We start from the raw sequence: 144,179 nt of genomic DNA, 5'->3' as shown, positions 1-144,179 counted from the left end.
TTTTTCAATTGTTTCCCCAAGCCCCTCACATCCCTTCTAGGAACTTACTACCTTAGTGTGTGTGTGTTTCCTGTTTCTTCCTCCACTGTTTTGTTTCTCAGTCATTGATGACACCAGCATGTATTAACACATCAAACCTTTAATATAAATGGTTTGCTCTACTTAAACAAAATCACTGATGTTTTTAACGGATACAGAACTAGAAAAAGTAGCAATTTTCATTGCAATCTTTTTTCCCCCCAAATACTTACCTTGGACTATTTAACCTTTTCTGGGGTGGCTCGCCTTCTGTCAGTGGACTTAGAAGTTTAGGAATGGTAGTATTAAAAGTCTGTTTTCCATTATACAGAGAGAATTTGATTGATGGTTAGGATCAGGGTTACAGGTTCCCATATAACGTTTCCACTCTCAAGGAAACGGGAGAAAACCTACAGCGATGATTTTTATTTACACATACCCTTTTCCTGTATTTGATTTCCAGCCCACCTCTGGCTTTGAGTTTTTGGTTCACTGTCCTGCCCTCCTTGCTCTTTTGGCAGACATGAAGGTTGGGAGGCCATTGCCTCACATATTTCCTATGGGGCAGAATGGACACCAGAAATGGAGGCATATGTTTGAAACTTCACATTCTTTCAGTAGAAAAAGCGAAGTAGTATCTGTAATATATAAAAAGTGAGACTGTTAGTAGTGCTATAATTCCTACTGAGAGTGCAGTTGGGAAAATAGTTGGGGCAGTTTTGTCCATATGAGCGGAAGAGAACAGGCAAGAAAAACGTCCAACGAATTCTCAACAGGCTTTGCCACAGGCATCAACAAGATAAGTGATTTCTGTGTCACAGTTGTCTACCATAAGATGCACACCATGGAGAAGGCCATTTGTCTGGCTCAAGATTTCAAGGAGCCTTGCATCAGCTAATGTGAGTTCAGGAGTCAGGCACTGACTTTCTCCTACTATAAACTCAGGTACCCATTAAGATACATGGTTCATGAGGAAAGTTCCTGGACATTACGGTTAACGTAAGTTTTGTTTAATAAGGTAAGGCATAATTTTGTGTCTGGCTGGACTGCGTACCAGAAACTTTTCACCAGAACCTTGTAGAGGCCTTTAAGTAGTGCCTTGCCAGCGAGAGATGCCTTCCCTGTGTACCAGCTGTTATGTCCAGTGGAAACGGGCAGAAAGGGCCAAACCTGAGTGAACCAAAAATGAAAATCTATATTTTGAAGTCTCTTCTAGACATCAGCATCTGTGAAAAAAAATGACAGCAAGGTATCTGGCTACCTCCTTTACTCAGGGAACATGATTGGTTAAGACACAGGATGTCCTATTAGAGCTGTGAGAAGTAGTCTTCTAGAAACAGTGTTGTCAGGAGGTACAAGGAAGGCTTGCATAGTGTGGCCTTTAGGGGGTTCTTTGGTACTTTATACAGTCTGGCCTGTTGTTTTATTGTGTGTGTAACTCTCTGTCTCTTTCTATCTGTTTGTGTGTGTGTGTGTGTGTGTGTGTGTGTGTGTGTGTGTGTGTGTGTGTGTGTACACATGTGTGTGCTTGGGAAGGCCAGAAGTCAATGTTGGATGTCTTCTCCAATTTCTTTCCACCTTATTTTCTGAGAGAGGATCTCACTGAACCCCCAGCTCACTAATATATCTAGATTGGCCAGCCAATGAGCCCTATGGAGCTACATTTCCATGCTTCCTTGGCCCTGGGGTTACAGCTGCACACGTCACCCCACCTTTACAGCAGGGCTGGGGTGCAAACCCAGTCCTTATGCTAACAGAGCAGGCACTCCACCCACTGGGCCACCTGCCCAGGCCCCACTGTCTACAAGGAAGATCCTTTTAGAAGATGGCAAAGGTGGTGTTATAAAGATAAGGGGGGCAGGGACTGAAAACCAAACATGCTTCGATAGTGTCTGTCCTGGGGAAATCCAACAGGGAAAGAGCTGGTACAAATTTAAAGTGCATATTTTAATTAGGGAAGTAACACATGTTGATTGCCAAAAATGATGACATCACACACACACACACACACACACACACACACACACACACACACACACAGAAAGAGAGAGAGAGAGAGAGAGAGAGAGAGAGAGAGAGAGAGAGAGAGATGCATTTGCATCTGCATTACTCTAAAGAAAATAGAAATACCACTTTCATTTTATATTTTCCTATGTTTCTATTCTAAATATTATTTTCCCAAGGACACATTTTTTTTTGCCTAGTTCAAATAGTATTTCTAGATGGTATGTGCAACTTATTAATCTGTTTAAAAACACATATTATTAAATATTCCTTACATCTTTTTATAGCCATATAAAATTATTCAATCAGATAACCATTTATTCATTTATTCCAGGATGGCAGTCTCTTGAACATGTAATTTATTTCCTGTGTTGGAAGATAAACTCTTTAATACGTAAACCTTTATCCAAAATTCAAATGATTCTCCTTAGGCTGGATTCCTGAAAGTATACACACCGAGCCAAAGGATTGAGACACATTTCAGCTCTTGATGCATTTTGACAAATTGCTTTTGCAAAGGGCGGTACCAATTTGCACTCCCACCCGCAGAGGATTGACTAAGACAATTTTCAAAGTCTTTGCTAATTGGATAAGTTAGAAATAGCATTCAATTTTGGCTTTACTTTGTATTATTTTCTTTCCACTAAACTTGAAAGACTTCTCATCTTATCAGCTAGTTGGAAAACAAGATCTTTTAAGAAGAAAATCATGTGCAAATTGAGAATCTTGTTAGGGCATCCTACTATTTTGCAAAGGTTGATACCAGCGACAACATATGATGGAAGTTGTCTGAACAAAAATGCAAACTATTAAGTAAGCCCTACCAAGAGAACATATTAGCATATGTGTTCATAGTAGCAAATGCCATCTGGAATAGAGCTGAGAGAATGTGCCCATGGATCCTACCAGCATCAGGCCTGGGGGAGGCATGAGAAAGCGATGTTTTGAGGAAGCCTTTCCATGGGAAGATAAGAGGAGCTAGGGAAAGCAAGTCTGGAGATGCAGACAGGTGATGTAAGTGTGTGGCACCACATTTACTTTGGTCCTGCAGAATTGCTCTGGGGTCAGGCAGTGTGGTTCCCATCTCAGCAGTGAGGGTATTCACATGCTCAGCCAGTGTTCAGGCCATGAGGAAGACAAAGTGAACATTTCCTCACTGTCTGGGCAAGCACATGGAAGGCTGGGTAGGAAGGGTGTGGGAAGGGAAAGAAATCTTTCACCCTGAGTCTGCTCAAAACCTCTTACCAGCTGAGAAGCCAGGATTCCAGACAATTAACAGAATTTACTGTGAAGGTTGCCTACACACTAATTAGAGACATTAATCCTTTTAAAGTTTTTTAAATTATTATTTTTAAATTTTGTATGTATGGGTATTTTGCGTGTGTGTGTGTGTGTGTGTGTGTGTGTGTGTGTGTGTGTGTGTGTGTGTGTGTACCACTTTGTGTGCCTGGTGCTTGTAGAGGTCAGAAGAGAGTGTCAGATCCCCTGGAACTGGAGTTACGGACAGGTGTGAGGTTGCCATGTGGGTGCTGGGAATCAAACCTGGGTCCTCTGGAAGAGAAGCCAGTGCTCAATAGCCCTTTGTTTCAAATGAGAATGTTAAAATAGCAATGAGCTGTGCTTAAGGCACAAGTCGCAGGCACTTGCTCCTTCCCAAGCTGTAAACCTGCACTTCTAGCAACCCCACCTTTCTCTCTCTAAAACCAAAACCGAAACACATCAACCCCCCTCAACTACACATTTCTTTGCTCCTTGTATAACCCTTGTGACCCACGTGACCTTATCAGACTGTAATCCTGTCTATGGTATCTTCAGAGCCACTCTATGATCTACTTACCAACAAGAGGGGAAGGGGTGTGTGGGGACTCGTTCCCAAACACCATCTGAAGGATGTAAATCGAAGTTCTATGTATGGATACAGTGGACACACGTGAGAAGCCCAAATCCACACCTTCTGAGCATCTGTCCTTCCCCAGAGCCTCTCTCTTAACTCTGTACTTAGATTTATGTTGAAATGTCATCCTCCCCCCAACTCTCCTTCATACTGGCTTTCCCTGAGGTTCTCTTCTGTGGAAAAGTCAAGAATCCCAGCTTCACTTGAATAGAGGTCTCAGAAGAGAATTCCTTTGACTGCTGCAGGCCACAGCAGGACACTGGGTATCCACCTTCACACACTGCCACAAACATAAGCAATCTACCTACAGGTAGCTCTCTGTCAAAGCAGGCTATGCCTCCTGCAAGTGCACGCACCTTCTTGAGAGCAGCTGTATGGATAAATAGCCAAGGTATCCTGGGTAGCAGGTGGAGCATCCGTCTTTCCCTAGGAATCCTGTGATCACTCTCACATCTGTGTGCACTAAACACAGCAGCTCGGTCTCTGGCTTTGACTTCCTGATGTACGAGTCACAGCGCAGGGTCTCTTTTCCTGGTTACAGGTATATCCAGAGGCTGCCACAGCTCTGCCACAAAGCTTGACCAAAGCAGCAGCCTCAGCTTGCAACGTGCCAAGGCTTGGGGCATTCCCTTCTGTGGTTATACCAACCTCCCTGACTAACATGCTTACAGTGTTGGCGAGGCTTGGAATGTGCACGAAAATGTTATTATTTTGCATAATCAAAAGAGCAGAGGCACTTCCTTCTTCTTTTATGTCCCACCCTTCCCTTTCCTCTCCTTCCTTCCTGGGATATCCCTATCCCTTCCTTTCCTGAACAATTCAGAAAGCCGTGGGGGAGGGCAGCCTGCCCGAGAGGAGGAGGGAGGGTGTGAGTCAGCAACAGGATGTGTGGTGCCTCCTGGGATCATGAGTAGACAAGGAAACACTTTAAGATAATGGGAGTCAGGTTTCTCATTGTCAGGGAAGGGAAGTACGAATGTGAAAAGGGAGAAAATTAGGTGGGTAGATACATAGCTGGAGAGATAGCTGATAGATCTCATTAGACAGCTCCCCCAGGGTGACAGGTGTGAGTCATGCATCCAGATCTTTTGGAAGAGACTCAGGTGGGCAGACACTCCCAGGATATTAGGGGATTTTGGAAAGACTCCTCCACTGGGAGGCAGAAGCACCAGGCGTGAGACCTTGATTGAGTCTATTCCTGTTTCCCTCTGCCCCACACAGACTCTGGCTTGCATGGGGCCTCTCCACTCTGGGGCGTGGTTCCTTCTGTGTGAGAAGGACTGAGCTATAGGTCACACAGCCTCAAGAAAAAGAAGAGAATGAGCCCAAAAGGATGAGACACTTCTGCCCCAAGAGCTATCCCCACACCAGGCCATGATGGGGCTCTGCCTCTCTGGCTTCAGTGTCCCCATACACTCCTGAGATGGATCTGTCTGTCTGTCATCTATCTACATACACACATGTATCTGCTAGCTCTATACATAGACAGTTTGGGAACAGTAACACCCCAATAGCAAGGCAGATATTCATGTCTTGGTAACTATATGCTGCTATCATTCAAAATAAACCACTAAGAAATCCCAGAGATGAGACAGAGAAAATATAGATAATTCTGAAGCAACTCCTCGTGTCAGAAAGTAAAGATACATCCAGTAAACAAGTGGAGAGCATCCCAAATGGGCAAAGAAATTAGCCTGAGGGGCTCCCACTGACTGATTCCTAGACAACAGAGCAAAACAAACAGTTATGGTAACACATTAGAAGCCACTAACTAAAACAGGTGACCGTAAGCCCATGGTGCTATCAACACACAAATGAATACATTAAAGGCTTGGAAGGAATGGAAAATTTATCAAGTTTCAAAATACTTCCCTAAAAATACTTAAAAATTTCAAAAGAAATAAAGACAACCAGGACAGAGAAGCTGGCAAGTCACCAGGCTAATGAGCTGACCGATGTGAGCATCGGCACCAGTGGGACAGAGTCGTGTGCTGCCTCACAGAGGCCAAGGGGGAGCCTCAGCAGAACTTGAGTGGTCCTCCTGCCCAAGATGCACAGTCAGGATATTATTGCGGTAAATTATCGGAGAACAACAGAGAGAGGACTCACTGTTCTTAACACACCAAGTTAGGAACGACTGGCGACAGTCCATAGCTGGATGGCATTTGTTTGTTCAGATTGCGTTATTTGGCATCACTATAGCAAAAGGTGAGTCCTAAATAAAAGTGAGACGATGGTCATGTTTCAGTGTTATTTTCCCCTTTGGAGGGCTGGGCTGGGCTGCCTGGGAGAAGGCTCTGCTATTCAGAAGTGACGGACAGAGTTTTTCCCTCACTCTTCGGTGGTTCAGAAAAACATCCCATCGCTCTTTTTAAAGTTTTTGTCAATATTTGTGACAGTTTCACATAAAGCGCACACACTCCAAACAAATCCCAGTTGTGTGTTGTGCTACAATCTAAGCTCGCGAAACAAAGGTACCTAGAAAGGCATGGGGCAGGGGACCCATGAGGAGTTTCTTTGTCCCATGGGTAGCAGCAGGGGCATGGCTAGAAGTCAATGGGTCTCTGGTCCTGTGGGGCTCCTGTGCAGGCACTAGGAAGGATATGCTGCATACAGGTGGACAATGGGGACAGGGCTGAGCTTGTGAGGGGTGGTGAGTCAGCCAGGATTCTGACTGTGTGCTGTCATCACCCAACATGTTACCAGATGCAACTGAGAACACCTCTACCCTGACACCCTGGGCTGCCCTAGGAGCACCCAGGGTGATCCTAGAGTCTGGTGCATGCCAGATAATGCTGGGCCCTTATACTTGGTGAGCACAGACCAGACCCCTTTCACTCTGCTTGTGACCTACCCTGTGGAGTGTCCACCTTGTTACAGCCTTTTCCTTAGCCCCATTTTTCTCCACCCGTGGCCGTGGGCCTCTAGAATGAGAGAAGGGGACTATAGTAGCCCCGATTTGAGTTTTATACTACTTTTGTTTTTTGCTTCCAGAAATAGGCTGTGAGTTTCCATTTCTTTATGGATTTTTGTTCCAAGCAGTAAGTTTGCATCCCCCCTGTAATGTAAGGCGCCTTCACCTCACTTAGAGTGTGTCGCTCTGCACTTACTATATTACAAAGAACAGAGGAGGTTGAGGTGGCCCCGGTACCTCAGACTCTCAGCAATGCAGTCAGTTCCATGCAAGCAGACTGAGACAGAGGCCCAATCCCTGCCTGCTATAAAAAAAAAAACAATGCTCAGACTCCATCAGACCAATAGAAAGAGAAGAAGGAAGAATCCCCCTAGTGCAGCATCCTAAGCCCAAATAAGCCCCTTAGAGTCTCGTCTGCCAAGGGAGGGCGGCTTCTCTACCTGAGAAGTCTGGAAACTTGCCAATACACCTCGTTTTCATCTGGAGATGAACTGTTTTTCCGTCTTTAGTTCTTACCCACTAGTCGGGTACCAAGTCTTGGGAGTAGACTCTCGTCTCCGCCCGAATGCATGGCAGTCACAGCTCAGATTCCCCACCAGTACTGAGCAAAGATCGGCCTTTCAAGGATTGCCTTTCTGGCCACCGGGATGGCCTCTTCCTGCTGAGGGACAGGCAAGATGATCCATCATACAGCCTGTTCCCGTCTTTTCCATGTGGGGAGATGAGAGAGAGGACTGCAGAGGCGGCCCTACAGGCTGGTGATGACAGGGTCAACTCAAACAGCCAAGACCCCAGCCTGCACTTTCTTCCTCTTCTCTTCCTGCAATGTGCCTGCTATGGGCAGTGTGAAAGTGGAGATGCTAGTGGTAGAATTCCCCCCCCCAAAAAAGTGGAAAATTTAGGAAGACATAAGACGAGGAATCGGAGCCCCCAACTTACCCATTTTATTTGGAATAGAAAAAAAGCAGTTACTAAAGAGAGGCCATGTATTTTAAGCAAATTATTTGGATATTGACCAAAATCAGTTTTTCTCAACAGCTGAGTTGAGTCAAATACTTTTTTGTGATGGGGCCTGCCTGCCCTGTGCCTTGCAGTGTGCTCACCAGCTTCACTGGCTTCTAGCTACTGCAGGCGGGCGCTGCACCTCCAAAACTGCCAAGTGCCTCCTGGTGTGGAGCAGTTTCCTCCTGAGAGAAGGAAGCATTCCACCCTGCAGGGAAGCTTCAGAGCAGGAAGGTGAACAAGTCAAAATAGCTTCAGGAAGTTCCTGAAACTAACCAGATTCATGAGGCCCCTTGCTGCAAAGAGTAAGCAATGACAGCTGAGAGTCCCTCTCAAATGGAAGGAAGCTGGACTGCAGAGAAGACTCCGTGACCAGACCAGATGCCTAGAAGGGACAGAAATCATCCAAGCTGCCTGGAAGGGATTTAGACCAAGTGAGGCACCGGAAAGGACATTCTCCAGCCTGTTGAGTTGCTTGCAGGCTGTGCACTGTGCTCCAGGTTCCTATCTTTGTGAGCTGTCACCCATGCTGGGGTGGGCCTTGGTGGTGCAGCTGTCTTTGAGTCATTTCTGCTCCTGGAAGTAACCCTTCACCCATATTCCTGTAAGCAACTCCCAGAGAACTCACTGGTTCACCAAGTTGGACCATGGTAAACCGTGGTTTTGGTCTGTTGTGTCTTTCCTATCTGGGGTGAGTAGATGTGTGTGTTGTCACACTACACCTCCTAAGCCCAAAGTCACTCTTGGCTGAGACTATCTGTTCAATGACTCGACCGGAGTCAAGTTGCATGCTTGGACACCTGGCAACAGGTTATGAGTACTTGGATTGTGGCAGGCAGTGTAGCTTCAGTCTTTGTCTCGGGCTCTGGAGAGAGACTATGTGTCTTGAGTGGTGACCCAGCCTCTGACTAGCTCCATGGCATTCTTTGGGCTGTTTAGTGCCATACAATATTATCTGCAAAATGCTGCTAGGAGGGTTTGTCAAACACAGTTGTTTAATAACAGAAGAGAGGGCAGGGGTGTAGCTCAGTGTCCCAGTGCTTGTCTAGCATGCACGGGGTCTCGGGTTCGATGGCCAGGGAGAATGAGGAGGCTTTGAGGAGTATGTGCCAGAGTAGGTCACAGCATTCTAGATGGCTCATTACCTCTTGTGTTTGCTCAATTACAGCTTGGTAACTGATTGAGGAATTAGATTTGTCGTCACTTACAGAGTTTATTCTGAAAAACAGAGCCAGATCAGTTTTGACTAAATGTCACCCTAAATGCAAGAGCCAAGGAAAGCAACTAAGTCAGGTGTCTCAGCTTTGCTTCAAATGCAAAAATAGACGAGGATGTGTACGTGTTTATTTAAAGCGAGGAAAGAAATTACATCAAACGCTCAGAGCTCAGGAGCCTTTGTTCTATGCTGTCTTAAGGCAGTTTACCAGAAACGCTTACGTGGGAACGGTTTCTGAGTGCAACCTGCCTTCACTTTAGCATCTAGAACAGTCTGTGCTGCCAGTATTATATAGGGCCCATGAAGCCAGAAAGCAGAAACGCTTCAGCATCATTAAGCCACGCTAAATCCACTATCAGTCGCAGGATGCAAATCCTGGGGGACACTGCAATAATGTTAGCGGAGCTCTCTGTGCCATTGTTCCTGGGCTTTCTGGAAACAGTTTGTGGGAATGAGAAATCCCCCTGTGTCGGCCACAGCATGGCTGGGCTCCCAGTGCCTGTAACCTCCACATGGTGTGCATGAAGACGCTCCAGCCCTGGAGTTCGACTTGGCGGCCGTCTTCTGCTTTCCACGCTTGTGTTGGGTCCTCTGCCAGAGGTATACATTTATTTTATTTTTCCCAGCCTGGAAACGTGTGATCGCACTGACTTCTCTCCCTCTTGTGACCATCTTTCAAATAATGGTGGTGATAGCGTGCTGCGTCTGGAACCCTGCATTTTGCGGTGCAGCGTCCCATGTGCTGATTTGCGCGAACGATTGCTCCTGCCTCAGAAACGGCTATCGGCCCAGTGGAGAATCTCCATCTCCCCCTCAAACCCATGTGATCATTTTGTAGTCTGCTTCTTCCTCTTTTTTTTTTTTTTTTTTAACAAACAACAAAATAACCTTATACGCTTTTCAGCTCACAATGTTCAATCTTAATTAAGCCAAGTTCAAGATGCAAACGGAAATGACTAGCCGAGAGGGGCCGATTACTAACACTCATTGGCACATTCGTTCTAAATTTAGACGGTGCCCTTAGAGGCCTCCAGATTGAATCACAACCTTATAATTAATATTTCCTGTTCTTCCTCTCTGTGTGAAGTCGTCAGGCCCAGTGGCACTCGGCTATATTTGCAGTTTTTATTCTTTACAGATTGTATGCCACGGTCTATGACCTGAAACCAGGAAACAAGATGACTGAAAAATACAATCTAAATGATAACCACAGAATTTCAGCGGAATTGCTTGATCCAAAAAAAATGTCTCAGGCTTAAGAAAAAAATTTTATTTTGAGGTAGGGAATATACAACTCAATGGTTAGATCATTTGCCCAGCATGGCTAAGGTTCAATCCCCAGTATAGCAGAAGGAATCTTATTTTCAAACTAAAATCTACCAATGTACACATATCAAATCAAATCCTATTATAGTGATGAGTGAGTACGCGAGCACTCATCGGTGCATAAATGAATAAAGATGGGTAAAGGTTTTTTATAAGGTATCTATTGATTTATTTATTGCCCTTTTCATTGAAAAAAAACTTTTTTAAGCAGTATATTCTGATCTTGGTTTCCCCCTCTCCCAACTCCCCCAGCCTCTACCCACCTCCCTACCAACTCAACCCCACACATTTTCTTTAAAAAACAAACAAAAATCCAATATACACACACCACATACACACACACACACACACACACACCCCACATACATACACATATACACACACCACACATATTCATACACATATACACACACTACACACCACACACACATACCACACACATACACACACACACACACACCATACACACACACACACCACATACCACACACACACACCACATACCACACACACACACACACACACACACACACACACACACACACACACACTACAAGAATTCAATTTTGGAATCCTTTCACTTCATTGTGACATGTGGGATTTCCAAATTGTGTTGGGTGACAAGCATCCGAGGAACATCGTGTCAGAGGGAGGCAAAGGGGTGGAGGAGAGGATCCAGAAGCCACTTGTCTAACAACAGGCAATGCCCTGTGACCATAGGAAAGGGATTTTAGAACTGACTTCAGTGGGCTGCTGGAGGCTCAGACACTCCATCTGAAATTGCAAGTTGAAATGTGTTGATTGGCTTTAATAATGATGTTGCATGATGGTAACCGAGAGATTTGGAGTGCTGTGGGTTTTCTTTTCTTTCTTTCTTTTTCCTGTAAAAAAAAAATCACATCTTGTGTGAAACAATAACAGCTGAACTAGGTCAAAAGCTGACTCAGTCCATTCACAGTTAAAGAAGTCTGTTTCAAAAGCCGCATGAGAAACCATAGCTAAATATCTCTTATACCTGTGCTTCACACCTGGAGAAGTTTGTGGTCACTGGAGGGGAGAGATACAACTCTTTGCCTGGTATGTCTCCAACTAGCTGCACACTGGACTCCAGACTACCCAGTGCTTGTACTCCCAGGGAATAGGGCTATATCTTAGAGAAACCTTTGAGTATTTCTGTCCCTTTTCCTAAGGGGTAAGCCCCTGCTGGTTAAGGTTCTTGATTGCCAGGGCTGGTGATGCTTGGCTCCGGATGACAAGGGAATGAAGTAAGGACAGACATACAGACACATGGACAGAAGATCTTGGGGTACACTCACTCCAACAAAGTGACATCTACTACTGTAGACCTCAGCGTGTTCATTTGGTCCAGCACAGGGAGAGGGCTTCGGTAGTATCTGTAGTGGGTGTTTGTAGGTCAGCCTCAGGCTGTAAACATCCAGGATGAGGAGGAGGAGGAAGCTGCAGTTGCTTGTTTTGGTCACATTCATCAATCAACCATAAACACTTGTACTTAGACCCCTGAGGAAAGCTTGGTCATTCCTCTGACCAGGCCTGTGTGGATAATGGTCAATTTTCCAATTTCCCAACTTCCCATGCGTCTGAAGCCTTGGAGTGTTCACAACACACAGTCAGGCCTTCACTACTGGGGCCTCCTCCATTCTCTGCACTTGATGTCGCTCGGAACCACTCAGAATGGGCATTTTAATGATATTCCAGGTTATTCAAAGGCTCCGTGATATTTGAATATCAAGTGCCTTGAGGCACTGCCTTGTGTGGTCTGTCACTTCTGAGTTCTATATTTTTTCTAAATGTGTCACGGCAAAGGCTCTGAAGTCCTTTCCCACCGCTCACCCACATCATTAACTTCCTCATGTAGCCGCCAAGTGCATCTCCGCGGCATAATTTGGACGATATAAGGCACATACTTGCAGGCTCCCAAAGGCTTCCTGTGACCTTCAGGGTTAAGTTTGGACTTAGCCCTCTCTGGCCTGAGCTCCAGCTGCATCCACAGTGCCACGTACGCTTATCGTTTCCCTGCTGCGAGGAAGTGACTCAGTGATCATGGAAACTCTGAATTTGATGGTCTGGGAAGTTTCCGGACTGCAGATGGCTGGAGTCCAGGGGGCCCAGGACTTGCCTTATTTTCTTTGCACATTTTGTTTCCTGCCCTGGGAAGAAAGTAGCCACCTTGCTCAGTTCTCTGCCTCAATGTTGTCACCATTCTCCCAGGCTCAAGGACAATAGTGTCCCTTCTTGGACCATTTTCTCTTAGCAGTTTTGGTTGGGTCCAGGTTAGTTTCCCTGCACTGGACATGGGCTCCTGTGTGTCAGACTGAAATGCTGTGGGTAGGGTTCCATCTTTGAAAGCAGGTAGACTGAGATGAAGGGGTGAAATAGTCATTTGGGATCAACACCTTTGACCAGAAGATAAAGGAAGCAAGAGTGAGTAGAAGAACAGCTCAAGCTTGTGATGCAGACCTGACAAAGCTCCTGTGTTAGTCGGCTTCCTGTTGCTGTGACGAAACGCCTGAAAAGAAATGAACTTGAAAAAGAGAAGGGCCATTTGGGATCATAGCTTCAGTCTGTGGTTGCTTTGTTCTGAAGCAAGATGGAATAACATGGTTGAGAGCAAGTAGTAGTTTACCTTAAGTTTCCAGAAGGGAGAGAGAAGGAAACAGGGAGGAGAGAGCGGGAGGTGGGAAGAGGAGGAGAAGGAGAGCATGAGGGAGCCTTGGGAGCCTTGGGAGCCTTGGGAGCTCAGTATCCCCAGTGAGCTAAGTTCCTTCCACTAGGCAGCACCTCACCAATGTTCCATCACCTTCCCACAGCATCAGCAGCTGGACCAGGCCTTCAATCATGGAGCTTTGCAGGACACCTAAGATCAAAACCATAATGAGCTATGTCAATACAGCAGGGTGTTCTGGAGAGAGTTCTGGCCACTTGGTATCTGGGACAAAGTGGCTGGAACTTTCTAGTTTTGCCTGACTTGTCAAGTGCTGTACCCCAAGGAGGATGTGACCACTGTCCAGGCAGCTTTCTACAGGCGAGGCTAGCCACGGAAGGCCTGGTAGCAACAAACCTTTCCCTGATTCCCACATATTGGCCCCACTTCATTGTTTTGTTTTACTCTGAGATTATGAACTTTGAACTCAAGGGGAGAAAACATTTTCAAACATGAAATACAAACTGTAGCATAGGTCATAGTTTATAACAGGAATTCACTCTAGTGTTCCTAAATTGATAGCTTGCTTCCTGAGCTCTGTCTTTGTCCTGTCTCATTTGCTATCTCACCCTTTAGCATGATGGCAGCGTGGGGACTGTGCATGTCTTTCCTAGACTTCGGCACTATCCTCATCATCTCCCATTTCCTCCCTCTTTGTCTTTGCTCCCTGGCAAAACTATTTGTTGATGATTGCCCACTACTCAAACCAAGGGCAACCTGGCTACAGGAAGCAAGGTATGACAGTTTGAATAAAAATGGCCCCCATGGGCCCACAGGGTGTGGCCTTGTTAGAGAAGGTGTGGTTTTGTTGAACGAAGAGTGTCGTTAGGAAGAGGCTTTGAGGTTTCAGATGCTCAAGCCAGGCCAGTGTCTCACTCTCTTCCTGCTGCCTGCTGATTGATCCAGATCTTATCTCTTAACTACCTCCCCAGCACCATGTCTGCCTGTGTGCCACCATGCTTCCCACCATGATGGTAATGGACTAAACCTCTGAACTGTAAGCCAGCTCCAATGAAATGTTTCCCTTTATAGGAGTTGTCGTGGTCACGGTATCTCTTCACTGCAATAGAAACCCTCACTAAGAAACATGGCTTGGCATTGGTGAACAGGCTGTTGATAACTTTATCTCACCATGTCAAATTAAGAAGAGTGAGTGTGGGAACTTCATAATGCAGATGAAGATGGCCCATGACATTGACCTCTAAGCCCAGACTAAGCTCTTAAATATAAGCCCTGAGCCTTCCCCGCTTCATCGTAACTATTTGATGTCATGCTGAACTCAGGTTCTAAATGAGTTAAACAGGTTCATGCCTGGGCATCTTGAATTAGGTCTTGGAGAAACTGAAGTAGAATAGTACTTTTTGCAGCATTTACAGAGGTGGTCACACCAGTTTTCTTCAACTTTTAAAGATCCTAATTTTCAAGACATAATAAAAACAAACCACAAATTCAAACAGAAAAAGTATGTACTAGCAACACCTAAGTTTATATTATTAACTACAATTAACATAACATCAGTTTGAGTAAAAATAAGAACATAATTTAAAGAAAAAGGGAAACAGTTCAATAAACATATGGACAGCATGCACTGAATACTCCAGTTAGGTAAATATAGACTCAGTTGACACTGAATTTAGTTGTTCCACAGTCAAAGCTGAATCAAAAGTTAGCTTTAACAGACTCGCCACAGCCTACGCCTGTGTTGATGATACAATATACTTATTGATATTTAGAATTTGTAGGGTAACAAATGAGCTTCCATCTTGTTGACTGATAGATCAAAACTAGGTTGGCTTGATGAGAGCAGAATGCACATTTATGACACCGGCATGAACTTCTGTGCTTTGTCTGCAAACACAGTTACTGGAGAAAACAACTGTATAGACAAAGATGGATGGGAATGGAGGAGGCTCCTTCAGAGACATGCCCCTGAGCTTCAGAATATTAACTTTTATCCAAAATAAAGGGATAATGTATTTTCCAAGCTCATCTTCAGCATGATTCGGCAGCCAGTTTCAGAAGCATAACCCCAAAGTTATAATTAAATTTAAGCTTTCTTTTGGTGATCAAAATGAATCCTGAGTCTCATATGATTGGAGGTTACAGTAACAAATTAACCTTAAGCTGTCACCTGTCATAACACAGTCCTGTGACAAAGGATGCTCATCATACTCAGCTCACCAACTGAGTTTAAGAGCCTCCACGTTTGTCTCTGTGCTACCGAACAAGGCAACACACACATTTGTGTTTGGGGGTGAGGTTAAATTCTACAAATGTCTCAATTATTGGCTATGTAGTAGAAAAAAACTACAATGAACTTAGAAGGGATCTAGATTGAGAACCAAGCAAAATGCCAGCTGAAGATGTAGGGAAGCAGAGAAGATTCTCACTCTGCACAACTAAATGCAGAGACAAAAATAATCCATCGGAATCTGTTGAGACACAGAATAGCCCCATGCCTTACACCTTGTTAGTGTGTCTGCAGTTGAGGTTTGTCAGTGGAATTGCCTCCCTGCACCGACATCTTTGACTATATTTTAGTTCTGTGCAACAAAACGTTCTCTAGCCAAGATATTTGATGACGTTAATGCACCGTGCTTAAGAAAACAAATTGGAGCAAATTCCTAATCCCCTTCTATCCCAAACTGGTTATTCAGCTTCTGCTGCAAGTAATCCAGACAGCTACTGCCTCCAGAACACGAGTCTAAATACTGTTTGCTTGGAAATTCGCTCACGATGTTATTTTATCTTTTCCATCAACGCTCTGCTGTTAAGATTGAGACATTCTGACCTCCATGTTTATTTGTGTATGGGACCATACTGACTCAGGCTACTTACAGAGAGAAGCCATAAACTGTAAGGCAGAAGAGGAAGAAGAGAGGGGCGGGCCAGTTGTCATCTTCAAATGATGTCGCAAGGCTCATTGTGCATGTTGTCTGTGGACTGTATGGGAAAGGGCTATCCCCGCCACCAGCTCAGGCCGAGCTTGATGCCACCGGTGACCAAGCACTACGAGTTGTTCCAGCAAAGACGGCGACAGTGGAGTTCCATGATGGAAGGACATTTGTCAGGGAAGATTGGGATAATCCCACCCGCCTTTACTTTGAGCACAGAAGTTGGGCATTCCTCAGCATTCTGGCCTACTTCTAAATCAATTCTGTAGATTTTTTGTTTTTGTCTTTCGTTCACTAGCAGAACCCTGTCTACTTTGCCTTGCTTGTGTGGGTGTTTGGTATACGCAATGAGGCCGGAGACGACGCTCATGTAGTCTGGATTTGCATAGATGCGCTTGGGGATTTAAAACATAGAGATTTCATTTTTCCCTCCTAATGACTAGATACTTATTAACTATATTAAGTATTACATCTATATATTCTTAGTCACAAGTCTCTCCGTTGTCAATGACTTAATCATTTTGTGGGAGACACTAGAGTCCTTCGTTAGGATAACTCATTACTCTGCTGAAGAAGGACAACTCTAAACTACTCTCTTGGAAGCAGGCTAAATTAAAGCAAATACATAACAACAGTGTGGGGGACTTGTGAATCACAGGTTACACTTTGATATCCCTAATAAATCTCAGCACAGGGAAAGAAGATGTTCTGGATAATTCAAAGCACTCCCTTTTTTCAGTAATGGAACATGTCAATAAATCTATATTTTTGGGGGGGGGTGGTAGTGAAAAGAAAACAGAAACCATTAGCACCATAATTGTGGCCCCCAGCAAATGATAATCCAGCTGCATTTAAATAACATATTTCACCTCATATTCTTGGTTTATTCCCATGGGAATTCATTATACAACAGACAAAGTGACTACAAAACAAAATAAAACAAACAAACAATCAAACAAACAAACTCAAATCTTCGCCAGGAGAGCAGAAGCCAGTATTGTTTCTGATCTTATGTCCACGTAGGCTGACAATGGTCTATTAAAACCATTGTGGGCTTCTTCCTGGTGTCACTTTTTTTGAACCCCAAATGTTTACTCCTGGTTCTGCAGGTGGAGGGCAAACTGATCATACTGCAGAGTTTATCTAGTTTTCCTGAAAGTTATTCTCCACGCCCCCGGGTCCAGTCGTTGGAGGTGAGACTCAGGCACAGGCAGTTTGAGCACACACTACTTTTGAGACGCAGCTTGCTGAAATGGGGGCTGCAAAGCACCTCACACTCGGCTGTTACAGGGAGGTAGATTTTGATGTGTCCGTTCACGAAGCTCTCCAGAGGCTGCTGTCAATTTTCATTTCTTGTCACTGTGAAGCTGTTGGCTGTGCTTGGCATTGTCTTCCTTTTGTGGTGAGGGTGTCATCATCACACAAGCCGTCAGGATACATGTAGGCAAACTGTGTAAGCAATTTGGGGAGTTAAACTTAAACATTTATGTTGTGTCTCGGATGCGCCTCACGCAGGGCTCCGTTCCTCCTCCTCCCCACTCAGGCTTAGGCTGCAGCATTCCGATGATGATACAGTTATTCAAGGAAAAGGCGATTTCTGCTCAAAGATGCTCAAAAATCCTCAAAGGCATTTTCCAGACTGCATTATGTAAATTATTACCTGAATACACCGATTGTTCTCTTGTTCAACAGAGCCTGGAGACATCAGACAGCCCTGCATAGATTCAGAATATTGACAAGACTTCTGTTATCCACCTACTCATTAACAAGTACTTGGGAGTTCCTACTATGCACCAGACACAGAAAGTCACTGCCCGTAATCTCCTTATCGAGCCCCATAGCCTGGACCTGTGGCTTGGGCTTATCTGAGGTACAATTTACCTCTTGTCCTGATCTGCCTTTTCAGGGTAGAATCCTGTTATTGCCAGGTCTCTGGGCACAGGGACTTATGCCTATTCCTTGATCTTGATTATAATTCTTCTTCTCTGGGATGAAGATTGTACCCCTGACCCAGTCAGTTGCTGGGACCCCACTTTAGAGTTCTTTGACAGCGTGTTTGCACAGGGCTCTGCTGCTTTGGGGTGGAGCTTGGCGGAGAATGACAGTTCTTCCAACATTTTCAAAAAGGGCTCAGCATTGTTCTTCACCAAGGTTTTGAAGGTTTTTTTTTTGTTTTTTTGTTTTTTGTTTTTTTTTTTAGCATTTAACATTTGTTTCCATCAGGTACACCCATTGTACGTGCTACTGTATTACATGGGGACCTTATACAAACAATACAAACATACAGTGTATTTCCAGCACATTCACTCCTGTATCCCTCCACCAACTGCGTCTTCCTCCTCCTAGATGGTTTTGCTCTTATTCTCTCTCTCTCTCTCTCTCTCTCTCTCTCTCTCTCTCTCTCTCTCTCTCTCTCTCACACACACACACACACACACACACACACACATGCATGCACGCGCACAAACTCAGTTTTACATGAGTGAAAAACATATGATATTTGTATTTCTGAGACTGGCTTAGTTCACTTAACATTATTATCTCCTGTTGCATCCATTTTCCTATAAACAACACAACTTTGTTCTTCACAACTGAGAAAAATCCAGTGTGTATACGTACCACATTTCCTTATCCTTGTTCTGCTGTTGGACACCTGGATAGGGTCAGTTGGGAGCCTCGCTGCCAAAAACAAGGATGTGAAGCATCTCTGTGATAGCAGCGTCCTTTGGGCACATACTCAGGAGTTTCACTCCATCCTCATGGTCCATGGTCCTAGAAGAGGCTTCTATAAGGCCATCATTTTTCTGCCATTAATTCTGCTCTGGTGGGTGATTGTCTTGTTTCTTAGAGAACTGTATCAGGAAATCCTATGTACAAATGGATCAGGCTAGTGAACAATTATCTGTGGTATTAATATTTGATTTTGGGAGCAGAGGGTGTATCTTAGTGGTAGAATCTGTGCTTTTCATGCTCAGGACCAAAGGAAACTTTTCTTATTTTTTTGTAAGTGATTAGTAGTGGAATTAATACTGTTATAATTCAGGACCTTATATACAGATACCTACTTGTTTTCATAATATTCCAGGGGTTACTGCAGCTGTGATCTCCATTTAGAAAGATAATAAATAAGTAACAGAGTAATTGGCTTTCTCTAGATCAGAGCTAGCAGGCAGTATGGCTGAAATTCAAGCCCACCCTCTCTGACACACATGCATCACCTCATCCCACATTGCTGCTCTGAAGCTGGAGGATACTTTAGGTTCATATAATGGGCAGTAGAAAACTTTGGGCATAGTTTCAGGACTCTTTATATAAAATATCACTCTAAACATTGAAATACTGCTCATTGGCTAATTAATGTTTGCACTCCATCAATGCATACCCACACATACCCACACATACACCCACACACACCAACACCCACACACCCACACACACACCCACACACACCCACACACACCCATACCCACACACACCCAAACATGCCCACCCACACCAACCCATACCCACATTTATACCTCCCCCACATACTCATCCCCCCACACCCACATATCCACACACACCCACACTTGCATGTCATTATATAAATAATAAGTTTGGGCAAGAATATTGGGGTGAAATTCTATTACTATAGAATATACAGAGGCCAGCATGCCCAATGATAAACATGTAACATTTTTACTCATTTCTGATCTCACTGAGCACTCATCCCATCAGCATTATGAGTTAGAAGCAGCTTTCCCACACTGTTGTTGGATATACAGTGCCTCACTGTAGAAAGATCTGGGACACTGCACTGTGAATGTCACCTCTACCACCTTGGCCTTTGCCTTCGTAGTTCCCCTAAAATGTCTTTGTGCTGGCTAATTTTACATCAGTTTGCCATAGGCTGGAGTCATCTGAGAGGAGGGAACGCCAACTGAGAAAATGCCTTCGTAAGACTGGGCTGTAGGCAAGTCTGTAGAGCAATTTTCTTAGTGATTGATGGGGAGGGCCCAGCCCATTGTGGGTAGTGCTGCCCTGGGTGGTGGTCCTAGATTCCATAAGAAAGCAGACTGAGCAAGCCCGTAAGCAGCACCCCTCCATGGCCTCTGCATCAACTCTTGCTTCTAGGTTCCTGCCCTGACTTTTGAGTTTGAGTTCTTGTCTTGACTCCCTTCAATGATGAACAGTGATGGGGAAGAATAAGCCAAATCAATTATTTCACACCCAAGTTGCTTTTGGTCATGGTGTTTCATCATAGTAACTCAAACGAAGATAGTCTTGCATCTTGAAATTTCCCTCATAGATAAAATAGATGCTAAAATTTTGTCTCTTTCACAAGTATGTTAGGAGGCAAAAAAATAATTTATAAATTAAAGTCCTGTGAAATGGACTATTTTAATGAAATGCTGGGAGAGCTCTTTAAAACCAGATTATGTTTTAAACTATTACCTCCAGGCACTCCCTAGAAATAACACTATCTCCAAGTAGCTTTTATTAACAAGAAATAGCATATCTAATAAAGGTCATGAAATTCCTCTCAAGTACATGAGAAATTTCTCTCTCTCTCTCTCTCTCTCTCTCTCTCTCTCTCTCTCTCTCTCTCTCTCTCTCTCTCTCTCTCTTTCTCTCTCTCTAACTGGGGCTGACTTTATAGCTGCCACTTGTGTGGTCACACAGTGTCCCATTGTCAAAATGCCTTTTACTTTCTCTGCTGTCATTTGTTTGATGATTAATAACTTATGAACAAGCCCCCCCCCCATTTTCAGTTTGCTCTGGAACCCACAGAGAGCACAAGGTCTCTATTTCTTAGCTCCCCTCCTCCCACAGTCTAGTGGGATCTAGCTCACCATGCAGGGTTAGTCTACATGGAGAGCAACTTGTCCAGGAGTCAGAGAAGAGGAAAATAAACGCATTTCTGGTAAAGATGGTTTTTACTGTTGCCAGCTGAGTGATGGATCTGAGCAAAGTGAGTTAATGAATAACCGAGCAACCGGGGGACTCATCTAGGGACAGAACAACAGAAAACAAAGCTCTTGTCAGAAATTCCTTCCCCAGTCAAGGAAGAGGTGTTACCTAAGGAGTACCCACTTCTGGGATTTGGCTGCTAAGAAGCATCTCTACATTCAGGGTCTGTGCTGGGTGATGGAAAGTGAGGGTCTTAAGACAGCACCCCCCCCCCCCCCCGCCATACTGCTTGTTGGAGGCAGGAGCTGTGCATCCCCCTCCAGCAGACTCCCATCTCAAACTCACACTGCTCTATTTCATTGCTAGCCACTTTCAAAAGCACATTTATTAGGACATAATTCACATACCACAAAATTACCTCTTTAAAACTATGCCACTGGGCGTCTTTTTAGTGTGTCTGTGGAGTTGTACCATATCACGCAGCCATCACTACAGTCCACTGTAGAGCACTCTCAGTGTCCTGAAAGAAGTGTCATGTGCATATGCAGTCCTTCTCCAATCCTTCCCCACTCTATCCCGGTCCCCACCACTGGCAATCACGAATCCACGCTCTGTCCTTTAGTGTCTAGGTATCACACTCTCGGCTTCTCCTTGTCATAGCCTGCATCAGTGGGCAAATAACATTCCGTTCTGTGGACATACTATGCCGCTAATTGAGTGTGTCTCGCCAAAGTTATGTGCTGGAAACTTTAGTCCTGATCCAACAGTGCTGGGAGATGAAGCCTTATGAGAGGCAATTCGGCCACGTGGACCCTGCCTTCGTGAACAGATTTATGTCACTATCATGAAGTGGGCTCAGTAAGAAATATGTGTCTTGTGAAAGGATCTGCCCATCCCCATTCCATTCTTTTGCTCTCTTGGCTCTGTTGCAGCTAGAAAACATCACTGATGCTGATATCTGGTCCTGAGCTTCCCATTTTCAGAACCATTTCTTTTCATTTTCAATCCTACAGCCTCACATATCCTGAAGAGTAGCACACAGTGGGCTAAGACATAACATATTTTATTGATCTACTCATTTATTTCAATGAATATTGAAATATTTTCATACGAAAGGCTCCATGCGACCACGTATGTTGTGGCTTGGATGTGAAGTCTCCCACAAAATGTTCATGTGTTGAAGTCCTGTATCCCAGTGTGATAGTGTTCAGAGGTGTGGCCTTGGGGAAAGTGACTGCTGTGTGAGGGTTTTGATTTCATCAATGTCTCGCCTTTGATAAATTCATAGAAAGCGGAAGGCAGGGCCTGGCTGAAGGTTACTGAAGACATATCCTGGAGCTACAACACACCATAGACTCTTCCGCCATGCTTCCCAGCTGCCTGGAGGTGAGAACTTTGAAATCAAATGTTCCCACTACCAAGATCTCCTTCCTCTGCTGAGAACCAAAGCAATAGGTCAGGCCACCTTGGCTGAAATCTTTGAAGCCATGAGCCAAAGTAACACTTTTTTCTTCTTTTAAACGATTTCTCTCAGATATTTGTCACAGTGATGAAATCTGGTTAGCATAGTATATTAGTTACTTTTCTGCTTCTGTGATAAAAATACCATAACCCAAAGCAGCTTCAGGAAGAAAGCAATCAGTTTGGCTTACTTCTAGATGTATTGAGTCCACGATAGCAGATGTCCTAGTTTGGTTTTCTATTACTGTAATAAAACACTGACCAAAAGCAACTTGCAAAGAAAGAATGTATTTCATCCTGAAAGGAAGTCAGGACAGGGACGCAAGGAAAAGACTATGGAGGAACACTGCTTACTGACCTGCTCCTCAAGGCTTGCTCAGCCTGCTTTCTTACACCATCCCAGGACCACTTGCCTGGGGTGGGGGGGGGGTGGCGCTGCCCACAGAGGGCTGGACCCCGTCAATCATTGGTTAAGAAAACACCCACAGTCATGCCTAAAGGCCAATCTGATGGAGACATTTTCTCAGTTGAGAGTTTCTCTTTCCAGATGACTCTAGCTTGTGTTAAGTTGACAAAAATCTAACCAGTGCAGCAGGCAGACATGGTAGCAGGAACAGGAAGCTGAGAGAGAGAGAGAGAGAGAGAGAGAGAGAGAGAGAGAGAGAGAGAGAGAGAGAGAGAGAGAGAGAGGAGAGAGAAAGAGAGAGTATTCATAGGAGGACTGGGGCTATATACCTTCAAAGACTGCCCCAGTAACATACATCCTCCAGCAAGCCTCTTAATAGTTCCATAACCTCCCTGAAGAAAGCCACCAACTGGGGACCCAGTGTTCAAATACATGAGCTTCTGGGGGACATTTCTCATGGAAACCACCACATATAGTATTCTTTTTCTCCCAGGCATATTCTAGGAGTGGAACTGCCAGGCTAGGTTGTAGGCTAAATACTTGTCTATATATCTGTGCAAAGAACCCTTCAGCGTCATTAGAAGGAAACTAGATAGGGAGTATGATGCTTCCTATGGCTGCACATTATATCTTTTATATTTAGTTTCAAAACTTGAAATCAGGCTTACTGGGATAGCCATAGCATAAAATATTTTATAATTAAGTAAATAAAACTGAGAGTAAGTATCATCCTCTGCATTAGAGCCCTGCTAGAGAAGATAATCCAGGATTCCTTCTACTGCTGCCAAAAAACGCATTTGGCATCTGCTCAGAATCATACTCTCTCCTGAGGCACTTTGGAAGGTTTGGCCTGGGTAATGTTTGTAAGAAAACATGCTTGAAGTTACTGGGTCATTTTGTGTGCCTAGAAGCCAGGCTAGAGGGAGCAGCTGTGTGAGATGGGAGCAGCCGAAGCTGAGAGGGCATCAGAAGAGTATGTGCAGCGCTAAGTGATGTTTTTAGACTTTAGCATCCACATATATGCTCAGTAGTGAGGAGCAGGCTGAGAACCTGATTTCCGTCAAGGTCCTGCCTTCTATTACCATCAGTCCCAGGGCTGCAGATCCTCCAGGACCTCACTGTAGCTCTTACTACTTTTTGAACCCTGAGCAGTTCAAGGACCCAAATTTGTCTCCTCTTAGCTTTTCTAGGTGAAATAATGCTTGTAAAAGCCAACGATCCCACACCCGGTGAACTGGGAAGAACAAGGAGAAGACACGCAGGCTCTGCGTCCCATTCTTCTCTTGCATAATCAGCAGATCTGGTCTTTCAATTCAATTAAGTTCCACAAGCTTAATTAACTGGCGCCTCTTTGAAAGTTGGGCCGCTTCATGGTAGAGTGGAAAGGCAGCTTCATACCAGAAATCAAGAATAATAGAAAGTAAAAAGTAAAGCCTACTGTATAGACTGTGTGCTTGACATGCACAAAGCCCTGGGTTCAATCCCCAGCACTGAACCGCTCTCAAAACACATTAAAAGAGGAGCCAATTAGGAAGTTATGGGGAAATCGTCATAATGCTTCCTGGCCAACCTTCCTCTCAGTCTCCTGCATACCACACAATGGCCTTCAAGACTGCCTTTGTTCTGGTGTTTCTCTCAGCTGTCTGGCCCAGGGAGACTCCCCCACCCCTTTTCTTCCTCTGGGTAGGTTTTAATTGGGTAGACATTGCTTCTCAGACTTGAAAGTAGACAGGAGTCACCTGAGGTCTTGTTAAAACACAGATTCTGACTCAGCACGTTGGGAGCAGCCAGAGAACCTGCCTGCTTTTGTAACAAGTGTGTAGATGACACCAATGAGTGCCATATGCTCTGGAGATGGGTGGATTATTTGATTATCTCAGTCTCTGCTTCTTAGTTCTCTCCCTAGTAGACAGAGGCCTCACCGGGTGCCTGCCCTGGAGCAAGCATGCCCAGGCTGAAGAAACTCCCTTTCCAAGGAAGGAGATAGACTGACTCCTCTTGTGCTTCCTCAAGGGAGGAGCCCACCAGGGCTCTGTGACACTGTCCCAATTCTCTAGTTTCTTCAGGGACACTGAGGAACAGTCTTCTTATATTACATAATAAAACACAAAAATCACGCGGGCATGGTCTAAACAGAGGAACTCTTAATAAGCCGGGCGCGCAGACATTACACATCCTATTCTGCCTAGCATTTTGTCATCTATCTTCTGGGAAAGAGGCTGAGAGAGCACGGTGTAAGTCACTCAGAACAACAGACAATTGTCACAGCCTGTTAGTTCCATCTGCTTCTGACGGGGAGGGGAAAATGGTTCCACAGTGAAGTCAGAGGGGCTGAGACACAGACAGGGATTTTCCTGAGGGTCCCACAGCGAGAGCTGATGTATAATTAGAGGAATGAAAGGAAGAGGAGAAGCAGTGCCAGGCAGCCTCTGGGTGATCGAGGCTTCTGTCTGCCAATCACGGTTTCTGACATTTGAGCCTTCTTCTCTTCAGTGTTAAAAGAAAAAAGAAAAGAAAAGACATTGTCGCTGGGAGTTGCAGTGTAGATCAGTAGGAACGGAATGGAGTGGAAGCGGGGCATTTGCTCCAGTCACAGTGACATGTTGTGTCAGCACGTGGACTAGGGCCTCTAACTGGGGTACCCACCAATGATCAAGTGCTTTTGAAAACAGAAAGGTCACGGCTTAAATATCCCTCAGTTTCTTCTGCTTAGATTTCTTTTTCCTTTTTTTTTAAATTGAAACTTTATTTTAAAAATAAAACAGTATGCACCCAAATTAATCAGACCGAAAGTCTATACATCTAAATGTATAGGCTTCCACACAGTTAGAACAGCCATTATGAAGCTGTAGAGAGTTACATTGGATTTCACATTAATTTTATGACTAAAATGATTGGTTTTACTAAGTAAAATGTATATAATATCAGGATCACTTAAAAATCACACTTACCGGACCATTTCCAAAAACACTGTTGTTGGGACCTGGGATTCCCACCCTCTAACTTGGGGCTTATGTCATCTTGGGTAAGCAGTTCAACCTTTTAGGTTTTCCTTATTGGTGAGCTGACAGGACAGTCTCTTGCTTTTTTCCAGTGTGGATCCTGTGGAATAAATATTGGATAAAATTACTATATGCCAATCAAGTAGCTGTGGTTAATTCTGAGTTGGGATTGATTTCTTTGTTTCAGGACTCCTCAAAGTATGCTAGGATTGGCTGTTTCCTGTCACAGCACATTTTGTCACAAAGGTCATCTCCTTTCCTTCATAGCCTGTCCTTCCACCCTCTGAGCAAAAGCTCTTCTCTCTCTCCCATTACCTGTCCTGTGCCCTCGGAGTCAGAAACCACCCCCTCTTTCTCATTCCTTGTCCCCCGTGTCTGAGAGTCAGAGACCCGCCCCTCCCTCCCATCCTCTTTCCCCCTTATCCTGAGTCAGAGACCATCCTCTCTCATCCCGTTTCCTACCCTCCAAGTTTTAGCAGCACGTCTTGTGACTTGAGAATTTGAATACAGCTGGGAAATGATCATTATATAATACCCGAATTCTAAATAATTTTACAGAGTGATTATTTTTATACAGTAGTAGCTCCCATTTCTCACGTCCCCAACTTAGAGATTTTCCAGAGCCTTCCTGCAAGCCTTGAGAGGTCCCCTTCCGCTCCTCAGCCTTTTTGTTGACATATGAATTTGATGTCAATTATAAAAGCTTGAGTGAATTCAATACTTTCATACATTGCAAGGAAAAGTTGTGTGCATCTGAAACTAATTACTTAGGCTCTCGAGACCGCTCTTTAATTATTTGACCAGTGGAATGTTTATGTGATTTAAACATTAGCTTCAATATTCTTGATCAAATGCTTTAGGCTGTTATAAGAGCACATCAGATTGATTTTATGGCCAAACTAATGGTTGAAATCTTCTTTTGAAAGTGGTCCAGAAAAAGAAAATAGACTTCATAGAGGTTGATTCAAGGGAAGGGACATGTACAAGAAATGCTAAAGTTCATTATCAACTCCCATCTTGGTGGGATACAGAGTCCTCTAGGGGTAATTTTCAGGACAAGAAATTATGAGTTATCAATTTCCTTAGCACTTGAGATTCTTCCTCAGGGGGTACCATTGTTGGTGCAGGAGACCCAGTAGCAAACAGGCTATTACAGTAACCCACGCGGCGATGACTAGCCATCTATTCATTTTAATTTCTTGGGTAATTGGTTTCATCTATTAGCAGTCAGCCACATATTTAAGCCACAAATGACTTTTCTCCATTAAAAAAAAAAAATCTTTCCTCTTGGGTGTGATGGTCAACTAAGCCAATAAGCCTGGTGGATTTTGCTAGCTTCTTATATCAGTGACTTCAGACACTCCCGGGATTGCTAAGTAAGATCTACCCAACGACTCTTACCAATTTTTTTCCCTTTCAACAAAAATGTCCCAGAAAACTGCACATTCCACCATTAGTGTTCCTTCATTATAAAGCACAGACTTATAAAATTTACTTAGTGGAATTCGTGATCTCCTCAGAACACTGTAGATAGCAGTTTAATATGTCATTTTCGAAGGACTGGAGGAGCTGAATCGTTTTTTACAGTCTGCAGTAAAAGCGGTCCTTCCTAAGAGGCAGTACAGTGATTTTTATGTGTCTTTTGCATCTCAAACATGGATTTACTTGGACTACAAAATATTGACTCTTTTCACAGCCAACAAGTTGTTGACTTTACAGAGGGAATGTAAAGAGACTCCCTGCTGCATTCACTGTCACCTCCCAAATGCCTGCCTTTTCGGCTGCTATCACCACTGTCGTCTAATAACTAAACCTGGGAAGAACAAGCCAGTGTGGCCCATTTGAAGCTGAAGCTGAAATGTACCGCCATGTTATTATGGGGAGAATGACGCCATTTGTATTATTTTGGAAAGGAAGACAGAAATGTGTTCCGAACAGACAAAAATCATTGCTGGAATTCTATGGCATTCATGGGGACGTGTGTGACTAATGCAAGGCTCACTTCTGGGCACCAGCACTCATGTCCAGAGCCTTCCTCTCCAATTGTAAAACAGTCAAAGGGAGGAAAGAGGAAGGGTTGATTACTCCTAAGGCTGAAGCAAGAGAAGACAATACTCTATCTTTGAAGATTCTTTTGGTTCAGTGAAGCCAGCTGGCTTACCAGAATTTTTCGGTGTTTAGCAATTTTATTATGAAAGATTTCAAACTCAGAAGATAATGCTCTAGTATTTACATAAATGAAGAGTAAACAGATTTTGTGAGTGGTCTTCTAAGCTCTCTCCCTTCCTTCCTTCCTTCCTTCCTTCCTTCCTTCCTTCCTTCCTTCCTTCCTTCCTTCCTTCCTTCCTTCCTTCCTTCCTCCCTCCCTCCCTCCCTCCCTCCCTCCCTCTCTCCCTCTCTCCCCCGCCCACCTCTCTTACTTTGGTTTTTGAGACAGGGTCTTACTGTGTAATCCAGGATGGCCTGGAACTCTTTAGGTAGATTAAGATGGACTCAAATTCACACCTAACATTCTGCCTCTGCCTTCTGATATTAAGTCATGCCTAGCCTTTCCCTGATACAACTTTGCAAAAGAAGTATTCACTGTGTAGCCTAAGGTGGCCTCATAATCATTATCCTCCTGCCTCCAGAGTTTGGAGATTTATATATGCATATATATATATATATATATATATATATATATATATATATATATTTCACCTTATCCAGAAAACATGCATTTTTTTTTTAATTTAGAAAAATGGAAGCCAGGCATGGTGGTACACACTTGCAATCCCAACACTTGGGAGGCTCAGGCCAACCTTGGCTGTTCAGTGAGATTTTATCTCAAGACAAAAAAGTTGAGGAAAATAGAGGCCAGTGAGGTGGCTCATCAGTCCAAATGCTTGCTGCATAAACCTGATGACCTTGAATTGATTCTGGATCCCATATAGAGGTGGAAGGACAGAACTGACTCCACACAGTTATTCTCTGTCCTCCACATACACCATGGCAAGCATGAACCACCCCCCAATCCACACACTCCATGTACACATACACATATCACACTAAATAACAATGAAAATTTGAGGGAAATGGATAAGGCCAGGAGAAGATACTTGCAATCTCTTTTAACAGATATAAAATAATCTATAAAGAACATTACAAATTAATACAAAAATACTATAATTCAACAGGAAGCTGCACTCAATAACTATGAAATTCTGTAGACGAATGGGAGTGTAATCCATAAGCCTATAGAACTGGGCTCAACTTCACTTATGTCCAGAGAGAGGGATATTAAAGCAAGTTATGAGTGCCATGTGGGCAAAAATACTGACAGAGACCATGGGTTTGGAGAAATGTGGGGAAAGAAGATGTTTTCTGTCTTGAGTGAAATGTGTTTGCTTTGCAGAGGGAGATGTTGATGGAAAATGTGCGGACTAGAGAGGTCAACTGTGTGGTCATGTCTATGGAGGAAGACACCCAACATGCACACAGAGACATGAAGATATCACTGAGGACCAAAGACAAAGCGAACAAATACCAAGAGAAAAGATGGCACATTAGACTTGTTGGCACAACAAAGCCCCATGTGGCAGTTACAGTGAATTGTACTATCTGCGCTAAAACCCAGCACTCGATCATTAGTACAACCCAAAAGAAGCAACATGGAAGTAAATGTTGACAGTGACATCATTCATAAGAGTCAAAAGGCAGAAAAAAAGCTGCATGTCATTAGCTGGCAAGCAGATTATGGCATAGGCACATGATGATGGAGTGTTATAACACAAGCAAAGCCAAAAAAATATTGTGTTCAGTGAAAGAAGCCAGGCACAAAACACACACAGACCGTAATGTTATGAGTATGGAATTTCCAGACTCATACATAGGAAGAGAAAGTAGATTAGCAGTAGCTTAGGACCAGGATTAGGATAATAAAGGAATATGTAAGGGGCTCAATAAAGGATCTGTCAGATTAAATAACAAACAGGTAAATACATTAATTTTAATTTTTAATGCTAATTTGTCAGTGTTTTCCTTTATGACACATACATTGTACATCCTACTTTTAGAATTCCTTCCTGTGGATTGAAGAGGTAGCTGCTTGCTATAGAAGAATGAGAACCTCAGTTTGGTCCCCAAAGACTAAGTAAACCCCTGGGGATGATGGTGTATGCTTCCAATCCCAGTGCTGGGAAGGTGGAGGGAGAATTGGTGAGTCTTGAGTCCTAGCGAGAGACTGTCTCAAACATACCAAGGGTGAATTGTTCATGAACTATGCCCAACGGTGTCATTGGCCCCCTGTGCACAGACACACACATTAGCATATCTGCACACATATGTGCCCACACACAGACATGCTCCCACACAGTACACTCATGTAGTCTTTCCAATAACAACGTTACTCTGTTTTGTTTCTCTGAAGTGCTTAGTTTGGGGATTTTTCATACTAAACCATAAGTTCATTTGGAATTCTCTATGTGTGTTATTTTCATGGAGTTAATTAAAAATCTAATTTCACCTCTTAAAAATTAATTATCTATTTAGGCACCTAATTGTCCTAGCATTTGTATACTAAACACTACTTCCCCCTTATCTTGAAATGACATTTTTGTTATGTGTGTGTGTGTGTGTGTGTGTGTGTGTGTGTGTGTGTGTGTGTATTGGGGGGAGGGGGAAGAAAGAGGTGAGTACTTAAGTCTTGGCTCTGTCTTTTGTCTACCATAGTGTTGATACCACATTTATATTTAACTTTATGGCTAATTTTGTACCTGAGAAGATAAATCCCTTTCCCCTCCCTCCTCTTTTACTTTCATCTTCAAAATTATCTAAGCTATTTATTATTTTTTGCTACTCCATATATGTGTTAGACTGCATCAAAATTGTTACTATATATTTGTTAAATTCCATGAAAAAGTCTTTGTCCTTTTTTATAGCAATAGCATAAAATTTATACCTTTAGTCTTTACTGAGATAAGTACACAATGCGAAGTAGCGTTTGTAATTTCCAAATGAGTTCATGGACAGAAGGAAACAAGAAAATAATGTATCAAACTCCAGGGTCTTTACAGCCATGACTGGATTTTTAACATAGTGTTATGTTTACTATTCTTTTAACACCTTCACTTTACAGAGCCTACAAATCATCTTTAGGATATTGATTTAGGAAAGAAATGTGGAATATTAGAAAGGAAATGGCCACAGAAGAAACGAAGTAAAATCTATTAGCAATTGTGATCCTTAGAAATGAAGTAAATTAATTTGTTTAAAGTTGGAGACTCTGAATCTACCTGTTGCTTACAAATGATATATTCTACACAGTAATAATAAGTTGAAACTGAGGAAATGGTTTAAAAACCATGTTGGTTCAACACTATGCCTAACATGAATCCTGTGAGGGTTAATTTTAGCTGTTAAGCTGACTGGATGTGGCATCTAAGAGTTAAGCTGATAAGCACAGCTGTGAGAGACTTGACTGATGGCGTGATGTGAACTATAAACGTGGGCAGTGGCAGCCTGATAAAGGAGGTCCAAAGGAAAAGCTTTGTTTCTCACTTCATTGGCTTCTGCCTTAGGGTTTCTAGGAGGAAGAGGTTTATTCCTACTTACACCTCTCAGGTCACAGCCATTAAATGAGGAAACTCAAGGCAGGAACTTAAGCAGGGCAGTAACCTGGAGGCAGGGACTTATGCAGAGGCTGTAGATAAATGTTGCTTACTAGCTTGCTCCCCATCTATGGCTTACTCAGCCTGCTACATAGGGATGGTGCCACCCACAGTGGGCAAGGCCTTCCACATTAATCATTAATCAAGACAAGACCCACAGACTTGCCTACAGACCAATCCTATGGAGGCATTTTCTCAGTCCCTCTTCCTAGATATGTCTAGGTTTGTGTCAAGCTGGCGTTACCTACTAGTACACCTTCACATCTTGACTGTGAGTTCATGTGTCTGTTTTGTGTGTTTAACTGCCCCACTACTGCAACCACTGCTGTTGGATTCCTCTGCTCGTATCAGAACCCATGTTAGGCTTCCAACATGGACCAAAGACAACAGTGGCTCTCCAGGAACCCTCCAGGTCTCCAGCACCAGGATGGACCTATTGAGGAATTCAGTCTTGTGTACTGAGCAGTTTCTGGAAGTCAGCCTTTCCAGTGTGAAGACAGCCATTGCTGGACTATGAAGATCATATCTGGTAAGCCAATCTAATACCCCCCCCCCCTTTTAAGTGTATTCATTCCATTGCTTCTGTCCCTACAGAGAACACTGACTACTTCAAGTGCATATCTTTGGTATCTCTCACTGCAGAGAATAAGACTGAACAGGACCCTCAGCTGCAGTGCCCTGAATCTGTATATTTTCCCATGGGCTGCTCCTAGCAAGTGACATCATGTGGCAAGGGATCTTTCTGGATCCAGCAGTCTCTAACAGGTTCAGTATGGTGGTACACACTTGAACTCATGGTGTTCAAAAGGCAGAGGCAGGGGGACAAACAAAATCAACATTTTCGTGTACCTTCCCCCTTGAAGGTATGGAATGCCCAGGCTTGCGTGCTGACTGTGTTTTTAAAGAAAAATTTAACTGAATGAAACTGCAATGCATGAAGCACGTTTTAAAGAATAAATATTGGTAAAGGGAATATTTACCAGGCTTAAGTATAGACATTATTAATTTGTAATCTCAACATAGCATCAAAATTTACAAAAGCGGCTGGAAGAGATGACTTCATGGCTAAAGGTGTCTGCTGCCATGTCTGATGAGCCCTGTTCCATTTTCATATCCCACATGGTCAAGAGAGAGAAGTTGACTTCCGAAAGCTCTCCCCTGATCTCCACATAAATACTATAGCAGGTGTGTGTCTGTGCCTCTGTCTAAGGACGTAAATAAATAAACTTGAAATATTACAAATGAAAATGAATGATTATAAGAGAAAATAGCAAATACATAATCATGTTGGCGCCTTTTCAAAATTTCCTCACACTATTGTTTAATCCTCAGCTTCCCTCAGCATATATACACACGCACACATGCACACATGCACACCCTTTTAGTTTTCTCTTCTGGCTCCATGCTCTTCAGCCCATTTCTTCTCTTGTGGGCTCATCTTCAGCAGACACTCCGCCTACCCACCCTTTTCCCCTATGGCTTGGGCTGCAAGACTAGGCTGGTTTGAATTAGCCTCTGCCAAGTATAAAGGGGCACCACCCACACCAAGCCCAAATCAGGTAGCACGGGAGTCCCTGAGACAGGGTGGTGCTCACTGGGACTCCCAGACCACACCAGGTACAGATCACACCACGCAGCTTTTCTCTTTGACTAGAACCAAGCAGAGTCTCGGGATCTGACTTCTAGGCCTGGGCAACACATGCATGGGCCCGCTTTTCATTTCACTTTCCTTCAGGGAAAAATTACATTGTCACCCAACTCTCAACTGGCAGCAGAGAGACTTCTATATCATGCTGCTGCCAAGTGATGTTTCCAAGGCCACCCTTCCACAGAGACACCATCATTTTCGGATGAGCCCGCCTCACCCCGAAGGCTGTCCCCAAAGCCTGGTGAAGTGGGTGTTCCCAGACCCGGCCCTCTCCCTCTGAGCGCTGTGCCAGTCTCCCTCTGGCTTGGTGACCCTGCTTCGTGTGCTTCCAGTTCGTCTTACTGTTTGTTTTGTCATTGTTTCTCACATCTTGTTTTGATTCCGTTTATGTCTCCAGCTCCTTGGCTTTTCTTTCCCTTGTGAAAAGGCCGGGTGTTTAAGCATGCTGTGGAGTTCGTACAGCACTTTCTAACTCTGTAGCCAGAGGATCTTCATTCCTCTTTCTCTGCTGTCTTCTTCAGAAAGACCCCCCTGCAGCTCAGACAGACTCTCCCTGCAGCTAAGTTATTAGCAGCTTGCAGGCTCTGGAGCAAGAAGGCCTGGGAAATCCAGCAAGCTGCAAATTCTTCAGGATCATGAGGACACAGGTTTGCCCAACAGCAGACACCTTGATTTGCCATTTCTATCAATGACTTCTAAAACTGTACTTGCTGTTCACGAGACAAAAGAATTAGTGTTTAGTGAAACACATATAAGAAATTCCTTATGGCCTCTCTACGCAAGAAAAACCAAGCACACAGGTTGGCAGCAAATAGGTAAGCCCTGGGATGTAAGTCCTGGGACCCGAGATACTAATCAGTGTCCCCTTTTCTAAGAACAGGCCGAGGCTTGAGGTCCGGCTGGATCTGCACTTGTCTCCATCCCTGAAAGCTAGAGAACAACACACCGTCTGTACCGTGCAGAGAAGATAAACACCTGCTGGTTTAAGATAACCGCTGGCTCCTAGCTGTTCTGTTCAACTAGTCAGCCAGCGAGGAAAAAGAGATCACATTACTTTGCTAGAAATTCTGAAGAAAGGAAAATAAACGTTGAAAGTAGGATGATATGCCAACATAACGTCTAAGAAACCGACAGTCTAAGGGTGAGGAAGGAGCAGCCTGCAGGAAAGTGTGGGGCTTCGGCCGGTGGTGGTGTCGGCTCTTCTCGCCATTCTACTCTTGCACATCTTGGACTTGTGAATAAGTAATCACGTCTTTGGAAAGAAAACCAAAGTCCTCGAGGATTTCACGGTATCTAGATTATTTGGCTTTTGAAGCTGGGGCATGTGTGGCCCCCGCATCCTAGCTCTTTCCTCTGTCTCAGCAGCTTTCCGTTTTCCTTCAGGTGGTCTAGCGGAGGCCTGACTCACCTCAGCCAACCCCGGCCATTCTGTTTTCCTTGTAGCATCCGAGCCAGATGGCAACCATGTGACCTACTGCGTGAGGGTTCAGTGGGAGATCTGGTGGGAGTTTTCCGGAGGACTCCTCCTTCTCAAAAGATATCAAAGAAGCTGGCTGTGACAGTCCAATAATCCAGTGCTCAGGACACTGAGGCAAGACTATTGAGAGACAAACTTGGTCCACACAGGGAACTCCGGTTTCAAATGAACAAAACCTACAAAGAAATAACTGGCACTGAACAGTCCTCTTATCTGATTGGAAACTGTGGCTTTCCAGTGTTGTTTCTGGTTGAAGAGGTCCTTGCTGAGTATGAGGGACACCCTCTCCAGATGAGGCCGGTGTGCAGATATTACACTGCGTGTTGGCATTTTCACATTGACTTGACACAAGCTAGACTCATTTGCTCCAGTTGAGGAAACCCCATCAGATTGGCTTGTGGAGAAGACTATGGTGCTTTTTCTTAATTAGTGGTTGATGTGAGAGGGCCCAGCCCACTGTGCTACCATGGGGCATTTGGTCCTGGGGTGTATACGAAAGCAGGCTGAGCAAGCCTTAAGGAGTAAGCCAGTAAGCAGCACCCCTCCGTGGCTTCTGCATCAGCCCCTACCTCCAGGTTCCAGCGCAGAACTCCTGCCCTGACTTCCCTTCTTGATGGACTGTGATCAGGACATGTAAGCTGAGTTGTTAGTAATCACAGTAATAGAAACCCTAACTGAGACACAGTGGGAAGAGGGAACATCATCCCCTAACATCTCTGGGGGGGGGGGCGTTCCGTGGAACTGCTTTGTAATACACAATCACACAAGTTTTTATGTTCAAGTCAGATGAGTGGGGACATTTTCTTACTCATAGTGCCAGGCTTCCTAACTCATGCATAGAAAAAAATCGAGGGTTTTGACTTCATCACCACCCCACTGGCCATTGTGAGAATTGACAGCGAATCAGCTTCCCAGACTGCCTTGTAGGGGGTGGGGTAGGAGAGAGTGGGGGTAGGGGGCAGAGGTGAGGTGAGGAGGTTGTAGGGTCTGACACTAGGATTATTTCTAGGAGTCTATCTGAGGCACAGAACTCCATTACCAATTTCAACAGAACCTTCCAGACATGCTGGTGGTACCCTATGGCAAATGATCTGGTGTTCTAGCAGTGGTGGTTTAATTAGTGATGGGACTGTTGCCTACATTAAAAGTACCGACCACGCTAGCTTTACTTTTTTTTTTTCTCTCAAAAAACAAACACTATCCAAGATGCTTGTCTCTGTGGGGAGGAAGGAGAAATTTAGAAAATGTGTTCAGCACTTTAGCCCCGTAGCAATACGGAAATCTACAAGCTTGAGCTGTTTGTTTACAGACTTAAAAGGGCAGCATATTCTACAACATTCCTAGGTGACCAGAACAGTTCTGAGCAGCAAACTGCCAAGTAAACAACCTAATCTTTCACCTTGGTGTATTTGTTGGTTCTTTTCTTGTTAAAACTGCGAGCTGGTGGTGGCCATACATCTCAGGCTTCCAACTGTGAACTGTCAGGGCCAGTATGATGCAGGTCTTTGGAGCAGTCCCAGTACAGCAGGGAAGATGTCTGTGTGACCCTGAAGGATTTACTCTTTCCTAGGAATCCCAGGCTCTGACAGTTTGTGCCAAAGTGGAAAAAACACCCCCAGAAGAACAGACACCCAGCCTCGCTATCTACTCCTCTAACAACTAACCCAATTACAAACACAGAGACAGAGGTCCACTAAGAGTTGGATTCTCCACCTTCATCCCCCGTCCTCACCCTTATCCCAACTCTACGATATGGAGCTTTACAGACTTGCTTTCATTTGGAGGTGAGAGAAGAATAAAACCAAGTGTGAAACTCTCAGGATTCCGGAAAGAATAAGGAGGCAACAGAGGACCCAATGTCTCCTTGACGATTATTTACCTTTCAGTAAATAGTGACTCAGTAGGTTATTTTTTTTTTTTGGCGCGTTGTGGGGGGGAGTTGGAGGGGGGGCATTGAGGAGGTCTCAGTCAGTCTCTCTACTTCCTGCTCTGCTTCTGTTTCCAGCATCACCTGCCTTGGGCTTCTGTCCCAGATAGCTGGAGTCTAACAACATACAGGGGATTTAGAGTTCAAACAAGAAGATTATCACCCAGAAATCAGATTCAAATCTGCAGTGACTAAAGTCACTTTGTTAGAGAAATAAGAGTGTTAAAAAGCCTCTTCCTTCCCACAGACTTGGCCCTGGATCTGGAAAACCCTCCTTGTGCATGGAAAGAGGCTGTATTTACTTGGATTGAAAGCCCTTCCAATTGCTTAGAAGATGGGGCAGTTCCTCTGGATGTGGAAGAATTAATGCTTATCTTGTTAACTGTCAAAGCTCAAAATGCTATAAACCCACCCTTGGTTAGATCCCAAATGCTGTCCCTACACCAGGGAAGTGAGAAGTCACATATAAAGTGGCCCTAGTGCAGGCAAAAATTATGACGCTTGTCATGCTGTCATTGCACAAAGTGACTTTTTAAAATAAAATAAAGAAAGAAAGAAACAAACACAAAAGCCCATGGAGACACATTGATGCCTCAACCTGGAGCAATAAAGCTGTGTTAAAAACACTTGCCATTAGCGGCCATCTGCTGTCAACAATTGGGGGTGATCTCTATGTCTTCTTGACAGTGCTGTCTCATGTCTTGGCCCCTTGGCTGACAATGAAACATTTGGGGATCCCCCCTTGGTGCTGTGCTTCTCTGAGCTCAGAGTCTGGTGACCGACATTTGTTTGCTGCTCAGGCTTTCTCACACTGCATATTGAATCGGAGAAAATTTGCACCGTGTGTTTCCTTGCCACTTCTCACAATGGCCTGTCCCTGTCAGCATTTTCTGTGCAGATCACTGATAAGGAAGGCTGGCTGCCTTTGATAAATTTTGGCATTGAAGGGAATAGGAAACCAGCTTTCTAGCTCTGGTCCAAATGATGAGAAGAGCTAGTTGCCTGATCAGCCTTCCTCTACTGCTCTCAACTTTTCTAACTTGTACTTTTAGACTATTAACAAATGCAGTCCTCATTCATACCGAAGGCAAAGTTGTTTTCTGCAGACTAAGGAATCTTAAAACACAGAAGCCAGACAAATGACAGATATGTTCACATATTTCCAGACAACACAGCAAAGAACTCTTAATGTGGACAAAGGTGCAAGGCAAGGGAAAAACTTCTGTTGATACTTGGAATACATAGAAAGCGTTGGTTTTTATCCTTCAGATACAGTCTCTCACTGCATAGGAGGAATGTGGCCAGAGAAGGGAGTGTAGGTCGGGTCTGGATGACACCTGCTTGCTGTCCTTTATTCTTCTCCAATGGGTTTTGTTATAACTGAGCCAATGAAAAGCACTTAGAATTTTCTAAGACAGTCTTCCAGTGTTCAGACAATACAGTCTTCTTGGAGATCAAGTTTCCACCTGTCTTTCATGAAACTTCTTGAACCAGGAGGGAAAATTCAGTAAAAAAGAATGGACCACTGTGAGTTACAATAACACCCAGTCTAGCAAGACATGTCCAGCAGTACAATAGTGGCAGAGATGTCTCAGGGGTAACCAACAGCTGTCTGGTTCACTTTAAGGCCCGTTCAATGGGAGGGAACTCATGCCCAGTACTGTGACTCTGGCCAAGAGTCCAAGGCTTGAAAGATCATAGAGGCTAAGGGAGAACCTGTTACTACCATTTTTTTTGATAAACTGACTTTTATTCAAGTGCCTTCTAAATACGTGTTCTTATAACCATAGCTGAGTGTTATTCTCAACCTTGGTCAGAGAAGCTTCTTTTTCCATAGACTCACAACTGGTCAAAGTGCAGAGAATCAGTGACTGTGGAGTGCTCATTCCCAAATATGCCGTCTACATTTGGTTCTTAAAGCTCAGGGAACATCACTGAAGAGGGGATGAAGAGATCGTAAGAGTCAGGAGACCAGGAGGACTACTGTGAATTATCTTCCAGATAGGGCAGGGATATTGTCCCTGTGAACTCCAGAAAGCTGTGGCTGCCTTCACAATACCCGTCAAAGACCAGCCTAGCCAACCCGAAAGCAGGCTCCTGAGGTCCCTCTCTTAGTTGTGGAGCCACAGGTAGTTAAAGGCTGCTTGGGAAAAGATAGCCAGTTTCCTTCAGGGGCATAGTTCCTGGTCCAAAAGACAGGAGCTACTACATTCATATGTATATGGGCAAAACTAATCCAACTCGCTGGGTTCTTTCTGTTGTGAAGGAAAACTTCTGAAAGAAGCTGTGCTGCGGAGACTGATTGACTGATTAGAGTTTCAGTGCGGGGGGGGGGGGGGATTGGAATGTTGCAGGCTAATTCTAACCCTATCTTGGGCTAATTCTAGCCCTCTGGAACAGCCATTCCTTGCCCATCTCTGGGTTTGAACTAACATCTTGTGAGAAATGGAACCTTTTGGGAATCTATTCATGTAGCAGACCTCTAGATTCCATAAATCTGAGAGCTAAGAATGTCCTCAGACAGCATCTTGGGCCTATAGAAAAGCTTCCCCGTCTCCCTATAACTGTTTCTCTGGGGTACCCACCAGTGTATCTAAAACCTGCCATGATTTATGACTTTCTTTGTTCTGTAAAACTATAAAAACTTCATGAAACTGCTTCTGTTTGGAACATAGACTTTTCAATAACCTAAATCTGGGTTCTAGGGCCATGGCCATTGAAAAATAGTTCCAGAATAAACTATTTATTTCTTTCAAGATGAGAATTGTAAAATTTTGCATCAACAATACAAAATTATATGTAATGTGGTCATATATATATGTAATATTTTTAAAAATATAAAGAAAAGGACATGGAGTTGAGAGGGGGATGTGGGTGGGTAAATATGATAAAAATGCACTATATTCTTGTGTAAAATTCACAAAGAATTGTTCAAGAGTGGGCTAAGAGAGATCTCAGCAGTGCTCAATAGATCATGTGCATAATGTGACTGCATCTATAATCAACTTGTGTAAAAAATACAAGCCACTGGGCACTCCTGTGAGGGCTTTTCTTCATCAGATTATTTGAAGCAGGAAGACCCACCCTAAATCTGGGAGGAGCCGTCTGGTGGCTGCCCAGATAAAGGGACGTGGAAGAAGCTGCTTTTTGGCCGTATGCCCTCCCTCTTTAAGGAGCTCATTTATCCCATCACTGCAGCTTCCCCCACTGAGATTAGAAGTGACTTCTTCAGGCTTCCGACAGAGACCAGCGGCTCTCTAGGAATTCTTCAGGCCTTCAATGCCAGACTAGTGCTGTTGAGACTTCCAGCCTCATGGACTGACAACTACCAGATTCCCAGCCTTTCCAGTGTGAGACAGCCACCATTGGACTTCCCAGACTGCAGCCTGTAACTCAGTCAGCTAAATCCGATTATATACATATATATGTATATATATATGTATATGTATATATATATATATATATATATATATATATATATATATATATATATCAAAGAGAGGCCTAGAGACCCTTACTGTACTACCTAAATACTTTTAATTACTGGATGGAATGAAGGTTCTGGGACTCCCCAGGGAAGGATGAAGACCATGCGACAAGACTTGGAGAATTTATTTTAATTCATAAGAAGAGAATATTTCAATATGTTAATGATGGGACATCCCCAGTGTAAGTGCATCCTTATTGACTTGAATATTTACGTGACTCAAGTACTATTTAATTTTCTTTAACTAAAAGCCCCCTTTCTCTTTAGCTGAGAATAAAAACACCAGTTACATAATTTCTCCAACACACACACACACACACACACACACACACACACACACACACACAATTTGGTGTTATTCATTTTTGGGAACAGTATCTGCATGGACTATACCTTTGTATTTTTTATCTGAAATCAGTTTGGGTGTGATTAGTTCAAAAGCAATATTTCCATGTCTAATTCATCTGGAAGATAATTGTAGAATTAGTAAAGAAAGAATGCCCCAAGGATGAGAGAGCACCTCCGTTTGCATTTGTATCTTACAGGTCTGTCTGCCAGTGCGGTACAGTTTAGCTACCCTCTAAGGAGCCCAAATGGAATTATAAGAATCAGATCTAGAAATCATTCACAAAAACGTGTTCATTTAATGAGATTAGCTATCCTTGAAAGAATGAATAAGGAGTGTACAAATGTGAAGCTGAAATTACCAGCCAGCACTTTAAACACTTGCATTTATTTAAATATGTTACTGAATGCAAATAACCTACCCTAGGGGGAAAGTAAGAGCCTTAGCAGTAATATCTATTGAAAACAAAATGCATTCTCAAATCAAGTGTTGCAATCATTGTTTGCACACAGGTATGTATTATGAGCAGAGTGTTAAGAAAAAAGGGGAAGAAGAGGCTCTTAGGTTAGGATGACTCCAGTGTTTTAAGATCTTCCACAAGCAAAACATAAATGGTGCAATGAAACCAGAGATGCAAGTTGGAAACTACCAGCTGGCAGCTACCTAGAAGTCCTCACTCTTGCCTATCAAACATATTTCTATTCTTGCACTCAGCCCATAAATGCTGGCCGCCCATGCTGGGGCAGTTCTGCAAATCTCCTCTGGGCCTGAGCACTGCTTGAATCATAAATGGCCCCTTGCACAAATAAATTCTATCAAATTTATATCGTCTAAATGTTTTATTTTAAACAATGAAATTGGCTTACTTCATCCAGGTATAAGCTAATCAACACCCCCCCCCCTCCGCCCCAAATAACTAGTGGGCTGTTGGAACTAGGATGCTGTAAATCAGTCGTCATGCACCCGGGGGCATTGTATTATCAGATACCAGCAGGCCCTGAGGTGATGATCACATTTTAATAAACAACAACAAGCCAGACCCTTAAAGCTACTAGGGAGCTTCCCCTCAGCCATCAGAAAGGATGCCTAGGTCCCAGGCCAGGCAGGAATCCTGAGAAGCTCATCAGTGATTCTCCTGGAGACAGTTGCTAGTTCTGGGGAGGCAAATTCCATGAATGTGCTGTCACCCTCAAAACTGCTCACCTGAACGTTTAATTTTCTGTAATAAACAAGCTGATTGGGTAAACTTAAACTTGCCTTTGGTGGTGGTGTGTGTGTGTGGGGGGGGGCTATGTCCAGTGTGATAAATGCAGCCTATCCTCTGGTGAGCATCTCTGAGTTCCATGGAATCTGGGAAGTTTAGATTTGTTTGTTGTTTGGCTGTTTTCCAGACCTCCCTGATCTGGTGACAAGCAGGAAAGAATTGAACCAGTTGACATCACGGCTTTTCTCTCATCCAAGACCTGGACCTTTTTAATGCTGTGCTTGAATTATGTGTCCGGAAGGACTAACGTTCTTCCCTCTGGTAGCCGGCTACCTTCCGCCAGCTCTGAAGGGTAGAAGCATAGCAAAATTTACAGTGCTGGTGGCAGGCTCTCAGTATGGTTCAGTGCTGCACATGCTCAGCCTGAGAGCATTTCCTCAGCCTGACTCTTGCCAGCCCTTCATAAACCGCTCCTCCAGAGGATAGGACTGTGGTCCGACCTGATACCATAATCCCAGTTACAAGCTGATGGGGCCACTCTGTGATTACAGGGTTCCTGGGTTTCGGGTTAAGATTTACTTCCTTAGCTTTGAATGACAGAGGCCACTCTAGAGGGTCATTTTCTTTTCTCTTTTTATAACTCCTGTATTTCAAGGGGGTGATGCAACACTGTGCAATGACCAACAATAGAGACAAAAATAAATCCACTCATAACTTACAGGCCTTTCACTACCATCCCACTGCAACTTGAAATCACTTTCAATGTAGGATGTGAGACACCACTGTTTGTCATAGCCTAGCCAATCATTAGGACTTCCTTTGACCACCCTCTCTTGTCCCCATCAAATATCCCAGTAGGAGAAGAAGCCATGTTGATGGGATATTTGTACTGTATTATATCTAATCATGTCAAACTTCCGTCTGTTGATTTGTGTTGATTCACGAATCTTCAAGGGGTCGTCCGGCTTCCACGGACTCAATCCACAGAAGGGATTTACCTAAGATCCAGTTCAATGTGGTAGAAAATCACTGCCAGTGTTCATGTGAGGTCCGCATCCCCTGAGCACATGGTGAGGCTCATCACTTAACAAAAGCCAAGTTGTGGCAACTTCCAACCCACTGAATGGTTAAGTGATGTGACAGATGGATGTGAATGAAAGAGAAAGCTGAAGAATCGGGGTAGGGGATTCAGTTTCAGACCATCTTCCAAACACCCATATATACTTTCAGTTTTATACACCAGGACCAATTTTACATTAGACAGGAGACAGACACAGACTGTACTTTCAAGTCAAAGCTAATTCAAGATAGATCATGATTAGAAATTTATTTGGAAGGGAATTGAAAGCATGTGCCTGAAGTTAGCAGGAAACCCATTATCTGTTTCAGGTGGCTGCGTCCCAGTCCTGTTCACAGTCCGGAATCCTCCAAATTATGGTCAGAGAAACTCAGATCTGAATGAAATCAGAAGTCTAACGTATTTTTCTGTGACAGTTCAGTAGATTATATTCCAATTTTCAAAATAATTAATTAGGTTTTATTTATCAGATTACCTGCTAGAATAAAGAAATTTGACGTTTTAACTTTGAATTAAGATAGAAGATGCATAAAGATGAGTACATGTGTGTGGTGTGATGAATCGTCACAAACTCAATATATTCATGTCAACAACACCCAGACAGAAATTGCACCTCACAACCTATGTGTGGCAGCCCCTAAAGTTGCCAATGCTACCTCAAACTCCAGACAACCACCTCCTCACCTCATAACTGTATACATTAATATCTCTTGTTCTATACTTCTTAGAAATAAATGAGTGCTAAATGTATTTGCTGGGGTGGAGGGGTCATAGGTTGATGATAATTTTCCATATTTTTGCATTAATTCGAAATCGTTAATGCATTGTATGACTAAATTATGATTTATTTAGCTATTCTATCATTGTTAGATATTTGAGCAATTAGCCTAAAGATTTTTCACTGTGTCGAGCCGTTTGGAAAAACCCGCCTCTGGCTGGAGAGATGGCGCAGCTGGTAAAGGAGTTGCCGTGCGAGCATGAAGGCCTGTGTTCTAACCCATAGAGACCACGTCGAGCCAGCTGGGAGCTGGAATTGACACTCCTATGTCAAGGTATGGAAAGGGTAGGAGAATTCCTGAAATTTCAGCAGCCAGTCAGCCTGACATACGCAATTGTCAACAGGAGACTGGGTCAAACAGAGTAGAAAGTGAACATCATGCACAGTTCTCAGACCACCACACGTGCTGAGGGGTGCGTGTGCCAGCGCTTACACACACGAATCCTAGACAAGGAAAAAACAAAACCATTCCCTCAAAGGGAGTAAGACATTTTAGAGATGGGAAATATTCTCCCAAGCGAACAATGCTAGCTCAGACTAGGGAATTTGGAAAGTCTTTGATGCCAAGGACTGATTATGTTTCTCTCTCTGTCTTCCCACTCCCACACCTCATGTGTGTGTGTGTGTGTGTGTGTGTGTGTGTGTGAGAGAGAGAGAGAGAGAGAGAGAGAGAGAGAGAGAGAGAGAGAGAGAGAGAGAGAGAGAGAGAGAGAGATTTTTCCTCCTGGCAAGCAGTTTCCATCGAGCTCTTCAGTGGCTGCAACCTGAGCCTGGCAGTATGGAGCGTTAATGCTGCATGCTCCAGTCAGAATGAATGGCTGAATTATTGTGACATTAGTAAACCGATAATTCGTTTCCTGTGTCATTGTTCCTCACCTCAAGCTGGTTAGCCAAGCCTTTTCAAAAGCCCGACTTGCTCGACCTGCTACCAGTTACAGTCCATTTCCAGCTCTTCTGTATAAAATGCAATCTTGTCAAAGGAAAGACACCTGCTCACGGCAGGAGGGCTTCTCACTGGCTGCCAAATCCTGTGTTACAGTGTCTAGAAACAAAATGATCTTTCCATCTGGAATGTGTCCGCCATGACTGCCTGCCTTGAGTTGACTGCCAACCTCTGGTGCCAGAACGAGGCAGAGAAACAAGGCAGGAAGGCTCTGGGAAATGAATTTTGATGAGTTCTTGACATTGTGGCTGTAAAGTTAGTTTTCTCTGAAGGAGGGCTGTTTGCTTCATAGGTGACCTCAGCTAAATATATGTAGCTTCTAATGGGTGGGGAGCCTTCATCTACTGCCTAAATTTGAGTTTATTTTTTTTGTTACCTATTTTGAATTTTTACAAACCGTGTATTAATTTCCATTCTTCTTCATGAAGACTCCATGCTCTTTGGGATCACAGCCTCCCTTTGAGGTAGGAGAGGCCAGAAGGTTGGTTTGTTTCCCCACTCAGGGAAATAGTTATTCTCATCTCTCCCTTTACATGCTAAGCTCATCATTCCGACTCTAATTTTTAATAGTGTCAGTCAAGTCCATCTAATGGGGATGAATGTATATTATCCCTTTACCTTGGTGAGAAATTATCAGTCCCCATGGTTCCCAGCTGCCTGCTCTTTGAAGCCTTGGACAAGCAAAGGACATCTGAAACATTTTCATGACTATTCTCTATTGACGGCTACTTAGCAGGACTTTGAGACTTCAGTGTATTTGCTATGGATGGGCCATACATAGGCACATCAGCTTGTAGGCCCATGTAGGTCAACATCTTGGTATTTTGAGATGAGGTAGTAGAAAGAAAAACTTAAACTGTGTCAAGGCACTCTGTAAATTATAAAACATAACACAATTGTTATTTTAGTTGAGTCCAGGAATTAAGTGTTTGAAAAATGTCTAAATACTCTTTGCCTCCAAATTGAGTGTAATCTCCCCAAACAGCTATCACCACACTGCAATACAGAAACCTCTTCCCTCGTAGAAGCCCCACACTAATCTCTCCCTCTAAATTCATTTTCTCTGCAGGTAGGTACCATCCCATGGGCTCCTTCCTTGCATCCTATTTAATTAAAACAGCAGTAATCAGCAGCTCACCTAGCTCATTCTCAACAAATGATTGTATCCACACAAGTCGGTTTTGTTTACATGTTCCTTGTCCAGGAAGAGAAAAGGTAGGTATCGGCTTGGTGATGTATGTCAGGAAACTACAGTACCAAGGGAACAAGCTCCATCCAGCCATAAAGCATTTCCTCCCCTGCAAGCCCAGAGAAGATTTCCAATTATTTGCAAACAGATAACATTGTGTGGTTTCCTACTTATTACAGACAAGACACCAGAAAAACAACTGGTTTGACAAAACTGCCCAGCAGCCCATTAGCTGTGAAGCTCTGCTAAATATCCATCATGTGTGGCCCCTGTGGAACCTGCTAAGGAAGCAGGAAGGAAGGAGTTTCCCATCAGGACTCTGAACGTTAAGAAATCAGAGTCAAGGTATGGCTCCTCCCACTGATGTATCAGCAGTGGAGTACTGCAGTGTATATGTATGTGTGTAGGGGAGATGGGAGGAGGCAAAGAGAGAGGGAGAGGGGAGGAGGGAGGGAGAGAGAAACAGAGAGACAGACAGAGAGGGAGGGAAGGAGGGGAGGGAGGGAGGGGGAGACAGACAGAGAGAAAGAGAGACTGACAGAGGGACAGAGAGAGGGAGGGGGAGGGAGGGAGGGAGAGAGAGAGAGACAGACAGACAGACAGACAGACAGAGGGAGAGAACATGGATGGTACTTATCCAGCAAAAGTAAACAAATGTCCCAGGTCTTCTAACTGTGAACGGATGTTTTATTATGAGCTCTCCCTGGACAGCTTAATGATCACTAGCTCAGTTTTCAAGATTGAAAAGTTATTCCCCCCCCCCCATCTCAATGTAGATAAATTCCTATTGTACGACGCTACATCCAGGAAGCAATTCAGCCACGCTAAGCCTGAGACGCTGAGACAAGAAAAATGACTCTAGTTCAGTGGTGCGTATTTAAATCCTTCCAAGCACTGCTTTGAAAGTTGATCCTTTATTATTTTTGCCTTCCTAAGGTGTTCTCTTCTCAGATGCTGGGAGAATCCATATTGTGTCTGCGTGGGTACACTATAAACAGAAATAATAAATGTCAAGCTAAAAAAATTCCAAAAATTGATAGAGCTTAAGTATTTGTAATGATGATATTAGCACTTTGAATATAGAAAATAACAATTTAATACAATTGGCTATTCCAAACATTTTAGAATTAGAGGCACTGATTTTAAAATGAAATTACTACTTATGAGTTCGACAATCTGGCAAAAGGGTGGAAGTTTAAAATGATCCCCAAGAACCATCTTCTAATCCTGATGGCTCATCTCTGTAATTGCATATATAAATAAAATAATAGAAGGCAAGGCCACAGTCTTCAGGTAGCCACTGCATGGGAACCCCTCTGGTTATTCTAATGGGCACTCAGCTTCTGCATTTACACCAGTTCATGATGTTGACTCAGCTCTGAGCATAGGAAGTGATTTGGGGAAACAGGTGGTTCTCATCAATGGTTCAAAGTCAAATTTGATTCAGAATTATCTGGAATTGTTATTTAAAAAATCCACATTTGTGGGGCCCATTTTAGGTCTTTTGGATCAGTCATTTGGCTTAAGTCCCAGGGATTTGCACTTATTAAGGACCTATTCAAAATGTGATTGGTGTTGCTGGCCAGGAGTGCCACTGTCCTCACACAAATCACAGTGCCAGAGCTGTAGTCACATGGTTCACCTTTATCCCTGGAGTCACCCAAATCATTCTGGTGTTTGGGGGACCACCAGGACCATGTTAAACTGTCAGTACTAAGGCCTTCTATATGTATGTATTTATTTTTAAATTAGGCCCGGTCCTGCCCTGTGACGATTCATAAGACACACATGCTCTGAACTCAAGGTGCTGCCGCAGCTTCCTTCCTGTGGGATCTTGGCACTCTTATGAAAAAAATAAGCATTTTTTTTTCTTCTAAAAAATCTTCTTTGTACTATTCCTCATAAGACTCTGGCAAGTGTCTGCACATTGTCATTCCTGGCAGGAACTGACCCCGGAAAGAGGGCCACAGATGTGAAGTCCAAGGGACAACAGGGTGATAGGAAAGCAGAGTGGCCCTGTTCAGCACTTTTGTGCATTCTGCACAGTTTGGGAAGTCACAGTTTGAATTTCTCCTGAGGAGTGAGACAGAGTCTCAGAGATTCATAGCCAAAGGGAATATGATGCTGCCATCAGCCTGAACACACATCAACCTACCTCTTCCTCAACACACTAGTCAAGTACAGAAAGACCATCTTCATGATGGCTAAAATGCTTCATCCCTTCAAAGAAGGGGCCCAGACAGAGTCCAAAGGTAACAGAATTAGACTCGGTCTGGGCTATTTACCAGCAGATGAGCTCTTGAGTGACAGTTGACTTACACTACTCGTGCATCATGACCAGGAGGCAGAGTTCTCTAACCACAACCAGCTTTGACAGCCTGAGTATGGAGATGCCCATCCTCACTTGGTAGACTTTTGTCTAAATAAGGGGAGTAGAGTAAGAGGATCAATAAGAACGAGTATGAAAACGCCACAGTGACACTCATTGCATTTGTATGGTGTTCTGCTTAGCCTTGGTCAACTTTACAAGTACTAGTGTCACCTAGGAAGAGAGAATCTCAGCTGAGGAGCTGCTGCCGTCACATGGGCCAAGTGGGCACATCTGTGGAGGCCTTTTCTTGGCTGCTGACTATGGGGACTTGAATGAGAATGGGCTCCCATAGGCTTACATATTTGAACATTTGGTCTCCAGTCTGTGGAACTATTTGAGAAAGACTAGGAGAGTTGACCTTTGTTGGAAATGTGTCACTGGGAGCAGGTTTTGAGATTTCAAAAACTCATGCAATTCCCAGTATGTCTGTCTCCGCCTCCTGCTTGTAGATCAAGATGTGAGCTCTCGGCCACTTTTGCTGCCATGCCATCATGGACTCTAAGCCTCAGAAACCATGAGTACAATTCAGCTTTATAATTTGTGTTGGTCATGGTGTTTTGTCACACCAACAGAAAAGAAGCTAACACATTGGCTGATGTGGGAGAGTCCAGCCCATTGTGGCCAGTGCCGTTTCCTTGGCAGGTGATCCTGGTTATGTAGGAAAGGCAATTGAGCAAGTCAAGATGTAGAAGCCAGTAACTGATATTCTTCAGTGGTGTCTGTTTCAGTTTCTGTCTTCAGCTCCTGCCCTGACTTTCATCAGGGATGAATTGTAACCTGAAAGGTGAAATAATCCCTTTCTTCCCCTGCATTTTGTCAGTATTTTATCACAGCAACAGAAAGCAAACTAGAACATAAATTGGTATCCAAATCATAGGATACTGCTTTGATGGTCCTGACTGGGTTTTGTTGGTGTTGTTTGTTTGGTTGGTTGGTTGGTTTTGTAGTTAGTTTGTTTGTTTTGGGTAAGGATTGTGGAGGCATTTGCAACCTTGGGATGGAGTGCTCAAATCTTAATGAGCCTTTATTGTGGGAGCTTGGAAGATCAGAATGCTGAGAGAACTGAGGATGATGAAGGCCTTGACTTATGGGATGTTTGAGGGAGACAGAAAGTCTATCTAGGCCATTTGTGTGATATATTAAGTTAAGAAGCTGTGGAAGTGGAACCTTTGCTTTTCTGGGACAATAGATCCTGGTTAGCTGGGCTGAAATAGCAGCTGTGATTAATAAGAGACCAGCAGCAGTGAGGTGAAATCTCCTGGGAAATATTTCCTCAGGGTGAGCACCCAGAAGCTGTGGTCTAGAGGGTGAGAAGGCTGCATCTCAAGCTGGCAGCTGAACCTGGCAATTCTGTGAGAGTCTTCTGCATGGTAGTGGTTTTAAAGGCATGAGGGGGTCATGGAGAGCAGGTAAGTCTTGGCACTAAGTAATAGGATCATAATTTCCCTGAAGAGAGGCCGGGAGGCCATTTGTGAAGGTGCAACCTTAGTTATGGTGGGAACTCAAGAAGATTGGAGATGCCAGGGCTGTGAGATGACCACCAAGGAAAGTGGCAGCTGTGAAGTGGAGCTGGACTGAGCCCTCAAGACAGCCGATGTGTGCTGTGGACGACACAAGTGGAGTTGCCTGAGCCCTTTGGAGACCAGAAGACAGTGAGTCAGAGACAGCAGACACTGAGCTGTTTACACTGTTGCATTCTGCTTTTGCTTTGATCTTATTATAACTGTGACCTGGTTCTTACCTGTTGGGATAAGAAGCATTTAACTCGTTTCTGATTATACAGGATCACACAGTTGAGACAGTAGTATTTTAAAGAGACATTGAATTTTTAAGTGACAACATTTTTAAAAAAAGATTGTGGGCTTTTAAAATCTAGACCGTGTTTTACCCTGTGATGTTAACATGAAATCTTGGAGATAAATAAGAAAGGGAAGATTATCATTTCATAATGATGTGTTTATCAAGTTGGCAGGGAGTCATTGGTGCTGGTTTGTTTTTTTCTACTTGACACAAATTAGAGTCACTCAGGAAGAAGGAACCTCAACCGGGGAATTGCCTCTGCTAGACTGGCTGGTACGCAACATTTGTAGGGAATTTTTTTTTATTAGTGGTTGATTGGGAGGACCCAGCCCATTGTTGGGGTGTACTACCCCTGGGCGGGTGGCCCTAGGATGTATTAGAAAGGCAGCTGAGCAAGCCATGGAGAACAAGTCAGTAAGCAGCATTCCTCCATGGTCTCTGCTTCGGGTTGTTTCTGTGTTGGTGCACTTAGTGTATGAAAACAAAGCTTTCTTTTTTTTTATAGTACAATTTTTTTAAAATCTATTTATTTATTATGTATACAGTGTTCTGTCTGCACATATCCCTGCAAGCCAGAAGAGGGCACCAGATCTCATTACAGATGGTTGTGAGCCACCATGTGGTTGCTGGGAATTGAACTCAGGACCTTTAAGAAGAACAAGCAGTGCTCTTAACCTCTGAGCCATCTCTCCAGCCCCAAAAACAAAGCTTTCTTAACCTAGAAAAGCAAAACACTGTTGTGACACTTGCAGATTCTTAGTTATGCCACACACTATGAAGGAAGATTTGGGGAACTGATGAGATGTTCTTTATTCACCCAATTACTCACTTTCCCACTGAAACCCTTTGGAGCCCTCTGAGAGCTGCACCAACTCTACGTCTCAGAAGCCCATAGCGACTTGAGGGAAGCAAGAGTTCCTGAACATCCATCAAGTTCAAGTTTATACCTAAATAACAAATGTAAGCCAGTCATATGCAAACCAAAAGTATCTTTATGGTCCTGACATAATGGCATAGCAGCATCTTTCGCACTAAACCCTACTTCTTTGGAATCCCCCAGGACTATATATAACCTGTTGGGACAGATGAGCAGTGGCCACTTTAGAGGGGCCATGCTCCTTGTTTCCCACAGTTGCTTTTTATCCTTTATGCTACCTATGGTCCTCTTGTCACCCTTCTCCTGGAAGCATTCTCTTACCTTCCCTGACATTAGCCCAGATGACACACCTCCATGTGAAGATGTGTGGCATCCATACTTACAGAGGTGGCTAGAGCCAAAGACTCTACGTCCGTCTGACTTGACCAGTTGCTTGCCAGCTGCCAATCAGTTACTGCTTGATGATCTGAGCTAGTTTCTAAGTTGACAAAAGTAGTCGGATCATATTTTGGTTTGGTGTTTAAGGCTTGTTGGCTTTATGGAATACTAATAAAGCTTCAGTGTAAGATTAGTATAGATTTAACATTAACATTAACACCTCATTCTTAGTCTGAATTTCCTTGGGCTTGACACTTTTACAAAGCCGTTCTCCTTAATTATTTCTACAGATCCTCTCAGGGCTTTATGAATTGACATGGTTTGCTCTACCAGAGGCCTGTAGTTGGTGGTCTCCTACTCTTTCCTTGACCTGCTTCAGGCTGGCCTCAGACCCTGCTGTGCTGGGACTCAGCTCTGAGAACGGCCTCCCGGCCTCCAGATGTGATGGGTAAGGATGTTTTCAGGACTCTTTCATCTCTTGCCAGTCCCTCCTCCACTGACCAGCCCACTTTCTCCTTGAAGTTGAAACATCGCAGTCTTCCTATATTCCTTCTAGCTATCTGGGTTCTCTGTGCCAATCATTTTCTTACATAATTCCCTCTACCCAATCAGTACTAAAAATCTGCAAGTCTTTTTTTCTCACCCCATTCTATGTATTCCTGCAAAACAAACAAACAAACAAACAAACAAACAAACACACCTTATTAATATCTGCCCTGTACTTCAACTTTACTCCCACTAGATGATGTTGTTTGTCTGTTTATCAATAGTCCCTCTCTTCCTAGGGAGCTATTAACTCACCTGTGTCTTCTTTAGGATGGCTCAAGGACATTTCAACTTTAACTTATCCCCAAATACAGTCATACTCCCTCCCAAATTGATCCTCTTGTGAAGGTCTGAAGCTCAGTGAACAGCACAGCCACCCCACCTTCTCCTAGTTGCTTTTCCACTGATGGGATAGAATACATGGCCAGAGTCAGCTTACGGGAGAGGAGGTCGGTTTCACAGTTTGAAACTATACAGTGCATTAGTGTGGGGAAGGCATACAGGCAGGTGGCTCTGGGGCAGAGGGAGTTTGCTGCCGCTGATGCTCGCAGCTCAATGAATAGGAGGTAAAGACTGCCCAAGATGCAAGGTGACGCTATAAGAAATCAAGAACTGCCCCCCATCCCTGCAAAGACCCACTTGTTTTGTGAGGTTTCAACAAAAGGGTCCATAGCCTCCCAAGACAGCCACACCAGCTTGAGACCAAGTGCTCAAAGACATCAGCCTACAGAGAGTATTTTACATTTGTATAAAATATTCCACTCCAGCCTTATAGGCTCATGAGCAGCTCATAAAGCAAAACATATTGTGACTGACTTCAAAGGCTCCCATAGACTTATAGTCCCAACCCCATTCAGAAGTACAAAGTTCAAAAGCCCTCTTCTGAGGCTCCAGATAATCTCTGCATTGTCTTGTCTGATGACTGATGGGAGAGGAACCAACTCACAGTGGCAGGGCCACCCCTGGGCTGGTGGTTCTGGATGCTATAAGAAAGCAATCTGAGCAAACCAAGTAAGCCAGTAAGTAAGCAGCACTCCTCTGTGGCTTCTGCATCAGTTCCCACGTCTGCCCTGTTTTGAGTTCCTATCTTGAATTCCCTCAGTGATGGACTGTGGTGCATAACGGAAAGATGAAATAAACCCTTTTCTTCCCAACTTGTCTTTGGCTATTGTCTTTATCACAGCAATATAAAACAACTAAGACAAGGTCTCTCTCTAACACTGTGTCTACTTGGTGCCTACAGCTTGCCTCTGCACGCAGTCTGTTTCTGGTATCTCCAATATTCTGTAGCTTCTCTAATTCAGCTTAGACCTCTTTGTAGTTTCATGCACAGACTTCCTAAAAACTCTGGGCAGAGAAGCCAATGCTGTCATTTGTTTTCTAGTCTCAGTGGCTTTCTGGAACCTTAGCACAAGCCTCTGTAACTATTTCATTATTGCATCTTGCATGTCTTCAAAATAAGCACTCCAGGGATGATGTCAAGTTCTGCTGCCTTCTTGAGATACAGCCTGGTCCCCATGTATTACAACTGCAATGGCCCCTGTGTGCCTTTGTGGCTAATCCTGGGAAAGGCATTTTCCTAGGCATTCATTTTCCCCCAGGGTACCCTGAAGGCTCATCTTTTCAGACATTCTCCTTTAAAATTAATTTGCATTGTTCTACCCTGGATCTCTAGATGAGTGGAGTCATGCCCTCCGTGCATCCATCTTATTGTCTCCATGCAAAATTCATGGTTTCTCCTTAATGGAATTAGTCCCTAGCTATGCATACCTGTCCTGTCTTCAACTTTAACTGCGCCCACACTCCTGTCCTTGCCAAACTCTCTGTTCACATTTTTCTGCTCTGCTTTTTAGTCTGTCTCACTGGAAATCTGGGTAAATGCAGTGAACAGTAGCCATGTCACAACCTGGACGCTACATTGTCTTGACATTTCCTTCACCAACGAGTTCAGACTATGACTTTAGAATTTAATCTCATTTAAGTTTTCACAGTCAGGATGTGGGCATGCGCAGCCATATTATTTGCCTGAGTATAATGCAAATGATCAGTAGCTTATTTACTTGTAGAGTTCTTGTTCCCTTCTCAAGCTTCATGAGCTTGAGCACTATATTTAATGACTAGATTCCGACAGAACCCTACCATCATGGCCCATCAGGTTCTTTTTCATGGCATTCTAAGGCTTCTCTTGCCCTACAGCTCCGATGATTTCAACATTCCTACCATCAACCAGTTCTAAAGACCTATGAACCATACAAGTAAGTTTGTCACTGCAGTGATCCCATTTCTTTGTGCCAATATTCTCTGTTTTAGTTCTGTGGTGTGTGTGTGTGTGTGTGTGTGTGTGTGTGTGTGTGTGTGTGTGTGTGTGTGATTATGATGAAATATGTGACAAGTAACTAAGAAAGAGTAAGTTTATTGGGGCTCACAGCTGAGGGGAGATAGTCCATCTTGGCAAGGAATGCATATCAGCAAAAGACAGTGAGAATATGAAGAGGTGGTTTGATCACATTTCAGGAACAGGGAGCAGAAGCTGGACAGGAAGCAAGCCCTGCTACAAATCCCAAGACCCACCTCCTCTGGGGAGACTCTATCTTTAAAGGGACCACACTTTTCCTAAGCATCACCACCAGCTGGGAACCCCGTATCTGAACACATGAACCCGGAGGGGAAGATTTCACATTCAAACTGGAACACTGTTATGCAAATGAGAAAACAGGATAATTTACCTTGCATACCTCTCTACTTGATGATAATCTTTCGCCAAGCCTAATATTCACATACCTTGAATCTGTCTACTTGCCTCCCTCTCTCTCATCCTATTCTGATCCAAGCCCCCATTATCTATCACCTGGGTAACTTAGCTGGCTCAATAACTGGCCTCTTCCAGTTCATTTCTTGCATAAAGCCAGGGTAATCTAAATGCAAATGTGATCATGCTTAAAGAACCCCTTTAGTGGCCTTTCATTGCTCTTAGAATAAAGACCAGAATGCTTAAACAAGGTGTGCATGACTTGCCCTCCACTTGGTTTTTTCTGTAAGTCCCACTTACCAATCCTATCCCATTTTTCACTGGGCACTGACTGCACTTGATGTCTCTGCATTTTCGAATGCTGTATTTTCTCCCAAACATACAGAGCCTCTGTTTATATGGTTTCTTACGTCCACATTTGCACACTCTTATTTCTAAATCATGCCGCTTCAATTAAGTACTTCCTTCTTTTCTTTCACTTTATCTTCGATAGCACTCTTCCAGAAGGCCCTTATTTTCCTTTTGTTCTAGTTGGCATCTTGGCTGCTGTGATAAAACACTGATGACAAACACCACGGAAGGAAAAGGTCTGTTTCAGCTTACCGGGTGCAGTCCATTACCAAGGCAGTCAGCGCAGGAACTCAAGGCAGGAACCTGGAGGTAGGATTGCTTCATATGGCTTACTCATCTACCTTTTTTTTTTTTTTTTTTTTTTTTGGTTTTTCGAGACAGGGTTTCTCTGTGTAGCTTTGCGCCTTTTCCTGGAACTCACTTGGTAGCCCAGGCTGGCCTCGAACTCACAGAGATCCTCCTGGCTCTGCCTCCCGAGTGCTGGGATTAAAGGTGTGCGCCACCACCGCCCGGCCTTCATCTACCTTTTTGTACATCTCAGGCTCACATGCCCAAGTATGGCACTACCTACAGTAGACTGAGACCCCTACCTCAATCATTAATCAGGACAGTTCCCCATCAATCTACCTACAGACCACCCTTATGGAGGCAGTTCCTCAATTGAGGTTTCCCTCTTCCTAGGCAAATTCAGTATATGTATAGTTGGGGGAAAAAAAAAACAACTAACCAGCACAACTGACTCCTTATCAACTTGACACATGAATGTCACTTATAAACCATAATCATCTTATTTATGGTTTCTTTTCACAACAATAAAAAACCTTAACTAAGACACCCATCAACTGATGGACACAGATGCAGAGACCCACAGCCCAACATGAGGTGGAACTTGGGGAATCCTGGGGAAGAGGGAGAGGAAGGATTTGTAGGAGCCAGTGGGGTCAAGGGCATCGCAAGAAAACCCACAGAACCAACTAACCTGGGTTCATAGGGGCTCACAGAGACTGAACCAACAACCAGGGAGCCTGCATGGGACTGAGCTAGGTCCTCTGCATCTGTGCTACAGTTGTACAACTTGGTCTTCTTGTCAGACTCCTAACAGCGAGAGCAGGATGTTTCTGACTGTGTCTATTTAAATTGTTTATCTGATCTTGATTTAACTTTGGTAAGTGGCATCTATCAATAAAGTTGTTGGGCCAGGCAATGGTGATGCACACCTTTAATCCCAGCGCTTAGGAGGAGGCGAATCTTTGTGAGTTTGAGGTCAGCCTGGTCCACAAACTTCCAGGGCAGCCAGAGCTATTACACAGAGAAACTCTGTCTCAAAAAAAAAAAAAAGGAAAAGAAAGAAAAAAATTTTTTTTTCATTTTCCAGTTCTGTGGAGTATGTTTTTGAAGTATGAACTAATGATTCTTTGGATTTCCTCAGTGTCTGTTGTTACATTCCCCCTTTTTGTTTCTGACTTTGTTAATTTGGATATTCTCTCTCTGCCTTTTTGTTAGTTTGGATAAGGGTTTATCTATCTTGTTGATTCTCTCAAACAACCAACTCTTTGTTTCATTGATTCTTTGTATTGTTCTCTTTGTTTCTATTGTATTGATTTCAGTTCCAGTTTGATTATTTTCTACCATTTACTCCTCATGAGTATGTCTGCTTCTTTTTGTTCTAGAGCTTTCAGGTGTGCTGTTAAGTCTCTAGTTTGAGAATTCTTTAATTTCTTCATGCAGACACTTAGTGCTATGAACTTTCCTCTTAGCACTGCTTTCATTGCGTCCCATAAGTTTGGGTAGGTTGTGCATTCATTTTCATTGAATTCTAGGAAGTCTTTATTTTTTTTCGTTATTTCTTCCTTCACCCAGTGCTAATTCAGTAGAGGGTTGTTCAGTTTCCATGAGTATGTAGGCTTTCTGTTGTTTTTGTTGTTGTTGAAATCCAACTTTAATTCATGGTGGTCTGATAAGATACAGAGGATTATTTCAATTTTCTTGTATCTGTTGAGACTTGCTTTGTGGCCTAGTATATGGTCAGTTTGGGAGAAGGTCCCATGAGGTGCTGAGAAAAAGGTATATTCTTTTGTGAACACTTGATTTTTGACAAAGAAGCCAAAATTTTACAATGGAAAAAGAAAGCATCTTCAACAAATGGTGCTGGCATAACTGGATGTCAACATGTAGAAGAATACAAATAGATCCTTGTAGCATGAACCTTAAAGGTACTTATTAATAAAATCAAACCTGAGGCCAGTTATTGGGGTGAATGCTGGAAGATCAGAGAAGCAGAACAAGCCACAGCTTCCTTCCCTCGGCAGTTCCTCAGCTGATCCTGTTTCCTCAGACTGGAAGTTTCTGAGTCCTCATCCAAATGGATCTCAGCTGAACTGCTGCTCAAAAGCCTAAAAGCTTAACTAGCTAAAAGCTTCTAGTTTCTGGTCTTCACGCCTTATATACTTTTTTGCTTTCTGCCATCACTCCCTGGGATTAAAGGCTCACTTTCTGGGATTAAAGGCCTGTGTCACCATGCCTGGCTGTTTCCAATGTGGCCTTGAACTCACAGAGATCCAGACAGATTTCTGCCTCTGGAGTGCTAGGATTAAAGGCATGAGTGCCACCATTTTCTAGCCTCTGTATCTAGTGGCTGTTCTGTTCTCTGACCCCAGATAAGTTTATTAGGGTGCACAATATTTTGGGGAACCCAATACCACCACAGATCCTTATCTATCACTCTGCACAAAACTCAAGTCCAAGTGGATCAAAGACCTCAACATAAACCCAGATGCACTGAACCTGATAAAAGAGAAAGTGGGGAACAGTCTTGAACGCATTGGCACAGGAAATATCTTCCTGGACAAAACACCAATTGAGCAGGCACTAAGATAGACAATTAACAAGTGGGACCTCATGAAACTGAAACACTTTTGTAAGGCAAAGGACACCATCAATAGGATAAAAAGGAAGCCCGTAGAATGGGAAAAGATCTTCACCAACTCCACATTTGACAGAGGGCTGATATCCAAAATATTTAAATAGCTTAAGAAACTAGACATCAACAAACCAAATAATCCAATTAAGAAGTGGGGTACAGATCTAAACAGAATTCTCAACAGAGGAATCTCAAATGTCCAAGAAACACTTAAAGAAATGTTGCTCATTCTTAGCCATCAGGGAAATCAACTCAAAATAACTCTGAGATTCCATCTTACACCTATCAGAATGGCTAAGATCAATAACACAAGTGGCTGCTCATGCTGCAGAGGATGTGGACCAAGGTGAACACTCTTCCACTGCTGGCGGGAGTGCAGACTTGTACTGTCACTTTGGAAATCAATATGGCGATTTTTCAGAGAATTGGTAATCGATGTACCTCAAGACCCAGCTATACTACTCCTGGGCATATACCCAAAGGATATACCACCATACCACAAGGACACTTGCACAACTATGTTCATAGCAGCTTTATTTGTAATAGCCAGAAACAGGAAACAATCCTAGATGCTTCTCAGCCAAAGAATGGGTAAGGAAAATGTGGTACGTTTACAGAATGGGGTATTACTCACCTGTTAAAAACAATGGCATCAGTAAATTTATTGGCAAATGGATGTAACTAGAAAAGATCATTCTGAATGAGGTAACCCAGACCCAGAAAGACAAACATGGTATATACTCACTCCTAAGTGGATATTTGGGATAAAGTAAAAGATAACCATGCTACAATCCATAGACCCAGAGAAGCTAAGTAACAAGGAGGGCTCAAGGGCCGATGCATGAAGCTCACTGTGAAGGGGAAATAGAATGGACATTGCCAGTGGATGCAGAGTGAGACCTGGAATGGGGATGGGACAGGAGGGAGCAGATGGGGGCAGTGCAGGGGGGGGGAGGATTAGAGTACCTGGAGAAACAACCGCAACTGGGGGCATCTCTGGGATGAGACTGAAACCTTGAGCAATGGAAAATCCCAGGAATATATGAGGATGACTGTAACTAAGATTCTTAGCAATATGGGATATAGAGCCTGAATCAGCCATCTCCTGTAAGCAGGCAAGACGTCCAGTGGAGGGTCTGGGACACCAAATGAGCCACAAACCGTTCTTCCTACCATTTGTCTTTCCTATAAGATGTCCTGGGGGTAAAGATGGCACAGAAATTCTGGGAGTGACCAACTGATGTCTGGCACAGCTGAAGTGCCATACCCTGAGAGGGAGCTCACCCCTGAGGGCCAGGACCCAGAAGCAGGCTACCCCAGAAACCTAGGATGGAACAAAACATGAATGACAAAAAGAAAGAAAGAAAGAAAGAAAGAAAGAAAGAAAGAAAGAAAGAAAGAAAGAAAGAAAGAAAGAAAGAAAGAAAGAAAGAAAGAAAGAAAGGGAGAGAGAGAGAGAGAGAGAGAGAGAGAGAGAGAGAGAGAGAAAGGAAGGAAGGAAGGAAGGAAGGAAGGAAGGAAGGAAGGAAGGAAGGAAGGAAGGAAGGAAGGAAGAAAACAAAGTCAATGAAATGACTCCTAGTGATTTTCTGCACAGATTGGTGCCTAGCCCTAAGGCCAGTCAAGGCAGGAGCTCAAGGTGGGGGCCGGCAGACCGGCAGTGAACTAGAGACCCCAGGGAAGAGAGGGATGCTGCTCCTTAGCATGCTTTCTCTGGCTTGTTCAGCTGCATCTTTTACATCTCAGGTCCACCTGCCCAGGTATGGATCACTGACAGTGAGCTAGGCCCTCCCATGTCGGTCATCAATCAAGAGAACGCCCCACAGACATGCCGACACACCAGTGTGATGGATGTAATTCCTCAATGGAGGTTCCCTCTTCCCAGGTGACTCTAGTTTGTATCAAAACTAGCCAGTACAATGTCTGGAGCATATTATCCTTCCAATGGCTTCAGCTACAAGTAGTAATTATAAATTCAGTTTTCAAGTCGATTCGTGTACCTCTCCCACACTGCTTTCCCTCCATTCCCTTAAATTTCTCCCTAGCACCTGTGTAATACAGAGGAGGAAATTTTAGTTTAGGGTAAAATTTCATTTGGTAATTCTGTTTGTTAGAAACATCTGAGCCCAGCTTAGCCAAACACCCTGTTTGTTACACTTCATCGAGAGCCTTCCCTCTTCACTATTACATCATATAAATCATCTATAGAGCAAAGTGCAGAGAAATTCCTTATGGAAAATAAAAATAGAGTTCTGTGTACGAGATTTGATATCATCTCTACCCACTCCCAAGATTTAAAATTCTTTTGTGGCTTCAGAAAACAAATAGTCAGATTTGGATAACTAATGGCAGAATATTTAAATTGCTTTGGTAAAGCCATTACAGGGAAACTGGGAGAAATATTTTGATTGATTTGGCACAACAAGCAAATTGCACAGATAAGTTTCTAAATGGCTACGATCATGATCTTTAGCAACTGCATAGTGTAAATCATTCGTCAATCAAGCACTCAATACACCGTGGTGTGCTCCACAAGGATGGGCTAGATATGATAATTAAGTGAGAAGCTGATCATTATATGAAAATGAAAAGAAGGCTTCTGTTGCGTGTGTGGTTATGTGTGACCATCCAGGTCTCTGTATGATATACTAATTATCACTCCATCTACAGCACAGAGACACTAATGAACTCCTGTTTAACTTCCTGTTATGACTTGAGTTTAGGTATTTTAAGAAGAATTCCATGGAACTATTCTTCAATTTCTAATCACTGTTTTGCTAATTGAGAAGTTCTTGCCTTAATAGCCTGGGATGGGTAGAACTATTTTTTTCAGGATTCTTTTTCAGGTAATAATGGGCAGACTTCAGGGGGAAAGCATTCATAGCTGAATAACAAGAGCCTCATAGCAAATATTTAATAGCCAGAAGGAGTTGTGAACTCGGGGTTGTGGAATATTTTTATGCCAAACAAATGAAAATGAAAGTAGTGGAGTCTTTTCCAGGGTTTTCTCTTTGGCCTCTGAAATGCTAGTTCTCAGTGGTGCAGACTCATCAGGATGCAGAGGGCAAAACTGTACATGTAGTAATCTCAGCACTCTGCATCTGGATGTTTCTCACATCTGAAATGGCCATCAGTGAACACAAAGGAGGACAGTCCTTGCGTAAAGCAAGGTTGGACATTGAGTCCCCCTCCCCACCAGGCACTCTGACCAGTGTATTGTTTGAGATCAACGCTGATCTACAGTGGGACACTGAACACGGCCTGTGCTGAACTACGATTCTGAGTGCTGGGATCACCCAGGAATTGAATCCTCTCACACAATCGATGACACTCATTTATCTTCCCGAACCACATTTGACTAATCAGATTCTTTCCTTTTCCTCGTTGTGGCTTTCATTCCTGCTTCCTTTTAGATAGAGGAGAAAACAGAGTTATCCTCTCAACCTTTTCATACAATTAACATCAAAGAGAAATAACGGACTCACAGTCACAGAGAAAAAAAAATATCCAATTACATACTGAAACTGGGACAAATAATTATGTCAATAAAACTGATTGGCACAAAAAAGCCAGACCCATGGAACCAGGAGATTTGGCAGAACAGAAGACTTTTACTGGCTGCGGAATCTCGTCTCCCATTCAGTCTGTCACCTGCTAACACAACTGGACACATAGACAGTGGTTAATGGAGCCAGAGATGTGACTATAAAAGTTGTGGCCAGAGCCAGTGAGGGCCAACTTAATCAGTAGGGCTGGATGCATCTGTGTTCTGGAGAGGAAGGCACTTCCTTCCTCGCTGTGCAAACCCTCACATAGCTGCCCTAACTTAGCAGCCTCTAGAGCTTTCCTAACGTAACTCTTTCTTCTCACGAACAACTTGGAAAGGAAGTATTTTAGCTATTTGAATACACCAGTCTTAGAATACTGTTTTCTAGACATGAGGGAAGAAGGGTCTGATTCACAGCCCTGCATCTTCGCAACAAAACAGAGAGCCTTCCTCACACAGTCCTCTCTGACCGCTCAGCTGCTTGAGGCAGATCTGTCTGGATTGTGGAGACAGGCCATGTCGATCCAAAGTGACACATTCTGTTGGCCCTGGCTCTGCAGCCCTTGTTCAAAGGATACATTTGCAATTTGGGTTATGAGTTTGTAGATACGGAAGTACTCAATGCTCAAGCGTACCTGAGTTGATTTAATACTGTTAATGAACTAGAAATCCAGCTCCCATTGGTTACATGGAGCCTGGATAGGGTAGATAATAGGCTGTGCGAGTCTTGCTAGCTAGCATACATGTGCCTGAATTGTTACTTGGAGGAACATAGGTGCTTGGGAGGTTAATTAACAAAGGCTACTTAGAAAAATATTCATTATTGCTACAGTGCAGTAATTTTACCCTTGAAAAGGTACAGAGTAGTTCTCTCTGGGACTGCTAGAGAAATGCCATGTTGGCTTGGCCTCTGACATCGTATATGACTCCCCATCATATCATTCTCCAATTGGAGTGACTCCTAAATACTATGAATCTAGTTGTAGGACATGACAAAGGCCTAGGACTTAGCTCAGACATGAAGGTAGACCCTTGCAATTACAGTATTTTTTTTTTGAAGTTCCAATGTCTGCAATAAGTTTCTAATAACCAGAAGCCAGTTTGGCTGTTGTATGTGAGAACATCGCTGGGTCTTTTTCAAAGTGGGTTTGTCACTTCCCCTAAGGGACAGAATGGTATTGGCAATGAATGCCGGGATCTGTGTGACCAAGAGAAAAGTGGAAGCAGGATGGTCCCCTCGTGCCATGCCCTTCCAGGCCAGATGAAATGTTTCTGCACACAGTGGCCAGAGAGCCAGCAGTGGAACAGGAGGATGGGGTGAGGAGCCAGGGTCAGCCAAGCTGCCAACTGGGCATGAGGAAATGCGCCTTGCCATGCCCATGTGAAGGTCTGATGACTGGGGAGAGTGGCTGGTGCAGGGCTGGAATAGAAAGGGCTTTGAAATTATGATCTTCGTGTTATGAAACAGATTCTTGGCTGCATTCATAAAGCAGCAAAGCAAAGACTCACATTTTTCTCTTCTGAAAGACAAGGGGTCTCTATGCATGAATTGGAAAAGAAATTCTCAAGAACAGCTAGGACTCCTCAGAGCTCTTTCTCAGCCTCCCTGCCACTGTCCTATGAGTGAAGTCATTCTGTAAGTGACCAAGTCTCCTGCCACTGACCTATGAGTGAAGTCATTCTGTAAGTGACCAAGTCTCCTGCCTCTGGGAGAGTTAGAGAACAAAGATGACGTAAGGAAGGCAGGTCCTCCTCTTCCCAAGGTGCATCCTGGGCTGACTTGCTGTATCACATGGAGCTCCAGTCAATCTTTTCTTCACTCCTGCTCTGACCTCTCCTGGGATAAATGTGGTGACTAGCTGAAGCTCTCTACAGAACAACGTTTAAGAGGGGTTCTCATGGGGATCTGTGCCCAAGCTGTGTCCAGTGTGTATGGCCTGCACAGAGGAAAGTCAGCTCCACAGGAGTGGCCAGGGCAAGGGTCCAAAGTTAAAACACCCACATCCAGAGCTTCTCAAGCATTTTCAGTGCCTGGGGCACAGAGGATTAGAGGGATGTGGAGAACAGTGTCTTCTGCTCTTCTACATGGAGACTTAAAATAAGTCAGTAAGTATTATGTTTGAGTAGTTTGAAGTTTGCTGAAGAATGAAAAGGAAGTACAAAGTTCCCAAAGGGAGGTCTCACACTTCTCCTTCCCCCTCCTCCTCTTTACACCTTGCATGAGTGTGGTGTATTTCTTGCAAACTGACAAACTGATGGGTCATTAATTAGCATTCAGAGTTTACATGAGGGCTCACTCCGTGTTACACATTCAATTGGTTTTGACAAATGCATTATGACAAGTATTCAGCACGCCACTGTCACACAGAACAGTGTCATTGTCCTAAAAGTACCCCTCGCTGGCTCCAGCTCTCTATCTCTTCTCTCCACTAGCTCCCAGCTATGATTTGTCTTTTCCCTGTCTCTCCAGCATTACCACTTCCAGGATGTTATATAGTTAGAATCATATAGTATATAGCTTTTCAGATTGCACTACTTCATTTGGTAATATGTAACTATGTTAGCTCACTTTTTTTTAACACTAAATAATACTCCATCATGAGGCTGCTCTGGTTCATTTATTCATTAAATAAAGAGGACATCTTGGCTGCTTCCAAGTTCGGGCAACTATGTTTAAAGATGCTGAAAACATTCATGAGCAGTTTTTTTTTTTTTTTTTTTTTTTTACCAATTCATGAACCCTCGTAGGTCATAGGAAAAGATAAGTGTACTAAACACACATCCCAGACACAGTGCATTGCTCTGTGATGATAGTTGCCTCATCAGTATTGGCTAAGTGAGCAACTGAAGAAGCAACAAATCTTGTGCAAGCGGAGTATCACGGACAGAATGTTGTTCTCCCAAATTCATATGCTCAAACTCCAGCTTTCAAAGTGGATGTATTGGGACTTACTGTATTTATAGTGTTTTTAAATGAGGTTGTGGGGATGTGATTCTGATAGGTGTGTCCTTAAGGGAAAAGTCACCAGTGATCTCTCTCTTTCTCTATGCAAAGAAGTGAGGGGGTAACAATCCACAAGATAGGAAGGTGCCTTATACCTTGGTTTTAGATTTCTGGCCTTCGAAATTGTGAGAAAGTCCTTTCCGTCGTTTTAAGGCCCCAAGCATGTGGTACTTTTGTTATAGCAGCCTGAGCAGACGGATAGCATGGAGTTTGTTTCCCACAATGCTATTGGTGATTGAAGGATGCAGGATGGAGGGGAAGCCGTATATATGCTCTGTGATATCACTAGGGGTCTGCACAGCGGGGGTCCTGTCATCCGTGGCTCAGATGTGACCAGCGAACAGGCAGTAGGTGTGGAAAGGGGCTTTAGTAAGGCCTCCTAACCACTTCCTTGAAACACATTCCGGACAGGGAATTCCTCAGGTAGGCATCCAGGTCAACGCAAATACTCAACGTGTGTGCAGTGCCATGCTGCTAGCTCTACCTGCCCATGGTTCCCTGGAAGTATTTAAGCACATTGACCTAGGCTGCTCTAGTCACTAGAGAACACAAATCTTGTCAACCTCGTGAGCAACACACATCTGACAGCCTTTTAAATTCATATTTAGTTGGTAGTTATTGGGGGGGATGTTTTTATTTCTTCTGTGACTTACCTGTTCAAATACTTCATTTCTCTTCACGTATGCTCATATTTTTGACGAAAGTGTAAGGAACCTTTGTAGACTAATGAGGCTAGTCTACCACCCACCTGCATGGTACATTTCCACCATAAATCTTAGGTAGGTTGGGTGTGATGATTGCTGGATTTTTAGGTTACTACAATTAATTGATCTATTTGTTTGCATTTCTGCCTTCGATGCCATGTTCTGAAATTCTCACAATGAAGATCAACTCACAATTCTCTTATTTGCATTCATTGCTTTGTTTTGAATTTTGCAATTAAATCTTTAATTATCCTGGAAATTCCCTGTAAAAAGTAAACAATGTGAATGTTCTGGCTGCATTTAAAAAGCACAATAGCTACTCTGAGAGCCATTTCTCCCATCCAAGTACTAACCAGGCCCAGTCCTGCTCAGCTTCCAAGAACAGGATATCAGACGCCATCAGTGCAGTATGACATAGACTCTGAGCGCCATTTCTCCCTGTCATCTCAAAATATTTGTGCTGAATTTGAAGGTCTCTTGTTGACAACAGAGGTCAAGGGGGCGGGGGGAAGGAGGTAGGAAGAGAGGGAGAAAATAAAATAGGACCTAAAAGGAAATTTTGTTTTATTTTAAAAGCCAAGTAAAAAACCCACTTGAGTTTTTTCCGTCTTCAAAATAAGCAGGCTGGACAGGACATTCTGTGGCACTTCAATGCAGCTCAGCCTTAGACATTTAGGAATGCTGAGGGCAAACAGTGCCTCTCATCTTCTCTCTCTGGAATAGCCCTGGTGCCCCGCCCCCAAACAGCTATGGGCCGAAATTATGTTTGAGCTCAGAGAACGCTGGAAGCAGCCAGGATCTTGGAGAATGTCGGCCTCAGATCACTTTGTTGATAAGAACACTGAGTCCCAGAGTTTAACGGACCCACTGGGGTCGTCGCCCCTCTGGCTAGCTGCAGAGTCAGCCTGGGACCAGGCCCTCAGGTCTCACTGTGGCTTCTCTTCCCTCCCAGCTCTTCAGCATCATCCCTTCATAGCCTTGCCCCTTCCTTTTCCTGTGACTCCTTTCCTTCTGCTTAGAAGTCTTTTCATTGCAACCATGATTCCCTCCTGTCCCCCAAACACGATGCTGTGTGACAGCGAAGGCTGAGGAAGAAGGTGGCTTGCAACCAGAAATGCATTATGGCTTGAATTTCTTCTCAGCAAATTTACCACTTAAGGCTGCCATGTGTTTTTAGCCCCCCTTGGGCACTTTAAAATATTGTTCCCCCAGGGGGACTAGAGATCTTTTCACTTTTCTTAGGAGAAAGTGATTACAGCCAAAGCAATAAAATCCTTCCTCTTTTGCCTAAAAGCAGTGAAATGATTACCTATATCCTTAATTTAAATTCCCACTGACAGCTCGGATACTGCTGCAGCTGGAGGGGATGAGCCGACCTTCACATCTATTGTCAGCGCAGAGGCAGAAGGGAATTTTATTGACCAGGGAGGATAATGCGCATTAGGGAAGTCAAGCAGGTCTGCTCTGACCTATTGGAATATAGTGTGGGGTCAAAGGGCACGGGATCTGAGCTGGAAAGCATCGTTAGCTTAAATGCCAGTTGTGTCCCTTTGTGCAGTCTGCTGTGACACTTGCCTGGTCATCTGTACCTCTGGGGCTGGCAGGAGGGTCGCTTTCAGCTGCTCTCTGCTTATCCATGGTTCTGAGAAGAGATTGCTGCCAACCCCCTTGGGGCTCCTGCTTGGAAAAAAGAACAACAGCTGATTGCTATATCGTCAATCCCAGAAATTCCATCTACATGTTTTCAGAGCCTTGGTACAGCAGGCCACTCCTTAGGGGGACGCTTTACAGTGTTTGCCTTTAAAAAGGAACCCTCACAAACCACTCCAGGGAATGTCCAAGGAACAATCCTTCTCTCATTACACCCCTCCCCCTCCCCGGCTAAGTGTCTCTCAAAAGTGCCTCTCTTGGGACATTTGTTCCCGGTAATATCAAGACCCAGTAATGCATGAGACTTCTTGTTTATTTTTTCCCTCGTTTTCCATGCACAGGCGGACAGGGACTTGCTCTGAGGTCATTATAAGTTCATCGAATGTCCTGGGAACTGGCTTCAGGCTGCCTTCCCTATGCCTGCTGCAGCCTCTGTCTGCATGCTTTATGTGCATTTCTCATTCCAAAGGTATTGCTAGCATCACTACTTGTCAAGGGAAGAAATGTGACCCAATGTCTTAGTTACTTCTCTTGCTATGCTAAGACACCATGACCAAGACAATTTATGAAAGAAAGCATTTAATTTGGGACTTACTTTCAGAAGGTTAGAATCCATGACCATCATGGTGGGAAACATGGCGGCAGCTATGGAATAAGAGCAGTAACAGAGAGCTTGCACCCCGAGACACAACCACAAGGCAGAAAGCGAGCTTACTCAAAATGGCACAAGTTTTTTTTTTAAACCCCAAACCCACTATCAGTGACACACCTGTTCCAACAAGGTCATACCTCCTAATCCTTCCCAAAGAGTTCCACCAACTGTGCACCAGTATTCAAATGTATGAGCCTATGGGGGCCATTCTCCACCACAACCCCACCACTTAAAGTGATAATAAGTACTGTCCCAGAAAAATACAGCCACTGAGAGAGGAGAAGTGATGTGAACCACGGTTCATGCTCCTAACACTGTTATTTTCTCTGGGACTTTCTGGTTCCCCTTGAAGAGGCTATCTTGATGTCCTGCCCAGAGTCACTATTCACAGATAGCACTCCATTTCCTACAGAGGGACAGTGTTGAGTGGGGACAGTCTGTGGCATTCTCATCTGCCTGGGAAGTTACACGTCTCTTTATTCCAGGAGTTGTCCAAGCTACTAACTGATCAACTTGAAGTACAGTCTCCACTGTGGGGTTCTCTGTGGGTCAGGCTAAAGCAGTGCCACCTGGGACCACAGACATGCTAAACTTAGTTCCTTGACCTGCTTTACCTTCCTAATCACCCAAGCACACTACTACTACCCCTACCCCTCTTTTAAAACCCTCCTCTTAAGGTTTTTAGGGGACCAAACCCCAGGCACTTCCCAGAGTCTCCTCTAGCTTTTTTTCTGTTGGCTTCCTGTTAAGACTTGCTTTGTTTTCTATGTAACATCAGCGCGGGCTCACATGGCTCCTGCCATGCTACGCGAAAACTGCTTCTTTTTCTCCTAGAACTTTAAGAGTTCTTTAAGATAGGTTGGATCTCCTTGGTCAGTTTGAGCCACGTGGGGTTGATGAAATGGAGGCGTGTGATTGACAAGACAAGAAGAAAATGGAAGCAGATGGGGGGCTGAGGTGCCAGCGGGAGATGGTTCATGGTGCCGTGGAGACTGACAAAGTGATCTGAGATTGCTTACCACTTGCCGACCTGTCACAGTCATCACAGAACGAAAGAACCTGCAGTCACACATCCTGCTGGGATGATTCCAGGAAAATGGCCATCATGGATTGATGGTGTAATTGTCTGTGAACATGAAGCCAGGGATCTCCGGGTGAGGAAGGAAGGGAAAATGGGACGGTTGGGGGAAGTAAGGGCAAGAAAGGCTTCTGGAATCTACCTGGCTTTAACTCTGTCCAGGTAGAAGGACAAGCTGATGGAGATGGTGGCCAGCTTTGCATCCTTCTCTGCTCTGCAGGTGAGTTTGTGACCGGCTATGGCAGAGGGGCTTTCTTCCTGGTGAACAGGCGCGGCCCTAACTTTCCAGCATAAGCATCGACCGTTCCAACAGTATTAGCTCCAAGTACAGATGAGAGGAGAGTGCTTCCCAAAATTACACAGTGCTATGACTCTCAGCCAAGAGGATGACTTCCTGCCGCTGGCTCTCCATGAGTCAGCAGATGGTGCCTTTGTTTGTTGGGCAGAAGCAGAGGAGCTTATGGGCCAGAGGTGCCAGAGGAGACTTCAAGTCATAAGCAAAGGGTTTGGGGTCCAAGCTTCCTCCATTTTCTTTCCCCGGGGAGCCAGTTTGGGATGTATCTGGGACTACAGATTGCAGATGGCTATTGAGTTGATTCATGGTTGTTGGCAATGTCATTACAATTTTAGCTAGGAGAGGTTTGACATGGAGCCAGAACGAGGGCTTGGCTGATTTCAGATAGAACAGATTGGGAGGCCAAGACCCTGAGCATACACACACTGGGGTGCTCAGACAACTCGGGCAGGTGGGAAGGAGGTCTAGACAAGCAGGCTGTGCTCAGCGGGAGCAGGGTGCAATCACACAGGTGTCCTGTGGAACTTGGGTGAGATAGGTTCTGATTGCTGCCACAGGGTGGATGCAGCAAGTCCCTCCAGCTGTGAGGGGATATCAGGGGGAGCCACTAATCAGGTTACAACAAGTGGTCCAAGGTCTGGATCCAGAATTTTAATTCACCGGAGGTCAGGAAAAGACAATGCGGAGTTTTGCTTGCTGCATTGAAGCCTGCCCTTTGACTTAGCTGCTGCTGTAAGTGTGTCCTGACCAGTTCAGGGCACAGAGAGACTTCATGCCTTAGGTGGGGGTGTTGTTTCTACCCCCCTCAGTTAAGATTGCCCTAGTAAAATCTAAACATGTTATCACTTATGCTTGAAACTTGGTGGCTGTGGCTCAGATATGGTGATACATGCCTGTTCCAGTGCTTCAAAGTTGGTGTGTATGCATGTATGCACGTATGTGCACCACACATACGCAGTGCCTGTGGAGGACAGGAAAAGGCCTCAGATCCCCAGGAACTGGAGTTTCAGTCAGTTGCAAACTACCATGTGGGTTCTGGTAATCAAACCCGGGTCTTCTGGAAGGGCAGCCAGTGCTCACATCAGCTGAACCAGCCCCAGCTTTCTGCTTTCCTAGATGACATCTTCTTGCTGTGGTTTCAGATGGTGAAAGAGCAAAGGAATGTTCCTAAAGCCTCTTCATAAGGGTGAGAGTCGTACCGGCAATGGCTCTTCCCTCAGAACCTAATTATTTCCTAAAGACCTGATCTCCCTGTGCTGATGGCAATTAGATTCCATCATGTGAATTTTGGAAGGACATGATTCCTCAGCCAACAGAAGCTGCCTCCAGTGAGTACGTGAGTGCGGGGTCAGGCTTACCCACGCTAAGACTCGGATACTGACGAGATGAGTAGGTCTTATGTCTTCTGGGGGGAATTTTCCTTCCACTGTGTGGCTGTTAATTTTGGCTGTAAACAAAAGGATGAGGAAAACTCAGGATGATGGATCTAGTCTACCTGCTGAACATATAGACTAATGGAAGAATGATTCAGACAGATGCCACAGACCTCACTCATGGAGAGTACCAAGTAGGCATCAGAATGGTGGATGGGTGCACAAATCCAGGCTTGAAAAGCCCTTTGCATGCTGCATTTGTGTGCCTGAATCTGCCTGAGAAACTTTATCATCATCTTTCCAAGACTTCTGCTCTTTCTCATGTCCACTTAGAGATGACACCATTCTAAGCTGGGCATAATTTGAATAGTTTTTGAAAGATAGGAACAGCAGATAGGAAAATCATAGGAAACAGGTCAAAGAATGCCACAGTGGAAGGCAGAAGACATTTAGGATCTAAGTCAATAATTTTTGACATTTGAAAAATAGTGTTGCCAGGTGGTGGTGATGGTGCACGCCTTTAATCCCAGCACTTGGAAGGCAGAGGCAGGCCTCTGTGAGTTCGAGGCCAGCCTGGACTGTAGAGCGAGATCCAAGACAGGCTCTAAAGCTACACATTGAAACCTTGTCTCGAAAAACAAAACAAAACAAAAGGTCTTATCTTTTCTCAAAAAACCAAGATCAATGCCTAATACTTAGATAAAAAGCACAAATGATCTCATCAAAGTAGGAATGGGCGCCATATATCTCTCCACTCCACCACCTCCCTTGGTCAATTATACACATCTCTACCATTTTTTAAATTATGACATTGGATTCTAAGAAATGAGTTGTCTTCCCCATGGTTATGCAGCTGGTATTAATGGAGCTCAAGATGGGAGTCCTGAGTCTGATTCTTGGACTAAAGATCCAGTTTGTCCATGTGTAAATGAACATTTTTCATTTGGATTTTATAAGTAGGAAACTCATTGTGGACAGATTCTAATAAATAGGCATGGGTTAAAGTCTCCCACTATTAATGTGTGAGGTTTGTTGATATGTGGTTTAAGCTTTAGTGATGTTTCTTTTACATATGTAGGTGCCCTTGTATTGGGGGCATAGATGTTTGGAACTGAGACTTCATCTTGATGAATTTTTCCTGTGATGAATATGAAATGTCCTTCTCCATCCCTTTTGATTAATTTTTGAAGTCAATTTTGTTAGATATTAGGACAGCTACACTGGCTTGCTTTTTACGTCCATTTGATTAGAAAATCTTCCCCAAGCCTTTTCCTTGAGGTGATGTCTGTCTTTGAAGTTGAGGTGTGTTTCTTGTATGCAGGAGAAGGATAGACCCTGTTTTCATATCCATTCTGTTAGCCTGTGTCTTTTTATTGGCAAATTGAGTCCACTAATATTAAGAGATGTTAATGACCAGTGATGTTAATTCCTGTTATTTTTTGGTTTTGGTGGTGGTGGTGGTAGTGTGTGTATGTTTCCCTTTCTTGGGTTTTGCTGGTGTAAGATTATCTATTTCCTGCATTTTTGTAGATGTAGCTAGTTTCCTTTAGTTGAAGTTTTCCTTCTCGTACTTTCTGTAGGGCTGGATTTGTGGATAGGTATTATTTAAATCTGGTTTCATCATGAAATATCTTGTTTTCTTTGTCTATAGTGATTGAAAGTTATGCTGGGTATAGTAGTCTGGGTTGGCATCCGTGGTCCATTAGTGTCTGTGAAACGTGTGTCAAGGGCCTTCTTTCTGGCTTTTAGAGTCTCCATTGAGAAGGTGGGTGTAATTTTGATAGGTCTCTCTTTATATGTTACTTAGCCTTTTTCTTTTGCAGCTCTTAATATTCTTTCTTTATTCTGTATGTTTAGTGTTTTGATAATGTGATAAGGGGACTTTTTTGTTGTTGTCCAGTCTATTTGGTGTTCTGTAAGCTTCTTGTACCTTTATAGGCATGTCCTTATTTAGGTTGGGAAGGTTTTCTTCTGTAATTTTGTTGAATATATTTTGTGCCTTTGAGCTGGGAATCTTCTCCTTCTTCTCCCCCTATTATTCTTAGGTTTTCATGGTGTCCCAGATTTTGTGTTAGGAATTTATTGGATTTAACATTTTCTTTGACTGATGAATCTATTTCCTCTATCATGTCTTCAATGCCTGAGATTCTGTCTTCCATCTCTTGTATTATTTTGGTGATGCTTGCATCTGTAGTTCTTGTTCCCTTACCCAGATTTTTCATTTCCAGAATACTTCAGTTTGTGTTTTCTTTATTGTTTCTATTTCAGTTTTTAAGACTTGAACTGTTTCCTTCACTTGTTTGATTATTTTTTTTTCTTGGCTTTCTTTAAGGGATTTATTGGTTTCAATTTTTTTTTGTTTGTTTATCTTTTTCTCGATTTCTTTAAGGGAATTTTTCATTTCCTCTTGAAGGGCTTCTATCATCTTCATGAAGTTATTTTTAAGGTTGTTTTCTTGTGTTTCAGCTACATTGGAATGTTCGGGTCTAGCTGTTGTAGGATCACTAGGTTCTGGTGGTTCCATATCTCTCTTTTGGTTGTTGAATGTATTTTTTTTCCATCACAGGCAATTTATTTTGTTCTATTCATTCACAGTTAATACAGAAAATACTTGGAAACATTTCCATATAATATTTGACACATAAATCATCAAATAGAAGTATACAATGTTGACAGGAGGCAGTACATTTATAATTTATAACCCCAAATGTATTTATAAATTAGAAATGGAAAGATCTACAAATGAAATTATGAAGGTTCACCAAAGTCATTTAATCTGTCAGTTTCTCATTCATTTTTGTGTCTTAATAATATTCTATTGTATGAATAAGCCACATTTTATTTCTCTCCAGTATTTGATAGCTATTTGAGTTGTTTTAACTTTTTTACTATTAGCAACACACTGCTGTAAACCTTCATATACATGTTTCATAGGTGCACATTTTCAGTAGTTTGAGGTTATATTCCTAAGGGTGGAATTGTTGAGTAACAGAGTGACAATGTTTTGCATTTTGACCAACCACCAGACTGTTTTGCCAAAGTGGCACACCATTTTACAATCTCACCAAATCCTTGTTTTTAAGGCTCTGATTTTTGTACAAAAGCATTCAATCATTCTGTCAGTCCAAACCAGGAAAAGTAAGCTATAGTTCAGAGCTGTTCTATTCCATTTACTATGCAAAGCCAATCTTGGCGTTTGCAACTCTCAGCCCTTTTGAGTATTCTTGCAGTGTTCACCTTTTCCTCCACCACTTTTTTTTCTTCTTTTTTTCTGGTTTATTTCTATCTATTACAAATGTATAAAAAATTCCTCCATCAACACTGCTGATAGCAGCAGAACCTTGAGAAATATACCTTTGGTTTGCCTCAGAAAAGGAACACATATTGTACTGTAAAGTTTATAAAATTGGCGCAAAACATTGTAATAATGTTACAATACCAGTTTTAAGAGTTCAGTGACTAATGGGGAGCCGATGGGATACATGCAGAACTGTGAAAGCGATCTCACTTAGCCAGCTGTACACGTAGACTGTAAATCTACATTCAGATCATTTCTGAACTAAGACTATCATCTCAGTTTATCTGTTGAGGTCAACCAGGAAACCCTAGAATATACCTTGAATTTTGCAAAAAAACAAAATAGGGGGAGGGGTTTCTTCAGCATTTCAGTCCACGAGTAACAGTATCCTAACAGGCAAAGTGTTCTCTCACTGTCAACATAGAATGAACTGCTGCTGGAGGTCAACTTGGGCTTTAATTTGCATTAGCACTTACATGCATAGTAGTCCAAATTGTTGACCTCATGACTTTAAAAAGTAACTCTAAAAAAGTAAAATGGCCCTTCTTGGAAGACTAAAGAAAGACATCCAGCCACAGTTGTAAAAAGTCTCATAAAAACAATATACCCTTTTATGAATTATGCCTCAATTAAAAAAAAAAGTAGCCCCAAATAAGAAGCAGCTCTGAAAAAGAAAATATAACTTAAGATATTTGGAAAAAAACAAGGTGAATACAGGTTCAAAAGTAATTAAGATATATTTTCTTAAGGCTATCTAGAATTAGGCTTTAAAGAATTCTACCATTTCAAGTTTACCACTAGTTACTAGATACCTATTTACAAACAAGATGTTCACCTTTTTTGTTCCTTTATCAAGAGAAAAATCTACCTTCAGACTATGAGGGTGGTAATGGGGAGGGACTAGAAAACAAGATTCAAACAGTCCCATGCAAATATCACATTTTTCAAATGGAAGAACTCCAAACTGCACTAGAAGTTCCAATCACTAAGACACTTTCCATTGAAATGATTTAAGTACAACTACATCCTTGTTTTCTGGAAGAAAGGCCTCAAAAGTCCCACTCAATTCCATATAACAATACTTCAAAGATCAATTAGGTTTTCCTTTCCTTAATATTTTTGTTTTTGACTTCTAATCCTAAAGACTAGATTAAAACTTAGCTCATTTCCCAGAAGGCATTGCTTCCCTTTGCTCTATGAAAGAGTCCACCAAGACCTCTTCCTCAAAACCATCTAGCCCCCAGCCTCCAGCCTTTGCTTGTGATGCATCTTTCTCAACATCCTGAAAAGGTAATGTAGGTAAAATATGCTCATAAACATTAAAACTAGTTGTTAGAAAGACGTAACTAGCTTTATAATTTAAGTTTTAAAGCATAAATACTTGCAGCTTAATCTGCACTGACAATGATTGTCGAAGCCTAGAATTCAACATTTACAAATTCTCATTCACACACACAAAACACACTATTATCACACAACTTGTGTCTTGAGAGAATCTTCTGCTTTTTAAATCTTTGGCCTCCCAGTCAATCCCAAATTCAACCAACTTTTCCGAGTTCTGGTAGTTACCTGAACCACTGAGGCATTGCCACAAGACTTCTTCTCTTTTGAAACATCCTTTTTCTCTAGATATTAGGATAGCTACACCAGCTTGTTTCTTCTATGGTGTATGTTGGTGTGGGATTATCTATTGCTTGATTTTTCATGGATGTGTTTAGCTTCTTTGGGTTGAATTTTCCCTTCTAGTGCTTTCTGTAGGGCTGGGTTTGTAGACAGGTATTGATTAAATCTGGTTTTATCCTGGAATATTTTGTTTACTCCGCCTATGGTGATTAAGAGTTTTGCTGGGTATAATAGTCTGGATTGGCATCCGTGGTCTCTTAGTGTCTGCATGAGATTTGTCCATGATCTTCTAGCTTTCATAGTCTCTATTGAGTAGTCTGGTGTTATTCTGATGGGTTTACCTTTATATGTTACTTGGTCTTTTTCCTTTGCAGCTCTTAATATTTTTTCTTTGTTCTGTGTGTTTAGTGTTTTGATTATTATGTGGCGAGGGGACTTTTTTTTTGGATCCAGCCTATTCGGTGTTCTGTAAGCGTCTTGTATCTTCATATGTATTTCTTTCTTTAGGTTAGGAAAGTTTTCTTCTATAATTTTGTTGAATATATTTTCTGTGCCTTTGAGTTGGTATTCTTCTCCTTCTTCTATCCCTATTATTCTTAGGTTTGGTCTTTTCATGGTGTCCCAAATTTCCTGGACGTTTTGTGTTATGACTTTTTTGTCTTTAGCGTTTTCTTTGACTGACGAATCTATTTTCTCTATCATGTCTTCATTGTCAGAGATTCTCTGTTCCATCTCTTGCAATCGGTTGGTTATGCTCATTTCTGTAGTTCCTGTTCATTTTGTCAGGATTTCTATTTCCAGCATTCCCTCAGCATGTGTTTTCTTTATTGTCTCAAATTTATTTTTCAGATCTTGGAATGTTTCTTTCATCTGTTTAATTGCTTTTTCTTGGCTTGATTTGATTTCTTCCCATTTTTTGTTCGTTTTTTCTTCCATTTCTTTAAGGGAGTTTTTAATTTCCTCTCTAATGGAGTTTTTCATTTCCTCTTTAAGGGAAGTCTTTATTTCCTCTTTAAGAGAGTTTTTCATTTCCTCTTTAAGGAAAGTTTTTATTTCCTCATTGAGGGAATGTTTTATTTCTTCTTTAAGGGCCTCTATCATCTTCTTAAAGTCATTTTTAGGGTTGATCTGTTTCTTCTGTCATGGTATGTTTAGGTCTTGCAGGTGTAGAATCACTAGGTTCTGATGTTGCCATATAGGTCTTTATGTTGTTGCCTGTATTTTTGCACTGGCGTCTACTCATCTTTTCCTCTGTGCGGTGCAGGTGGTGTCTGTGTCTGAGAGTGACTCTCTTGTTCTAATTTTTAGTCTTGGTTTAGTAGGGGTTCTTGGTTAAATTGGTGCTATTGGGCTGTTTCTTCAGGGACAGCTGATTTCAGTCGGTGAATTATATACTTATGATTCTCGTGATCTGGTTTGGTGACTGGGTAGCGCCTTCTTCTGTGTTCCCAGGTCACATTTTGTTCATTTGTCAACTCCTCACCTGATCTTGTTTCTTCAGACTTCAAACTGTAGGCATCTGAATCCTCTCCCAGATGGGTTTCAGCTGAGCAGGGTAGTCTCACCAACACCTCCAAGTTGTTGGGTTTCACAGGATCAGCAGTTGGGCCCTGGGTTGTCCCCAGACGGAGTGTCCAGACTCGCCCTGGTTCCGACCCACGGAGATAGCCTCTTCCCCAGGTGTTGGGGCTAGGGGCATCCCCGTTCCAAGCTGTGTCCACCCCTCTCCGTCCCCGGGCCTGTCCACCCCTGTGGCCCACCTCCACAGGCCCACCTGCGTCCACTTGTCTCCACCGCTGGGCCTGTATGTCCCTGTCAACTGCCGCTGGGTCTGTCTACCTCTGCGGGCAGTCAATGGGCCTGTATGTCTCTGCCGGCTGCCGCCGCGGGCCTACCTACCTCTGCTTGTCACTGCTGCCGGGCTCATCCACCTCTGCGAACTGCCACGGGGCCTGTATGTCTCTGCCGGTTGCCGCTGGGCCTGTATGTCCCTGTCGGCCGTTGCCACCAGGCCCTTCCACCTCCGCAAGTCGCTGACCTGCGTCCGCCTGTCTCTGCCGCGTGGCCTGTCCACCTCTGTGGGCCGCCGCCAGGCCTGAATGTCTCTGTCGGCTGCCGCCGCCGCCGGTCCTGTCCACCTCTGTCTGCTTATCTCCGCCGCAGGGCCTGTACACCTCTGTGGGCTGCCGCTGGGCCTGAATGTCTCCACCAGCTGCCGCTGGGCCTAAATGTCCCTGTCAGCCACTGCCACTGGACCCGTCTACCTCCGCGGGCCGCTGCCACAGGCCTACCTGCGTCTGCTTGTCTCCGCCATCGAATGTATTTTTATACTAGCATTTACTCATCAGATTTTCCAAATGGTGTGGGTCATGCCTGTGTCTATGTGGTCGCTGTGGTTGCTGGGGAGGGCTGGCCATGACAAGGATGTTTAGGTATGTGGGGTTGGGTGACAGAGTGAGTCTTAGAGGGAGAGAGTCCAGTGGGTGGCGGGGGTGGTGGTGCAATCTGGAGGCAGATCTCTCACCTGCTTAGGCAAGGATTTAAAAAAAAAAAGACCTACAAGTGACCACTAATCTGGCCAAGAAATAACCATTTTTTTAAACATTGCAATGTATGCCATTCCAATAATTTACTTCTGTATATGTACATGTTGGAAGCTAACAAGTATTGTTTTATAACCTGATTCTTTCTCTTCATAATTTCATGTGAGTATTTCCCATGTCATTAATTTTTATGACATCATTCAATTATAAAAGGGTATCATGGTATACTTGCTAGATCTCTTGTTAGATTTTTGTCTAGTTCTCATTTTTGCAGCTATGAGCTGAATTGCAATCAACACCTTTGAAAAATGCATCTTTGTGCACATCTAGCTTAATCTGATTATAGTAAGTTCTCAGAAGTAAGTGAAAGTGAACACACAGTTATTAGGTTTTTAAAAATAATGTCTGCCAAATTGTCTGGAGTTCTTCCTCCATAGCACCAGGGTACCTTTTCCTTCGAGGCCACTCTGCACTGGACGGTACAGATGTTGACCCTTGGGAAGAACGATGTTCAAAGTTTTGAGTATTTTTCAGAAGATCAAACCATAGTAACATTGGGTTGGAGAGAACTTCAGAGGCCAGTGGCTCCATCCCTCTCTCTAGGCAAACAACAGTGTTTAACCTGAAGGGGAGAAGTGGCAAGAAAGTCAACAGCAGCAGAATTTCAAAATGCTACCATTCCAGAACCATTCCTAAGCTTTGTCTGGGTGGCTGTGTCTCAAGACTGGTTGGGGTATCCATGTCAGAACTGTCTTAACTAGGAGAAGGAACCAGATTTAGTGCAAGGGTTTTGGAAGGGATGGAAGATTCTGGACACCATGCTAAGTCCTAGGTTGTGTGTTTCTTATTGCCACTGTAGCTAATTGCCATAAATTTAGGAGCCCAAAGTGACAGACGTTTATCAATTCCCAAACAAGTCTGTAGCGGGTCTAAGGTAAAATCAAGATTGGGCAAGGCTGATTCTCCAGTGGGACGTCTACTCATTTATTCCTGGCTTTGGAGCTGCTGGTGTGCTGGCTTCCATACCAATGTCTGCATCCCATGCTATTACATGACCTTCTCTTTTGTAGTCAACCTGCTCTCTGTCTCCCTTTTTATGAGGACACCAGTGATTCTATTGAAGCCAACCAAAGTAAGCTGTAACAGTCTCCCTTTGAATCCTTAACATGATCTTACCAGGAGGTCTAGATGCAGGCTTGGTTTGAAGGTCAAGGAAGCCATGATGAGAATGCCAAGGGAAATGCCCTGGTATACCACAACTGCTGTCCAGATGACAATAGGGAATTACAGAACCTTAGAGCAAAGCCAGAGAAGTACCACTCCTGGGACCATCAATGCCATGAATAGTTCTGACTGAGGGCCACCACATAAGCATAAGGGTCAAATGCCAATGCTCATGGCCTCAGAATCAACACTTTGTGAGACACTGGTAGAACTGTGTATGTTGATAGTGCTCACTTGGCTTAGTACCATCTATCTACCTTAGTTGTTAAAGCAATCTGGAAGAGGAAAACGATGATTTCAGAAAGGAACCACAAGGACTATTATTAAGAACCCATAGAGAATATGGACTTAGGAACCATCTGAGGATTTGAAGAGCTTACTCTGAATCAACATGGTGAGGTCAAGACAGAATGCTGTTGGCTTTCCAGTCATTAACCTTCTAGCTGCAAGCTGGTGGACCTAGAACACTGTGGCTTGTACAAACAAGCCTGGGCTGAGTGACAAGGAAAAGGCCATGTGGCATAAAAGAGTGTCCTTATCAGACGGCTGCAAGGATGACTGACAGATGTGGCCACTCCTTTGTGGAAACTTCTGATCTTCCTTTCCTCAACCCCCATCTGATCGATCTACATTTTCTAAAAAAGGGTAAAATGACTTTTTTAAAAAATATGAAATGAAAGTATTCTGGTGTACCTTGCAGATCTCATCTCTAATTTCTCTTTTTATTTATTTATTTATTTATTTATTTATTTATTTATTTATTTATTTATTTATTTATTTATTTTGGTGTTTGGCCTGCATGTATGTCTGTGTGAGGGTATTGGATCCCCTAGAACTGGAGTTTCAGACAGTTGTGATCTTTTCTTTCTTCTCTAATCTGAACACTGATGTGAACAATATCACATAAGTCTATTTTAATGCAAATTGACACAAAAGTCACTCTAAATATCCCTCACAGAGGGAAACAGGCTCATGTCTCTGAATGATGGAGGAGAGTCTCTGCTTTGGGCTAGAGGCCAGCCTGGAGGCTTCATTTCTCCTTGCTTTTACAGCCCTGGCCCTCAGTTGGCTTTGTCCATGTGTAGCTCTCCTCATTTGACCAGAAATGGCAGTCATGATCCCAAAATTCATATTTGGGAACAATTATCCAATGAAAATCTCCTAGTAGCTCTCTTTGAGGGTGAAAATCATTCTCAGTGGCTTCAACAAGTATCTATCAGTTTATTCTATCATCATGGATGACCTTCAGTTTCTGAATGAGCCTATACTCCAGGAATGGACTGTGGCTGGTTCTCCCAGGAAAGTGCATGCAGAACCCAACAGTTAAAGAAAGAGCCATCGAAGGAGCATAGTATCAGCACCAACCATGGGGAACCTCAGGTATGCCTCATGTCTATGTAGTCAGAATCTCTTTTATACAGGACCCCAGATGATTCCTCAAGGTATAGAGGCACCAATTCACTTCTTTGAGAAAGGGGGAAGGAGCTGGGAAGAAGCAGCATGCACCTGCTGCACAAATCTTCCTGTGATGGTGTTAAATTGATTTTGACAGCATTTTTCATAGAGAGAACTGCAAAATGATTTGAACAGTTATCATCTATCAGTTTAAATGTTTTCAACGACAAATAAAGAACTCCCAACTCAACGAGTTTACAAGAATAAGGGAAAAATTGTATCTTACAGTATAAAGTATTACAAAGTAGCATAATTCCTGGGCTGGTTCACTCTTTTTAGACTCCCTTCCCTTTTGTCAAGACAAGGTTTTATCATGTAGCTAGTGTGTTCAAGGCTGGCCTCAAGCTCGTAATCCTTCTGCCTCACCCTCCTGAATGTTGGGGTTACAGGCATGTGACACTATGCCTGGATTAACATTTCCTTAAAGATTCCCAATGGCCTCCCCTCCTATTTCATTGGCTAAGACTGGCATCTATACCTACCCCTAACCTGCTTCTACTAAGGCAAAGTATTATCACCACTTTGGCATTCAGAATGTACCTGTAACCCTGAGAGGAAGAGTGGATCTCAAAACCAAATCAGGTCCTCACCTTCAAGGAGGGAAAGCCATAGGCATTCGATGGCCAGTCACAGCTGTATCTGTAGACCTTCCATTTTTTTACTATTTACACTTCCTATTTGTCTCAGAATGGCTAAATTACGTTGAATCTGGTGGTTTAAAGCTCGACCTGAAAATAGTTAATTTTCCTTGTTTATATGTTTGGTACTTTAAAATGAAGCTTGAAAATGTTTTAGGAGGAAGAAGAAAATAGACCAAGACCAGTAGGAGCGGATTTTCATAGTCAGAGTTCTGATTGAATGTGACAAAGGGCAGAATAAATAAAGAAGACACTTGACAGAATCCCCTAGATGAAAGGTCTTATTTGGTTTGTATTTGGGCAGCAGAGCCTCCTTTTCCCAGGCCTGCAGCTGAGGACCGGGCTGTCTGTATCTACCAGGATCAATACAGTTTTTGGCACCAGGCTCCGTTCGCCCTGGGGCACACATTTAAATTGTCATAGTTGGTCTCCCTCACAATGACATTCTTCAGTGAGGAAAGCAAAAGAGTGTGTGGCTGGTGAGGACTATGGCCAAACACTAGCCTGCCACAAAGAAAGTCACAGGCCTTTTAGCACCTAGACTTGTTTTCCTCCATTAAAGCTAAATAATACCAAGTTCACTCTCGGTTTCCTTAGAACAAGGCCCAGCAGTAGGTGAATTCGAAGCCACTTAATTATGCCTCGTGCTGTGTCAATCCTCTGAGGGCACTAGGGCTCATTAGGGAAGGGTGGACAATCTGAGACCCCTCTGGCTGCAGCCTGTGAATGGGATCTCCTTGGTCTCTGTCTAATAATAAGGCTGCTCTCCGGTGGCCCTTGGATGCCTGCCTTGTGACCCGCCAGGCTGTTGTGGTCAGGGCAGTGGGTGGCTTTGCAGTGGCTTTATTTGGTTGTTGAATGGATGGTTTCCTCATGATCTCCTTTGTTCTCATTTTATTAGCAATCTCCCTGTGCAGAGGCATTTGCACAAGCGTGGCCATTGCAAGGAGGAACAGTCCTGACTTCCCAGAGTGCAGAACAGTCACCATGGCACTTCCTCCATCTCGGTAGGTTTCATTTCTTAAGCCCTTGGTGTTTTGAGCATTCTCAGATCTTTATAAGACTCGGGTAATTTGTAATTTAGGGTCCTACAACTGCCAAATCCTTTATCAGGCTCCTGAAGTGGAGTAGTCAATTCAATGTGTTTGGCTACTATGCAATGGGCAGTATTATCTCTAGTCTGTGAGCAACTGGAGCCTGAAGAGACTGTGACTTTCTCATGACCACATAGCAAGTAGGTGGTATATGTGGAGGTAAAAAGCAAGGTTTCATGTGCATCAAAGCGTGTGCTTTTTACTGCCCAGAGTGACAGAAAACTTGGCCCCATCCTTTTCTTTGATTTTATTCATGAAGGAAGGCAGGCAGTAATGCATGGGCACAGCCCAAGTGCACGTTACTTCTCAGAAAGCACAGATCGCACCTTTTTATCCCTGGGGCAGCCCCCTCATTCTCCAAGATGAATACTTGTGTGTGTGTGTGTGTGTGTGTGTGTGTGTGTGTGTGTGTGTGTGTGTGTGAAGGGGGATGTTCATGCCTGCATAATGAAGTTTAGTATGTAGTTTTGCCTCTTAAGTTTACGGAGGCTGAGAAGTCCTGTAATCTTCCTGCCATGTTGGGGCCTCAAGAGGCTAGATAGTTGGTGATCGAGCTGCCAGTTCGGTTCTAAAGCCCTGAGCACGAGGAGCAGCAGCAGCAGAAGATACATGTGCCGGCTAAGGCAGCCAGGCAGAGCAAGTCCAATGTGCCTCTGCTTTTGTACCATTCCGGCTCACCATGAATTGGATGATGACTATCCACTCAGGGAGGACCATACGAGTCATTCACTCTAATTCCAAGGTTAATGTCAGTAACATCCTCAGATATACCCCAAATAATATTTAACTAGATAGCTGGGCATCTCATAGTCCGATCAAGTTGACACACAAAATTTACTGTGCCAAGTACCTTTGACTGGATGAAGGTAGTGTCAGCAAAGGAACAGGTCCCACATCTTTCTTTTTAAAATATAACCCAAACATATTATTTTTGTCTTGTAACACACATTTTAAATGGTTGCTGTATATGTAACACTGGGCAAGAGACTCAGTATCTCTGAGTGTTGAAGACAATGTCCACCATGCAGTGTGCTGAGAGGGTTAAATAAAAGGAGACAGGAAATAGTTTAGAAACATGTTCATAAGTGGCAAACATGTCATCATTATCACAGTTGTTTGCCTCCATTGCAAAGAACAGTACAGACAGATTTCTAATGTACCGAAACTTTTAGGTACCCAGATTCTGTATGCCACAGCTCCCAAGAAAGGTCTTGGACTGGATCACTGCACTTTAGGAAATGGGCCCAGAATTCTGAGCACAGGGAGTGAGACCTATATGGATTCCTACTTTCCACACCAGCTGCCTCTCTAACATCTCTGTTCCTTGGGCTAGTGGCTTTCCCACCCCTAGCCTACTGAAACAAATATAAGAAGATTCCCCTTCCAGGTAGGTGAGCATAACTAGCATTTTCCCCAAATGAGTATTTTTAAACTAGAGATTTGTATGGCTCATTCAGAACCATTTTACCAGAAAAGGCAGCCTCAGGGAAAATGACTTAAAAGGACATGTGAAAGATGGACTCGGCCTGTCTTCGTGGTAACAGAAATATTGCTGTTATTAATATCATGCACTTAGAGAGCTCTGCCTTCCAAAGGAGCTCAAAGCACTGCTCATATATTATCTTATTGTCCCTTGCCATATGCAAGGGACGTAAAGGACAGGAATAGGAAATCTTCAGAAAAAAAAGAAAAAGAAAGAGAAAAAAAGCACTGTACATTGAAGCTCTTTGGGTTGAACCAGATCCAGACCAAAGCATCACAGCCTGGTAGGGGGAGCTAATGAATCACTTTCCTAGAAATAACCAACTTCCCAGCACATGTCACTAAGTGGCAGATGTGTGAAAGCTGTCCTTGAAGGATGACACCTGTATTCACACCTGGGGACAGAGATGATATGCTTTGCAACTCCAGACTTTGCAAGACCTTTTAGGAGCCACAGCTGACCTTCCTGACTGATTCCAATGTCTTTCCCTTGGCATTTCAATGATGTCAACGCCTTGGTTGTTGACCTCATGTCTGAAGGGCATTGGCTCCATGTTGGGTCACGTAGTGGAGTATCCTATTGCCTAGTGATGGAGGATTCTACATGGTATTGCATACATAAGAAGCCATCTTCAAGTTATGACATTTATTTATACTCCACATCTTCAGCCTCAGTCTAATCTAGACCATTCTAGTTCATATCCATATTCATTCTAACTGGTACTTGACTGAGTGTGAAGGTAGCAGCAAAGGGTGACAGGCCCACATGTGCATTAAAAACCATGATCTCATGCAGACTGGAAGCACAGTGGGGCTCAACCCCATCTTTGCACTAAGAAGAGCACATGAGTTCCTGAGCTGGCTTCCCTTCATGATGGACTATAATCTATAAGGTGAAATAGACCCTTCCTCCTCAAGTTGATTTTGGTCCCTGCTTTTCTAGAAGCAACAGGAAGCAAAATTAAAATAACAACCACTTATTTTCACATTGATTAACAGAGAGAGATGGGGGAGGAAGAAGGAGAGAGATCAAGGATTTTTATAAACTTCGTGAGCTGAGCTAAATGACTAAATAATGTAGACAGTGTTGATGGAAAAGAACCCAGTCTCTTCCGTCAAGGAGAGGTAGCTGCTATATTTGTTCCACCTTTACACCTGAGTCGGTGATGTAAAAGCTCCAGGTAGGATTAGTAGTCTTGCTAAAAGCAGCAAGAGAAAACAACAAGCAAATCCTCCTGGGTTGAGGTAGCTCTGGGGCTCAACAATTTCAAACACAGCAATTACAGTTCTTTCTGTCAGGACTGACCTTTGAGGAGATTGGCTCACTTGTAGAAGGTCAACATCTCCTGGTCCTAGTACAAGCAAGTCCTGAGCATTGCAATAAAATATAGCCAGATAACCCCATGGAGTCTTTTGCCTTTCCCATCCAGCAGTCATCTGAGGTTCTCAGATCCTTCCAGAACACACTGACTACACAGCTAGCTCTCATATGTAAGGGGGTGGGTGGGTGCTGGAAAAGCAGCCTTTACAAGGCAAAGTTGGGTAGATTTCTTATTAGAGACTTAAAATGTGTTTTCATAGCAAGGCAGCCACTGTTCCTGAATGAGTGGATTCCAAGGATCCTGCACGTTCCCCAACTCCCAGTTAGGAGTGTTATGAGGGTCTTGATGGGTTACAGGAGGACATCCAGGGAGGGGAACAAGTGGGCAATTGTGTGCTCTCTCAAGTCTCCATTTTCCAACTTCCACTTTGAAATTTCTGTATCCAAACTCAAAGATGAAAAATCAGTCTCCTTCAAGACCCTTGAACGAGAAGTGTTCTCCTCTGTGATACTCCATTTTGGTGGACAGTAAGAACCCACATCTCCACCTCAAACAATAGAAGACAAACTCATGGCTCTACTTTGGGCTTGGCTTCCTGCTTGTATGTTCTCTTCTACAACCCAAAACTGACCTTGTGCCTATTCCTGTAGCTAGAGTTTTCCCCAGTCCTGCTTGGCCCACGGTCAGGACAAATCTCTCTCACCCGCCAGTACTGCAGCTGCTCAAACCCAACCAAGTAAACACGCAGAGACTTATATTTCTTATAAACTTTATGGCCATGGCAGGCTTCTTGCTAACTGTTCTTATATCTTAAATCAACCCATTCTATTAATCTATAAGTTGCCACGTGGCTTGTGGCTTACCGGTATCTTAACATCTTCTCATGGCGGTGGCTGGCAGTGTCTCTCTGCCTCAGCCTTCCACTTCCCAAAATTCTCCTCTCTCCTTGTCCTGCCTATACTTCCTGCCTAGATACTGGCCAATCAGTGTTTTATTTATTAACCAACCAGAGCAACACATTTAACATACAGAACATCTCACAGCATATTCCAGAGAGGTACTCCTGTTCTCCAAACCAGAAAGGTGTTATGTTCTCAGACCAGAGGCTTTAAATCAAGTTGGTGTTGGTAACCAACTGGAAATACCTTTCACATAGTTTAGAGTTCACTGTCAGGGAAGAGGGGAGGAGTTTCAGCTCATTCTTTTCTTTCTTCCTTTCTTCCTTCCTTCCTTCCTTCCTTCCTTCCTTCCTTCCTTCCTTCCTTCCTTCTTTCCTTCCTTCCTTCCTTCCTTCCTTCCTTTCTTTCTCTTTCTATCTTTCTTTCTCTCTCTCTCTTTCTTCTTTTTTTATTTTTAGAATGTTCAACTCTTGCATTCTTAATGTTTGTTTTATGGTATGATGATACATCTCAATGGTAGAGAAATTGCCTTGTATGTTCAGCCTTGGGTTTGATTCCTAGTACTTAAAAAGAAAGGAAGAAAAAAGAGAAGGAAGGAAGAAAGATGACAGATTTTGAGTTTAGTTCTGGTGTGTGTGTGTGTGTCTGTGTGTGTGTGTGTGTGTGTGTGTGTGTTGAAGTATTACTAGTGGGTCTCTTTTTTTCTCAGAAAAAAAAATGTTGGTGGCAGAACCCAAGATGGCGTTCAGAAGTTACCTGTCACACTGTCTTCACATTTATACAGTGTGACCCTCACAAATCTCAGGAAAATCCTTCCCACTTCTTAGTCACAAGGCCCATGGATGGCTTGCACTCTCTATAATTATGTGGACACATATTTAGATATATTATTTTTCTGGAAAGAAAATAAAGATATTCTTCCCAGTTGGCAAAGCAATCCATAGATGATATTAAACCTCCATTTACCTCTGTAGCCATTGGTGACTGAAACAGATCAAAGGTCACAGCAGGAGGGTCTGTCAGCATCCACAGGAGCTGATTCTCAGCCCAGTATGAGCAGTACACCCACAGGGCTGGAGCTGGCCTGGGGGAGTCCATCTGGGCTTCCATGCCTGGGTTCTGCCTTCCCGGTGGGAGTGATCCCATTTTCAGCAATAGGTTTCTTATGACAAAGAAGTCCAGAGAAGCACCTCGCCTTGATCACATGTTAACTGCAATTCCCATGCTTCTGATGACCAGCAGAAGAGGAGGCCTTCATGATTTGAAGTGTGCTGTATTCTGGGAAACTGAAGATTTACTTTCATAGTCTCAAGGGACCTAAACTCTTGTTACCCACTTACTTGTGTAAACAGTCTTGAACACAGAATGCTTTTGGTTTCTGCTGAAACCAAAAGAGAACCAGAACCCAAATCACACAAGGAAAGGCCACAGAGAATAGTAAATGAGAGAAAAATGTTTCAATCGTCCCTAAATAATAAGCTCAGACAGATTAGGAAACCATATTTAGAAGACAGTATTTCAGTGCTATACAAAGAGACACTCAGCAAAAACAACAAACAAAAGGGTTCTTCTGATTAAAACACAATCACCACACCAGATGCGGTAGCACACGCCTGTAATCCCACCAGCGAGAAACAGAGAAATGGGGTTGCCACCAGTTCAAGGGCAGCATGGCCTACAAAATAAAACTCTGTTTTGGAAAGCAAAACCAAATAAACCAACCACTATTGCCAAAAAAGTTAATCAGTATAAAAAGATTGAGGTCTGAACTAGTTCTCAGAGAAGAGAAGGAAAAAGAAGATAGAAAAATGTAAGAAAAGATAATATATAGGGAAAGAAAACAGCTGGGCAATGAGCATCAGATCAATAAGCTCTTTTGAAAGAAGAGAATTGGAGTGGGAGAGAAAGAAATAAGAAGAAAAGAAATTTTCTTAGAGTCCCAATTCTGGCAATTTCCAACGAAAAGGGTGTACAAGGACTGACTCCAAAGAACAGAGAGAGCCCTCCTCTGAACACAGTCTTATGAGTCAGCACTGGGGATAAGGGATGACCTCCAAGCCTTCCGGATTTTTAAGCACTGGGGATTGAACCTGGGCCCTTGTGCATGTTGGGAAAATGCTCTAGCACTGAGCTTCAACTCTGAACTCCCAACTCTGAAAAAAATGACCTTTTAAATACCCAAAAAGGACAATGAACAAATAGACACTGGTCTTCTCAAAAAGTAGCATTGGATGCCCTGAGACAGTGAAGCAAGAAACTTCCGAGTTCTAAGGGAGAATAAAGTTTCTGTCCATTCAAGGGGGAGGCAAGAAATCTTTTAAGATAGAAACACTTAAGAAGTACACGTCTTTACTAGCAATGTACAAGCATTGATCTATGAAACTGCCAAGTATTTGCAAAAAGTCAAGCAAGCTATGATGGGCTTCTGCCATGCCCCCCTGGAAATCTGTCCAGGCAGCTTGTCTCTGCAGCTGTTGGCATGGATGTAGAGCACCCTCATGCTGCTGTCTTGAAACCCATAGGTTCTCATTACACCGGCTGTTGCCACTGCCATCATCTAGAGAGAACTTTTTCTTCTCTTTTTTCTTTTTGGTTTTTCGAGACAGGGTTTCTCTGTGTAGTTTTGGAGCTTGTCCTGGATCTCATTCTGAGACCAGGCTGGCCTTGAACTCACAGAGATCCGCCTGGCTCTGCCTCCCGAGTGCTGGGATTAAAGGCGTGCGCCACCACTGTCGGCCAGAAAGAACTTTTTCTGGTACTTATTTCTGGGTGTGTTGTTTCCCCAACTCAGTTCCTGAGCAGACAAAGAGTTGATAGCTGAATCTTGGATAAGTTGCTCATGGTGCAGAAACAAGGAGATGAAGAAAGTGGACCAAAGACATTTTGAGTTTGCAGTGGAGGAAGCTGGGCTTTTGCTCAGAAAAGCTCGTTCTCTGGAAATTCCCCATGTGTAGAAAGAAAGTTTAGATTCTGACTAGAAAAAATTTACAAATATCCTCACAAGATATCTTAGGCATACTTGGTGATATGTGAAAGGGAAAAAAATGCCAACTAATGTGGACAAATTAGAAGAACGGACAGGAGAAGGAATATAGAAGTCCAACTATGAAGCAAAAGAGCGGGATTCATGCGATTATGCTGAGTGCACTGAGGACATAGGCTTTCAGCTTTGTCCTTAGATGTATTCCTGCCATTGACTGGGGATCACAAGCAACTCTTGCGAAGGGGAGGAATGTAATCCCCGCATCTGTTCCAGCTAATGATAAACAACATTTACATAACTATAAGAAAACAAATGTGTTTTTGTCATTGTTTCCAGTGTTTTCTATTTGCAAATAAGTTCACTACTTGTGGCTGCAGGACAGAGTGTAAGTGTCCCCAACACTGACAATGTAATATGGAGGGATGAGAGACAGGGTTGTTCAGAGCAGGAGACAGGCGGAGAACAAGCCCCCTTCACTTCACAAGAAAGTCATCAAACATCAGTGAGGCAAGAAATGGAAAAGTACCAACAGTAGCAAAGATAAATGCTCCAAAAGTGTTTGATTTTAACTGTCACCTGCTCAGAGAGGAAAAGGGGAACAGCAAGAAGAGTCAGAGCTTTGTGCTTCCTATCGAGAAGTTAATAGAGAAACTTCTAAACCTGGCAAGATGTAGTGTTACAAACTTACTCTAGAGGTGCGGGAATAACTCAGGACAAGTGAATTGACTGACCATGGTTAGGATAGCTGTGGGCAGTGAGAAGGAAGAGGAGAAAAAGGAAGGAGGCCTACGTGTGTATATATACACACACCTTACTCCATCTGCAGTTTCTGCATCCACAGATTCAACCAACTATGGATGGGGAAATCAGTGGAAAAAAAAAAGTGTGTGTGGTGAGCATATCTAGACCCATTTTATCACTAGTCCCAAACATTGCAGTACAACAACTACAACAATTACGCATATAACATTTGCCTTGTAATTTGTGTGCTAAGCCCAGTTTCTAAAGACATGTTAGACTATGCAAGTCTATTCTATGCAAATACCATGCACTTATAGCATGGACTTGTGTGTCTGTTGATCTTGGCACAGACAGAAAGCCTTGGAGCCTGTAGATACCAAAGAGAACTTAAACACTCTGTGAAGACAAAAAGACAGTAAGTGTTTTCATGGAAAAGAACCGCAATAATATTCTCTCTCCTTTGTTTCATAGTGAAAAGGAAAAACTAGATTTATCATTTGAAACAGATTAGAGGATTGCTTTTAAAATAATTTATATATCTTATTCATAGTTTTGTTATGCTCACAGTTGAAGAACAATGACTTACCGCAGTTTTTACTAAAAATTACTCCTCAAACAGATAATTTTTCAAACATTTAAATGTGTAAAATATATGAACTCAGTATGAAAAATAGAAATGCTAAGTTTTTCAATCTCTTTTGGCAGGTCTAGGTTGGTATAGAGCTGCCTTTTGTTGTTTTATTTTATATTTTTGTGGTATTGCTGCCTGAATTTCAGTTTGAAAAGGTGCTAGCAAAGACCTTAGCAGAAAACTGTGTTTTCCACTAAGCCCCTTACTTTGACAGAAGCTGTTGAGTTTCACAATTAATTCTTCTCTCTAGATCACTGTGCTGCATAAAAGATGGATCCACACTGACAAGATGGAACAAATATCATCATTAGCAAAACTCGAACAATGTGGAATAACTTGCTGAATTTGGGTCAGTTTGTCTGCCTTATGACACTGTTCCTCTCTACTGCTTCATACTTGACTAATCTCCATTGTGTGCTTGACATGTTTTGTAACTGCTTGCAGGTAATTTTAACTCTTCATTTTTGGAAAATTATATATTTATTTGAGAGATGTGGGCGTGCACAGGTACTGTCACTTACCCGAGGATTCAGCACTGTGCAGGAAACAAAACAGCAGAGCTCATCTGGAATCTTTGGGTGACACCCATGGCTAGGAAGTGAGGGGTTGGTGGCAAAGTCTGCTAGAATAAGGGGCTGTTGAAAACCTGCCCCCAAGATCCACATCATGGATAAATTGAAAGAAGTGGAAAAGCAGAGAGAAACCAAAGTGGTATGCTAAGACTCTATCAGCATGGAACTGTCAGCCGTGATAGGCAGTGTAATGGGAGCTCAAGGGGACCTTCCTCCCGGGGCCTTTTTAAGTCGTCTGCAGTCTTCTGTGGGCTGCCATCTAGTTGGCTGCTCCTGTGTTTCTTTTACCCCATGGGGCATTTGTTGTCACTAAGAAAGGGAAAGCAGGTATACATGCATTTGATTTCCGAGGGTCTTGGTAGTCTTTCACTGAATCTCCTTTACATCCAGCAGTATTAGAGTTAGGAAGGGCTCCAGGTTGCTTGGGTGGGAATTTCCTTTGCTAGGAAGCACAAAATAACCCGGTTTACATAAGTTTCCTAGGAGATTCGCCTATACTTTCTAGTGTTTAACTTTTACACAACGTGTACTGCTTAATATTGGGTTCACAATTCTTCCTCATCCTTGCAAACATTTGAGAAGAAGCATTAGACACAAAAAGAGGTCTTCTGGGTGGCCTCAGGTACCCTCAAGGTCAACTCTGTTTCACTTAGGTTAACACACACACCCTTAGTGCTTTGTTAGAAAGTGCTACTGAAAACAAAATTCACCTACATATCTCTCCTGACCTCAACTATGGTCATATAGACTCTCAGTGTTTTCTCTACTTCAACGTTTTACTGGGCAAGCCTCCCTCTTTCCTGCTGTTAATACAGTGGAGGGTTAGAAGTTCGCTCGTTTTTCTCTGTGAGGAGGATCATGGCTAACACCAGCAACTTCTCACTAACCCTTGACTTTAGCCTCATCCTGGTCCTAGTATACCTTGCTAAGAAAAGAGTTTGTAAGCTTTCTACATTGGTTCTTGATCTTTCTCTCCACTGTTCCTCCATCTGTCTCCTAAGCAAAAAGAGCTCCATCTTCTTTGATGCTGAAGCCTGAATCCCCTGAGCAATGCTTGAGTTTTGCTTGTTAATCGTTCAGTCGAATACTATGCTTCCCCGTCTAACCCAGGTTCTATACATGTTAGGTCCGTCCAGTCTGCACATCTCTATTCCTGTAGCATCAGTCAGCTGCATTCTTCACTTGAATGACACTTAGCCTCATTAGGTTTTCACTTCATTTATTGGACATTTACATCCCATTGTGCATGTAGCTGCTCGACTAACCTTTAAAAACCGATGTCATTAGCTACCCATTTCAATGGACTGACAGTATTCTTGAAGCCTAAATGCCATGGTGTGGTTTACAGGACTCTGATGTGGTTGTGGTCCATGCCTGTGCCTCCAGTCTCATCGTGGCCTATTTTTCTCCTAGTCCCAACATTTCTATACCGTGATGTCTTTCACTTAGCTGAACATGGCTGAGTTCTGTTTCAACTTGATGCGTTCATACACTTGAAGACTTCTTTCTCCCAGTCTTTTGTTGGAGGACCCCCTTCTTCCTTTCTAATCAGCCCTTCATTATCATTACCTTCTTAAAGTTTTTCTCCGTGGCTGCTAGTGTAAGCTAGAATCTCTGCTAATACAACTTGTATCATGGGATTCATCAGCACTTGAACTATGTTATGGTCTATGTTTATGAGCATGTGTTTGTCAGACACCTGACAGCTACTCAAATATGAGTTCTACGCTGGAGGGAAGTGCATCTCATTCATTTTTCTATTCTAGTACTTAGCACAGCACTTTATATGTAGCTGTATTCTGGTTCAAATTTGACTCATAGTTTGGACACTCAGTCCTCACATCAGCCCTGGTGCCAGTTTGAAGGCCTGGGAGCCTTGTGGAGGTGGGCCCTGGCCAGCAGGAGCAGTTCATTAGCAGAGGGCCTATGGAGGTTATATTTGATTCTATTTCTAGTTTGTTCTCTCATCTTCTTGGTCTCCACGGCAACAATCATCACCACAAAGTCCTATGCTCATGGAATGAGTCTTTCTGGCTACCATGCTTTTTCCACAATGATGGACAGAGAGTCGCCAAAACCATGAGTTAAAATAAATCCTTCTTCCCTTAAGCTGCCAATGAGAAAACAAGACAAATGTAGGCAGCTACAAAAAAAAGTCATTGACTATTTGAATGAATGAAATATAGATAGTGAAGGCTAATTTATGTGTCATTATAGTCTTTGAAAATGGGTTTCTGAGAATTATGACACAAGAAAACATAAAGTTTGTTGGCCACTAGTGAGGACAGGCCAAACCATGTTGCAAGCACACAGAATGGAAAGAATATGAGGCAATGAGATGAAAGAAAGTCGGGAATAGTCAGTCATAGCAGAAGCAAGACTATGCTGTATCTGCACGTAGCTTCTTGCCCAAGGGCACTGTGCCATGAAAGTTTGTAAGTCACATCATTGTTTTATTTTTTTCTTCTTAAAAAGATTTATTTTGATTTATGAATTTGCATGTGTATCTCTGTGTGTTGCAGGGCTGGTGCACATAAGTACAGGTACCCCCAGAGACCAAGAGAGGACACTGGGAGCCCTGGAGTTGGAGTTACAGGCAGTTTTGAGGAGGTGTTGGGGACCAGAGTCAAATCCTCTGCAAGAGCACAAGTTCTCCTAACCTCCAGCCACCACATGTATATGATTTTAGATCATCTGCTAGCTACATTATAAAGCATAAAAGAAAATGATGAAATTAATTTTGATACAGTATTTTTATTTACCCAACATATCTAAAATATTACAACTTCAACATATAACCAATATAGAAAGTTAATGAGACATTTTAAACTGTTTTTCAAAGAAATGTTCACAAGTTGCTATGTTATACATGGGCAACTCCCAGTTCAGACCATTTACATTTGAAGTATCCAATAGTCACTAAGGCTGGCAAGGGACTGCTATTATTGGACAGCCTTACAGGTTTCTTGTGGTATTTGATTAATTGTTTATAACAATATGCCATGGACTGGGGGGCCTAAACTATAGACAACTAGCACTCAAAACTAGAGGAGAAGTATGGCTGTGCTTTTGGTAAGGGCTTTCTTCCTGTCTTGATGATAGCCACCTTCTAGCTTTGTCTTCAGAGGACAGAAAGGGAGAGAGAGGGAGAAAGAGAAGAAGAAAGGGACAGGAGGGGAGAAGAGCATTGGTCCCCCTTTCTTCACCTTATAAGGCCACTAATCTTATCCTTGAGTTACCATCTTCATGATGTCACCTAAGCTTGATTCCTCTCCAGAGAGCTTGTCTTTAAATATCCAATGGAAGGGTAAGTTTCTTCTACATATGCATTTTTCAGACACTCAAGTCCTTTTCCAAAGCTTATCTGTGCCAACCATGAACTTGACCTGATTTTCTTATTCAAGGGTACTATGCCAGGTAGGATATGACTCCTTAGATGGCACACCCCTGGGGACTTGCTCACCTGGTATGTCGGGCTGACGTGCAAGAGAGGAAGCATTTGTGTGCAGTGCTCCAGAATACAGAACCAGAATGGAATTTCAAGGGGGCAGCTTGCTTTGAGAAGTTTAAACAATAAAGTGCCCTGTTCTGCAGATTTTTTTTTATGAAAAGAGCCAGGCAGAGGCTGGTGCCCACTTGGGCCAGGATTCCATAATTCACTGGAAGCTGCTATCAGATGATCTTTCAAGTGGCTTTGAACCAGGAGATTCTATAATTGAATTAATCTTGCAACACTCTTCCAACAACCAGTATTTTCTTGCGGACTCTCATTTTGCATTGGAAAATGTTTTAGGTGGTGTTTTGTTTTCCCAGCAAAAAGGTTTTTGTTTTGCTTTGCTTTGTTTTTGTTTTTAGTTTTTTATCTGTAGCTACACATACTGAGAGAATGAAAACAAGGGGAGAGGGGGACTCTCTTTAACCCATTGTTACCTGACTGATTTTACCCTCCGCAGCATGCCAGGTACGTCTATAATACTATTCAACTACACAACACGTGTGACTAACAGTAGCTCATTTTTGTTTACATTTTTGTCAGTGAAATGCTAGCAACAGGAAGCAATTGGTACTATTCCCTAGTAGAGAGATTGTTCTAGGTTATAAAACTCAGCAAGCCTAGCAAACGCCGACTTACCGTGGTGTCTACGCCCAGCTTCTTAGGTTCTTACAGGATGCATGATGCTTCTGTTCTCTGTTCACCATAGCCTCGGTGAAAGCCAGGCCTGATGGCTGAGCTCTTGTTTCCTGGGCAGAGAACATAGGTCAGCCCAGGCAGAAAGGAACGGAAACCAAATATTATCACTTCTTTTTAAGTTGAAGAATTCATAGAAATAAAGTTGATAATATGAACAGTACAATCTTGTACTTTACAGCATGAGGCATCTCTTAGTTGCTTTGCTGAAGCAGTAAAGTTAAAATTGTGAATTGGTTTATATAAAAAAATGCCGCCGCCCCCCCCCCCCCCAGTCTCAGGCATTTGAACGCTTGGTCCCCAGGTGATAGCACCGTTTGGGGATGTCTAGGTGGTGCAGCTTTGCTGGAGGAAGTCTGTCCCTGGAGATGGGCTTTGCAAAGCACCTCCCATTCCCTCCCTCTGCATCATGCTTGTGTTAGAAGAGTGAGCTCTCAGCTCCCCGCTCCCTCTCTTACACAGGCCGCTTGCAGCCATGGCACTCCACCAAGATGGGCACTGTCAACCCTCTAGAGCCATAATTCAAAAGGTAAAACTCTTTCTTCTATGAGTTACCTTGGTCATGATGTTTCGGCAACAGAGAAGTAACCAGTATAAGCTATTCCTAGAAATTCACAAGTTCGCTCTTGGTATTTTAGATATGATTATTTTCAATGTTAAGTACTTTCTCCGTTTGTGGAGAGAGTATTCCTCTTTCAACTCAGAACCATTTTTCAAGTGGTCTTCATTCTTCAGTCCTGGCCTGACTGACTCCCACACTCTTTGTATACGTTGCCTTTACAAACTCCTGGCAATAGGATCCTGCTGTATTACAGTAATGCCTTGTTCTCCCTTTTCCCAGCCTAGGTAGCAGATACCATGGGTTCTCTTAGCTCTTCACAGGCTCTTCCTGTTCTAGCAGCTACCGGTACAACACATTCGAAGACTCAGCTCAGGCATCAGCTTTGCAGTGTAAGCCATAGGGAAAGCTGTAGGATGCTGAACAATATCCTACTTGAAGTCATTTCACTCAGGTGAACATACAGCCCCTTTTCTGTTTTAATCTTACTAATTCAGTCTTTCATTTGTTCAACTAATTTAGTCTTTTGTTCATTTGTAAAATATTTCTGAACACCCACATTATGCCAGCCACAATACAGAGAGTAAAATTCATTTCATGTAAGCAGGGACACATTTAAACACACACACACACACACACACACACACACACACACACACACACACACGCACACTACCCTCACTGTAAAATTGTAACTCGCAGAGTGAACAATGTGTGGTGTCATGTGGTGGGCATGCAGGGGAGGGAAAGCTCACAGAGGAGGCGGGCTCTGAGCCAGGCTTTCCGGAATGCTGGGCCCTTCTGGCAGTTGGCAGAGGGAGGGTGGGGGCAGCGATGCAGGCAGGCAGGCTAACGCAGAAAGCACACGGTGTGTAGGAGCAACAGGTGATAAGGTAACTGAGCTGTGGTAAGATAGCTCCGAAGCCACGTGCAGGCAGACTGGGAGGAGAATGAGGGCTGGGTATTTTTGCCCTAGGGACTTTTCTGTGTCCCCCTTAATCTCCAGAATTAAAAACAAAAATCTATCTAAAGATGGAGGCTATGAAGCCTTCTAAAATATGAGAAACAATTATGCCACATTTTGGTAGTGGTGGCAGCCATTGTGACCTCCTCCTTCCTCTCCTCCTCCCCTTTCTCCTCTGGTATAAAATATAAAGAACGCTTTTGGTTGTTATGATTTTGCAAACAACAGTGCATAGATTGTCTGAACATGGGGGTATTGGGTGCCACTCTGTACTAGTTTCCCATTCAGAAACAAGACATAGTTATTTCATACATACCCAATGTTACTGAGTTGAGCTCTGTGTGCTGTGAACCACACTGGGCAGGATCTGCTGTGGAGGGCTCTTGGCAGTGCTGGGTAGAATGTCTAACTTGAAGTAACCACCTCAAAGCCCTATTGTAATAAAATTGCCCTTAGCGTGAATGCAGATGCTCACATGCAGGCCTGTGGCCACAGAAAAAGGAGAGACCCCACAATCTGCAAAGGGCTCTGCAGTTTTCGGTAGCAGTGTGGCTGTGGGCTTATCTCCTGAGTTGAATCTGTGGATCCCATAGGGGAAAAGGGGACTCCAGAGTGAGTACCTGTGCTCTGGACAGCTCAGCTTCAACATCTCAGCACTAACACGATGGAAAAATGGCTGATTGATTTCATCGACTCTAGAAAGGTAGTAACAGGAACTTAAGAGCTGGGACCGTGACAGCACTCCTGAAGGGTAGAATAATTGAGGGACCACACTGCATGGTACACACAGACACAACCTGGATCCTCACCACACACAATTTCTTGGTCTGACTTTTGGTAAAGTGTTGTTTGCTCATACATAGGATTAATTCTAAGTCTTTGCTGTTGATCTAAATGCCATGCTCTTCCAGCCTCCAAAGAGCTTAAGTCACAGGCTTCCAACTTTGCAAACTCACCACCATAAACACTTTTCTGAGCTCACATAAGCCATCCCAGAAACTCCAGCATGCATTTCAGAAAGAGATGTAAGAGATCAGTGAACCGACTTTGGGCAAGCATAAGCTTCTTACACTTTAACCAGTTTCTCCAAACTCGGTCTCAACTTTTCTCAGTCACCTGTGACAATTCCTCATCCGTGAATGTAGCACCTGCTTCCTCCTCATCAAGCTCTGTCACCCAAAAGTGTGTCACCTTCAGATTTGCCCATTCTGTCCTTTCCTACATCAGCCTCCTTTATTTAAATTCTTACCTCCCTAGCTCTTATTTCAAGACACAAGTATTTCCCCCCATTCCTTTTCATTTCAGTAGATACTTATTGGAAGACAAATACACAAAGATGGCACTGAGAAATGCATGTCTAATCATACCCAAATTCCCTGTGTTTGGGAATCCTAAAAAACAGAGTGACACTGGAGAGCGGGGGAGAGACCACAAAATGGCTGCATTTGGACGTAATATAAATGGCGTTTGATTTTCTACTGTTTTCCATACTCTCCGTACATTTCCATACTTGTATGAGGCATTTAATTACACAGAGTGTAGCAGTCCATAAACCATATGATCCACTTTGTCAACTGTGTCAAGTCTGATGTTGTGAAGAGCGTAAGCTCCTCCAACACGGGCCTCACCCTGACATGTCCTTACACTCCTTGGCGGACAGCTCATGCTTGGTTCATCCACATGCATCACATGTATGTCATCACAAATAGGAACATGAAGGGTTGATAGCTGCCCCAAGCGATCTGATGGTTAAGGCTGCCTGGCATCCTTAAAATAGGGTGTTTCAGGCTGGAAAGATGGCTCAGTGGGTATGAGTGCTTGCTGTGCAAACAGGAGAGCCTGAGATCAAATCCCCAGCATCACATGAAAGCTGAGCATGGCAACATATGTCCATAACCTCAGTCCCGGGGGTGGAGACAGGTGGATGCCCAGAGCTCACTGGCCAGCCAGTCTAGCTGAAACAGCAAGCTTCAGGTTCAGTGAGAGAGCTTTTCTCAAAATAATAATAATAATAATAATAATAATAATAATAATAATGTAGTGTGATAGAGGAGACTATCCAGCATTTTCCCCAGGTCTCTGCATGTTCATGCACGGACACATACACACAAACAGGCATGCACTCCCCACCACGCACAAATAAAAAACAGGATGCTTTGTGCAAAATAATTACAGTCATTGTGATACATTTCAAAATATGACTGTTCAGTCTCCCCACCATCTGCCTAGAGTCTCCAGAGGTGCTCTGTGCAGACTTTAGAGATGCTGAGACATTGGGATCTAAATTTAAATCCAAAGTGATGTGTGGCCTTAGAGCAACCTCTTCCAGAATATAGTTGTCTCATGGTCCAGGTAATGGTATCTTAACATCAAACGGACATGCCCATTTTCTAGGAAAGGTGGGCATCTCATCTTATTTATGCCGATTCCATGTTCTTTATGTTCAAATAATATTTGTTCTGTTGTGTCGTGATGTTTGTGGTTTAAAGACATCTCAGATCCTTAGCTAATGGCCTTCCCTGGTAGTTGTTCTGGCCAATCTTCTTATTTGTTGGAGTCACTGAGCAGGTTGGGACTGACCACTCAGGAGCCATTGCTGGCTGTGAATGCCTACCCAGAGGCTCTACACTTGTGTCCCCTCCCCCAGCAAACCAGAACTTCCAGGAGCTCTGTGTATCAGACACCAACACATCCTGATTGTCCAGCTTCTCTCACTCCCAAGGGGACAAGGTCTGACCACTCAAATGTCTCTGTGTCACATTGCAGTCAAGACTCCCGCTCTCATTGTCACCCAGGGGTGCCCCTTGGATCAGAAGAGTCCCAGTGTCTAAGGACAAAGTTTTCTGAACTGCTAGCTTGTGTTTGAGGACATTTCTCAAGCATGGCACTATATGGTTCTAGGAAATGCTGATACGACTATAGCAATTTTCTCCAATTTGTTCCTGACAAAGAATTCTCTTCAAAATTGAGTTGGCTTCTTTTCTTTTGTTCAAAAATGCTGGTAAACACAATTAGCCTCATTAACCTCAGTTTCTATTTCATAACCGAAAATTAGCCTACAATCACTGGTTTGCTGGAAAGCACAGTTGTAATTAGTCTTTAACTGACTGATACAAAAAATCTGCCTCTTTAAAAATTTTCTTTGACATTTCAGTGCATATGAAAACAAGTCTGAACCTTCCTGCGCTAGCACTGGGGATGGAAGTAAAAATAAATCGAGGAGTTAAATCAAGGATCTCAAGCTGAGACATGAAAAGTGGTGTTCTTGGATGTGGAAACTGGAGAGGAGGCATTTGCTGGGGAGATGACGGTGTGAAGGTAGACGCTATGAAGCCAATTCTCTATGTGTCTCGTGCCCAAAGCAAGTTACTTATGACATTGATGGACATATCATCTACAGGCAAAATCAAGTTATAATGAGAGAGGGGGGGAGGGAGAGGGAGAGAGAGAAAGAGAAAGAGAGAGGGGGAGGGAGAAAGAGAGAGAGAGGGACAGAGAGAGATGCAGACAGGCAGGCAGACAGAGAGATTAGAGAAAAGGATTTGCTTCCTTGGCACAGTTGAAAATGTCATTTTCAGCCCTTGAAATTCACACTGTTGACTAGCTTAGGTACCAACACCTTTTTGTGGAAGAGATTCGAAAGTCACATTGTATGTGTGGGCAGTCGCCACATTTGGTCTTTTTCAGGCTATCACCTGAAGACAGGACTACCCATTCTCCTAACCCACAAGCTGAGTCAGGGGTCCTATCAGAAAATTGTCTGGCTGTTGTTGACAGAATCCCCAAAGCAGAAGGATGAGATTGTTTCTTTTTTGTTCAACAGCTAATCTAGAAATATAAAGAAAAAGAAGAGAGAAGAGGGATTAATTTGAGGTAGTTCAGCTAGGTCTTTGGAGGGTGTTAAATGCCTATGGCCAGAGGAATCAGACCACAGCAGGCATCCCTCAGATAGAATCCCCAGCAATGTACCCTACAAGGACTGCTGTCTTCCAAAGAACCACAGACAGCCTTTACTTTCTGAGACATGGTGTAGCCTGCTGTTACCCCTCCATGCCCCCAGCAGACTCTGCCTCCTCTGGCATCCTATATGTTTTTTTTTCTTCCATTTTAATCTCCATTTGTTTCAAGCTAATATCACATATCCTCCAGAAAGAAGAAAGACCCTGGGGGTGGTTATTTTGACAAGCTATTCTGGATAGGAAGCTCTCTCTTTCCCTGACATTCATTTCTTGTTTCTTTTGGGTAATTAAACACAGAAAAGGTCACCCAGCATTCTGGCAATAACAGGAAGTGGGGAGGGGGGCAACGGCAAACAATGCAAGGAAGGCAGCACTATTTTTATTTTTCTTCCCGTTTCTCTAGGAAGGATTAGTTATTTATCGATTATTCATAGGCCACCTCCTTCCTCTAAGACTCTCGAGGCTGTGCAATTTGAAAGCACCCCAGAAACACCTGCGTGTTACTAAGTTTAATTTCTTGGCAAAACACCATGGCCACACCAATACAAAAATGTGATTTGAGTGCTTCTAAGTTTCAGTGAAATGGAAAATTTGTCTCAGCTACAGCATCTGTACTCTCTTGTACCTGTTCTCTCTTCCACCATCCATGCTGTTAGCTTTGGGGAAGCGTTTTCCCATCTTGCCTTGCTAAGATGCCCAAGCTAAAACAGTGGTCTACATGATCCCACTCTCCTCTCAGCTTCACAAGGGGCGTAGACTGCATTTCCACATCCCAGAATTTCAAGGCCCTGGGTGATGATGAACTTCATTCAATGAAGGACCTTAGCTGCTTGATGACTGTCTATCTAGGCCAGTTCAAAGCACACCGGCAGCTACAAATCTGGGCCGTTTTAGTCTTCGCCATGCTGTGAGCATAGCTTAGGCTTTCCCGCTCCACAGCCATCACCATGCTACCCTTTAGGCCTAAAACTGTCTTTTTAAACTGGTCCCGTTCTTCATGGTGGTGCTGAAAGACTACTGTCATAGGAAGCGGGAGAACTGGCTTCTGCTCCTCAGCATAGGCACTCAGTCCGCAACCAGTAACAACAGCACACAGCAGCCCTGACAATACCTCCCCGCCCCCCCCCCCCCCCCCCCCCCCCCCCCCCCCGCACTGCTCTCCAGGGCGGCTGTGTGGCTCTGATGGCTTCACCTACGTTCACCCACCTATCAGCAGACAGTTATGTGCCACTCTTGGCTGAGTTCTCTCACGTGGAAGGGGCTTGGGGAGCTATGAGGTAGCCTAGGATGGCCTTCAATGAGAAACCTGGATTTCCTCCACATGTTTTTTTTAATCTTCCAACGAGTGACTCAGGTTTGGTCTTAGAATCCTGTCAAATGTGTGCAAGAGAGAAAGAAAAGGACCCTTCAACCTCAGCTCAGGGTTGGCACATCAGTCCTTTGGCTACATCCTTTGGTTTGAGCAAGGTCACCACAGTTTTAAAGCTTGAGGAAATGGGTTGTACCCCTTGTTGGTAAACCTCTCAAAAATCACATCACTCTGGGAGAGGATGGGAGGAAAGAGTAAGAAAACTGTGTACTATCAATCTGCTCTGGATTACCTGATTTGAAGAAGTTTTCAACGGTGGTTTATTTCTGCTGGTTTTGAAAGCTATTTTAAAATGGGTTTATTTACACATTTATTTTATCTCCATTTATGACTCCTTCACAGTTGGGAGCTGCATCTCATTTATTGTTTGGGCCTCGGGTTGCTCAGCACGCTAGACATATCTCAAAATAGAAGCATCCTAAAACCAAGGCAAGGCAGCAAAGAGACACAGAAGACTTTCAGATGCAGACTGACCTCAAGAGATTCTCTCTCTCGTCATTCAGGTTGGCACGACCCTCTCTGAATGGAAGGACAGTGAGAACAGGCACCAGAGCGCTGACAGCAGCCTTCTAGTCTAGACTCACCGCCGTTCCTAAGGCTCAGGCTTTCAACTTCCCACTTCTCCTCAGAGGTCAGCCATCTTCCCAGTTCCTCTTTGCTTCCCTGCCTGCCTTTCCTCACTGCGGCAACTTCACACTTGGCTAGTAGCAGAAATGACTATGTCTTTCCTAGTCATTGAGCCCAGAGGCACAGAAGATGGCTTCCACCTTAAAGTGATCCTCTAATCAAGGGGTTTCTGGGAGAACTGACTCGTAGTGTGGGGAATGCTGGCTCTCTGGTGCTCCCTGGAGCTCTTGCTGGTGCTCTGTTCATCAGTGCACCTAAGGCCTTTAGACACCCTGATCCCGTCCACTTTTCATGTCCCATTCCGTCTTTCTGATATTGCCACGTTTGGGGACAGCAAAGGCAGTCCAGTAAAGGGCGGACTGCACTGAGAAGGAGAAACGGGGAGACAACCCTGCATGGATTTGCATGGATTTGCTGGTGGTGAGCGCTCTCCACTCTGCAGTTCACACTTCAGATTTGGAATGAATCTTGCTCCCACCATGAATCTCCCCATTACTATTTGAGGCCTTGGTTTGCAGAACTCTGTAGTGAGGGCTTTTCTTATTAGGACACATCCTTATGGTTCTCTTGATGTGGTTTAATTCTCCAGTCACAAAGCTGAGAAAGAACCTGGCTTTAGTTCCCTGGAAACCTCCTTTTAAAGAAAGTGCACGTAGACCATCCTTGGCCCTCTGTAAATTTTGGATATGTTCTAGCTCAGTTAGCAGTATATTGCTTTTCAGATACACCCTGAGCCTCTGTCTATGAATCTGTCTCCCTTATCTTGATGTAGCCATGGCTTTGTGACTTTGGGATAATCTGATAGCTCATTCCTTCTGGCCATTCATCCTTCCTGGAGCTAACTTGACTGGGGTTCTGTGAAGCTGCCTACCCCTCACGGTGATTGTTTCCCCATAACCCTCAAGCATCCTTCTTCCCTGAATTCCAGTCACCCTTGAAACTGGGCCTTCTCATCAGAAAAGAGAAGGAGTTTTGTCTACCTTGCTTCTAGAAGTGGGGAGATCCCCTACTCCAAAATCAGTTGTTTTATTTCTTCATAATCAAGATGTATTTGAAAATTCATGAGTCTGTTCTCTCTTAAGACTTCCTAGAAATGGTTATTGGACCTGAAAATTTATAACATGCTTCAGGAAAAGAGAATGTGTTTCTATAAATTCTTTTAGATCAAAGGGACGAAAACTCAACTGTACCTCGAGCAAAATGCAGAATGTATTGATCCATATAAGCCAGGAAGAAATTGAATACAGGGACTTGGCTATATATTACACATAATTCACATAATATATATATATATACATATATATATATATATATATATACATACACACACACACATACATATATAACATAGGTAGTAACAACAAGGAAGGAGGAGATTTCATTGTTTCCAAACCCACTCTGTTGTCTTTCCTCCCCAGAGATTTTGTAGTTATTTTCATATTTAACACACACACACACACACACACACACACACACACACACACACACACACACACACGGACTTTGGGGAGAAGGTTTCATTGGCAAAGCATGAGGTCCCGAGTTTGGTCTCTATCATCCACATAAGAGCAGGGTGTAGCATCCCAGGTCTCTAATTCCAGTGCCCAGAAGCTGGAGACCATGATCCCTGAGTTGTAAGCTGATACGGTCTTGTGAAATCAGTGAGCTTCTGGTTCAGCAAGAGACCCTGTCTCAAAAACTAAGCTGAGTAGTGATTGGCAAAGACAGCCAATGCCAACCTCTGGCTTCCACACCCTGTGTGCACCTCCGAGAGAGAGAGAGAGAGAGAGAGAGAGAGAGAGAGAGAGAGAGAGAGAGAGAGAGAGAGAGAGAGAGAGAGAGAGAGAACAGACAAAAACTTACACTTCAGAAAAATGCTAATTTCATCCTTCTAACAAAACATGAAGTCTCTGCCACAAGGGGAAGGGCACAGACGTTCTTCTTCCCCTCTGGTCTTTCTGCCCCTCGATGGCCAGAACCTGAGAAGTTCCACTATAGCAGAAGAAAGCGTAGGACTGGCTCTGTCGGAGCCCAAGGCAGGCATTTCCTAGGTGTGGCGAATGTGAATGGTCTGCTCCATGTGAGGGAGGAGTTTCCTTAGCTGTGTTTCCTAGAGTGGGAAATCCTGTTTCCTCCTGAACATTCACATCGCGCCAGCAACCCTCCATGTTTAAGAATCCATGTCTTACACTCAGCTCTTGAACACAGGCAGTAGGAACTTAACTGCTCTCCTTCTTAGGGCAAGAAGATGGCGGAAACAGAGCTGTGTGGCACATTGCCACACCTCTTTATTGCTGCTAAGTCATCCCCCTGGTACTTCCAGCCTCCCATTGCTACCCAAACACCACTGCTCACCTTCAGATGGCAGACTGATTCTGGAGTCCAGCCCCTACACCAACAGGCAGCTATCCGTGGGTAAGGGATGCAGTTTGCGCACACACAGTTCAGTTATCCGCGAGTATTCCTCAAACCTTTCTTACTGAAGGGTGGAGTCAGGGCAGCAGGGAAGGGAATAACACCTATCGGAAGAGCTGGAGCCAGAAAGTTGGGTCTCCCCACACAGCACATTCAGGGGTAGCACTGAGGGGTGCCTGACAGTTCTAAATTCAAACCTAGACATCGAAGTGTTTGTGAAATCGCATTTGTGACGCTGAGGAGACAGAATGTAAGCCTCCTGAGTAAGTTAGAGCGCTTCGCTCCCTGCTCGTGGTACCTGGCTGCAGGGAGCAGATGGGTCAGTTGGGTTCCCTTATCTTTGCACAGGGTTATGGGGATGGCTCCAGTGAGGTAGCCGCTTCTGACTCCTCCTCCCGTGCCCCGTTCTGCCCACAGGAGAAGCTCTCCTTGCCCGCTTTGGAGAAGCAGGCTTTTCTCCGTTGACTACCTCCCCACTGCCTCCCCACTTCCCCTGAGGCTGTCAGGGTCACTGCCTTTTGGTCCCCAATTTATCTAGGTGTGGACCGAGGGCCATCCTTCTCCCTCCAGCTCCAGAGCACACAGGAAAAACTTCCTGACTGATGATTTGACTGACGCCCCTCGCTTTGCTCAGGAGGAGAGGGATGTGCCTTCTAGCTTTACAGGGAGTTTAGGAGGGAGCACGTGGTTTGCTTACCCCACCCCGCCCCACCCCAAAACCTATGCTATGAGCTGCAAGCATAAAATTTGATCCAATTGTCATCAACAAATACAGTCGTCACTATAGTCACGATGATCCATGTCCATCATCCCCCAAATGTCCTCGTGCCCCTCTGTGACCAAGAGCCTCTGGTCCGCTTCCTTAGTTTGTATGTTCTAGATTTCTCTATATATGGAGTAAGTCTGCTTTTTTAATTTTTGATGAGTTCTTTCAAAATAATTTTTAAAATCAAAATATAATTGCATCATTTTCTGCTTTCCCTTTCCTCTCTCCCACCCCTCCCATGTACTTCTCTCCAACACACACACATAAATTCATGGTCTCTGGCCTCTTTTATTTTTTGATTGTTGCTACACACACACACACACACACACACACACACACACACACACACAAACACATGCACACAATCTGCTCAGTCTGTATGTTATTTGAATATACGCAATTTCAGGACTGGCCACTTGGTGTTAGACTAGGAGTCTCTTCCCTGGAGAAGACTGTTTCTCTAGCTCTGTCTGCATCCCTTAGTAGCCTATAGTTCTTTGTGCAGGGGGTGGGGCCTGTGAGATTTCCTCCTTCCATGTTGACACATCTTGTTAGTGTTAACCTTGTTTAGATGCTGTTGGGGCAGCCATGTTGATAAGACTCCATGGATTCAGCTTCCTGGCATTTCTAGGAGACACAGTCTCCCAGCAGACACCCCAGTCCTCTGGATCTTAGAATCCTTCCTGCTCCTCTTCTGCTGTGTTGTAGGAGCTTTAGGTGAAGAAGTGACATTGTAGATGGTTCAGCTGGGCCTGGTACCACATAATTACTTCTCTGCATTTTGATTGGCTGTGGTTTTCTGTAATGGTCTCTGTCTGTTGCATGGAGAAATTTCTTTGTTGATGGTTGAGAGCTACACTTATCTGTGGGTATAAAGGTAAATATTTAGAGTGTAGTTAGGGATTATGGTAGTTTAGTAAAGTGGTGGTTGTGGGTTTTCCCCAAGATCTGTGACCTCAGGAGGCCCAGAGAGTGGGCTAGATTTCCAGTACCAGGTGCGATTTCTGTCTTGTCGAACATGTCCTAAGTATTTTGAGATTCATCCAGGTTGTTTTTGGGGATCGAAAAGTTTGTCCTATTTAATTTCTTGGTCTCCCATTGTAGGGATATGTCATGGCCTACTCTCAAGTTAATGGAAAATTTAGTTGTTTTTGGTTGGCAGTTATTACACGCAAACGTAAAATGCACATTTGAACAAGATTTTTTGTGAGATTACATTTTCAGTTCTCTTAGTTAAACACCTAGAAATGGATGGTGGCGTGTATGATGGCAGTACGAAACGCTTTGGTCTGCAGTGTTTAAACTCCAACGGTGACACAGCCTGCTCTGTGCTTCGGTGTGTCCGACTCCCAAGGCACCGTCACTGTCAGAGCCTTCCATGTGTTAACCAACATCTCCCCTATGTAACTTAGACGTGGATCACAAACTAGTACTCAACGTCAATACCATTAAATGAGGAAAGGATCCCTGGACACAGGTCCTTTTAGAATCGATGGGGGTTCTGCTAAGAGATGGAGACGTAAAAGCCAGCATCTCCCGCACCACTAACATATCCTCGAAGGAACAGTTCAGTACACACTTGTGGATGTACAGGTCCATTGTCCCTGGCCAAGTCACAGCCAAACTGAAGCCCTGGTCTTCCCCAGAAATTGTTCCTATGTCTTTTCCTTGTTGTTTTTGTTTATTCTTTTGAGAATTTCATACAATATATTTGCAACCTCTCATCAGCAAGGGCTTTCACCCCCTCCATTCCAGGTCAAAAATTATTTAGAACAGTAACTTCCCTCATTGGGTCATAGGTCATATTCTTGCTAGTGGCTTCTGAGTTTCATTTCTCCCCAAAGAAGGTGCTGATGAAAGTTTGGATTCCTGAGTTTGTTCTGGAGGGTGGCCACAGAAAGCTCTGTGAGGGCGGGGGAGGTGTGGCGGGAGGGGCCACAGACAAGGAATGGCTGTTGGCATCCTGGCTCCGTCACACTGTGGAGTGCAGTGCAAGCAGCACTTCGGTGTGGGGGGAGGGGAGGGGTTGCTCCTCAGCTGTCACCTTCTGCCTTTCCTGGCTGAGAGTCCCCTCAGGGATACCGCCACTAACTCTTCCTTGGCATGGAGCTGGCGAAACACTTTCTGCAGCCAGCTGCTCCCTTTGGCCAGCAGCTCAAGGGCAGTGTCTTAGTTAAGACTTCTATTGCTGTGAAGAGACACCATGACCGCAGCAACTCTTATAAAGGAAACATTTAATTGTGGTGGCTCGCTTACAGTTTCATCATGGGGTTGGGGAGAGCATGGTGGCATGCAGGTAGACGTGGTGCTGGAGCTGAGAGTCCACCATCTTGACTCAGAGACCACAGGAAGTCCACTGGCTGTCACACTGAGTGAAGCTTGAGAAAAAGACCTCAAAGCCTGCCCCCACAGAGACCTACTTCCTACAGAAGGTGTGGCCTAGGCTAAAGATGTGGCCTTCAGCCTCAAGGTCTGGATTAATGGTGTGTGCCATCCAGCCTCCTCCAACAAGACCACACTTCCTCCACTAAATCCACACCTCCCAATAGTGCCACTCCCTGTGAGCTTATGGGGGCCAATTACATTCCAACAGCCACAGGGAGCCAAAAGGGAAAACTTTCCTTGGGAGTCTGGGGATAGAGTTCGGTGTCATGGGAAGGCTAGAAGGAGAGTTGCAGCATTAGACCAATGACATCATATGACATCTAACCTCCCCTAGGGCCACCTCTGGAGTAGGCCAAGGGGAAAGGGGTCAGGGGAATACTTTTTTTGTGGGTAGCAGGGTAGAGGTGGTGTTGATGGTGTTGGGTGGGTCTATCCTCTGGCGCTTAGTGATGACTGTTGGTAGGACATAGTAAGCTTCAATCTTTGTTTTTGCTTCAAAAGACTTACAGTGGAATCCAAACAGTAGTCTCCGTGTAACTTTTTACTCTAGCCCATAATTGCTCATTCCTGACACTTTCTCAAAGATGCCCAAGGAGTACCCACCTCTCCTTCTTTCTGTGTTCAATTTCATCCTTCGGGGAGAACTTTCAGTCTCCAATATTAAAAACCACATTTTTGGAGAGCTGCATTCTATACTGAGGATTCACAGACAACGAAGCAGGCTGGGAAAAGTGCAGTTTGCACAGCTTTCTGCCTGCCAGGTCGAAAGCCTGGGTGTCCACACAGGAAAACGGGTTAGCTTCGGTTTCTCCTTTGCTCGCTTTGATTCTAGAACATATCCTGAGGGCTTAATCATCATCTCCTGATATTAAATAGCTCCTCTCTTGACCCACAGTGACAATTTTGGAGAGAGCTGCCTGTTTTGGCCCCAGACTCCTGATCCTCATCCAGACCTTACGTTTATCAGAGTCCAGGTGGGTCGCCATCCTTAGGCCTCTCTCTCTGTACCCTCTTGGTTTTTGTTTGTTTGGTTTTGGTGGTGCTTTGTCCAGTCCTGAGATTTGTATTTCCAGTTCCCATCTGCCATACCTTCCCATGAATTCTCAGTTATAGAGAATTTATTTCAATTTCTCCATAATTTCATTTTCTAAGGCCAATAACTCACCCACTCACATCCCTACTGGTCTTGGATTTCTTATCAACTTGACATGTGTGTTTACTTCTTGTCTTTGGGTTTGAAATCACGTTTTGCATCGTTTCTCTGGCCTGGTCTCCTAGACTGTAGTTTCTACCCTGAAAATGTTGGCTTCTCGGCCCCACGAAGCCTTTCTTTGTGGAGAGGCCCCGACACAGGCTCCAGCCCTCTGCACACTGTCCTTCCTTCCTGCCCGTCCCCCCACCACCAAGCCTGCTGCCTTCCACTGTAGAACTGCCCCCCTAATTAGTTGGTACATCATGCACCATGTGTAGAAGTGATGTGAACTTATACACTCACCAGCTTCTACCCGCCAACCGTAGCGTCAGCCATAGGTCTTGCCTGGCTTTTGTGGTAATAGCTGATAAAGGAGGATGTTTTCCAGCCATTCCTGCTAACCTGTGCGATTCATTTTCTATAGGAAGGATTCCCTCCTGCCATGCAGACATCTGCTCAATCTATGATGCCTATGGAGACTGGCTCTGAGTTTCTTGTTTTATTCAGTGGGTTGTAATCCATGTTGATATTGTTATTTTGAAGTTCAAGTTGCCAAATGTGGCCATTAGGAGATCCTACATTTGTGATTCCTGCTGTCCTCTTCGTCTTCAGCTTAGTTTGCATCACGTGATAAGGTGCTCCGGATTTAGCTTTACGCAGGTCTTGTTTCTTCTGGACATTTGTGGATTGGTTATGTGTGTGTGTATCTATATGTGCATGTATATGTATGTATATGCATGTATATGTATGTATATGCATGTATATGTGTGCATTTGTATGCATAGATATGTGTATATATGTGTATGTGTATAAATGTGTAGGTATGTCTGTGGTGGTATTGTGTTCCCAAAAATATTGTGCACCCTAATAAACTTATCTGGGGTCAGAGAACAGAACAGCCACTAGATATACAGGCCAGAAAATGGTAGCACACACACCTTTAATCCTAGCATTCCAGAGGCAGAAATCCATCTGGATCTTTGTGAGTTCAAGGCCACATTGGAAACAGCCAGGCATGGTGACACAGGCCTTTAATCCCAGGAAGTGATGGCAGGAAGATATATAAGGCATGAGGACCAGGAACTAGAGCTGGTTAAGCTTTTAGGCTTTTGAGCAACAAACAGTTCAGCTGAGATTCATTCTGGATGAGGACTCAGAGGCTTCCAGTCCGAGGAAACAGGATCAGCTGAGGAATTGGCGAGGTGAGGTGGCTGTGGCTTGTTCTGCTTCTCTGATCTTTCAGCGCTCACCCCAATAACTGGATCCAGATTTGTTTTTGTTAATAATACCTTTTAAGATTCATGTTGCATATGGCACCCAACATGGGGCCATTCGTAGATGATCTGCTTCTGGGTCAGGTTCGAACATAGCAGAGCAGCTCCCTCACTGCGATCTATTGAAAGTCAGCCCTCAACACAGGGTGCGGCTGGAAAGGGGGCCACCCTCTCGCCCATCACATGAACGCACGCTGTGTGTATGTATGTATGCACATTTCTGTGTATATGTATGCATATTTCTGTGTATATGTATACATCTGTGTGTATGTTTGCTTGTGTGTATGTGTGTCTGTGTATGTGCTTGTGTGTATGTGTGTGTATGTTTGTATGTGTATCTATGTGCCCATGTATATTTTTGTGCATGTGTGTACATGCATGTATGTTTATGTGTATGTGTGTATATGTATTTTTGTATGTGCATATGTGTATCTCTGTGTATATGTTTGTATGTGTCTCTGCGTATATGTTTGTTTGTATATGTATGTGTGTATAACCATGCATGTGTGTATATGTGTGTATGTGTGCACAGCCTATATTTTGTCCACATTTGAAAACATTTACCAGCTGCCCTTGGAACTGTGAATTCTCCTTTCTTCTGGAAGCTGCGTTGCAGTGTTGCAGGGTCTGTTTTTGGCTGTTTGTCCTCACACTTTCGGTTTTCTTCTTTCAGATGGAGAAACCCGGGTCCCAGTGATGACTTCTCTGGATGCCCTGCACATAGCTGATTACCCAACCCTACCTGGACTTGTTGCTTAGACCACTTGCCTCAATGGCTTAATGATACAGGCAGGAAGGGAGCCGGCACACTTTTCACAGAAGTCAACTGTAACAAGAGAGCAGTGCTAAGAATTCCGCCAAACCACGTTTGTTATCTCCACTTCTTTTTTCTTAGATAACTGCATCTTCCCAACTTTTCAGTTATTCTGAGTGATAGAACCGACCCCGTCCTCTGCTCTCTGTGTCACGGGCCGCTTCTATGCAGCCAATGCTCTGTTGCTTTCGAGCATGGATGGAACAGCAGATTACGCTGTGAAGAGAACAATTCCTGGTTTGGTCCAAATAGGTTCAGATTAGGCTTTACAAACAGGCACCCCCAAAACCCCAGAGCCCTGACCCTGGGAGCTGACTCCACTCCTGCTTTGTCTACACATCTCTGGGCAGCTTCTTGGCAACCCAGGCTGCATTTCCTGCCATCTCGGTGTTCTCATGAGGAACATGGCCAAAGGAAGAGATTGCCACAGACTGACATCAGGCTTTTCAGTTTCTACCAGAAAGTAAATGGTGTCAGGCATGCTCACATTCAAATGAACAAATCCTCCCAGGAGGTAGAAAATACATCCCTACTATGTGTCTTCAGGAAAACTGAAGAAGAGCATTGGTGACTCCCAAGGATGACTGAGACAGCTCTGTCCTGCAGCTCTCGCTCTCCTATTGGCTGATCTTGTGCTCTTCCTGCTGACAGACCCACAAATCAGGAAACCAAGCTCATGGCCTCATTCTAGAGGGAAGCAGTGGGAGTGTTTAAAATGTAAATTATTACATAAAAGTGAGTGTGGTGTAATTCCCATTTCCAGTAATCACATCTGTCCTCGTATGAACAAAATAAACTTCCTGGGGTCCTGTGCACTGGCCCAGCGGATTTAACGTCACCATTTTCCTATACAAAGCAATAAATGCCCAATTTGCTCATGTGGTGTGTGTGTGTGTGTGTGTGTGTGTGTGTGTGTGTGTGTGTGTGTGTATGTGTGTGTGGTGTAGTATGTGTATATGTGTGTGTGTGGTATAGTATGTGTATGTGTGTGTATGTGTGTGTAGTGTAGTATGTGTATGTGTGTGTATGTGTGTGTGTGTGTGTGGTATAGTATGTGTATGTGTGTGTGTGTGTGTGTGGTATAGTATGTGTATGTGTATGTGTGTGTGGTGTAGTATGTGTATGTGTGTAGTGTAGTATGTGTATGTGTGTGTATGTGTGTGTGTATGTATGTGTGTGGTGTAGTATGTGTATGTGTGTGTGTGTGTATGTAGTATAGTATGTGTATGTGTGTGTGTATGTATGTATGTGTGTGGTATAGTATGTGTATGTGTGTGTGTATGTATGTGTGTGGTGTAGTATGTATATGTGTGTACACACAAACCTATGACCTCCAAACAGCATAATTGAGTTGTCATATGCATACTGCCACTTGTCCTCTGTGAAACAATTTCAGTCGCTGAAATTATGTGAAAGATTTTCTCTTTTTACTTACCTCAGCAACTTCTCTCAGATAATTGACAACCCATTTAAACGTCCTCTTGCAGCCTACGTAATATTTCCTAACTGATCATTGGCTGAGTGTCCAGGTTGTTTTCGGTAAGTGACAGTTCTGACAAGGTCCTTTTCCATGTTGCGGCAGTTCCGGGTCTCAGGGTCACTTGTCCAGCCTCTGCTCTGTTCCCTGTGACAAGTCATGGGGTCAGTGGCCTCAGCTGAGTTCATCTGAGGAGGACACTCACAGAGATGGCGGGGCAGGGTTAAGGAAGGACACCACTACATCCCACAGCCTCTCTCCCTTGAATGGTCTCTCTGGCAGAAGCTGAACACCATTCTTGGGGGCACCAGAAAAGCCTTAAGTGTGTCTAGGTACCTCTGCCGACTGCAGTCTCTTTGTTTCCACCTCCCTCCGTCTTGCCCAGATGTGAGCATGAGCCCCATGTTTCTGATTCCTGGTCTGCTCCTCTCCCCCTGCTTGTTCCTCAACTCTACCATTGCTTGGCTTATTCATGCCCTGTACTAATCCCTCTCCATAGGAAAGGGCCTTTCTGGATAGGTTTTCACTGTGCTCCACGGGGCCACTGTGCTTACTTTGTATGGCTTGTTTATTGAGTGTATATTGATAAAGAAACAAAACACTATCAGAGCCTGAAATGAAGAAAAATTCCCTCTACAAATAGAGAAAGTGGCATCATCCAGAAAGGGGCAGTAAGCACCACACTGGGGGTGCTGATAATTAGATTTATTTTCCTTCAATATTCAAAATAAATCAAAAATGTATATTTACACATATAATCTATTGAATGAAAAGTAAAGTGACTTTAATATGTAGAGACTAAATAATTTTAAATTTCAATGTATAACTGGTTAAAACAGCTTTTATCTTATTTATTCAATTTTTACTTCTTTGTTTGCACGGGAGAGACACACACAGACAGACAGAAAGCACAAGGGTGGGGACACTGGAATGCCATAGCATATATGTAGAGGTCAGAGGACCATCTTGCCTTACACCCCATTGAGCAGAGTGTCTTGTTTCTGCTGCGATGCTTTGGACTCCTGGCTAGCTGTCCTGTGGGCTTCTTCTGTCTACACCCCCATCATGCTGTAGGAGTGCTGGAATTTCACATCTGCCTTTTTGCATGAGTTCCAAGAGTTGAACTCAGGAGGTCAGGTTTGTAAGGCCAGCCGTTTTTACTCACTGAAGTGGGCCCCTAGGATAAAGGTTTTTTCAACCAATTCTCTGTGAACTGTTTTTATCACTGCTCTCAAGAGTTTGTCTACTCTGATTTGAGCACTCTCTGTAGACTGATCACTATGAAGTACCACTCTTTTACAGTTATATATTGGAGATGAATATAAATGTTCTGTTTATTGATGAGAAGAAAGTAATCTATGAGACTCCTATATTCCACAGTGTCCTGCGTGTGTGTGTGTGTGTGTGTGTGTGTGTGTGTGTGTGTGTGTTTGTACACAAAAGGTTTCTATCACTGTGAAGAGACACCATGACCATGGCAACTCTTATAAAGGAAAATATTTAATTCAGGTAGCTTTACAGTTTCAGTGATTCAGTCCTTTATCATCATGGTGGGGAACATGGTGGTCTGCAGGCAGACATGGTGCTGGAGAAGTAGTTGGGATTCCTACATCTTGCAGGCAACAGGAAGTCAACTGAGACACTGGGTGGTATCCTGAGCATAGGAAAGCTCAAAGCCCTCCCCTCCAGTGACACATTTCCTCTAACAAGGCCATACCCACTCCAACAAAGCCAATCTCCTAATATGGCCACTCCCTATGAGCTTATGGGGGCCAGTTAGATTCAAACTACCACACAGGATCTCTCACGAGGACCCAGAGCCTCGTGAAATGCTTAGATTGACTGGATAGAAAGCCCCAGGAACCCATTTGTCTCTCCTTCCTCTTTGCCACACCACCACTCTTGGCTCCTTACGTGAGTTCTGGTGATGGGATTGGGTCCCCTATTTGTGTAGAAAGCACTTCACAAACAGAGCCACTTCCCCAGGCCCTCCACAGTCATTTCTTATTGTCACACATTAGCCACATAGCCAGGCCACGGTGGCTATAAATAGCACATACTCTCTTGTCTTTTCCTTCGGCTTTTGTGGTCTAATTCTTTCGTCAAATGAACTCACCAAGAGATGTGTGTGTGGGTCCTGGTACATTCCAGGTGTCATTTCCTTAGTCTCCATTTGGCTATGTTGGTCTATGATCTAACTACCCACCCTCCTACACTGTCTCCTTTTATAGTCTTCAACACATCTCCCCAGGGACGGGGTCAGTTCTCAGACTCTGTTCTTATACTAATTTACCAGGACAGTGGGTGTCTCATTTTTAAGTGTTTACTATTCCAACACCAGCATTCTTTTTATCTAACCTTTTTGCCTATAATTCTGGGTATACTGGTCACAGCTGGACATCAAACCAGGCTCTGGATTTGATTGTGGCCACTGACACTCCATTTTTGGTGGCCAAATGTCTGTTATGACTTCTGACCTGCATGGTGGCACAATCCCAGCTACCCAGGGAGTTTAAGGTGGAGAAATGACAGGGTCAAGTTGGAAATTTAGCAAGATTCTGTCTCACATTTTAAAGATCATTGTTTTAAGGGGTTTGAAGGTATAGCTCAGGGGTGCAGCATGTGTCACATAGCTGAAGGCTTATTCAATTGCTGTGGATATCACTCTGTATAAATAAAATGCTGATTGTCCAGTATCCAGGCAGGACAAGCAGAGAAGAGCAGTCTGGGAAGTGGAAGGCTGAGTCAGAGAGATGCTGCCAGCCGCCACCATGAGAAGATGTTAAGATACTGGTAAGCCACGAGTCACATGGCAACTTATAGATTAATAGAAATGGGTTGATTTAAGATATAAGAGCAGCTAGCTAGAGGCCTGAGCCATTAGGCCAAGCAGTTTAAATAATATATGCGTCTATGTATTTATTTTATAAGTGGGCTGCGGGGCTGTGGGGGCTTGGTGGGACCCAGAGAGAAGCTCTCCAGCTACCTTCAGTCTCTAGTACAACACAAACGGTGTGGACTGGAAGGCTCGCAATGCTAAAGAAAGCTGACTGTTCCAAGATTTAGAAATTTTCTGAATTGGTGTTTAAACTACTGATAGCTTGAAATGTATTGTGCTTGTTTGAATAAAAATAGTCCCAGTAGGCCCATAGGGAGTTGCACTATTATGTGTGGCCTTGCTGAAGTAGGTATTGCCTTGTTGGAATAGCAGTGGCCTTGTTGGAGGAAGGTATTACTAGGGGGAAGGCATTGAGGTCTTAAAAGCTCAAGCCAGGCTGAGTGGCTCACAGTCTCTTCCTGTTGCCTTCAGATCCAGTTGTAGAACTCTAAGCACTATATCTGCCTGCACACTGCCATGCTTCCCACCATGGCAGTAAAGGACTACACCTCTGAAACTGTAAACCAGACCCAATTAAATGTTTTCCTGTATAAGAGTTGCTGTGGTCATGGTGTCCCTTTATAGCAGCAGAACACTGACAAGATATGTATTAAGATGGGATATTTCCTGTCTCCCAGAAAATAGTTATCAGCATATTACTGTGTTTGGGTAATGAAAATAGAATGTCAAAAAGAAAGAAAAGTTTTCCAATCATGACTAATCAGACAAATTTTGTTGAGAATAGATTTTTAATTGAAAATCCTTTTTTAGGTGGTCTTTTGAAAGTTATGTCAAAAGGCCATTCAAACAGGTTATAAAACAGCAAATAAAAGAAAAAAGTTGGTAAACTGGATTTTACCAAATTAAAAATTTCTTAACTGCTCTTTAAAAAATGAAAACATGTACCATACACTAGAGAACACAGCCACAGAGTGACCAGGGAATTTATATGAAATATATAGACATGCCTACAAGTCACCAACTAGTAAGACATTTCCATAATGAAGTGGGGAAAGGTTGACAAAGCTACCCCTCAAAAGGAGATATGCAAGTGACCAATAATCACATGGAAAATAGCTTGCTAACATCGGGAAATGAAAATTCTACCCACAGTGAGGTAGGATTCCACCACTCCCACAAAAGCTAAGTGGAAGACAGGGAGCAAGGGGCAGCCAGGGCTCTCACACACGGCTGGCAGAAGTGTAAGATGCAGATTCTTTGGAAAACCTCTGGCAGCTCCTAGCACGTTACACATACATTTCCCCTTTGATCTTGTAATTCTACTCCTACCCAAGAGAAATAAAACCTACCCACAAAAGATTTACAAGAGATTTCATGACGGCTTTGTTAATTCCCAAAATTGTAGCAGCCTGCCTCTGCTGTAGAGACAATCACATGATCACCTGTAGAGACAGTCACATGATCACCTGTAGAGATAATCATATGGTCACCCATTGCCTTTCCACCATCAGCTACACGACACGTGCTCCCCTTAATAGTGCCTACCAGGCACAGCTCGTTCTCAGTGCCTGTTGGTCCTCTCTAACTCTCTTGCTTCTCTTGCCTCTCTTCTTCTGCTTGTCTCCTCCCTGTGCTCTCTGTCTGTCTGTATGTCTGTTTGCCTGCCTTTCTCATATCCCCACTCCAACATGGCCTTACACTCTTTTGCTCTCCCCCACCTCTCCCCCAGGAAACCTCTTGCACTAACACTGTGGTGTGTGTGCTTAGTGGCATACCTTGGCAGGCCCCAAAAGGTATCCACTTTGCCTTTCTTTTTTTAATCCTTTCAAGCTTTATTCACAATAGCTTAAAATTGGAAGCAACCCAAAAGTCTGTCAGTAGCAGAGTGAATATAGACATTGTAGTACGTTTACATTATGGAGTACAACTAAGCAATAAAAACCAACAAACCACTAATGTGGACGTCAACATGAATATTAACATTTGTTTCACAAGAGAATCAGATGCCAAAGTCTGTATTGCTTCTATTTATAGGGAATTCAGGAACAGACAGAACTGCCTTTGACATCGAAGTAGTGCTTTCCTCACAGAGAGACAGACAAGGCATTTGGTAGTAACTACAGAGATGCAGGGAAGTTTCTAGGATGACGGGTGACTCTGCTTCCTGCTTGCTTAGGGTATAAACTCCAGTGCACGCGTTCATCATAGCTCATGATCTATAGGCAAACCTAGGTCTACATAATAAACAAGAATAAAATTAAATCCTCCCCTCCAAAAACAAACAAACAACAACAACAACAAAAACAACGTAAAGAACAATGCCAAAATGAAGCGATTTCTTGACATCTCAGGGCAAGGAGGAAGCAATGTTATCTCTGCTTTAATGACAGAAAGTACAGACCATCAAATGAAACCACAGTGTCACACTGTAAAGCGGAAGAAGACACAGCAGAAAGCAACTTACCCTACAGCGGCTCACATTTAGCACGGTGTTACCTTAACGCCCTCCACCAATCATTCCACTTCAGCTTAATGGTGCCCAGGAAGAGTGCTTTTATTCCTGGTTTGGCCTGTTTATTCATTGGCGGAAGCCATCGATTCAATAAATCCTTGCAAGCCTCTCCTGCTGTTTGTTGGTGAGGAGCTGATGACTGACAGGCTAGCCGTGAGGCTCAGCAGGACCTCAGCATCCCCAGCTTTGCTGACTGCCATACAGTCAAGAGAATTTGAGATGATCAAAGGAGCAGTTAGCAAGCTGACGCTCTCCCGGTCATTGTGGAAGATTGGAGACTCAGCTTGAGAGAGCAGTTCTAAAACTAGGTGTGCAGTCTCCTTGCAAACAGGCTACCGATGTGCTCCTAGGGCAAGATGGCTGCTGTGTTTTCCACTAACAGGGGCCATTCCAATCATCACTCAACAGTGAGCCCCAAGTCGTGGACGTCTGTGTTCATGCTGGCTTTAAAGCAAAAACCTTCCTTATTTACTGATGATGTCTCAGTACTCTTCTGGATGTTTCTAAGAATTCCCGTACGGTCTCGCTGTGCCTTGGCATTGCCCATCAGCACTCTCAATCTCTTTTAGTCTGTGAGGTCCTAGGACCTGCAATGTGAGGTCAGCTCACCCAAAGTCGCTTTGCCACCAGGTGGATTGTAGATTAATGGTTTGCCAAGCGCTGTTGAAGACATAGGGAGACAGACATGAATGGTAACACTTTCTGGAACTGTACTAGAACGGGTTGCCTTAGTGTTGGCCACAGCAAGCATACCACAAAGCTAGGTGCCGTTTCACATGGAAGCCACATCCTTTCTTATGACTGTCTGATTATGATCAATAACATGTTTTGTCTTAGTAACCATGTGCCTGGCCACAGCCTTGGTTCCCTAACCAAAACTCTTTTAAATAAAAGAATAGTACAGCCATTTCTCACACAGACACCCTGCCCATTTTATTGAAAAGCTGAATTGAAAATAGAACATGTTCCATTTCTTTTAACTCATTTATTATCATTTAGAATATGTGTCCCTGATACCTGTGACATTTAGACTAGATGTCTGTGGAAACATCTTAGCCTGGAACGGAGGGGTGGAAAGCAAAGGTCGCTGCTAACATTTGCTGTGTGTCATGCTTCTGACTGTCTCTCACTTCCTTGCATTGTGGCCACGGAGTGTCTGTTTCTGTTCTCTGAATGTCTTCCTCCAGGCCTGTGAGATCAGTGAGGTTCCTGAGTCTGAGCCAAATGGAGAGGCAGTTTGGTCACTAATAGGACTGCGCTTGGAGCCAGCTCACCATGGACACACACTTACGTTAATTGCTTTATGGCCAGCCAGTTGTTTCACACCAGCTCTCCTCTCTGATCCTATGTGAGGGTGCCCGTGGCAGGATCAGACAAGTTCTCCAGTCTGCTACGGTTAGCCTCATCTAATGTTTCCAGACCACAGTTTTCTGAACCCTAATCTCCCAGATTAACTTTAAAATAGGCATTGCCAACTTTTTCACGTCAAACAAGGACACACCGAGACTTCTTGTTCTCCGCTGGAGCCTCCACTGTCCTTACTTTGCTGCTGAGGCAGACTCCTTTTCCATGCAACTTCTGACCCATTGGTGATGCTAATTCACAGGAGCAGGGTCCCATATGGCTACATTTGCCTGGGAGCTCGCAGGCTGAGCCCAGGGGACAACAAACCCGGATGAGTATGTTAAAGCAGGTTTAGCCACTTGTCACAAGAAAACCCTGATCTACGGAGTTCTCTCGGTCTGTCTTTGGACTGTTTCTCTTGCCTTTGTCTTGCTGTCCTGCCTCCATATTACAGTATTTATGGGAAATTCCAGGATGATATAGTGCCTGGGAGGTTTTGAGTTTACTGCCTGGCTGTGTTTCTTCCACTGTGAGGGATTAAGGAACTAGAGTTGAAAATGAAAATGTTCACCAGCAATTTCTCCATCAGTGCACCAGGGGAGACAGTCATGCCGCATCCTCCTCCTCCTTCCCTCCTTAAATAAATAGCACTGAGAATTACAGAGGCACAGCTTGGGACAACTTTAAAAGCACACCCCTAGATCCCCACTAAGATAAGCAGCCTCCACATTAAGGGGCTCCACCATCAGCCTAAAGGGATGTCTGGGGCCCACAGTAGGAAAGGAGGAGAGATGCTTTTACAAAAATAACATAATTTGGCTCCTGGAGGAAAGGGAGAGTAAAACACAGGCTGTGTTCCTCCCAGCCTCCCTTGCCTGCCTCCCCCGTGGAAACCCTAAGAAGCTTAGTGTTCATAGAGGAGAGGAAGAAAAGCGCTGGACTGTGAGGGTGGGCTCCGCGTGCCTTTCAGTGAAGATTTAGGGAAGAGTGGGGCCCCTTTCTATCTTCCTCCAGAAAAGCAGGAGAACTCAGCTAATGCAGAAGGCAGGGCCACCAAAATGGAAACCATTCTGGTTTTCTTTGGGCAAATATTGAGTGCTTATTGCGTGCCCAGCACTGTGCCTGTTAGGGGAAAAAAACAAACAAACAAACAAACAAAAACAAACTTTAAAGGCTCACCCACAGAGCTCATTTTGGTTTAAAAAAAAAAAAAGTTTCCAAGTCTTGGTGATTGAAATGACCTAAATGCTGGCCACAGTGGAAATGCCCAGTTCTGGATGACTTCTGAGTCTCTCCAAGCCAACCCACCGCGATCGTACAAGACCTTTGCTGCTTTTCTACTTCCTACAACTCGATTGTGCGCAGCACACGACATCACTTATGTGAGTGAGACAGTAACCAGATTTCTTCCCCATGTTTGACCTCAGTTTCTCCGTATGAGCTGCTGGAGAATCATCTGGCCCCGAGTCATTCAGAGCCTTACGGCAGATGCTCTGCGCACTCAAAGCCATTATGTGCTTGTTTGCAGCCACGGTCCAGACATACCAGTCTGTCAGTCAGGACTCTGATTGGTATCCACAGATTGGATCTATAAAGTGCCTTACTGAGAAATGATGGAACTGCTCACCAAGTGAGTTGTCTAGCTTTCAGCTGCCATGCATCATTTTCTGTTTGGTGAATATGAAGATTGCTCAAACATGCATCTTATGTTCAGGACAATGTACAGTCACAAAAGGAATCCTTCCATTTGAAAATGCAGCTGGCTAAGTGATGCTGCAAGAGCTGAAGGTAGCTACATTAGTACTTTGTCTTTTTACAGCCTAGGATGTGTGTGTGTGTGTGTGTGTGTGTGTGTGTGTGTGTGTGTGTGTGTGTGTGAATCTTATGTGTGTATCTCTTTATGTGCATGTGATAGGACTGGAAAGTTGGTGTGGAAATGAAACTAGGCATTTTTGCAGAAATTAAGCCATTGTAATTTATTGATAAATGTCAATTATAAGTGACCCTTAATAGCATCAAAAGAACATTGCTTAGAAGCCGAAAAAAAAAAAAAATCACTGCTGCAGTGAGCAAACAGGTACAGTGGTCTAGGTGACACGTCTGAGAGTTCCCTCATTTCTCCAGCTAGCCAAGATTGCAGAAGCCAAGACCTCATGTGCCCACCAGTCTGAGGAAAGACTCCCAGAGCTCCCTGGAGCCCCCATGTTTGGACAGCAAAGGAAATCACTTCAGGGAAGACAATGGCTTGTTTACTTTTCATTGAATTGAAAACTGAAGGTATTTCATAATCAGCTGAAGATATCTTATCATAAGCTGAAGATATTTCACAATAGGATCTGGAAATTCTTCGTGAATATTTCACTGAGTTATGCTCTTCTGGCAACTCTACAAGAAATAGTGCCGCGAAAGACTAATAAATCTAGGTGAGTATGAAGAGCTTGGGGACGATATTTATAAAAACCTGACCTGCCTTTCTCCGGGTGCTAGAATAAGAAAATCTTTAACTCTTTTGAAGCTTCTCAGAGAAGTTACTGCAAACTCTGGGTTTCTCTCCTTTCTATTTGTCTTTGATATTCTTTAGACAGGGTCTCATGTAGCCCCAGCTAGCTTTGAACTCACTATGAAGCTGAGGATCTCTTTGAACTTCTGATCTTCCTGCCTCCGCCTCCCAAGTGCTGGTACTGCAGGTGTGCACCACCACATGCCTGGTAATTTGTCGTCCAGGTTTGCCTATACTTATTCTGAATCCCAGAAGAGAGAAGTAGACCTTCTAAGTCACTTTGGAGTGGCAATCAGACAAATGCATCTTAAGCACTGCTTTTCTTTCTTTTTCCTTCCTTCCTTCCTTTCTTCCTTCCTTCCTTCCTTCCTTTCCTTCTTTCTTTCTTCTCTCTCTCTTCCTTCCTTTCTTCCCTTCCTTCCTTCCTTTCTTCCCTTCCTTATTGCCTTCCTTTCTTCCCTTCCTTCCTTTCTTTTTTTTTTTTTTTGTGGTCATTTGTTGTTTAGAGCAGGGATGGGTGTGGGAGAACAGTCCTGAGATGAGTTCAGATGCCAAGTCCATTCCCAGCACCAAAAAGAATGGAGGAGCTTTGAGTTCATTTTCCTTTTCCTCCCCTTCAGGTATTCTGAGAATTTTGTAAAAGTACATGGTAGTAAGCTGTGGCATTAGATGGAGGTGCATTGGTGAAGACTTTAGTCTGTACATGTGTACCACAGTGATGCTATTCCTAGTTGTCTTAGTTACCTAATGTTGGCGACCAATTCATTACCTCAGAATTTCCAGCTCAAGATGTCAACTATATATAATAATTTCCATGGGTCAAGAATTTGAGTGCTTAGCTGAACAGCCTGGTTCTGGATCACTTACATGATTGTCATCAAGGTGTCTATAAAGGTGACAGACATATGAAGGTCTGACTGTAAACAGAGGATTACATTCCAAGATGGCACACTCATAGGTGTGAACAGAAGGCCTCAGTTCTTTGTGGGGCATAGTCCTCTATATTTGTGGAGAGTCCTCAAGATGTAGCAGCTGGCATCCGCAGAATGTGAGGACCTGAAGAGACTATGGGAGAAGCCACTGACTTCTATGACTTGGTATTTAAACTCGCAAATTGTTGAGCTTGCCTTATTCCATTTATTAGAATCCAGTCACCAAGTCAGGCCCATATTAAAGGGGTCAGAAATCAGCCCCCATCTCTTATATGGGGAAATCATAGGTGTATCTTATAATCATCCCAGTGGCCATAGAGAAGTTCTTATTTGTGCAAAAAGAAAGGAAAGGGAAAATGCAATCTCTTCAGTCTGTTTAGGTCCCTCTTTATCATCGTGACTAACTTGCCTTCCAAGCCCCAGGCCCATCCCTGTGCTGTTTCAACACCACTCATAGCTTTACTTATCTTCTTCCTACACTGACTCACAATTGTTGGTCTTCCATTAATAAATCTCAGCGCCACACTCAATCCATGAATAAAAAGAATTGAATACTGATAGACTCAGATGCTCCTGACACATGGAGTTGAAAGTTTCCGTCGCCCCCAAAACTCCATGAATTCAGAAGACAAAGGTGAAGTAGGAATGGAAAGAGGAGGCGAATTCTCTCTCCACTCATGCGATTCTCCTCTGATCTGCAGCATCCTTGAGTTCCAGGAACTGTTGCTAAGGCTTCCCAGAGGATTCCCCTGGCTCTTGGAGAGGGTGGGCAATTTATCAATGTGGGGCCAGCATGACACCTCACCCATCACACCTCTGCAGCTCCCCTGAGCTTAGTAGTAATCACGGCACTAAATCACTCCCAGCTCATTACTATCCAGACTCTGTCCACAGACAACACTCTAAGCCACCAGGAAGTCTGATGGGCCTTTCACTGACTCCCTTTCATGCTCACTAGCAGCTTCTGGGATTACCAGCTCACAGGGCACAGTCAGTCCTAATGGCCTTATCACTTGGCTACCTGCTTCCCCTTCCCAAAGGGAACACCCCTTAGTGTATCTGAGCCAGAAAGTCTGGCTGAACCATCCTATTACTGTTTTATATAAAGCACTTACAGAATTCCTAGAGGGGAGAGAAGTCTCCAAGGAGAACTTGTCTCATTAAGCTGCAGCCTGCTTTCCAAGCAGCCAGAGAGGCTCTGAGCAGAGAGCTAAGACCTTTTGGGGGCTTGGTGGTGCTAATGCACTGACCTCCGGGTACAGGGGCACCGTAATGGGGGGATGCTCTCAAAGGAGACTGAAGAAGCTGTGCTTTTGTCCTTTGCCCCACTTAATGGGGTTGACGAGACAGAGACATCTATAGAGTGGAAAAAATGTAGCCAACATCAAAGCTCCAGGGTTCCTACACCTAAAAACTCCCCAGGATACGTTCTTTCCTTCCTTCCTTCCTTTCTTTTAAAAAATTCTCCTCTCTCTGCTCTATAGGACTCTCAACTTAGCCATAGATAGATAAAGAAAATGGCTTCTGAGCATGTGGTCTTTTAAAAGTCTAGAGAAGAAAGACCAGACATTTCTTTAAAAGGCTTCTGGCCACGATGTCTTTCAACTCTGATTTATAGGAACTAGTCAAAGAAACTCCTGGGAAATGTTTTTTTTTTTTTCCCTCCCCTTGCTAAGAAAGCATCACAGAAAACAAGCCAACTCCCAGGTTGACAGGACGGTGTCTGCAGAGAACTTGGGGTTTGCGTTTTAGAAAGGTTTGCAGAGCAACCCAGTGAATCAGGATGCGATGCGCTCTGAATGCCGACTCATTGGGGAGCTCATTCCACTGCAGGATCTGCAGAGAAACCAGCCTTCAGCACCTTGGCAGACAACGCCAGGGCTGCTGCTCTCTGAACATCACTTTCGTTGCCAGAAAAGTTTTCTCCCTCTTCCCCTCCAGGCTGCTCAATGCAGAGAGGAGCATTTTAAGCAAGCCCGGTGCCTTGAGAAGGAAGCAAGAGCAAGGAAGGAAGCAAGAGAGAGGGAAGGAGGGAGAGAGAGGGAGAGAGAGGAAGAGAGAGGGAGAGGGAGAGGGAGAGGGAGAGGGAGGGAGAGAGAGAGAGAGAGAGAGAGAGAGAGAGAGAGAGAGAGAGAGAGAGAGAGAGAGCTGTGACAGCTCTACCATCCAATGTCCGAGGACCTCAGAGGAGCAATGTTGCATGTGGAAATGTCTTCTACCAGGACTCAGTTTGGCTCTTTGACAGTGAGGGCCATGATCATTGAAGCTAAAAGCAGGTCTCTTTCCTCAGCATCTTCAGCAGATAAACTTCCCATCACCTTTCAAATAAGTTGTTAAGAAATCTGAGTGCCTGATTCTCAAGCTCAGTAAAAGTAGGTGGGGGAAAGTGGTGTTTTTCTTCCTTGTGTGAGCGTTAAGAGTTACCATAAAATTCACACTTCTTACCAGCATGTGTGCCTGGCGGTGGTCCAGCTGATGTCTGCTTCCAGCTTCAGGGTGACTTAGAACAGGGTTTTGTTACTCACCTTGGGTGGGCATGCAGAGGAAGTGATGAGAAAGCTTTTGCTGTTGTAAAAAACTGGGGTAACCAACTGCTTTGTTACTGCAGCAAAACATATCCCGTTCAGTGTGATGTACGGTCCTCCTCAGAAGAAGGGACTTATATTGTTACGTCCTTTTCAGAAGCGTGATTTACGCTTACAGAAATGTGTCTCTAGATGAGGGTTTGAAAATGCCTCATGACTGATCCAAGGGCCCATATATTATCTCTGCCACAAGAAAAAAAAAACAGATTAAAAAATAGCTTTATATGAGTCTTCAGTGAAAGGGTAAGGACTTAGCCAGTGTTTTCTTTCAATTTCACTATGAAAACTTACAATTAAATTAGTCTATCTTTCTACCCACGCTTGTGTGTAATGTCTGTCTTGCACAAAATGTATGTGTTTGTCATTTTCTCTCTTTGCCAGAATATAGATCCTCCTTTAAGCAAGATTTCAGAAGATGATCATGAACTACTCATGCCCTATAGGTGATGAAATCTAGCAATATTTTGTCTAGAGTATAATTATTTTTGTAATGAACTCCTCTTACACCTGTCATCTATACAAAAGACTTAGAAACAGATCTGTTTCAGGAACCCTAGGAACAAAAGGTTATAAACAGCAAGATATTACCATTTTCCCATCACCCAGTGGGTCCAGCAGCTAGCTAAAATAGGAGGATCTCAAATTCCAGGCCAACCCAGACTACATAGCAAGACTCTGTTTAAAAGAAGAAAAACAAGAGATAAACCCAAATATTCAACTGGGCAATGAGAAGTGTTATATGAGAAATTGACAGACTAAGGCTCGTTGTTTATGAGTCATGATTTCCTCAATAATGGGTGAATATACACCCATTGAATATACATAGAATGATCATCCAGATCCCAAGAGCAGACCCAAGGCGGGGTTGAAATGCTGGTGTTTCACTGAGGTAGACCAGGGCATATGAAGAGTGTGTCAAGAGATCCGGCAAATCAAGTGAAAGGCAGTGGCTTCTGAGCCAGCCACAGGTTCAACAACAACAACAACAAAACAGCTGGCTGCTTGCAGGGCTCTGTGGGTGCCAAGGGCCTCCTCTGCCCTGCAGAGCAACCTGTCAGGGAGAAGAGGGGCCAGTTTATCTGTTGATGTCTCTCTGTTTCCTTCTCTGCTCACTAGGTGTATCTCACTGGTGCTAATTCTCACATACCCTCATTGCCAGTCGTGGTAGCTGAGTCTTTATGGGTGTTTCATCTACTCCTTCAAATAAGGAGGACCATGGCCTTTGTGGATTCACAAAGATCTGAAGAGGGCACTTGAGCTGCTACCAGTAAAAACAGGCAATTTGGTGTCCAAATTTGAGCAAAATCAAGTTCTAGAGCAGTGATCAGGCAAGGTGCATAGACTGATTCCAATATAAGAACTCAGTATTTAATGGTAAGAATTATAACATCTATGTGGAGATGATGGTTGGAGTTGGAATTTTGCTATATGTAGAGAACTACATGCATATCATTATAGATGGCTGGAGGGTTGTGGAGCCACTTAGGAGAAAGCAGAGTAATGTTTAAGACTGAGTACAGTCTGTGTCAAAAGCTGGTACCTTAACTACCCAGACTGCTGGACATGACAAATCCCATTCGCTTACTGGAAACTTTGCCAAGATAAGATTGGAGTGACTGCAAGTCCTTTGTGAATACATTTTTCAAAGCCAAAATGCCTAGAGATTACATGCACATGGCATTGCAGCCAAGCAGGGCTAACCAGTCCTCATGCGTGTCCACAATCCAATCTGTAAACACGGCTATCAGAGCACCGATTTGCTGAAGTAGTTGGACTAGTAGGCTCTGTCTATCTGGTACTAGAAATCATTCAATTAGCCAAACCATGATTATCATAAACACCAATGAGCCTGACTATGGCAATACTTCTCAGGAAGCAATGTGGTCTGGAAGTCATTGCTGTGGGGACAAGGATGTTACCCACACTGGCTTGACTAGAACACTTCAGGGACAAGGCTCCAAGGTACATTATTTTAAAAGAATTTTAAATTTATTTTTACTGGTGCATTTGTGTGTGTGTATGTATAGGTATGTGCATGTGTCTGCAGGTGCCCACAGAGACCAGAGGTATCAGACTCGCTCGAACTGGAGTCACAGGTGGTTGGAGCTGCCTGACAAGGGTATTCAACTTGGTGCTTTTGCAAGACCACTAGGTCCTCTTCACTGCTGGGCCATCTTCTCTCCAGCTCCCAAGATGCCTTACTTTAAAGAACTCTACACAATCCAGTGTCTCCTGAAAGGTTTTCATCATACACCATTCCTTTTTGTGTTACAATAATCCACCATCTGAGAAACTGGTAGCATAGAAAATATGCCACCTCTAGACTGTCTTGAAGTGACATGTAACAGGCTTGTATTCTGGCAGCTTAGAACTAAGTGAGCATTGTGCTCCAGGCCTGCTTGTGACATCAATTCTCTGTCACTTTAAAATCAAGTCACACACCCACACTCTGACTTAGTTTCTTCATTTTCCAAATAGAAAAAAAAAAATACTATCTTACAAGACCCGTCAGGAAAAGCAGATCAAGGACTGGATGCAAAGACATTTTGAAGTTAAAAGGCAAGGCGAGTGAACTCCCCACTTCTCAAATGAACAATGTGGCTCACGATGGATTCAACAAGCGCTCTCCTTTTTACAAATGAGTTCTGCACTGATCTGAGCAGGTTTTGTCTTTCTCAGCAGACTCTCACATCATTTTATGAATGCAGAGAGCCAAGAAGAGCGGATGTTGAGTGGTTGCCAGAGTGAAATGAGCGAGCCCTGCTGCCAGCTTCCCACCAAAAAGTAGGTGCTTGGACCATTTTATTCAAAAGCGGTTCTTTGAATTCACTATGTGCTGAATAAATACCCCAAACGCGTGTGTGGCTTCTTTGCTGTGGAGACAGGGTGGGAGTCACTGAGTGTAAGTGCTCACATCTCTCCTGTGTGCTCCTGAATCAAAAGGGAAAGAGCAGAAGAATAGGTCATAAAATCCTGGAATGATAAAATAGAAAAGGGGCTTTCAGGTTTTTCTGGCCCCTTTCCCTATTTGGCAGAGGTATAAACCGACTCCAGGTCTAAACTGACTTATTCCTGATAAAGTGACTTTTGGGAGAAGCGCTAACTCAGTCTCCTGTTCGTCAAAGCCTGTGCTCCTGTTTTAGCCACCACCTCACTTCCGCCTTTTGATCTGGAAGCTGTGGCAGGACAACCAGGCTATCACTCCACCACAGAAGAGCATGCCAGGAGTGCACAAAACCCCTCCATGGTTCGACTATGAAACGTTCCCCCATATATCTGAGTGCTTGGTCCTTTGCCTGGCAGTGGCATTTTGGAAGGCTCTAGAACTTTGAGGAGGTGGCACATGGCTGCAGAAAGTGGGTCACCTCATTGTGGGGGGCAGTGAGTTTGAGGTTTCACAGCCTGGCCCTACTTCCGATCTGCTCTCTGCCTCCTGACTGTAGGTACAGTATGACCAGCTGTCTTACACCCCTGTTGTCTCCTCAGACTGTAAGCCACAAGAAATCCTCCTCCCTTACAAGGAGTCTTGTCAGGTATCTGGGACCAGCAACCAGAAAATAAGTGATCTAATTCCCCAGGGAGGCTGTGCTGACTCTCAGCCTGCACTGTGGCTAAAATGGCTTTTCTACAAAGGTAATACAGGGAACGACAGAGAAGAGATGAGATGAAGCTGTGTTTCTTAGTTAGAGTCTGACTCGGGGTAGGCAGCGGAGGATGTGGCTGAGCTGTGTTTTGATTTATGGAAGGAATGTTCTAGAGCATGTGCCATACACAGTAGCTCTGCCTTCTAGGCAAGGAACTTGACTCTTATATCTCTTGTCTACCAGTCACTGGCTACACATTCCCAGAGAGATTTTTTTCCCCCATCAAGATGGTTCTTGTCCTCTGAGGCAGTTGTCTGGAGAAAGGGGCAGCTATGGACTCTCTTGCAGCATCCGGTGTGGTTAGGATCAGAGCTAGGTCAGGGGTCTGAGCCTGGCAGCCACAGAATGTAAGTTCAGCAGCAGAGCACTGTTAGGGAGAAAGAAGAGGCAATGCCTAAGGTCACGGACTTGGAAATAGGTATTTCCCAGGATGCCCCAGGGCTAGATAGGACAGGAGGCCTAGCGAACCCCTTCGTGGGAGTCTTTGCCCTTCTTCACTTCACATTCCCTTTAGGGTCCTTCCTAGGTTTCAGCTGCAATAATTAACAAAGCATGGAACGAGGCGTGTGTGATGATGTCCCCAGGGCCTTGGTAATCAACCCTGAGCCCCAGGTTGTCCAGAAAATTCATCTGTAGCTGTCTCAGTCTGCAGAGGGAGCGGCCAGCTGGAATGGGTACCTCCCAGAGTAAAAGTGGGACATAGTGTTCCCACCTTGAAGCGCTGGGAAGCATTTCTTTCATCCCTTTCTCAGGTCGGTATGCAAACTCCTGTGCTTGGTCACATGAGTCAGAGAAGGGAATGTTCATTTATTTTGCACAAACATATGTCAACAGTGCTTGCAAAAACAACCCACTCTTCTTATCACACCATGAAGAAAATGTTAGTTCTTTTCTTGGGAGAGGTTAGGTCTTAGCAATCTGCAGCATAGCTCACATAACAGTCTATTGTTGGGAATGAACTTAGCACACTCCCATTGAAGGAAATAGAGGCTCGGAGAAGTTTGTGTGTCTTGACCAGCTGCCCCCCTCTCTCTCATCATACTGGGGATTGAGCCTTATTCATACCAAGCAAGTATTTTACCATGTAGCCATATCCCTAGACTTTTTCATGCAAAGTTTTAGCACAAAGTTTGACTAAAGTTCTACAGGCTGTCCCTGAGCTCACTGTAGCGTAGGTAGCCCTTGAAACTTGTGATCTTCCTGCCTCAGCCTCCCCTTTAACTGGGTCTAAAGTCCTGAGCCAATAGCCCCTGCTTAGTGTCACTACTGTGTGTATACACGCACATGTGTGTAGGTATGCACATGTGCCTAGAGGCCAGAGGCCAACATCTGGTGTTTTCTTCTATCTCTGTCTACTTCATTTCTTGAGACAGATGTTCAGTGAATCTGAAGCTCACTGGTTTTTCTAGATTGACTGGCCAGCGAGCTTTAGGGATACTCCTGCCTCTACCTCCTCAGCCTCTTGTTTATAGATGTGTGGCTCTGTGCTTGGATATTTGCATAAGTGTTGAGTGTCCAAACTCAAGTTCTCATGGTTTTGCAGCAAGTACATTACCAACTGACCCATCTCCTTTGCCCAATGTGTGTCTCTTTTTAAGGAAGCAAACAATTGGATGTCAAAATATCAAAGCTTTGGCTGAGAAACAAATATTCCCAGTTGCATCAAAGCCAGTGACTGCCCCTGGAGAAGGCACAGTGCATATGTGATCCATTTGAAGCGACACAGGAAATAGGAAAGGAGATACACAGTGAAAAGAACATGAGACTGGCCTGAGAGAATTTGGAGACTTTCTTCCCCAAACTTAGAGAATGGGTCAGATTTTGAAATTCAGGGAAGTCGGAGAGGATGAGACAGGAAAGCACAGCTTGAAGGAACCAGAGCTGAGCACAAGAGGTGTGTTCAGGGGCATGGTAGGTCTGGCAGAAGTGCAGCACACTGAGGTAGAGTCTGGAAGGGAAATGGGGGTGAGCTTTGATTTGGAAACCAGGCCATGAGTGAGGAGGTCACAGAGAAGGGATGAAGATTGAGCTCCCAAAGCCAGTTGGACTCGGGAGCAGTGATGTGGCGGGTCCTACTAGATGGCGTCACCTGTATAAAATTCACTTTTAAAATGTATTCTTTTGGGATGCTGAAGGTGTCTCTGAAGTAGGCACTATTAAAATACAATGGCCCTACTGAGATCAGTGTGATCTGCTGGGTTATAATACGCCCAGGAAATGCGTTGAGAACTTAATGGCAGTTGGCTGAAAATAAGAAAATGCCAGGAAGGAACACAGAGGAGGCACCTAGGGGCAGGAAGCTGGGTGCCAAGGGACAAAGGAAGAGGCAGTCTCATGATTCAAACCTGAGGTTGATGTGCAGGAGCCAGATATGAGGGCAAAGGGAATTGTCTGGTGGGCGGTGGTGCAGGGAAGTCTTATATTTACTCTTTCCCTTCTGAAATTTCAATAAATGTAGTCTTTGAAGTGAACTGACAGCACATAGACAAACAGGAAGAACTTACAGTGGTCAACATGCCTAAGTATGGGAGTCACAGAGGAAGTGTGAGACCCACAGGGAACAGGGAAGCTGGTCATTAGAGACAGATAAATGAAGGGACAGAGGTCCGGGCTGCTGGGGGTAGGACATAGACTATGAGAGGAGGGGGAAGGAGGTGGACAGTGCAAGGGTTGTCTTGTGATGGAGTCAAGTTCCCCAGGCGACAGCCATCTGTGGTCATCTCTAATAGGACCAGGTGTCAGACCTCAACTCAGTCTCTTCTTCCTGTGGACACAAAATCTTTGCTAAACTGAGAGGATGTCATCAGCAAAAACCCTGTCACTCCTCTACAGATGTTTACATTGCCTCTTACAAAAGGACAACTCTTCAGAGTTCTTGCATCTGCTGAGATCTGCAGTTACAATAGCCAACTGGAAACATATCAAATAAATTTGTTTGAGGTAACATATTCCAATCCCTCTTGGTGTCTAGACCCTCGGTCCTGAAAGGGAACACGCAGTATCTCCGCTGGGAAGTATCACTTCACCTGGAGCCTTGGAGAGTAGAGGGTCCAGGTTCTACACCTACCTTATCTGATTAGAAGGGGGAGGATGAGGAAACTGACTTGCAGGAGACTTCCTTCTTCTGCTGTGGGGGAACTATGGATGGTGACTCCAAACTGGGATAGGAGCCTGCTTTTACAGACAGCAGTTCCCATCCACTGGTGCAGATTTTACATTAAATCAGTTTTAATCATCTTGAAGATATGCACTATGTTTACTGACATATTTGGTTGATACTGCCTGCCTTTTCTTCTTTAAATTTTTAAAAATGTGTTTGTGTGAACATATGCCACAAGGATGCAGGTACCCAAAGAGGCCAGAAGAGCTGAATCCCCTGGAGCTGGAGTTAAAGGTGGCAATGAGTCACCAGATCACCTTTTCTGATATTAAATCATGAGTATTATCTGCCACTAGTAGCCAGTATTCTTTAAATTTAATTAATTTACTTCTTTATGCGTATGAGTGTTTTGCCTGCACGTATGCCTGTGTCTGGATACCATGTGCATTCCTGGTGCCCAGGAGGCCGAAAGTGGTCTTCAGAGCCCTGGAAATTATTGTTACAGACAGCTTTGACTGTCATGTCGGTGCTCAGAACTAAACTCAGGTCCTGTGCAAGGGTGACAAGCACTCTTAACCACGGAGCCATCTGTGTTGACGTTCTCTAGCTAGTTTCTAGGATGGCTGAATGAATGTTTGTGTCCTTGCTAGCATCCCAGCCTATTCGGAAAAGAGCTGGCAAGGGTCAAGAACACCAAACTGCAGAAATCATGGATTGTGATTTCTGAACAGGGGGTTGTTTCCAACTAGTGTTCTTAGCTCATTGGTTAGGGAAAGCCAGGTACCAGGTGATAGCCTATGAAAAAGCCATTGTGGCAAGGTCAAAGGTCTTCTGCCCAAAGCCTTGGGAGAGAATAACACATCGTCTTTAAATCTTTGCGGAATCAACATAGATTTTTTTTTTGTACCATTGTGACAGAACTTTCGGCCACTCCCAAATTCCTGTGTCATGCCTCTGTGCTTGAGAGTCATGTGTTATACAGCAGCAGCCAGCCAATGCATGGTCTGATGTAGACATTCAGAACAGGGCATAAGGAAGCCCTGAAAGCAATGTGTGCTGTAGACCACGAGAAGGCATCTCTCTCTCTCTCTGAATGTGTCACAATCTCAGAATAGATGGGACCTGAGAATTGGGGGAAGAATGCACCTATACAAAAGGATTGCTCTTAAGATAATAGGTACATGCAAAGGGAAAGTCATTCAGATATGTTAAGGAAATGGTTAGAGATACTCCCAGTGCACAGAGAGTCTGGAGACTTCAGTTGTTTCCCTGTGACCCACATTGACTTCTTAATTTCTCAGAAGGTGGTACTGTTGAAAATAGGTGTCGATTTACACCTTAAGAAGTACGGAGGATTTAGTGAGAGAGTAGACAGAAAAATCTTAATGAAAACATGGACTTGGCCTCATTTAGGTGGCTTCATTTCGAGATTGCTCAAAATTGTAAATAACCAGTATAGACATAATGCACTGGTTCTCAGGGAAGGAACATAAGCAAAGACATATGGCCAACATCTTACCTAGTAGTAGCAATGGTCTCTTTTCTTTCCAGGGAGTAACCAACTGTCCCTATGTTGGGCTCTGGTGTCATTGTCAAACACTTTCTCCCACTTTTCATGACAGAAGTATATGACTCTGATTTGGCCAATCAGAATAACTGTTTGTCTAGGCGGACTGATGGATGCAATGCCGTTAAATTTGGAGCAACAGCACCTCCCTGGAACTTCCCATCAGTGCTCTAAGGATGGGTGCTCTTGCCTTAACGGGTTTACTGTTCAGCTAGCTATGAGCCCCAGGTTAATAGCTAAAAAGTCATGGCCACTTCATTCAGAGTCTGAGATAGCAGGTGAGATTCTACAGGTTTCTAAATTATATTGTTGGTGTGCTTGTCAGTCACATGAACGAATAAATCACCTTCATGCTAAGTGTCCATCATTTGAAAACATTTCAGTACTTGTTGATTCATTATCACAGACAAGGGAGAATGTTCATACAGTAGTCCCCAAGCATCAGAAAAATGAAACGTGACATGGACATTTTAGCAGAAAATTCTCAAGAGATAAAACAAACTGGAACCGCAAAGAAAAGATAACTAAAAAGATAGAAACTGAGCTAGCAGAGTATAGAGAAGAAATGAGAGAGAAAGAAATCTTCCAAAGATGAAAGCCACACAGAAAGAAGGAAAAAAAAACGTGAGCTAACATCTCAGAGAGATGGCCAACAGCTGAAGCTAGAATCCCAACTAGAATTTTAGTTTATAAAAGTGAATGATAGCCGGGCGGTGGTGGCGCATGCCTTTAATCCCAGCACTCGGGAGGCAGAGCCAGGCGAATCTCTGTGAGTTCAAGGCCAGCCTGGGCTACCAAGTGAGCTCCAGGAAAGGCGCAAAGCTATGCAGAGAAACCCTGTCTCGAAAAAACCAAAAAAAAAAAAAAAAAAAAAAAAAAAAAAAAAAAAAAATGAGTGATAAAAGGATAAATGCAAAACAAAGGCGTAAATATATGATATGTAGTGTGTGTGTGTGTGTGTGTGTGTGTGTGTGTGTGTGTGTGTGTGTGTATTACAGCAACAACAATGTTCACAAACAATACTTATATAATGCTTCATGTAGGCAAGCATCTTGTGAGGCAGCTGTCATGATTTGAATGTGAAATGTCCCTGACAGGCTTGTGTGTTTGAGCTCATGGTCCCTAGCTTGAGCTGTTCTGGAAGGTTGTGAAACCTTTAGGGTAGGTGGCCTGGATGGTGGAGCTTGGTCACTGGAGGAGGGCCTCCTCTAGTAACAGGAAGTATGAACTAGAATAAAACTTCTTCTTTTAAGTTGTTCCCATCAGGTATTCTGTGACGACAAGAAAAGGAAGCAGTACAGTTTTAGTATTGGCTTTACTCTTTTTAAGAGCCTGGAAAAATAAGTTCATTTCAAAAGTGAGAAAAAAGGGAAATAAAGGAGTTTAGTAATTATCCAAGACCGCTTAAAAGTGACAGAGATGGGGTTTTAAACATGTTCTAGTGTTGATGTTCTAAATTGATATGCTTTGCAATTTCTCATATGCGATGTAAAACAAAGGGAGTCTTAGAATGTTCAACAACACAACACAGGACAAATCTTAATAAGGCCATGTTAGCAGTAACAATAAATCTGATGTGTGTGTATGTATGTATGTATGTATGTATGTATGTGTGTATGTATGTATGTATGTATTACATATTACTATAGCCAGAAAAAAATAAGTACAAAATTATCTTCATGACCAAAGCAATTCAGGATAAAAAAGAATAGAAAGCCTTATGAATTCTGAACAAATAATAAAGATAAGAAAAAAGCAAGAGTAACTTCTGACTTCTTAGTGGCATTTGGTGGCAAACTACCATGCAATAATCCATATGAAAAATAATTTTGATATTTTATTATTTTATCTACCTTAATTTAGATTTTTGATTTAAGCATATTCATATATCATATGAGAAAACTATATCTTCAGGAATAGGGTCTTACCATCAGGTTCAGCAGACAAACAGACCCAATGGCAAAATCCTGTATCGTTTGGGATCTCTGGGAAATCTCCACACAAAACTGAAGAGAAGATATCCTGTACCTGACACTGGATTGTTGTGTCTGACTTCTGGGAGGAGCATTATTCCCTTGTGTAGAATAACTCCAATTGAACTCTGTTTTAAAAAAAAATTAATTTTTTAAAGGGGTATGGCTGTTTTGCCTACATGTAAGTCTTTGTACCACATGCATGTCTGGTGCCTACAGAGGCCAAAAGAGGATTTCACATGCCCTGAAGCTGGAGTCACAGTTGCAAACTGCCACATGAGTACTTGGAATTGAATCCAGGTCCTCTGGAAGAGCAGTCTGTGCTGTAACTGTTGAGCCATCTCTCCAGGCCCCAGTTACACTATTTTATATACTGTATAATATACATATGAAGTTTACAAAGCGGGTTTCCGTATGACTTTTAAAACACCCTTGGTGTTACTTATCTTTCTTCCCCACCCCTCCTGGCACTACCCTCGCACCCCTCTCCTCATTTAAAGCTCTTTCCCCATTATCCTCTCTTTCCCTTTCATATTACTGTGCTCTGCTCCCCCCTCTCTATAAGATCTACCTTCCCCTTCCCATCAGTGGTCCCTTCCCAACTTCCTGCATCTGACAGATGCCTCGGGTTAAACATTCAAATCCAAAGATTCATTACAAGACTCCACATATGAGTGAGAACTTGGGGCCCTTGTCTTTGCTGGGTCTGGGTTCCTCACTCAGTATAATGTTGATGATTTTCATTCCATTTACCTGCAAATTTTATCATTTCATTTCTCTTTACTGCTGAATAAAATTGAAGGCTCAGAAGACTGTCATCACCAAAGCAGGGAGAGATGTAAGAGCTAGACCTTGGGGAGGACCAGAGCAAGACAGTGTCTTCTGGACCCAACGGAGCCATACCTGACAGTACTCATACCTCACAGCAGCTGTGGTTGCCTGCACAAGACTTGCACATAATTAAGTCAGTCCATATTGCTGGTATGGGGGTATGGAGTGGGGAGGCTCTGGTGAGCCCCAGCTGGGGAGCTGCTGGCCGTCGATGTCTTCTGAGGGGAGAGAACATCATTTTCTTTTAAGAATGTGATCATGGTTCAGAGGACAGCCTCAGACCCGTGTGTGTGTGTGTGTGTGTGTGTGTGTGTGTGTGTGTGTGTGTGTGTGTGTGTATACACACACACATATGGGGTATTTCTAGATAAGGGGCCTTCACATACTTTTTTTTTTTTACTTTCTTCTTTGTATTCCATATCACTTGCAAGTTTTCCATGGATAGCTATTACTTTCACCAAAATAGAGAAGTGAATGTGTATATGGGTATTTATAGAAAACAGAAAAAAATATTAGTTTACCAGCAAATGATCATTGTTGGGCAATCTGCTTAATTGGGGTTCCTGACTCAGTGGCATCAGCCAGTGGCAGCCTGCTAGACTCCACCTGAGTTGATCTGCCTCAGTCTGTGAATTGCAAAGCACCATATGCCGCCCTGACTGAATTTTTTTTACACGGTATGAAGTAATTCCTGTTGACAGGCTAACCACAATTACAGCAGGTAGGCTAAACTAAGGGAAAACAATAATCAAATCAGGAAAACAGTAAGTAGACAATTACCTATGCCCACCACCAAATGTTGCCACTAATCTGTTCAGGATACCTGCAGAACATTTGGTTGGGAACAGCTTGAGGGCCGCTTAGAATGATACTTGGGTATGAGCATGGGCCCTCCTGAATGCACTTGTTTATGAGCTGCTTAGGACTTATTATTCAGTCTGAACTTTTAACCACAGTCTGAAACATGAAAATTTAGTCCATGCTTCAAACCCTGAAGGTAGAGATCTAGCACCAAGAATGTAGCTATAAACCCGCTCCTTTGCTTGGCTGGATGGCATGTACCTTAGATCCATAACTGATATTTTTTTTTTTGAGTTTCAAAAGTCAATGTCTAATTATCTGACCCAAACTACAGTTGCATCGTCTACATGTCCTGACACTCTCTGCTCAGTGGCCCGCCCTCCTTTGCCATCAATGAAGAAGACATCTCAGAGGGAAATGTGAGTGTAGAGATACCCCTGTAGAGCAATGGTTCCCAACCTGTGGGCGGGGGAGTCAGTTGAGCCTTTCACGGGGGTCACCAAAAACCATCAGAAAACACAGATATTTACGTTGTCATTCTTAACAGTAGCAGCATGACAGTTATGAAGTAGCAACGAAAATGGTTTCATGGTTGGGGGTCAGCATAACATGAGGAACTGTATTAAAGGGTGGCAGCACTAGGAAGGTTGGGCCCCGCTGGTACAGCGAGCCCTGCTGAAGCCAGCTGGCCACAGGCCCCAGTCAACCCTTCGCTTTCAGTACCTCACCCTCTCTTCATCGGCATGAAACAACTGATGCCTCTGTGCCACCCCCACGAAAACAGCGGCTGCTTTAGACTTCCCGGCCTGTGCTCCTGGCCGGAGCTGGGCCCCCCAAACCTGTGGAGGTCGGTGTTTCATTGGACAGTGCCTCTGAGAGTGAGCAAAACTGCTGTTTGGAAGGGGGTTGAAAGATGCCATAGGCCTGAGAATGCTCTTAAAAACATTGTTTTAGATTCATTTATTTTATTACTTTATGTGCATAGTGGTTATGCCTGCATGTGTTTCTGTGCACCATGCGCCTGCCTGGTACCCTCAGAAGTCAAAAGAGGGTGTCAGATTCTCTGGGCCTGGAGTTACAGGTGGTTGTGAGCTGCCATGCGGGAGCTAGGAATGGACTCTAGTCCTAAACACAAGAGCAATCAGTGCTCTCACCACTGAGCTGACCCCCCAGCCCAGGAAGGCTTTTAAATGGCTCCTAAAGTTAGAAGAAAAATTCCTGAAGGGACACTAGCCCACTCGAGCATGTGGCTCTGGCAGGCCTCGCCCTTCTCCCCAGTTCCCTCTGCCTTACTAAAAGCCATTAGATAGCATTTCTAACGAGAGCCACCAAGGTCCATTCCCTTATTTGGCCACTTCCTCCTCCTGAGGCTGATTACCAAAGTCCAGCACTCAAAAGCTCCCTTTGGCTCTCCTAATTAACATGCCCAATTAAAATTAAACACTTCATCCTAACACAGGGTTTCCCCTTTATCTTTATAAACTGACATTTTCCGATGTGCCACGTCTGTCTCCCCTCTATCCAGAAGCAGTCTTTTGTCCCTCTGGGGTAAATACCCCTGGCCCCTTCCCCTTCTCCCTCATCCCCAATCTCCTCTACCACCGCAGCCTAGCCCCTTCTAACACAGGCTGCCCTCCCTTTCTTCTCTGCTTAAAAATCACACCTGCAAGGTCACTTGCTGCTGCTTTTCTGCCTGAGTCAGAAAGCAGTCACTTCAACTTTTCTTCCCCCACTTAATAAAGGATCTCTCTGTGAAAACAGGTGTTTGGTTGTGGTTTGTGCCTCATTCGGGGTCTAGGAGGTAGCCCTGCTGTGTGTGTGTATGTGGAGGAGGGGTCGTCTCCTTCAGTTCCTAGTGTAATTGTGTGGGACTTTTTTTTGTGATCTAGATCTTTAAGAACAGCCAATTAAAATGTATCTGCTAGCGCCTTTTGCAAAAACAAATTAGTATCTCACTTATTAAAAAATGAAGAAGCCATAGTGTCTAACATGCATGTGGAGAGCAGGAAAATGTAGCAACGGAAGCTTAGGGGCAAGGTGTAAAAATCACACTGCACCGTTCGGATTTAAATGTACCACAAAGTTTGGGCGTCGCCACCTGCAGCACACAACATTGGCATAATCAAGTTTGCTTACTTTTAGTTTATGAGTTGCAGACGGCAGTTAGGCTTGATTTGTATTGTTTCATCTAAATTATGGGCTGTAGCTTGGAAAGCAAAAAGTAGTTAAAGAAGATGCTTACAGCAGCTGGAGAGACTAAACAGTCCCCTGGTTTCCTTTGAAATAGACCACAAAACAGAGCCCTGCAGCATGGAGATTATTTCTCTCTAGGCTTCCCATTTAAAGTGGGTTTCTCTATCTGAGACGCCTCCCCTGCTGGGTCCAAAAATGTATCTCTGTGCACCATGTACCTGCCTGGTGCGCTCAGAGGTCAGAAGAGAGTATCAGATACCCCCGGGGCTGGCGTTACAGGTGGTTGTGAGCTGCCATTTGGGTCCTGGGAATCGAACCTAGGTCCACTCTGCAAGAGCAACCAGTGCTTTTACCTGCTGAGCTAACTCTCCACCCCTGGGAAAGCTTTTAAATGACTGCTAACCACAACCCCACCTCCCCCACACTGGTAATCACCCTCCCACACACACATACACACGCATATCTATTCTTCTTCTGTCTTTGGCGCCAAAGTTCCTTGTCCCTAGAATGGCATGGATTTCCTGAGACTACCTAATCATACTGTTTGAGTCGTGAGACTCTGACTTAGAAACAAATAGCACACATACCTTGCTCTGACATGACCAAGTGTCCTACAGCCTGGCTCACCTCAAAGGACAAGGGCAGTGTCACCAGGGAGAGATACAGGCTCTGAACTCAGCTCATCAAAGCAGAGGCCGGCCTTACCTAGCCCCATCCATCTGTAGCTGCTAAGACATTCATATTAATACCATTACTGATGGTCCCTAGATACACTTTGGTAGCCATGTCTCCTCAACGGACACATACACAGAGGGAGGGGGGAGGGGGAGAAGGAGAGTGAGAACCTTGTTGTTTGGGGATGTCTGCTTGTTTTTAAATGGCGTCTCTATTTTGATAACGAAGTATCTGTTTCTTTTTGGTAGTACAGACTCACTGCCTCTCCCTCTGCCTCTCCACCCTACCCATTTCCCAATGATCTGCCTGCCCCCAGCACTGGCCATGTCAGCTTTCCTATGTCAGCCACTCCGCTTTGCCTCCTGTCCCTGCTCTGGACGTTTCCGTCGTGGACAGCTGAGCCTCCGGTGCCTAGATATCAATGCAGGCAGAAAACCTGCTTTCTGATTGTTCCCTTGACCCTAGGTACAAAAAGGAAAGGCAGCAGGAGGTACTGCAAGTCTCGTGTTCAAAGAGCGATTGAGCTCATCAACAGCCAAACTCTTGGGCGTCCCATGTCCCCATCTAGTCCTCTCCTGTGAAATTCCCCCAGCTAGAAGTAAAGTTTCTCCACCCGGTGATTGTTCAAGCCGAAACTCCAGGCTGGAGTTACTGGGGTCTCTCTCCCTGTTCCTCGGGCTCACGGGCAGTCCATCAGTGAGAAGGCTCCTCCGGGAATCACTCTCTTGTCCTGTCTACCCCACTCACCTGCTCCATTATTCTAGGCTGCCAGTTCCCGGACAGGTTTCCCTGCTACTAGCTTTATGCCCACACAGAGGTCAGATGTTCAAAATCATTTTCTGGAGTATAACTATAAACCTCCCCATTCAGACCACCAATTGGCCTTTAGAGAACATCGAAGCAGGATATTGTGGCCATTGACTTTTGCCTCCATCTCAGCTTCTCATCCTCTCTCCACCCTTCTAGCTCATGGGCTCACTTCCTCTGTGTCCATCCCTGCTGCCTCTTCTGGCTGACTATCTGGAGCTCTCTGCTCCCACGGGAGCAGCATGATGACCTTTCTCTACTCAAGCCTAACCTCAAGGTTCTGTTCGCAGTGAGATCAACCCCTGACACACTGTCTGAGGCCAGTTCTCATGCTAGTCCAATGCTCTCGTCCTTCTGTCCAGGCTTGTCACTCTAGAAAGCACCTTGCTGTCTTAGTACCTTTCCTATTGCTGTGATAAGACGCCATGACCAAGGCAACTTATATGAGAAAGAGCTTCTTTGGGGATCACGGTTTCAGAGAGTTACAATTCATGACCATCAGCATAGCAGCATGACAGCAGGCAGGCAGACATGGTGCTGGAGCAGTAGCCGAGAGCTTACATCTGAGATGCAACCATGAGGTAGAGCTAACTGGGAATGGCACCAGCTTTTGAAACCTCAAAGCCTACCCCAAGTAACACATTTAAATCCACACCTCTGAACCTTCCAAGCAGTTCTACCAGGGGGGATCAAGTATTTAAACATATGAGCCTATGGAGACTGTTCTCATTTAAGCCAAACACCTACTGTGGTTTTGTTTTTGTTTTGTTTTGTTTTCTGTTCCTGGGTGTGTCACCATTGGACTATAAACTCTAGAGAGTAATTACTTTAAACTATTGACTTATTCTTTTCTTAAACTGTGACATGAGACCTGACAAACACTAGCCTTATTTCTGTGTTCATATATCTCCAAGTTAATCACTCTTTGTGATAAAGAGAATGTCACAACTAGCTGTGTAGGTTGGGAACACCAGATCAATGGACCCATACTTGAACCATGCTTGGAAGCAAACATAACTTGCTCTGTATGCCTGACACAAGTGGCTGTGAGGAAGACTGTGGTAGAATATTGTTTTAAGGTGTGTTACTTTTTTTATGCTCTGGGACATTTGTTTAATGATGCAAAGATGTGTTACATTTGATTGATTAAATAAAATTAACCTGTGGTCAGGAGGCTGCGTCAGCAACTAGCTGACAGGAAGTGGTAGGGAGGAACCAGGTGGAGAAGGGCTTTTAAGTGGGTGCTGGGAGAAGGATGGGGGCTTTTGGGGAAACACGAGCAAGGTGAGCCACTTGCTGTTCAGCCTCTCTGAGGAGCAGAATTCTACCTCAACCTTTGAATCTTGAGTTCTTTAGAAGGATAGAGATTTAGATAAGTTCCCTTCATAGTTTTGAAAGGGTCAGTACCTGAGGGAACAGAATCTCCTCAGACTATGGGTATTGCAGCCGAATGGCTGCTGGTAGCCTCGGAGTTGCAGTTGCTGATTAGGACAGCCATGGCTTAAAAGGCAGCAGCAGATTTAAAGAAAGACACTAGAGCTCTGTGCAGCAGTCAGGTGCACTCACCTCCTACTGAGCACAAGGCCACAGAGTCTTGTGAAAAAGAGGGGATGGGGTTGAATCAATAAATCTCTGACCCCCAAAGAGGGAAGCATTTTCTTCTTGGTTTCACCTTTCAGTGAAGTGTGTTTCAGCCATGACTAGACTACTGTCCTGTTCTGGGAAATTGGTCTGTTCAGCATAGAGACAGACAGCACACAGGAAGTCTACACTCCTAACTTGCGGAACTTAATCCAAGACTATAGCATGGGTTGTCGGAACACCAACGCATGACAAAACAGAAAGACCAGCTGCTTCAAAGTGCACAGATGTTGCTGCTCTGTGCAGAGTTTTCCTCTCATCTTCCCAAATCCCATCTTTGCCTCTCTCTATCTGTCTTGCCACGGCATTCTCTTTCCCCGTCACTTATTCCTATCTATGATTCTGAGGACAGTTAAAATACTGGTCTCCCTGTCCTAGACAAAAATCTCTTTCCTGAGCTTCAGACATTTCTGCCCATATGCCACTCAGATATTAAAACTAATAGCTTTATTGAGGCAAAACAAGCATACGATGAGTTTCACATATTTGAAAAGTAAAATGTGTTACATGTGACAGATACATACAGCTGAAAAGCTGTCGCCAGAATCAAGGGACGTACTTCCCGGCAGAGGGTCCCCTGTGCTGTCCTCATCCTTCATATTCCCAGAAGAACTGATCTGCTTTTACTGTACGAGATTTGTCATGTGCTGGAGTTCACCTAAAGGGAGCCATTCAGTATCTGTTCTCTGATGCCTGGTTTCTTTCGCTTAGCATCACTCTGGTAAGGCACATTCGAGTTGCTGAATCAGTGGCTCATTTCATTTTATTGGCGAAGAACCTTCTATTGAATAGTTATACTACAGTTATTTATGCAGTCAATCACTGAAGTTCTTTATAGTTTATGGCTGTTATGAACAAAACTGCTAAGAAGTTGCTTCACTTCTTCTTATCCATAAATGCCAATATGTGGAATTTCTATCTGAAAGGAAGGAGGAAAGAAAGAAAGAAAGAAAGAAAGAAAGAAAGAAAGAAAGGAAGGAAGGAAGGAAGGAAGGAAGGAAGGAAGGAAGGAAGGAAGGAAGGAAGGAAGGAAGAAAGAAAGGAAGGAAAAGAAAACATAGAATTGCTTCTAAAGTGTGTAGCTTTGCTGCTTTGGGACCTTTTGTATAGGTCAAGTACAGAACGTGTGTGCCTATGTATATGACTACCACTGTGAACAAGCTCCACCGTGCCTATATCTTTGCCAAACACAGTAAGGCCACTGTATTACCTTCAGCCATTACATTTAGGGAATTGTTAGAGTTAACCTGAACAGTTCAGTCTCCTGCTCTCTGCTCTCCCGTTCAAATATCTTGTCCCGGTGCCATTCTTTAAGTAAGACCCTACTCGGGTCTCTGACATCTTCCCACTTTTCTTTTTACCCAAAGAAACTAACGCCTTCCTACAAACTTGGCCACTCCTTCCCTCCTTAGTACTGCAACCATGCCCTATAACTGACAAAGCTGGCAGGAACCTTGTCCTATTTCAAGAAAGGAAAATGAAAAGAATATAAAGAAACACCCACAGCATCACCATGTACGCTGGAATTCACCATAAACATTAACAGCCATATCCTCATCATAAGGAACAGTGAGTTACATCACAATCCAAGCTGAAGTTGAAATCAGGCTTCCCTTTCAAACAGCTTTCTCCTTCAGTGGGTCTCCCTTCAGACAGCACCAATCACAGTGAAATACCGCATTCATATTTCTCAGAAATAAGCCAAAAGAGGGCACTAGCAAGAGACGGCTACAAATTTTCATTCCTTTCAAGTTTCATGCTTACAATTTAAAAACTTACAACCCAGGGGAGAAAGGAACTCGAAGGTTTCTCAGCCGTTTACAGTAAGAAGCGGGACTGTTTTGGAGATGCCCCTGGGACTGCTACAAATGCCTCCTAACTGGAGAACTGTGTGTTCCCACTCCCCTGTGGGGCTGAAAGGAGCCCAGGGAGGAGCTGAAGAAAGGAGATAGCTTACAGTGCTCCCCCCTT

General features: G+C 43.8%; 4 long non-coding RNA genes across 13 annotated transcripts in view; 2 read left to right on the top strand and 2 right to left on the bottom strand.

Moving 5' to 3' along the window:
* LOC143272981 (uncharacterized) overlaps nt 1-4,586 on the bottom strand; it is a 7,699-nt gene extending 3,113 nt beyond the window's left edge. Inside the window, exons 1-2 of one of the 3 annotated variants that reach the window (XR_013050721.1) lie at nt 4,273-4,586; nt 252-656 (exon numbers count right to left, since the gene is read on the bottom strand). This is a non-coding gene — a long non-coding RNA (uncharacterized LOC143272981). The other 2 variants (XR_013050722.1, XR_013050720.1) reach the window with 2 other exon arrangements.
* A 41,750-nt stretch (nt 4,587-46,336) lies between these two features.
* On the bottom strand, nt 46,337-94,540 carry LOC121828811 (uncharacterized). 4 transcript variants are annotated; one of them, XR_013050715.1, is made up of 6 exons: nt 94,407-94,540; nt 69,755-69,843; nt 68,043-68,149; nt 66,967-67,016; nt 66,297-66,401; nt 46,337-46,462 (listed from the first exon to the last, which is right to left on the bottom strand). It is a non-coding gene; the product is annotated as an uncharacterized LOC121828811 (long non-coding RNA). The 4 variants fall into 4 exon arrangements; XR_013050717.1 differs by having other exon boundaries at nt 66,297-66,398; XR_013050714.1 differs by lacking the exon at nt 68,043-68,149.
* On the top strand, nt 54,733-90,142 carry LOC143272980 (uncharacterized). Its single transcript, XR_013050719.1, has 4 exons — nt 54,733-54,855; nt 79,731-79,837; nt 81,452-81,557; nt 89,953-90,142. It is a non-coding gene; the product is annotated as an uncharacterized LOC143272980 (long non-coding RNA).
* Nucleotides 94,541-95,828: 1,288 nt separating the features above from the next.
* Nucleotides 95,829-111,665, top strand: LOC121828810 (uncharacterized). Of its 5 annotated transcripts, none has more exons than XR_013050710.1 (6): nt 95,836-95,915; nt 99,141-99,304; nt 101,818-101,945; nt 104,181-104,356; nt 108,403-108,481; nt 110,647-111,665. It is a non-coding gene; the product is annotated as an uncharacterized LOC121828810 (long non-coding RNA). The 5 variants fall into 5 exon arrangements; XR_013050711.1 differs by lacking the exon at nt 95,836-95,915 and adding an exon at nt 96,580-96,689; XR_006071408.2 differs by lacking the exon at nt 104,181-104,356 and having other exon boundaries at nt 95,829-95,915.
* Nucleotides 111,666-144,179: the final 32,514 nt, after the last annotated feature.

This window comes from Peromyscus maniculatus, chromosome 4 (assembly GCF_049852395.1).
Source record: "Peromyscus maniculatus bairdii isolate BWxNUB_F1_BW_parent chromosome 4, HU_Pman_BW_mat_3.1, whole genome shotgun sequence".
In the NCBI taxonomy this organism is placed as follows: domain Eukaryota; kingdom Metazoa; phylum Chordata; class Mammalia; order Rodentia; family Cricetidae; genus Peromyscus; species Peromyscus maniculatus.
This window is presented reverse-complemented; position numbering and strand designations above follow the sequence as displayed.